The sequence below is a fragment of the Sorex fumeus genome, unplaced genomic scaffold, assembly GCF_029834395.1.
Source record: "Sorex fumeus unplaced genomic scaffold, SorFum_2.1 ptg000115l, whole genome shotgun sequence".
Classification (NCBI taxonomy): Eukaryota; Metazoa; Chordata; class Mammalia; order Eulipotyphla; family Soricidae; genus Sorex; species Sorex fumeus.
In genome coordinates this window covers 17,790,525-17,934,703 of record NW_026606172.1, presented here as the reverse complement: position 1 = coordinate 17,934,703, position 144,179 = coordinate 17,790,525, and the positions used below count along the sequence as shown (strand labels likewise).

The window sequence follows — 144,179 nt, the reverse complement described above, 5'->3', positions numbered from 1 at the left end:
CGCCGTATCCAGATAATAAAGCTTCTAAATATAATGCAACTATACTGTCTCTGCATTAAAGATAATATATTGACAATTTAAAAAGTAGAGTTCTTAGAATAATGCAACCATCACTAATTATGGAGCACAAAGACAATAAAAGATGTAAAATTACTGTGATCATCTACGTGTAAACAGTGGTCTATGTCCTACCTTTAAATACTGACTATCCTAATGAATGGATATCCACTTAGGTACTAGAGTGGATGACCTGACTCATGGGTAAACATGTATAATTCCATTTGTAATACACTCTGACTCCTATCCTAAGACATCCGTACCTACCACAGTTGATGTTACACGACATTCTGGATAGAGAATTTTCAGTGTTTATAATTCTACATAGCACAGCGGGTAGGGCGTTCGCCTTACACGCGGCCAACATGGCCGACCCGAGTTCGATTCCTCCGCCCCTCTCGGAGAGCCCGGCAAGCTACCAAGAGTATTCGATATGCCAGACACAGTAACAACAAAGTCTCCAATAGAGACGTTACTGGGACCGCTCGAGCAAATCGACGATCAACGGGAGGGCCTTTACCTTTACCAATAATTCTACATATTTGGTCTTATTTTGGTTCTGCTTATGAAATAGAAAATTCTGGTAATAGATGCCAAGTTTCAGCCGGGTCTTCAAGCAAGTGATGACAAAGAATATAAACAGCAGCCTAGAAAAACCATGGCAACCAGTGTAGATACATAAAATGTTGTGTTCTTTAGATGCTTCTTCAGTCTGAATACTACTTCTTAAATCTTGGTCTGTCAGCATCAAACGGATACTGGGTCACACAATTCAGCTGGTTTAGTAGAACAGACATTTCATTGAAAACTCTGCTGATCTAAAGACTTTCTACCTGCCCAGACCATACTGCAATTGACCGGGATAGTTAAGTTTGGACAGTTTACAAATGCCTGATCATGTCAGTGTCTGACCAATACCCAGACTATTTCCCAGGCTTCACAGGACTCCCCATTAACTTAGAAAAGTGACAGAATATCTCAGCAAAACCATCAATATTAACTCCTTTTTCTACACGTGTCTTGGATCTCTGCCTAAACCTTGATCTATTACTCTGGTCCTGTGTATTTGGCTCTGTTTTCTAGTTTAGTAGCTTTGACCCTTAGCATCTGCTAACTTTTCTTTTGAAAAATTTGGACCTTTGGCTCATTCCCACTGAAGAAAAATTAGGGGGAAAAATCAAAAGCAAAAATCAGAATCCCACTTTTTCTTTTGGAGATAAAATTATGTAAATTCTATAGAAGCCAACTTATGTTTTAGATAATAGCCAGTTTATTTTTACACACACAAAAACACACATAATTTTACACACAAGCACACATGAAATTATATATTAATTTATGTATCACAGTGCCTGGCACACAAGAAGCAGTAAACATGAGCCTGTTATAGTTCTGATTTGTGGTTTATATCACTTAACAACATGTAGTGAATACACTTCAATTTGATAAATATTTTCTCTGTCATGATTTTTAATAGATGCAGAGAATTCATCACAACCTAATCATCTACTGTTAGACATTTCACATTATTTTGTTATTAAAAATACAACACGATTACAACAAACATTTGTTATTGTAACATTTTTGTGGATCAGGAATCTGGTTATAAGTTAGCTACATACTCTGGAGAGATTTAATAGTATATTTTAGAACTTGAGAAAGCAGACCTCGGTAAAATATTAAATGTGGATGAGGCAGAGAAGCTGTATATAGATTGACGTATATGTGTTTATATTCCTAAGTCTTTGACTTTAGAAATTGACAGTAGTCACTATAGATTTTATCCTTAATATTTTCATTACTTGCCTATTCAGTAAGTAAAATTATTTACTCATTTTATTTTTAATTTTTTTAAATTTTTTTGGTCCATGGAACGGTTTAAGTGTAACTATTTTGTACTCTATGACAATAGTCATAACGTTATCATTCAAAATGGTAGAATTTACTTTGGAGACTGTCTTCAACATGTTTATTAGCAAGTTAACCATTATAAATTTTAATACACCTTAATGATTTTTAAATAAAATATAAAAGAGCATTTGTATATGATAATATATTTATGTTTCTAGAGTTACATGGGCACAGAGGTAGGGCGTTTGCTTTGCACGTGGCTGACCCAGCCAAACCAGGTTCAATTCCTCCAGCAAGCTGGAGAACCGGCAAGCTACCAAGAGTATCTCACTTGCACGGCAAAGCCTGGCAAGCTACCCATGGCATATTTGATATGCCAAACACAGTAACAAGTGTCACAATGGAGACGTTACTGGGCCCGCTCTAGCAAATCGATGAACAACGGGAGGACAGTGACAGAGTTACATAAGTTTGCAAATGTTTTCATCATATCTAGTACATTAGATACAGGTAATAATGATTTTATCTGGAAAGGAGAAATGAAAAGTTGAGAGGCACAGACTGACTTTTCCTGCATATTAGTTCTAGATTTTGAATTTAGTTTCATATGCAGTACTATACATTTTGTTAATGTATATTTTTATTATACACTTAAAAATTGTATTTGATATTCATTAATATGTATATATGACAGCTTTGTTGGAATACATATGACATACTTTAATATGCATCCTCTTATTATGTGATAGCTATTTTATTGAATGAAAAAGATATACTCAAGATGTAGTGGTTCAAAATATGGGTTGTAGGATGTGAATATAAAAAGCCATTACTTGTGTACAGTCACTGGTAACCTGAATCCATTAGTAACAATAGTATTTTGCTTTGTATATCAATGTCCTCTGTTTGTGTATCATCTACACCGAGGTATTAATTATTTAGCACTCTTATTGAGCTCATGCATTATCTAGACTCTTTGATTCACATCCGTAGCTCTTCTGCCACCTGCCCCTGAATCATTTTCCTGCTCATTAACACTCCAGTGGGTATGAGCCTAAATGGCAGACAAAACTCAAATATAGTTATTTTTTATGGTTACTTGCACATGTACAAGGATTTTGTGAGGGGTGGTTGAGTGTGGTGATGAAGATGAGATATTTCAAATATTTAACTTTATTTTCTTTATTTTTATCCTTCAGTGTTCACATTTTATGTATTCTATTTACTAGTTAACCTTTTTTTCTTCAGCTCATAAGAAACTATCCGCTTAAAAGATTATTTTAATTCTTACTAGGCACTCAGGGGCTGGGAATGTGACTCAGCAGAGAACACTTACTTACATTGCATGTATAAAACCCTGCATTTCATCTCCTGCAATGACAAAAAAAATTAAAAATAATACGACAGCAGCTCATTCAATATTGCAACATTCATTCTCAAATCTGGGCAGTGGAAAGTGAAAAAGCAAATACAGTTGCAGGTGCTGCAGAGTTGCTTTAGGGTAGTAACTAGAGAAAACAACAATAAATACAATAATATATTTAAAATTAATACAGCAGTATGGGCTTGATACAAGAATAAATCTAGAGAAGCCATATGTAATATGATTTCTCAGAACTAGTCTCAAGAAAAAAAGGGGTGGGAGCAACTGTTTAATGTGCTTGAGGAAAGAGCTGAGGGTGGGTGAGAAAAGGAGAACACCCAAAGATAAGAGGGAGAAGAAAAGAAGAAAGAAGGCTGAAGTGGCATGATAGTCAATGTGTTTAGGTTAGTAGGTGTCTAATATCTGTTCCTACAATTTTTTCCCCTTTTATTTTATTTTATTTTTTTTTACAGTTGTAGATTTACAATTTTTTGTGCTTTGGTTTCAATTATACAATGATCAGATACCCATCCCTCCACCAGTGCCCATTTTCCACCACCATGGATAATATCCCTCCCACCCCCATCCCCCCATCCCCCCTGTCTCTGTGGCAGGGCAATCCCCTGTGTTCTGTCTCTCCTTTTGGGTGTTGTGGTCTGCAAAAGAGGCATTGAGTGGCAACATGTTCAGTCCATAGTCTACTTTCGACATGCATCTCCCCTCCTGGGAGGATCCTCCAAACATCCTTTATTTGGTGCTCCCTTCTCTATCTGAACTGCCCTTTCCTCTAGGATACCCGGCTGGCCTCTAAGTTATGGAGTAATCCTCCTGGTGCTGATCTCAGCTATTCTTGGGTATTAATCTCATACTTTGTTACTTTATATTCCCCAGATGAATGCAATCTTTCTATGTCTATCCCTCTCTTTCTGACTCATTTCGCTTAGCATGATACTTTCCATATTGTACCACTTGTATGTAAATTTCATGACTTCATCTTTTCTAACAGCTACATAGTACTCCATTGTGTAAGAGACAGTGAAGGCCATTTCTTATTGATCAAAGGATCTGTACAACTGTTCCTACAATTTTGACAACTGTTTCCAATCTATCTATTTTGGTATATGTTCTCCCCGACCCAGGCCCCCAATCTTATGGCCTAAGAGTATTTATTTCCTAATGATCCCCATGCTGAAGTCAGGCCAATATAACACGATATGGGGGAAATTTAAGATGTTATTTTTATAATTAATTTTTTAAATAGTCTAAGAATTTGGAAAATTCAATCAACATTAGACTGTTCCACTACTTTGTTTTTTTTAATAAAGCGGAGGCAAAGTTGCAAATGAAGAGAATACAAGGACAGTGCAGACACAAGTCCTGTTAAAAGACCTGGAAGAAGTCAAAACCTGTAGAAAATTCTTGAGTTCTTGCCTAAACCAACCTCACCTGACTCTTTCTCCCTTTACTGGTTGTATTAGTTACACCAGCTAATCAGTACTTTTTTTTTTTACCCCTTACAACACTTTGGATCCCCCCCCCCCTTTTTTTTGTAGCAGACAAGTCTGAATTACAGGATTTTACTCTCACAGAGCACTGAGGCAAAGAAAAACGGTCTCATTTTTGTCTGACTAACCTGGAAAACAGGCTAGGGCCCCTTCTCATGAAGACAGTTTGCCATTCACTTCCTAGGAAGATCAAACTCAACTCTGGTGGAGTCATGAGGACTGAGTTCTTCTTTTGGGCCATAAAGCTGGTGGTTTCACTTTGAAAAATTAGAAACTGGGTCAGAGAGATAATAGTATAGGGGTTCAGGTGTTTCCCTCACATATGGCTGACCCAGGATTGATCCCCAGCACCACATATCTGAACCCAGCCAGAAGTGAGCACTAAGCTAAGAGTAAGCCATGAATACAGCCACGTATGACACCCAAAACAAAAAATAAATTTAATTTATCTTAAATATTATCAAAAGAAAACTCAAAAAGTGAACCAATACTATCTTATCTAAAATTTTGTAACATGAAAATTTTGTAACAGGAAAACCTTTGAAAGAATGTGAATTTGAGATCAAATAAAATAATGAATAAAACTGGAGGGCAGGGGAGATCAAGAGATGAGCCAGTGAAATTTAGAGTAGAAGTGTGGGAATGAGAAATTTATTTCCATCCTTAATATAATTGAAATCTCTCTGAACCTGGCAGTGTAACTGATGCTGAAAAACAGGGTAAATTTTACTGTGACATTGAAAACCTGCTGAACTAAAACACTGCTTTCATCACCCTTTGAAATCATCATCCTAGATTTGAACTTTTGGAAAAAAGTTGAACAAGATCAAAATGAGTCACTTTTGTGATTGCTCAATGCCAGGAAGTGATGACCTCCTCAAAAAAAATAAAAATAATAAGCACAGTGACATCAGTTTGCAGTGGGTCACTCGGTATTGTGCCGTACGGCAAAATTTTGTGCACTATCCTTTAAGATGTTTCTTGTATGAAATATGAGACCAGAACTCTCATTCTAACAATGTTACAAACAAACCTATGCAATTAAAGCCTAGGGCATGACTGGAAGCAGAGATAAGCTAATATGATTATAAGCCAACTAAATAGATCCTGAAGCCGTATGATGACATCATGAAATTTTAGAAGATACAGCTGGCTTCCTGTGATATTTTTGCAGTTGAAAATATGTAGCATCTGGTCTTTCACTTTTCATTCTTTGCTAAATACTTATCATTTTATTTTTTGTCATGTAGATGTGCTACGTTTTAAAATAAAGTCAGAAAATTTTGATAGAGTAGGCCATCCAGTTTCAAGCAAAAATAAGTAAAATTTAGTTACTGTCTTATAAACAAACTCTGAGTACAGACAGTGCCCCAAGCCTTTAAACGTGCATTAAATATTTTTTTCCCACTCCCAGGCCCCACCCTCCATTGCTATTTTGATGACTAGGCTCATACACGTGACTGTCCCTGGTGCTTACATATTTAGTTGTGATGATTGTCAAGTGATCGAATGTGCTGTGTGTGTGGTGCTCATACATTTGGCTACAGTACCCACTCTTTCATTGTGGTGTTTGCATATATTCATTTGTAGTTCTTGCCTGGGGTCTCTATGGTATTCTCTCCAAACACTCACAAGATGTCTTACTTTGTAGAATGTGTAGTTCACACATCTCTTTTGATGTGGTACTGCAGGAGTTAAACAATTTTGCTGTGGTGCTTCATATACCTATCTATGTGTGCTCCAGAGATCTCAGACAGCAAAACTGTTAGTATCATGGTAGAGGCATGTGGAAGCACTGGGGATTAAACTTGCAACCATATGCTTGCAAGGACGGCTTCTATATAACTGAGTTATTCTTCCAGACCTACATTAAGCAATTATATGCTCCTAGACCATCATTAGCCTAGAAAAGGACTGTCTCCTGGGCCAATATGTAATGCTGAATCATTCTTTCTTAGATGTTTTAGTAGATGGTGGTAATCAACACATTTGTTATCATTTGAGGGGGAATGAGTTCATATCCCAACTTTACCATTTACTAGCTACATAACTGAACAAGTTATTTGATCTTTCACACTCATTTATTATGTATGAAATGTTAAAAATTGTAACTGATAGTAAGTAACATAGCATTGTAAAACATTTTGTACCATGCCTGATATGTCTAAGTTCAAAATAAATATTATCATTATTATTTAGAAAATATTTATTGAGGTATAAATGTGTGTCAGGCACTGAAATAATCCCTGGGAATATATGGTCAAGAAAAAGAATTGGTGTCTTAACAATTAACTGGTGTGTAGCGATTATTGCTGATATTTTAATTCTCTTATCTAAATCCATTCAAGTCCTCAACCCCAGCTAGGAAGATCCATGAGAAGCTGTATTTCTGGTATTCAGTGTTAGAGATGAAAAAGGATTCCATCCAGAGAAACAATGTTATGTGGTAAATACACCTCTATTAAACAGAGTGTGCTCAAAAAATGTGTATTTAGAGGTTATGAATCTAAAAATTGCTTGTAGGTGGTAGTAATGATGTAGGAATTTTAGATGGTAAGAATGATGTAGAAATTTATGGGAATGTGTTCTGGTATCAGTCTGTTCCTGATGGAGGGTCCTAAAACCAGTCTCACTGATTTCTCTCTTAACTCTACTTCTATCATGTCTTTTCTACTTATTCAACCTCTGACACTGTGACTGACAATTATTTTCTGACCCACCTTCTATCTCTCCTGCTTTATATCATATCATTCCCAATATCCCCTCCAAACCTTGCCTCCACGTCCATTGCCTCCAGCTGCTCCCACTTCTGACAGAATCCCTATCCTAGTAAAATATAGTAAAGGGTATTTGGAAAATACCAAATCTGCACCTGGATAAAGAAAGCACTAACAAAGTAGCAAAAGAAACAAAAGAAATATTTTATAGATGGTAGTATTTGAGCTGTCTATCTTAGAGAAAGAATAAAAGGGAGATTTATAAAAATGGGAGATTATCTGATAATAGAATAAGCTTCTAAAATAATCATCACTTCACTGTTCTTTGGATTGTACAAAAACCCCAAACCAACAAAGGCTGTCAACACAATGATCTCATCACATGTATTTTCCAGAAAGCATATTCAGGTACTTCATCCAAGCTTTGTAGGATTACAGATAGCCAAAAAGATAGTTTTTGTTTTATTGTGCTAGATACATGGTAGCTCTGCAAGTGATAGAAGTTAAGACAAAGTCTATTATGTTGAGAAATGTGTAGTTGTACAGTAGGTACTGTTTGCACACATATGCAGATGAATATACGTATATATGCACAACACTTGAAACAGTAATTTAGAGGTCAGAGAAGTGATACAGCAAGCAAGCCTTGTTGGTTTGACCCCTGGCTTTGGCCCCTGAGCATCACCAGGTATGGTTCTCAACATTGCTGGATGTGCCTGATGTGGTTCATGTAATTCCTAGTCCTGCACGGCCTGAACAGTACTGCACACTCACATCCTAGAATTATAGAAAATCCTTGGTTAAGGCCCTGAAGGTCCCTAAGAAAATTTTTGGAGTCATCCCTAAAATATACCAAACAAACAGCAATTAATAATAGAAACCAATTTGGATTCTGAAACAGTCTGCTTTTTTAAAAATAAGAGTGGATGGTAATAAAATCTTTTATTTTTATTTTCTACTGTAGTGGCTACTGAATTTGTTTTCTTTCACAGGCCATGAGTGTTATGATTTCATTTAAATTACCAACAGATAATTCATAAAACATCTATACAGTTTGTGTACTTTAATTTACAACTCTTTTTATGATGCCTTGATTATATTACTAATCCTCATTAGTCATCTGAACCTTATAGTCATAATATCTTTGATCCATAAGATGTATGAAAACAAGACATGACTAAATGAGAGGGTTCAGGCTCACAGAACTTAGATACAGCAATGAGAAAACTTTAATGTCATCACAATAACATTTCTTATCTCTCTGCACCAGAGTAGAGCACAATAGAGCATGAGAAATACGTCTGCACAGGTTTTAAGAAAGAATCCATTACTATATTAAACTTAGCTGTGCTCAGTTAACTCTGAAGGACCAAAATGCAGGCAAATGATCCAATGAGAACATTTTATTGCCAAATGTTGTTCAAATCAAAGAGATTATTTTAGCAAATGTTTCATTAAAGTTTGACTTAACAGACAATCCACTATTTTTCTTGTGAGCATATTTTAATCAAAATGGAGAAGGCAACAGATGCTGTTTGGCAGTTTTCAAACCTATATTAAAATTTCTCCCACCATCAAATACGTTTCAAGTTCCTTTAAAGGTGATATTAAGAATGCTTATGCCCAAATTATATAGCTCAGTTCACTCCAGAGCTTTCTTGCTATTTTATGTCAATTCTCTTTCACACATCATTCAAACAGGATTAAATTATACATGCTTTAAATGTACAATGCGTTGAAGTAGTGAAAGGACCCTTGCTTCCTGGAAAGATTAATTAAGTGCATCAGCTCCTTCCTGGGTAGAAAGAACCTGTAAATTTCATTCTTCGATGCAGAATTGAGCTGCCCACCCCCACCCCCCCAAATGAGCCAGGGTAAAGTGTTAATCACAGGTAAAGCTATCCTAAAATTAGAATGACTTGTTCACATTATGCAATTGAAGAAATTTAAAGATACCTGACTGGCAAAAAATATCTCCTTCATTGGTCTGTGGAAGTTTATATTATCACTCTTCAAGTCATTTCTTGTGAATTTTCTATTATCTCTTCTACACATCTAACTTAATAACTAGTCAACTCATTACTGAAATTAATGTATATGAATCAATGACATGTTAGTGTACATGAAAGAGAGCAAACTTCTAAGAGAATGAATAACATCAAGAAGTTTGTGTTTGTTCAATAACTTTTATGGCCATATTTTCATAATATTTTGAAAAATTGCTAAATTTAAATGACTAAATTTTGTGTAAATATAATAATAGAAGAAATAATATTTTAGTGAGATCAAAGAGAAGCGGAAACCAGGTTTGAATTTTTTAAAATGTGGGGCTGGAAATATAGTACACAGGTACTTGATCATCTTGCAAGTGTTGGTCCAGATCAATCCTGGTACCCCATATCACCAGGAGTGATCCCTGAGTGCAGAGGCAGGAGTAAATCCTATGAAAAGCAATGTGCTGCCCAAAATCTTGAAAAGGAAAAGGAAAACATATAAGGAAAATTTGACTTAGGAAACTAATAGTTCTTCCTTACCCACTACTGCTAGTATTTATTTTAAAGACAAAAAATACAACATCAATATTTTTTTAGAAAGTAGTTTGTGAACTATTGAATTAAACGTTTCAATTATTGAAGACAGAGTATGAGTGAAAAGTCACAGTTGGTCCAAGAACCGTGGTGAGGATTAGCAAAAATTGGTGCAAAAATATTTAGATTATGAATAACATATCCTAGTCTACCAGGCATATTACCAACTCTCTTTCTAATAGCTTTGTGTCATTGGAGCAGATTATTTAATTTGGAGGACATCCAGCACTTGTAAAATGAGAATCAATGCTCACCTGTCTTACCTTCCAGTAACATTATAACACTCAAGAGACGCAATACCACTTTGGAAGTTAGCAATTAATAGCATGCCTTTGAGTCTATGTCATATAACAATGACTTATCATTTGATGCTAACATCTCTGAAATGGGGATATTTCTTGGAGGAGTGTGTGTGGGTATCATCAGCAAGTGCGTCCATGTTGAAACATGCCCAAAGAAGGTCAGACTAGTGTGATCAAATAGTCTCAGAGATAGTAGTGAAATTCCTTTTTAAGGAATGCCGAGTATTGCCAGTGACACAGATGGCACAAAACTTATATTGTATTTTTTAAAATAACATGAAATAGGCATCAGTGACTAAGTCAAAGAAGTAATTCTTTAGAGACTTATTCAATGATAAATGTTTTTTTCTCTTCTTGGATCACACCCTGCGATGCACAGGAATTACTCCTGGCAGTGCTTGGAGGACCATATGGGATACTAGGGATTGACCCTGGATCGGCTGCATGCAAGGCAAATGCCCTACCCGCTATACTATCACTCCAACCCCAATGAGAAAAGTTTTAAAGAATATTCATAAAGATAAGAAATAATTTCACTTGTATTGCTCTTGCATTTTTCTTGCAAATGATTTTTTCTTTTATTTTGTTTGGGGGTCACACCCAATGAGGCTCAATGGCTACTTCTGACTCTCTGCTTGGGGGTTGCTACTAGCAGAGGACCTTCTGGTGCCAAAGATTGAACTTGTCATACCAGAGTTTAAACACAGGCCTCCAATGTTCAAAACATACACTCGCCCTTTAAACTTTTATCCCAGCTTATAAAAACTCAATAAATATTTTTTGAGTTCCCATAAATATAAAATAAAATTGTATGTGATAAGAAATTATCATATCATCATTTTTCTGAAATTTTTCATAACATCACAAGGAAAAATTATTGACTTTTTGGAAAGAAAGTGCGTATAAATTTATAATATTTTTATGATACTTCACCAAAGTGAAGAGAAAGGGACATGCATAGTACCAAAGGTAATTTTGGCAAATTTTTGAGTTTACACGCTAGCCTCGATGATACCACCATCACTACAAGAATACTTGGTGAGTTCTAATGCATATGTAGCCCATATGAGCGTAGAAAAACAAATAATCATATAGGTACATTCATGATTGTAAATTGTAAGATACGATTCTAGCCATATATAAACTCACACATTGAAAATTAATTGTTTCCTAAAATAACAAAAACACCCAAAATATAATTGATAGGAGAATGTTATAGTAAATAAATTTTATAAAAACTAATTAGTAATTATAAGAAAAAATATAGGTACATTCATCATTCAACTTTTATAATATAGTTTGATAATTATCTCTTCCAAGGATAAAATATTTTCCTTGAATACTTAAAATATGATCAAAGCTTCCTTTCCCTAAAGGAAACTGTGTTAATGTGTATCTATTAAATGTTAACTGTGTATCTATTAAAGAAAATATAAAATATCAGCTGTTTCCCATGCCTATCATAAAGTAACCATATTCATGTGACAGTAACTTTATTTGATATCAAGACAACTTGCTACAGTATCTCATAGGCCACTTAGTGGTCAATCAATAAATAATTGATGAAAAAATTATTATATTTAATGTGCTTACATATTAGAATCACAAGAATTGATTCGTAGGTAGACCATTTGTAAAAAAAAGATTAATGATGTTGTTATAATATTACAAGTCTTAATTTATATGGCATAAAGGATATTGACTAGAAGAAATATTAATTCGTTGATCTACAGCAGCAATCTTACCCTTCCAGTTTTGCCAGTCCTATTCACAGCTTGGTAATATTAAGTCTTTGTACTAACTAAGCTTTCTGTCAACTCTACTATACTTATGTCTGATGAGAAAAGGTAGATACTTGCTCATAAAAGAAGTTGGCCATTGGTGGGCTAGTAACAAGTCAAATTTTGTCTTTGGAGAATTGGACTAATAGCATGAACCAATTGAGAATTAAATCACTTCACTGGTAGAGTACCTTCAATGGATGAAGGGATATAGTCTTATAATTCCTGATAGGACAGCATTTTTTATATTTTTATATATTTTATTCCTTTAAAAAATCCCATCTCTTCTAGATATAATTGGTATATATCTCCCTTGTTTAAACAAATAATTCTCTGACCAATTGAGTTACATTGTTTTGTATCCCATCAAAATTAACATACAAATATACTTGCTAACAATAGATGACTAACTTTTCAAGATCTAGAATACAATATAAATGATTAACACAAAATTTATCAAAATGTAATGATTCTTGGATGAGTTACTCTTAACTTTATGTCCCAAAATACTTCATGTGCTTCAGAAGCTCTTGATTTTTCTTTCTACCAGAAATCACCCATTGGCTATTATAAAATACTGTAGTATTTAATCTATACCTTCACTCAATCTAAGGAGCAAATGGTAGATGGGGATTCCATGGGGCTATCCCATTGTGAAACTAAATATTTCTCTTATGAATCACCCAAATCTGGTTGCTAGGTGCTAGAAAACAAGTTATGATTTATGACAGAATAATGCTCACTGCTCTTCACATGCCAGCAATAGCAATTTTGGTTTCCACAACTGAGAACCATAAAGAACTGGTTATGTGGCTCAGTGGTAGGGTGATTGCCATGCATGTGTACGGTCTCTGGGTTCAATTCCTGGCAGGGAAAAAGAATAAGAACAGAAAATAAGTAATAGTAAAAGTATTACTAACAGAAAAGTAACCACAATAATTTACATAGTAGTATTGGGAGAATAAATGAGATGCCGCAAAATATACATGTAACACTGATTCAGTCGAAGACACTGGGTAGTGTGTGGTGAGAATTCCATTTTAATACTATAATAAAACTTCTTTCTTGCCTGAAATGGAATACTTTTTGCTGGCTGACACTATTGACTTTCAGCAGAATAGTATTTGTACATGGTGGTTATTTCTTGCAATTTCCAAAAAAACAAATCTTATTAGATGAATTTAGATGAACCAGAAGATGAAACTTCTGAAAGGAAAAAGAGAAGAAAGGAAACAGTGATTTGCTAAGGTCGTCATTCTCTGCTTACTTCTGCTAACCACATTGATGGAGAGTTCAGTGATTTAGGCCTTGCAGTGTTGAAAAAGTCATCTGCTTCTTGAAGAAGCTTTAAGCTGTGACCATGAAACTACGGTCTTAGCATGAGGTAAAACTCTTGCCTTGTCATAATGCAGCAATGATATCGCTGGCAAGAGGTGATGAATTGTATTGCTTCCCCATCTAAGCCTATTATTTCAGATGCTCTCAAGGTAGCCACCATTAATTTAAGGGCCAGAGGGATGGGCAGAGTACAGTGGCCATTAAATAAAAGATGAGAAACTGCAGGCTCAAAAACTATGCTTGGGCAAGACTTTTGGCTCTGGTAGTTTGCACATGGAATAGAATGAAAACAAATCATGTCTGCTAAGTGTGTAAAGGAATATATTCCCAAAGAAACCTTAAGCTTACTCTGCAACAGTCTGTGATCATTAAAACTTTAAAACTTTAAAAACCTTTACCCCAATATTTCAAAATCCATGAGGTCTCTGAAAAGGACATCTCCCCTGCACCAAAGCTGAGGAATATTTGCTAACAAAAATTGACAGAGTTGAACCCTCCCCTACCCCAAGGGCAGTTTTAGGAGCAGCAGAGAGTAAAACATGAAGAGTAACATTCCAGAAAAAAGAACCAGAAGTTGTCAGGTTGGCCAAGCAGGGAATTCACTGCAGTGCTGGGGCAGGGAGTCCTGGCTATTCCTGCTCAGTGGGTTTTTGATAATTATCAAGCAATGATGACTAATGTGTGTCTCTAATTCTCTCTTTTCCAAATGGACAGGTTTATTGCAATGATTCCTTCTCCACCAGTGAAAACTTAAATGTGCGGTGGCTTGAAAGCATTCCTTTGAGTTTATTCATCGCCAGCCTGAGAGGAGCTGTATGAGAGCTCCTTGGAGAAGATTACACATCACCCTGAAGTTGTAGGCAGTCTGTTTGATGAGGTATTAGAAAGACATTTAATATCTTGATATCTTAGATAGACAGTAAGTCTCATCTATGAATTTCAACAAGGATGAGCATGTTGGTTTAGAAAGTCAAAGAGACAGATCATGATAGGAAATGTTCACTCCTCTATATTGGTTTTCAAACTTTATCCACAAACTGATACACTACACTTCAAGATCATTTTTTTCCTCCAAAAGTGGAAGAATATAATTGATAAGGACTAATTTACAATTAATGAAATGAAGCAGAAATAGCTTATTAATTCAAAGACTAAGACTTTGATTTACTATGGATTTCTCTTCGAAAGCTCACTCTAGATGGAACTTAGTAACAGCATTATCAAGATACTTAAGAAACTTATGGAAAGGTTCTTGTGGATGATACTGAAGGCCTCCTGCCAAATATCCTATGAGGGACCCTTAAATGTGGGCGTCCAGCTCTAGGCAAGCCTTCAGATGACTGCATCCCTTGTAATAATCTCATTGCAGCCAAATAGATCTTCTTAGGGATACATCCAGTTAAATTGTATCTGAGTTATTCACTAACCCTGCTAAGAAGCTGAGGTCATAAAAATAAATAATAATAACAGATTTTAAAAATGAAAGAAAATGGAGGTAAATGTGTTTCTTAGTATAAAGTCATGATAACAGTTTTATGACAAATTGTTATGCAGCGTGAGATAACTGATTTACTGCTCAGTACTAAGTCAGAACTTCATTAAAAGAAATATTACTTTTGATTATTATTTGTATATAAAATTCCTTACGCCCCATAGTCCTTCTGAATAATTGAGGTGTAAGCCAGATTTGTTGAATGATCCTCTCATTCAATGAAATTCAATGAAAAACTATCCATACTCTTCCTACCTGGAATACAGATTGGATGAGTGGAGCTTCAGTAGTCATTTAAACCACAAGGGAAAAGAGAGCAAAGACCTAACAATGACATTGAAGCAATCTCTGGACCTGATAATTTTAGCGTCACCAACCCACTCCCAGAAATGAATTTTTAGACATTTTTTAAGTATTGGAGTAAATTAAATCAATCTTAGTTCTTGCCCCTATTACTAGCAACAAAATATAATTATTAGTTGATGAAAAGTGAAATAAAATTTTCTGATATCTGGTTTTAGAAAATAGAAGACATAGAAATACCCCAAAAGGGTAATAATTTAGATAGATAGAGAATATCACTAATATAAAATAATGTGTTGGGCATTTAGAAAAAGTCACCATTATGAGACATGAATGGTACAGGATGTTTATACAAGATTCTATGCTTAGGTTTATTCGATATGACAAACACAGTAGCAAGAAGTCTCACAATGGAGACGTTACTGGCCTGCTCGAGAAAATCAATGAACAACGGGAGGACAGATACTTAGGTTATCCCTGGAATTTTACATTGTCATTGCTAAAGATTATATACACTCAAACAAACAACACACACACACACACATGCTTTGTATATAGTGTACCCTAAATAACTAGCACTAGAATTATCCCCAATAAAATCACTCTTCACTCTTAACCTTATTCACTTAAGAATCATAAGCAATCAAATTGCCAATGTGATGCCAATGTTATATGTATAATACTTGTATATATATACATATATCTGTGTATATATCTGTGTATATATGTAGATGGAGAGAGATAGTTTTGCTAATTCTCCATAAAACTTATAAAGCAAAATAATTTTAATTAAATTTTACATTAATGTACTTATTAATATGAGGAATATTTTAACAAATTTTATAAGCATCAAATTCACTCTATATCAAATTGGGTCCACATTAAACCTAACACTAAGAAAGTTTTATTTATTTGGAGCTAAAGTTTTAACTGTCAGCAAAAAATTTCAAAATGCTACATATAACATCCACAGGACATTTTTCCAATCTTTCTTTGAATTGTACATATTTTCCACATAATCCAACTTACAACAAAGAATTGCATCTATTTTTAAATTATATTTAATGGGAATATAAGTTTATGTTTATTTATACATATATATTTGTGGGGCAGCATATTCAACATTGCTCAGGGCTTATTACTCCTGTCTTTGTGCTCAGGAAACACTCCTGGTATTGTGTAAATGCTGAATCAGTTCTTTGTTTGAAAAACAAAACAAAACAAAAAAACAAAATAACAAACTTCTCAAGATGTTGCTTTTCATTAATAGAAAGAAAAATATCTTTCATTGGAATTTTTAAGAATCTGGAAACTACTCATAAATATTTACACAATAAGCATTATGCACTGTAGTACTCTGTTTTTTATTGGTCATGATCTAATCTTGCATAGGTCATTATCTGATCTTGGATCCTTCTGAAGGCTCAACAATTTTGACCAAACTTCCCAACTTATAAATATTTGTTTAATCTATTGACCACCTTTGTCAATAATAGTTCCAGATTAACTTTAAAAACAGATACTTAGATAATATTAAGAGATTCATCCAGACAAAAAAAATACATCATGATCCCTGGAATAGGAATAATCAACTCCAGAGCACCTTGCAATTCAAAAACCACACACCCTTCTGATAGGTTCCATGTATCTGTTGCAGCCTGTTTCTTCAGGAAGGAAACAAACCATAGCTTCATTATAGTCTTCTAGTCCTCTTTTGTCATAGACCATTAAATCTCATCCTTTGTTGATGGAGAAAGAAAATTCTGAGTTCTGTTGCTAATAACTGTCACCTTAACCAGGAAGAGGAGGCCCTCCATGAAAGCTAATATTGCCATAATCTCTTACATAGAGGCATGGGATACTATTTCCATTTAAATACCGTCCTGTCAAAACCAAGTTTTCCCTACTAAGAAAATTCCATAGGCTGTCCATGGCAGTCATCAAATGTCATTATTAAAGTACCATTTTCATAGGTTAAACATTGGCTTATGGGGCAAAAGCCTTGACACTGTGCATAGTATTAAGAACCTTTATATTCTTGCATTCCTTTCTAATTACTTTATCCTTGCTCTGAATTAGAATGTGTAGCTTAACTATTTCATCAGCATCTTTTGGTCTCTCTTTTTTTTTTAATTTTATTGAATCACCGTGAGATAGTTACAAGCTTCCATGTTTGGGTTACAATCACACAACGATCAAACACCCATCCCTCCACCAGTGCACATTCCCGACCACCAATATCTCCGGTATAACCTCTCTTTCCCAACCTACCCCTACCTACATGGCAGACATTATTCCCCATAATCTCTCTCTACTTTGGGCATTATGTTTTGCAAAACAGACACCAAGAGGTCATGATGTTTGGTCCTTTATCTACTTTCTGCACATATCTCCCATTCTGACCGATTCCTCCAGCCATCTTTCTTTTTTTTTTTTTTTTAGTGATCCTTTCTCTGTTCAATCTGCTTTCTCCCCTTTACTCATGAGACAGGCTTCCAGCTATGGAGCAATCTATGGAGCAGTCCCGTGTATCCTCTATCCTTAAGTGTCAGCCTCATGTTATGTTGTTTTATACTCCACAAATGAGTGCAGTCCTTCTATGACTGTCCCTCTCTTTCTGACTCATTTCACTTAGCATGATACTCTCCATGTATATCCATTTATAAGCAACGTTCATGACTTCATCTCTCCTGACAGCTGCATAGTGTTCATGTGTTCTAGGTCGGCTCCAGATTTTGGCTATTGTGAACAGTGTTGCAATGACCATATAGGTACAGATATTATTTCTACTGTGCATTTTTGCATCCTCGGGATATATTCCAAGAAGTGGTATTGCAGGGTCATATGGAACCTCAATTTCTAGTTTTTGAAGGACTGTCCATATTGTTTTCCAGAAAGGCTGTACTAGTGGACATTCCCACCAACAGTGAAAAAGTGTCCCTTTTTCCCCACGTCCATGAAAAATATGGAACACTTCACAAATTTGCGTGTCATCCTTGCGCAGGAGCCATGCTAATCTTCTCTGTATGGTTCCAATTTTAATATATGTGCTGCTGAAACAAGCACATCTTTAGATCTCTTAAAAGCTTGTTCCTCTTCCATATTTTGTGCAGGATACTTTAAAAAAATTGCCTTTGGCTTTTGTATTGGGGTTGGTTACCACTAGCTATACAGTTTTCATTTTCTTTATTTTTTTCTGGGCCAGGGGAATTGTTTTTGGCCACAATGAACTGTTCTCAGAGCTTACTCTTGGTACTGTGTCCAGAGAATCACTCCTGGCAGTGCTTGGGGGAACACTTGTGATGCCAGGATTGAACAGAGGTCAGTGTTAGCCCCTGCACTAACTTTCCAGTCCCTATTTTACATTTTCTTGCATAAAAAGGATATATTCATCTATAGGCAAATAAGATATAGGCAAAATACTGAGGTTGGTGCATCAGAGAAACAGAATAATGGCATCTGTGGCTCTTTAGTTTGCAGCTAAAATAACTTTGAATCACAAAGCATTTACAAACTATTTTCTGATCTATCTCAAACTTTCATTTTTAAAAGCAAAAACAAATCATTGGGAGGAAGGCCCAAAGGGTAGAAATTCAAGTCTTGTATACATAAGACCTCAAATTCAATCTCCAGCACTGTATGGTCCTCCAGCACCACTGGACCCTAACACTGAGCCAGAAGTTTCCATCACAAGGTCCAGTATGCTAGGAATGTCGACCCCCACATCCCCCAAATTTCCAAACATGCCTGGTAAGGCCTCTTACATTAGTGAGAAGATAGGGCCTTAGGCCCCAAGAGAAAGTACAGAGGTTAAGCACTTGCCTAATACACACTTGACCCTAAGAAATCCCAGCACCACATTGTGATCCTGAAAAGTAAAGAGACTGTAAAGAGAGATCCCTGTTCACTAAGTCGATGATGGTTGGAGGGATCACTGAGAATGGGAGCTGTGTGCTGAAAGTAGATAAAGTACCAAACATGATGGCCTCTCATTATCTGTATTGCAAACCATAATGCCCATAAGGAGAGAGAGAGAGAGAGAGAGAGAGAGAGAGAGAGAGAGAGAGAGAGAGAGAGAGAGAGAGAAACTGCTGTCTGCCATAGAGGCCGGGGGTGGGGGGTGGGATGGAGATGGGGGTGGGTGTTATGGATACTGGGGACATTGGTGGTGGAAACTATATACTGATGGAGGGATGGGTGTTTGATCATTGTATGACTGAAACTCAAATATGAAAGCTTTGTAAGCATAGCTCATGGTGAATCAATAAAAGAGAGTGAGTGAGTGAGTGAGTGAGTGAGTGAGTGAGTGAGTGAGAGATCACTGAGCACAGTGCCAGAAATAAGCCCTGAGCACCACTAGGTGTGGTTCAACCGCCTCTCACCCTCATCCAAATAAAAGACATCTGACTGTTAAAAGAGAGATAATGATAACTGTCTTAATTTTTTAAATAAAATATGTAGAAAACTTTAATATATAATATAATTAAATATGTAAGACTTTATTTGGATATAATTCATGTACCATATAATTCACTTATTTAATAAGTACAGCTTAATGAATTAATTTTTGTATGATCACAGAGTATACAAACACGATAACACTTTTAGAATGTTTCTAATGACTCCAGAAAGAATTTTTGTACACATTAGTAGTCAATCCCTAATTCTTCATTCCTCTTCCATTTTTATTTTGGCAACATGATTTACAGTACTGTTAATAATAGAGTTTTAGGCATACAATATTCCTATACAAATGCAAGTATCTGCTACTAATCTCTCAAGGTAACTCTCTCCTACACCACCCATTTGGCAGACTTTTATTTTAAATCATTGTAGTTTGGTTAACATTAACACAATCACAATAGTTTTAACACAGTTATGATGTACACAAATACCTCACATTAAAAGGTAAGAAAAGGTAAAGGCCCTCCCGTTGATCATCGATTTGCTCGAGCGGGCCCAGTAACGTCTCTATTGGAGACTTTGTTGTTACTGTGTCTGGCATATCGAATATTCTTGGTCCCCATTAAAGTGTCCAGGTACCTCCACACTCCATCATCGTTTTTTTTTTGCAAATCTTTCCTTAGACCTAGGAAACTCCTACTTCACTTTGTCTCTAAATAGATTTGCATATTGTGGGTTTTTTTTAATAAATAGTATCATATATAGCTTTCTGTATCTTTTTTTACCTTCAGCATGTTTTCAAATACTTCTTCTGTTCATCTTTAGATTTATGCATCTACAGATATAATGTATCTGTAAAAATATCCATAGTTGTTCTCTTTTAATTGTCAAATTGTACTCATTGCAAGGATAAATCACACTTTTTTAATCTATTCATTAATTATGAGTATTCAGATCATTCCCCTCTTTTGATGTTGTGAGAAATATTGTGAACAAATTCTTTCATGTGGATGTGATGTTTTTGCTTCTCTAGAGCGGTCAGTTTCAGCTATCAGTCCAGGACCAGTGCTGGTCTGCAGGTATAGAAAGGTTGGAAATTAAGCCTGTAGAATATTATACTGAACTGAAATTTCTTATTCACATATCTAAGCTTTTGAGAAACTGTAAGGCTATGTGTCAATAATATTTAAGTGACTACAATATTTAAACTTTTTGATGGTATACAAGAATCCCAATTACACAACATCTATGTTTACACGACACAGTGAGTGTGAAGTAGCATTATATTGTCGTTTTTATTTGCATTTTATGGGGTTAATGATATGGACCTTTTTCTCATGGGCCTAATGTATATTTTCTTTGGAGAAATATCTATACAGATCCTTTTCTCTTTAAAAAAAAGCTATTTGTCTTATCACTTAATCACTTAATCACTTAACTTCCCGTTAGTCGTCGATTTGCTCGAGCGGGCGCCAGTAACATCTCCATTTGTCCCTGTCGCGTGCTAGTGTAGCCCAATGGCATCTCTTCGCTCCGGGAACATGGAGGGCCTCAAACCAATCGTTCATGACCTTGACAAAGAAGTCTGACCATCTGGTAGGTGGGCGGCCACGCGGTCTCTTGACATCCTGTGGAATCCAATCAGTAACAGCTCTAGTCCAACGGTCGTCTTTAAATCTCATTACGTGACCAGCCCATCTGATTTTCGACACCTTGGCAAATGAGACAGCGTCCCTGATCCTTGATCGTCGATGGATGTCAGAACTCCGGATTCGTTCTCTCATTTGAGTGAAACGTGATATTCCAAGCATAGCTCTTTCTATTCTTCTTTGGGAGACCTGAATGGCGTTCTCATCTTGTTTGCGTAGGGCCCAGGTCTCTGAGGCATATGTTAATGCAGGAAGAACAGTGGAATCAAAGAGATGTGCCCGGAGCCGGAGGTTCTTCGTCCTCTTAGCTATTTCTTCGACGTTCTTGAAGGCGTTCCAAGCCGCTCTCTTCCTCCTGCGCAGCTCGGGTGCCAGGTCATTTGTCATGTTGACCTCTCGACCTAGGTACACATAGCTGTTGCGTTCGGAGATGGTCGTTCCATTGAGAGCGAATGGGGCGTCAGGAACAAGGCTGTTTCTCATAAACATTGTCTTCGTAAGATTCAGCTGTAGTCCTACCTTTCCACACTCACGGTCAAAGTCGGCCAGCATTTGTGCCGCTTGGCTGATGTTTGGTGTTATTAAAACAATGTCATCAGCAAAGCGGAGGTGGTGTAGTTGCCGACCATCTATCTTCACTCCCATTCCTTCCCATTCCAGTCATCGCATGATGTTCTCGAGGGTGGCACTGAAGAGTTTTGGTGAAATGGTATCACCCTGCCGCACCCCTCTCTTGACATCAACGATCACTTCTTTGTAGAATGGTGAGATCCTGGTAGTGAATCCGCAATACAGCTCACGGAGGATCCTGATGTATTGGGCTTGAATGCCCTGATTGGCTAGGGCTTCAATGACCGCTTCCGTCTCAACAGAATCAAAGGCCTTCTTTAAATCAATGAACGTTAAGCAGAGCGGCATCTTGAACTCCCGAGAAACCTCAATGAGTTTGGTTATCGTGTGGATATGGTCGATGGTGCTGAATCCTTTGCGGAACCCTGCTTGCTCACATGGTTGTCCTTCATCTAGTGTTCTGCCAATCCTATTCAGGATGACTCGAGTGAACAACTTGTAGATGACAGACAATAGGCAGATCGGGCGATAGTTGCCAATGTCATGGATGTCTCCCTTCTTGAACAGTAGTACGGACACTACTTCCACTACCCAGCCGTCGCCACACTCCAGGACGCTTTCCGGACCCGCGCGGCAGCTCCGGCCGAGACCCACGCACAACTGAAGACCCACAGAACAAGGGATCGAATTGTGCACAGGAGACCCACCCTACCCAGATAAATATCCCACTGGCAGACTTCCACTCTCGACACTACTTCCACTACCCAGCCGTCGCCACACTCCAGGACGCTTTCCAGACCTGCGCGGCAGCTCCGGCCGAGACCCACGCACAACTGAAGACCCACAGAACAAGCCGTCGCCACACTCCAGGACGCTTTCCGGACCCGCGCAGCAGCTCCGGCCGAGACCCACGCACAACTGAAGACCCACAGAACAAGGGATCGAATTGTGCACAGGAGACCCACCCTACCCAGATAAATATCCCACTGGCAGACTTCCACTCTCGACACTACTTCCACTACCCAGCCGTCGCCACACTCCAGGACGCTTTCCAGACCCGCGCGGCAGCTCCGGCCGAGACCCACGCACAACTGAAGACCCACAGAACAAGGTAAGCGGAACTCTCTGAGACCTTGGACTCCAGGCTCAGCGGACCCAGGGACAGAGCTTCTCTGCTTGCTCCCACCACCACAGGTGACAAAGGGATTCTAATTAGGAGCCCCACCCTACCCTGCCCTGTCTGCTTCCATCAACCACCCAGGGATCGAATTGTGCACAGGAGACCCACCCTACCCAGATAAATATCCCACTGGCAGACTTCCACTCTCGACACTACTTCCACTACCCAGCCGTCGCCACACTCCAGGACGCTTTCCGGACCCGCGCGGCCGCAAGTGGCCACGCGACACATCATAAGACACTAAATACCCGTCTTCTGGAATTGTCGTACCATATTTGATAGGGTTCAAATATGGTAACACCTACAAGGGTGATTAGAGGTCACCCCAAAAGCCTCTATACCTCTCGGAAAGACTGGCAAGCTAACGAGAGTATTCCGCCCGCACGGAAGAGCCTGGCAAGCTATCCGCTGTGTATTCGATATGCCAAAACCAGTAACTACAACTGGTCTCATTCACCATTTGTCTTATATTCTTTTTTTTTTTTTTTTTTGCTTTTTGGGTCACACCCAGCGATGCTCAGGGGCTACTCCTGGCTCATGCACTCAGGAATTGCTCCTGGCGGTGCTCGGGGGACCATATGGGATGCTGGGAATCGAACCTGTGTCGGCCATGTTGGCTGCTGCAAGGCAAATGCCCTACCCGCTGTGCTATCGCTCCAGCCCCCAGTCTTATATTCTTGAGACAAAAGTTATTTATATATTTTAGATATAAGCTTCTTATATTATATGGTTTAAAGTATCTTAAACCTTTCTGTGGACTTTCATTTTATCATTTTATTTTCTTTGTTAGGGTCCATTGAAACATGAAAGATTTGAATTTTGCTTTAAATTCAATATATTTATTTTGTATTTGTCGCTTGTTTTTATATTTGTGTCATGTCCAAGAAAGGTTTGCAAACCTAGGTCATGAGGCTTCACTGAAATATTTCCTAAGAGTTGATAATTTAGTTTTGTTTTTCATTTACCTATTTTTTTTGTTTAGGTCACACTCAGCAGTGCTCAGGGCTAGCACTTAGCTCCGCTCAGAGTACCACATATGGTGCAGGAGATTTTACTGTGTACGGCCAACAGCCAAGATAAATAACTTCACCCATGTATTATAGCTCTAGTAATATAGTCTAGTTCTTACATGTAGGTCTATGATCCATTTTGAGTTAATTTTTGTGTATGTTTAAAGAAGAGGTGAAATTTTATTCTCTCCATGTGATAACTAATTGTCCTAGTATCACTTACTCAAAAATCTTTTTTTAACCTATTTTTAAGTGTTTGTATTTGTATTCATGTCTGTATGTAATCTATATTTGTGTATTTGCAGTTGAAGATAAATGTGGTTGGTTTTGTGAAAGGTAATATATTATTTTTTAAACTAAACAAATTTCATATTTCTTAAACTAAACATATCTGATACAGATATATCAGAGTCTAATTCATTTAGACAAGCTACCGAGAGTATTCGATATGCCAGACACAGTAACAACAAAGTCTCCAATGGAGACGTTACTGGGCCCGCTCGAGCAAATCGATGATCAACGGGAGGGCCTTTTTTTTTTTTTTTTTAATTCATTTGAAAGTTTAACAATTATTTAATGGCAAACATATATCATGTTATCTTTATAGATTTCTTTCTTATATAACCTGAATAATTTGGGGCAACTAATAAAGTGCTTTGTTTTAGTCATAGGTTATCAGAATAAAATACTGAAAATTAATGGGATCATGTTTTACCCAATTGATTTATTACATAGATGTAGGTTGCTGAACTTCTGTGTGTTTGTTTGTATTTTTTTTTTGAGGGGAAAATTTGGGCTTCATCTAGCAGTACTCAGGAATTATTGCTGACAGTGCTGAGGGGGTCACATGTGGGGCCAGGGAGGGAACCAATGTGTGCTGCAACCAAGTCAGGATTCTTAAACCAGTACTATTAGTCTCATTTGTAAAATTATGAAAAATTTTCTACTTATTAATAGTAGAATAAAAGAATGTTTTGGGATATTACTCTAACCCATTTATACATAAAAGAAGAGGATTCATACAATGTTCACTTTTAACTGTTAAGAGAATATACTGACAAATCATCATAACTGATTTATATTTGTTATATTTTGAGTACTTAGCTTTTGGGACACCATATATAGACATTTTTAAATTCACTGTCACTGTCACCCCGTTGTTCATCGATTTGCTCGAGCAGGTCCAGTAACGTCTCCATCGTGGGACTTGTTACTGTGTTTGGCATATCGAATATGTCACGGGTAGCTTGCCAGGCTTTGCCGTGCGGGCGAGATACTCTCGGTAGCTTGCCGGGCTCTCCGAGAGGGGCAGAGGAATCGAACTCGGGTTGGCTATGTTGGCTGCGTGCAAGGCAAGCACTTTACCCACTGTGCTATTGCTCCAGCCCTATATATATATATGTAAAAGCACACAAAGTTGAACTTCTAACAACATACAAGTGATCTCTTATAGAAGGCCTTAATGGTTCCCAGGTGGAATACAACAATCCCCACCCTCTTTCCAGTGTAATTTTTAAAATTACATTTATTTTTTTAATATTTATTATGTGCACTTTTATTATATTTTAAATTACATATTAGACATAATGAAACTAGACTTTGGAAAGAAGTCCTCATCTTCATTTGCATTTCACTTTAAGTATCTGCCACTTTCTTGCATTTAGCTGCTTGAATGCAGTCCTAAGATATGCATTTTCCAAGATCCAGTTTTTAGGGTTCATTTTTGTATAGAAATCAAGTGCTCTGGTTTTGCCAGTTCCTGGCACTAAAACCCCACTAAAAAGAAAAGGGCTCCAATCCCATTAGGGAAACTTCACAGTTACCTGCAGGCATCATTTTAGCGCTCTCAACCTTTCTCGGACCTCTCTCAGTGTGCAGGGAACGGCAGCAGGGCCTTATAGCTGCAGTTTTATGCAGGTAACTGCTTCAAAGACTGGGGTGGATTTTATGATCCACAAGTAATTGGGCATGGAAGAATTAAAGAGCAGAGCTCTGAGTTTCAATTGTCAGGAAGGTGTTTCAAAGTAACTAGTGTAGAGGTAATTCTGAGTCCTAGGGAGACAGATTCCCCTCACCATCCACACTTGCTTACCCTTTGCATTTTTTTTCCATGCCCAGATTTCATCCATGAGTGCAAGTGGTGTTTAGACACTTGGCAGAACTACTCACTGGATGTGGAACACTTGCAGCTTAGTACTTGTGTTTATGCTTTCAAAGGGTCACACTCCTGACTGCAGTTCTTGTAGTTTTAAGTTATAGTGTTGCTGAGGGGTGTACTCTTTATCCTCAGTGCTAGCCCCTACACACTCACCCACACACATCTTGCATGTATCAGAGATCAAGCACAGGTTTTTTTTGTTTGTTTGTTTGCTTGTTTTCTTTTTGGGTAACACCCCAGCATTGCACAGGGTTTACTCCTGGCTCATGCACTCAGGAATTACTCCTGGCGGTGCTCAGGGGACCATATGGGATGCTGGAAATTGAACCAAGGTCGGCTGTGCAAGGCAAACGCCCTACCCACTGTGCTATTACTCCAGCCCCTCAAACACTGCTTTGACAGTGCACTGTGCACATGTGTGGGGACAAGCATGGGGGGATGTCCCAGACAGCAGCCCTGTTCCACCACCCTTTACTACAAGGATGGTGCTTTCCTACTGGGCAATGTCCCCAACCCCAGGGGAAAAGAGTTTTCAAAACATATTTCAAGGTCACGGTCCTCCCGTTGTTCATCGATTTGCTCGAGTGGGTCCAGTAACATCTCCATTGGAGACTAACCCCACATTTATACTGTTTTATGTATGTATGCAATAAAATCATTTTATGTTTACCATTCACCAGCAGAGTTAACAGAGACAGGAATAATTGTAATAACAGTATGATCAATGAAAACACAATATATAAGCTGGAAATTTTGCTAATTCTTTGACATAAAATTCCTAGATGGAAGAAAGCAGTCTTTGTAAAAAAAAAGTGGTATATATACGTAATGTATATTTAGATTTTCATCTTAAGAATTCCTTTAGTTACCTGTTCACTGAGCTGCTGTGTCCAAATACCGCTAGCGTGTACTGTTATTGGCATTGGAATAACGCCTGATCAAATTGAAATGTTACTAGTGTAAAAATCATACTAGATTTTGAATAGGTAGTGTGAAAAAAATGTAAGTCTTCCAGAAAAAATAATTTTATGTTGTACACACAGTCACAGTCACAGTCCTCCCATTGTTCATCGATTTGCTCAAGCGGGCCCAGTAACGTCTCCATCATGAAACTTGTTGTTACTGTGTTTGGCATATCGAATACGTCATGGGTAGCTTGCCAGGCTCTGCTGTGCGGGCGAGATACTCTCCGTAGCTTGCCGGGCTCTCCGAGAGGGGTGAAGGAATCGAACTCGGGTCAGCCATGTTGGCCGCTTGTAAGGCAAACGCCCTACCGCTGTGCTATCGCTCCAGCCCTTTATGTTGTACATATGTATGTTGTACATGTATGTTGTACATACATTAAAATATATTTTGATAATTTGGTTAACAAAAGTAAGTAAAGGCCCTCCCGTTGATCGTCGATTTGCTCGAGCGGGCCCAGTAACGTCTCCATTGGAGACTTTGTTGTTACTGTGTCTGGCATATCGAATACTCTCGGTAGCTTGCCTAACAAAAACATATTACATTTGGGGGATGAGGTTGTGGATCAGCAGTAGAATACGTCTCACCGGTATGAGGTTCTGGGTTTGATGTCCTTCACTATCAAAAATTCATTTTTTTAAAGTATTTGTGTGTGTGTGTATGTGTGTGTGTGTGTGTGTGTGTGTGTGTGTGTGTGTGTGGTGAACATGGGAATTTGCTACACCTGATGATGTTCAGGGGCTACTCCCAAGATCTGTGCTTGGGGGTCACTCCCTGTGATACAGGGACCATGTAGTGACCAGGTGGAACTGTGGTTAACCCCTTATATGGCAACTGCCTTAATGCCAGTACTATCTCTTAGGTCCCTTTTTGTATTTCCTCAACTGGAACACTTAAAAGTGCATAGATAGATAGATAGATAGATAGATAGATAGATAGATATAGCACAGAGGGTAGGGCATTTGCCTTGCATGCGGCCCACCTGGGTTCGATTCCTCTGTCCTTCGCGGAGAGTATCACACCCACAGGGCAGAATCTGGCAAGCTCCCCGTGGTGTATTCAATATGCCAAGAACAGTAACAAGTCTCACAATGGAGACATTACTGGTGCACACTCAAGCAGATTGATGAACAATGGGAGGACAGTGCTACTGTGCTACACACATACACACACATACACACAGACACATATATATATATGTGCATATGTGTGTACGTATGTCACATTTGTGGGTTGCTTTATTTTTATTAGGCAGCTATTTTTTTAAAAAAAGCTGTTGACATGACAGTTAATAATACATAATATAGGCACAGTGCCTGTCAATATATATTTGTGCTTTTCAGACACTTCTTTAAACTGTCTCTTTCCTCTCCCAGATGGTTTCTCCACTTTGCTTACTAGAAAATTCTAGTTTGAATAGCTAACTGAAGAACTATAATCCCTGTAAATTAATTTCTCTTAACTATGTCACTCTTCACCTACACCTAAGTAAGAAAGAAATATATCCCCTGGGTTACTGACAATTATCTTGCCCAGTATCTACTGAGGGTCTGTTTATTGAAACCAGAGAGGTGGTGGAAAGAGCATGGTATGGGTCTTGTGCCTTCGGTAATCGCACTTAGAATAGGGTACATGCAAGTAAACATCACAAAACGGTGTGGAAAATGCTGTAACAACAGAGATCCAAAGAACCCTCTAAGTATTTCTTTCCCAATTCTGATTTTGTGGTACAGAAGAACTCTCAATATCTGATCTCATAGGAATCCTGGCCTAATGAAAATACTTTGGGACTTAATTCTGGAAGCCAAAGTTCATCTTTTTATATCCCAATTATTAGAATGAGCATTGTTTTCAAAGTAAAGATGATTTAATAAGCATTTTTTAGAATTATTTATTTTTTGCTTTCTGGGTCACACCTGGCCGTGCACAGGGGTTACTCCTGGCTCTGCACTCAGGAATTACTCCTGGCAGTGCTCGGGGGACCATTTGGGATGCTGGGAATCGAACCTGGGTCGGCCACGTGCAAGGCAAATGCACCATGCACTACCTGCTGTGCTATCACTCCAGTTCCCAAGAATTCTTATAGATCATTTATACTTCAGTCGTTTCAGTGAGTCTTTTCCCCAGAAAATTTAGGAATATTTTTTAATATAAAAGAAAGGATAACAAAATTGCTCTGATATACTTAGCATGATTAAGCAAAGATAAACTATACAAAAGACATACAATTTATGTAACCCTAATTTACTATAGAAAAAAGTTCCAGATTTTAATGCTTGGATTTCTGTAAGGTTGAATAGATAGCTTAATAAGAGGTGAGGGCCTTGGTTAAGTCATCTCACATATGGCAGGTTTTTTTTAAACACTAATGTTGGAGGGCAGCACCAATCTGGGCTTGCTGGGTAAATTGTGTAAGCTCACTGATTAGGAGGCTATTTATCTGCATACCTCAATGAGCTGAAACCTAGTTAAAGAAGCAAGAAGAATTCTTTTCAAAACAGTTGAGCAGTCTAAATATCTGTCACCCCAAATCTACATACAGATCTGTACACACTTCAGGGAGCAGCATATCTGTCCCATATGCTGGACCTATGTTGCTTTCCATTAGATAGAATTGTGACATTTACGACAATCTGGATTCTCTGTCTGCACCGGACTAGAAGCTGCTATCAGAAGAGGAGGGGACCATGAGAGGTAAGCATGCTGAGAACAGAAAAAGGACAACAGCATTAGGCTGGTGAAGTGGTAAACACAGAAACTACAAATGGCACCCGTAATCACTTTACCATAGTAACCTAGAGTCTGTCAGTGCAGCCACTGATAATTTATATACCTCCTAAGAGCATCCCTAACACCTAGGATGAAGGCTGGTATGGGAGTTCAGTGTGTTTGTTAAATTCACTACACTTACTAATAACCTTTAAGAAAATTAACTCTAACTTTTCAAGAAAAAGCTTAATGAAGGCTAGTAAACTGCTTAAGAATCCAGAAGCATTTATAATGCATTTTAAAAATCCCTGTTTGAGATTTTTTTTTTAACAACAGCTTTTTTTTTTTCTTAAAGGAGTTTTGATTTTTTTAAAGTACCAAACTTAGATATGCTGATCATCACTTTATTGGGACAGTTTGTTTTGTCTCAATTCTGGATAAATGATGTACAATGGAATAGCAGACTCTATTAAGCTGTCTTGAACAGATTTCAAACTCTGCTATATGCAAATAAGAACCAATCATATAAAATTTAAATTCTATAAGCTGGCAACAGATTGCAGAGTTGAATCACTAGAGTTCTACTCTTAATAGGGCTACAAGCACCAGGACCACTGAGCAAAAATCTTTTCCCCAAAATCTTTCCACGTGTTTCCCCCATGTGCCAAGCTCAGTGCTAGGGGATGAAGTTATTATGCATAAACTTGAAAATATTTTGCTTTTAAGACTGTGAAGATATTCCAAGGCTCTCATTCATATTTTAAAAGGTTAAAAGAAATGTTAAATGCACAATACAGTCATTACATAATAGGCTTAGAATATTGTTTTATGTCTCTCTCTCTCTCTCTCTCTCTCTCTCTCTCTCTCTCTCTCTTGCTAGCAATTCTATTCAAAAGCTGGAATAATTAAGGATACCACAATCTGTATATACAAATTGAGTGTCATTGAGTGCCACATCCAGTTGAGTGCCACATCCACTCATTTGTTCGGATAATAAGTCTTTTAACACAAGCATGACATTATTTAGGAGTTTGGGGTGCGATTCAGTTGTACTTAGCTTTTGTGCACTAAGCAACCCCCCCCCCAAAAAAAAAGGCAACAAAACAATTGTAGCAACAGCGCCCATTTCCCTTGGCAATTTTTTTTTCATGGCGAGTTACTAAATGCTATATGCTAGGAGTCAAAAAGAAATCTGACATCTAGGGAGGTGTCCATGGGGGCGTTTATAGTTCCACTTGGATGTTTGGAGATGGGTGAAGATGAGCTCTGGACGCGGCAAATCCGTCTGGGTGGGAGGGCGGGGGGGTCGAAATTCGGGTTTCCAACGGAGGACACCCTCCTCCTTTCAGCATCTCCCTTCGCCAATCCCGATCCCCTCCAGATCAGAGGCGGGTTCGGTGAGATCGGGCTGCAGGGAAGCCAGCGGCTCCCGGGTGCTGCCGCCCCGGCCTCGTGATGTAATTGTTATTGCTCAGTCGGAGCCCCGGAGAGCGGCCGCCGGGGTCGGCTCCGATTCCTCCCGCGGACCGGGGTCGATTGGTAGCAGGACTCGGCGGGAGCCCCGGCTAGGACCGTGCAGCCGTGGACACAAACCCAACTCCCGAGTCCGGCGTCCGTCCGAGCAGCTGCCCGGGGCACTCACTCCGCAGGTCTCCTCCTTCCCACTTCTCTCCCGGCCACCCCGCAGTCACTCCCGGGTGCCTCCTGGGTGCTGTGCGTGGGAGCCAAGTGACCCGGAGTTAGTAGTGCCCGTGGCTGCCCCCCTCACCCGCCTCCACCACCCCGCAACCCCAGGATCAAAGCAGGACACAGAAGACAAGGTGGTGGAACTTGGGGGGGGGGGGGCGAAGGAGAGGGGGAGGTGGGAGGGAAGAGGGAGCTCGGGGAGGTGGGGGGCGCCAGGGACGGGGTGAGTCGGTAGGAGCAGACGCTGAAGGTGCCTAGACAGGGGCAGTTTAGGACACTCCGGATCCCCCCATTTCTGTCCCAGAGGCGAGCCTTTAGGCCTGGGTAATGCAAACGACCCCTCACCCCGCTTTATCCAAACCCCTCCCCAGAACATCCCCCCCCCCCTCCCCCGGAGGAGCTGTCCAGGCACCTTCGGCGATCGGGGGCGGCTGGACAGCCGGGAGCGGGGCGACCGGGAAGCCTGACGTCGCCACCTCTCCCCTCCGAGCTGCCCCTGGCCTGCAGCCCGCGTCGAGACCCCCCTTCCCCTCGGCCGTGGTGGTGGTGGTGGAGGAAGCGGTGTTGACGGGAGCCGCGGGAGAGGAGGGATGCTCCGAGCCCCCCAGCACGGGAAAGCGCGGGCCCCCGAGCTGCTCGCCGCTGGCCGTCCCCGGCGACAATAGGCGCTGGGGCTGGGAGGGTGGGGGGAGGAAGGGGAGACGTGTGTGTATGTGTATGTGTGTATGTGTGTGTGCGTGTGTGTGTGTGTGTGTGCAAGAAAAGGGTTAAGAAACTTGGCCGGAGCGCGGGGCTTGGCGTGGGGCGGCGAGGGGAGGGACCGAGCCGCGGCCGCCGGGGCGGGGGGAGGAGCGCGGCTGCGGGCGGGCGGGCGGCGCGCGGGGCGCTCCGAGTCCGCCTCGCAGACATTGCAGCAGAGCCCCGAACTCGGGAGGCGGCGGCGGCGGCGGCGGCGGCGGCCGGGGAGGAGGCGCGGGAGGAGCGGGAGGAGGCGGCGGCGAAGGAGGAGGTGGAAGAGGCGGCGGCGGTCGAGGCGGAGGGACGAGCCGGCCCTGACGCCCGCGCGCGCGCCCGCCTGTGGCCTCGCGTCCGGGGCTGGGCAGCGCTGCCGGCCGCGGGGAGAGCCCGCCCGGGCGCGCCGAGGGAAGCGCGGGCGGCCGAGGGACGCGGACGGAGCCGGGCGCGGCGGCGCGGCGGCCTCGGGTGAGTTGCTGGCGGCGGCGGCGGCCGCCTGGAGCTGAGTAGGGGGTGGGGGGGGTGTGGGTTTCTCGGTGGGGGCGGCCGGCGGCGCTGCCGGAAGCGGCCTCGGGGCTCGGCCCGCGGCGTGGGCGGCGGCGTGGGCGGGCAGGGCCGCGGGGGGCGTCGGGGCGGCGGGGCGCGCGCGCGGCCGCCGGGGGAGTCTGCCCGGCGTTTCCGGGCAGAGCCCGCCTGCCCCGCGGGCTCCGGGTCTCCCCCTCCGCGGGGTCCGGCAAGTTGTGGAGTTGGCTCGGGGCTCCCGGTCCGCTCCGCGTCTGTCCGCGGGGAGGGAAGGAGACCCGAAGGGGCGGCCGCCCGCCGTGTTGGCGGGGAGGGAAGGGGTAGTTGCCCGCCCGTGCGCCGGGCCCCGCGGCCCGCGTCCCAGGCGCTCCTCTCCGCGCTGCCGTGGGTCGCGCTGCCCGGGGCGTCCGGGGCGGCGCCGGCCGCTGCTCCCCGCCACTGGCCCGGATTCCAGCGCCCGGGAAAGTGAGTCGGGCTAGGGGACGGCTCCCTCGGGCGATCTGCGACACCCCCTCCCCCCGCCCCGCGCGCGCGCGCGCACACACACACACACGCACATCAACACACAGACACACACACCCACTGCCGTCAGTGCTCGTCCCGTGAACCAGACTTGTTGGGTCACGAAGGCCTGAGCGGTCCCTTGAATCTCCCGGAGCCTGACGTCGGGCTCCCTTGGCGGGGCGCACCCCGCGGAAGTCCTCCGGGGAGTTCGGGGAGACTTTGGTGGCTCCCTGGGGACCCGTAACTCCCAGCAGGTCTGTGTCTCTGTGTGTAATATGTTGGTGGTGGTAGGAGGTGGGGGAGTTGTTTCCCGGAGGGGTTCCCCGGCATCGCGCTGCCACCCCTCCCGCCTTTCCCCGAGGACTTTCCCACTTTGCATCCCGAGTTGGTGTCGCGTCCGAAGGAACAAAGGAATCGACTGTGTCTTCGAGGCAGACCCGGGCTGGGAGTTCGGGGACACATGTTGATCTCGGGAGCCGGACCGGAGTTTCTCCAAAGCCTCTCCCCTCGCGGGACAGAGTGCTTAGGAAGATAGTGAGAGAGCGGGAGAAAGTACTTGATGCCTTTGTAATCAAAACTACATATATATGTATAAATGTATGTGTGTGTGTGTATATACACATATATTTTATACACACACATACATTTTAAATACGACAGTTTCTTTGGTGGGTGTGTGTGTTCGGGGCCGGTGGGGGGAGCGGGACGTTCCGAGCTGCCCGGGACTTTTAACTCCAGGTGCAACTGAGTTGGAGTTTGTCTCTGGGAACGTCAATGATTAAATGCAAGGTGGTGCGGGGAACAAAACGGTCTCCCGAGTAAGGGAAAGCCGTCTGTCGGGGTCCAAAGTTAAAGAACGGCTGTCGGGTTGTAAGGTGATGAATGTTCTTTCCATGGAGCGGGGAGAATGGGCTGGTGAAGTGAAATGAGCGTTTTGGGTAATTCATTTTTATTTTCCTTCAAGTTCTGAACCGTTGTTAGTTGAATCGTGGGTTTCAGCAAGTGGGCGACGTTTTCCTGATGTGATTAATCAGTGTAGAGTCACTGGTTTGCTACCTTTGTTGGAAAGACGCTAAAATAAGTGCGCCCCCCCCCCCCCCCCCCCCCGCGCCTTTAAAAAAACACACAAAACTAAATGGTGCTTCGTCTGCCTGGCACCTACGTGTGGGTATGATGAAATGTTTTTCAACATCTAAGTAAGTTGCTCTGCTTTTGTCCAGTGATTTGGTAATAACAATTGGGTTTAGCTGGATCAGAGAGTAGTGGCTTCATCACCAGTAATAACTTTTCTCTGCCTGGAATTAGTTCCTAGAGACAAAGAAGAAATCAGTCAAGGGAATGGCTCCTAGGTGGAGGCTTTCCCATTGTTATTCGAGTGTGTTTCATACACAGATCTTTCTGTATTTAACCCTGACAGTACCTTAGGGGCTTGAGTTAAATAGACGTGTGTATGTATATGTAGATTTTTTTTTTAATGAGAGTTGCTCATTGTTGATTTTATGGATGTATTCTCTATAGTGCTTTTGAGGTAAACTCTAGGTTGGTTTAAAGACTACAAGTAGCATTTGACTTTGAACCACTTCTTTCATGCATTTCCAAAGGCTGCAGACCTTGAGTTTTAGCCATTTTAATACTCTTAAAATATTGCAAGTTAAGCAGTAAAGAAGTGTCTGTAAGCGAGGGTAAAGGCCCTGTCTCTCCTACAGTTTTAAGAGCAAAACATCATGACAAAAAATAACCTATACCACCACCTAGAGTCAGTTTGTTGGTTTATTGCTACTGAAGTTTGCCTAAAATGACTTGCCTCTTGTGGGTCTTTTATAGCCAAAAAAATTAAGAACTGTTGTCTTTTTAAACATTCATCCAAGATAATGATTTGTGTGTAATAGAAAATGCCAATTTAAATTATCCAGGCTAACTTTAGAATTGTAAATAATGACTATATTTAAGTTGAGTGGGCTCTTCTCCAAAAGATATTAATTCAGAAGAACTTCTAACTGGGAGTTGTCTGTGCCCTAAGGTAGCTCCTCTGTTTTAAAATTTTCTACATTGTTTCCAGAGATTTTAAAAAAATAGCACAGAAATGAAAGGACAAGGTTCTGACTATTTGCAATCCTGATTAAACACAGGCAGGGATACAGAAATGTAACAGTGTTTCAACTCTCCTAAATACTGTAAACTGGTAAGGTGAGAGAGAAAGTAGTTTGTTGATTAGCAGTGAGAAGTAAATTAATCTGCCTTGTGGGTAGTGCACATAGGGAATAATCTGTTAAATGGGGTGTTTTAGGAAGCTGACTTTGTTGCCTTGTAGTTTATCTCATTGTCTCTGGAATAAGTAATGTTGCTTCTTTAAGTGGAGTAACCTGTGGGAAAGATGCCCTCCTAGATCTTTAATTAAATACCAGTTGAACAGAGAGAACTAGAGCACTGTATTAATTCTGTCAAACATCACCATTTTTGAACATTGAGCAAAACTACAAGGATTTAACTCATCTGAAAGCAGAGTTTTATGAAGGTGACAGGAGAGGCAAAATATATCAGTGGAATGGAAGAATGGAACATAGGGAGGTAAAGAAATAAGTCTTCCCTGACTCTTGAAAAATGAGGGAGAATGAAGGTTATTATGAATTGTACAGATTCCATTGCAAACCAGTGCTAGAAGATGATGACGTAGATGTAATTTTAAGTTAGAATGGCTTTGGATAGAGGATGTCAAAGGAACTAGGTATGCCAAAACTTTAAGACCTTTAGGAAAATTTGATCTCCTGTTTTAAGAATTGTTCTGTAAAATAATAACTGTTCAAAGATAATTCTGCCAACATCTGTTTAAAAAAATCTTAATTTTTTCAAAGAAAAACTCAGAAATTACCATAGTTTTAGTTTTGCATTTTAATCCTTCGTTTGCTTGATATTAGTGTGTTTAAAGTGTTAGGTTAATAGAAATAAAGTAGTTTTAGTTTATGTGTTTGTGCTATGTCTCTCCGTTGCTTTCTCACTCTCTTCACTCTTCCTTAAATAAATAGCTTCTCTGTCCTTGGATGTTTTTTTCTCCATGAAGATTGTAGTTATTTGTAGCCTTCTTGGCTGTGGTGGGGTTTCACTACTCTTGAAGTTTCTTTACTCTTAAGCTTTTTCCATTTTCCCCTTTTTGGGGCTGATACATCAGGATGAGTTGTGCTTTTGGTTTTAATATGATTTATTGTTACACAGATGAAGATTTGGTTAAAAAAAACAAAAACAAAAACAAAGGGTTAGCTGTTATAACAAAGCCCTCTGTATCTTTGACTTCCAGCTGAAATATTTTTATGAAAAGAAACTTATGATTGCTCTAGAAAAGTAAAAGGAACTGTTGCAACAAATTATGGGGTGAGTCTTTCAGGATTGTAACTTTGAGTATATGGATTAAACTGGTCAAGTTGCAGGTTTTTCAGGGGACTATCATGAGCCTCCTATAGTATTTAGATAACATAAAAAAATAGAAAATCTAACAACAGAGTGATAGTCAGAACTGAAGAAGGTAAAAATCAAGAGTGTCAAAAGATGGAGCAGGCCAGGAAACAGAATTAAGGATTGTGTCCAGAGGTCGGAATGAGCAAAAAGTAAATGGATCTTGTTTCTGTATCCTGTTTTCCTCTGATGCTGAAGCAGGAACATGAATTGCTGATGATAATGGATTCTCTTAAATGAGAGCAGCAATATTATATAAATAGTGATTGTTTGAGAAGGAGAAATGACAAGTTCTCCCTTTGTACATTTGCATTCTTTGCTTTTGAGTGTCTCTTAAATATATTTAAACTGGACTTTGTGGTACCGATTAGATGCCATAATAGAAGCTTAGTTTCATGAAAATTGGAACACAATGAGTTAATATTAGATTACTTTTGAAGATCTTATTTTTCCAAGGGTCTTATTAAACATGGAAAACAAAGTGGTGAAATTTGCGTTTTGAACTGGAGACTTTCATACTATTTCTGATGGAGAATGTAAATAAATACAGAAAGAATGTTTTGTTTAGTCATGTTATTGTGTGACTCAAGTGTAGGGAGAATTGGAGCTTAAAGAGGCCTCCGAAGCCTTGTCAGGATTTATTTGCAAATTTTAATGTAAGGGCCCATCTGCTGTTTTTTGTTCCTTGAAATTTAGTGTTCAGTGTGATAGATTTTGAGTATTTAGAGTTCATTTATAACTGAATTTTCCTTTTATGTTGTTATAGGGATTAAGTATAGTTTTACTTATCATAACATAGGTTTTGATATAAATAGGACATTATACTAATTGTCATTGTTCTAGTATACACTACATTATAAACATTACAATTCAGATTGATCTTCCATTGATTTGCAAATATTTTAAATGAAGCATTACAAGCCACAGTACTTTAGGTTGTCTGTACACTTGAAATATATGATAACTTAAGTTCATAAAACATTGAGAAGTACAGGAACATGAAAAGTAAATGTGATGACATTTTACTTTGGTGTTAAGATTTTGTTAAAATTAATAATCATGAAAATCATGAACCATACTAGGGTATCATTTAGCCTAGAAGTCAAAGAATAATGACAAGAAGATTTGAAGACTGTTGAAAATTAGAAAGTCATTCTTTGGAATAGAAAATGATTTCTCTGTTTTTACTCAGTTGTGTGAAGATATTTTTTAAAAGCTGTACTATTTTTTATTTTTGAAGAATATGCCTTGCATAATTGTCTGTTGCTAAACTTCTAGATTATTTTATTTGTTTTTTGATTGAAATATGTTGAAGAAGTTCAGAATATGTTGAAACTGAATAGGGAGATGCTTATATTATCATTTCACTTCTAAGTTCATCTGTTTATCTCTCCATCCATCTATTGTTCATTCACCAGCCATCATCCTATCCTTCTTCTCATTCTTATCCTCTCACCCTCCATTTCCACTTCCCCTTTTTCTTTATTTTTCCTTCCTTTTTTTCGATAAATAAAGTTACCTTTTTTAAAAAAATACGTTGTAAAGAAACTCAGACATTGAATTACTTCTCTGACATGGTTAATAGTTGTGTTTGAAATTCAAAGCAGGCATAATTCACTGTCCCCAGAATTTTTTTTTTTTTTACTTTGTATACTCGGAGTAAAAATTCAAAATTAAAGCCCATCCTGCCTCTTTAACTTTGTGTCATTTTAGCAAGAAATATCATGAACGATGGAAGGAAGAGACCATTATTTGCCTTAAATTCCAGGTCACTGTGTGACTAAGCTTAGAGTTTCAAGAAATATTAAACAAGAAGCCTGCTGGGAATTTGAGTCATCAGCCTAAGATACCAACGGACCAGGGCAGTGTGATTGACCTGATGTTAGTGTTTATTTAGGAGTTTGGTGGAATGGAGTTTCTCACCCTTGGACTTCTAATTAAGAAAGTCATTTTCAGTCACCTGTTAAATTATAGGGCTACTCCTTGTTTTGGAACCTATAATTTGCTAATGGATTGAGGACAACTTGGAATCCAAGGAGTTTGTAGTTTGTATCATTGTAGGCAACTTTCCTTATTTTATTTTTGCATTCTTTGCCAGTTGTGTGAGGGTACTAAGTAAAAGTCAGGGGATTTACTTGAGGTACTTAAGAGAGGAAGCTTGTAACATTTTAGCTATGCAATCCACTATTTACAATTTTTGAGTTTGCTGTTGTTTATGATGAATTAAATATGTTACTGCATTTAAAACGTTATGATGGTTAATATAGCAATAGTAATACAGGAAAGTGTGTTTGTATGCAATCTTAAATGTAAAATTGTTGTGACATAGTGGCTATATAAGAAAGCTTGACAAGTAACGACAGTGTTTGAGGATTAGAAGCTGAGGGAAAAATGGGACTTTTCTTGATAAATCTATATAGAAATTGTTAGGAATCTAATATTTGAGGGATCGTTACTGATTAGTGAAGAACACAGTTTCACAGCTATTTTTAATTTTTGATGTATGAGTTTATTATAACCTGCATAGGGTGGTAGATTTTTGCAACTAGAAAAGAAACAAGTGAAAAACAAGAGAAGAAAGGGAGGAGGCAGAGGAAAGGGTGACATCAAGAAAAAGTACTTGAAGACATATGATACATGTCAAAACAGGATGAAAACTTAGTCCCAAAATGAAATAATCACAATTGCAGTTTTTCCCCCTGAAGGGAATATTTATACAGTGGGTCTTGTAAGCTCAGCTTTGACTTTTTTTGAAAAACTTATTTTAAAAGTATTCTCTTTTGTTATCCAGCTCATACTTTTCTAGCTTAGTTTCTTTTACTAAATCAGTGTATGACAGAAATAAAATGAAAGTTCTCTGCTCTCCCTGGGTAACATCTGTACTGTCTGTGGAACGGGGTTAAATTTGATTTCTGATTTCTGACTGTATATCAGCATCTACAGTTGCTGACAGTAAACAGTAGATTGCAGGCCTGTGCCTTTCACAGGAGAAAACATAATTGGGCAAGAAACTTGAAATATGAAAGAGTTGTTTACTTGCCTTTGCCTTTTCTTTTGTTGGGTGGTGGAGCAGAGAAAGGAAGAGGAAGAGGGGTACCTGCTTTGTACTAGGCAATATGCATGTGACCACTTCACAGATCCTCAGGTAATTATAACCAGTGTGAGTTCCCCTTCTCCCCTTGCAAATATGGAAACCTAGTCTGATAGCTGAATAACTAGCCTGAGGTCACACAAAAAATTTGGTTTATGTTATTTTATTTTTCTCTGAGACTTAATTTCCATCTTTTTAGAAAGTCGCCACAAACCCTGCTCCCAACTTGATGGCTAGAGAACTCAAACATTTATTTGGATTCCCAAAAAGCATTCTCACTAGGAAGACCCGTTTCTGATTTGGGGAGTCTACTGCACTTGATTTTGGTTCTCAGAAAGAGCCTCCTGTCTTGCACAGAGGGAAATGTAGTCGCCAGGGACAGCTGTGTAGGCTCTTTCCAGTGTTAGCTAGCTAGTCCTTAAGAGACAAATCACAATGTTGCGGCAGCAGTGTTCTTTGAGGCAGAGAAAGCAACTGTGTTTCTTGATATAACTCATTAAAATAGTTTGTCATGGTATTAATCTGACTATTCCCAAGGCTAATTATATTTGTCCACTTCAAAGAGCAGTTGTAGCACATTCTGAGCCATAATCTTTCTGGATAAAAATTTAAAACTCTTGTTGACTATTATGGTTCTTAACTTTTCAAAATTGCCCTGCACACACATTCACACCCATCTCTCCTTTCATTTCTCCCCTCCTTCCCCCCACGTATTCACACACTCCCTAATTATATTAAAGACTGAAGACTGTGCTGTTGCCAATAAACTGGTCTTTGTAAGACAAAGAGGAAGTTAGCAATTTGTGAATTTTATTGGAAGGAATATGAATTAAGATGAACATTATTTTGGGGTTGACTATTAGGAAAACTACCACATTTTGGTGGAGTAGACAATGTAAAGTTAAATATTGAGGTAATAAGGTTTGTGATACATAGTGTATTTTTAAGTGCACATGCGTCATCTGCTTTTCTCCCTAAAGCTATGGGAGGTGGACGTATAAATCTTTCCACTTCTTTTTACTTGCCTCATTTAAAATTTATAGAATTTTGAACTTAGTGGTTTCCAGTACTCTAGAAGATAGTCAGATTGGAAAGATATTGGGGATGCAAGGATGAATAGTAGGACTCCTGTGCATAATATTTTCTAATGTGCTTTGGAGTTTGAATTGCCAAATAAATACTAGATTAAAGGTTTTGCATAAAATCTGCAAAGGAATATTTTACTATGATCTTTTTTATTAAGAGAATTTATTGTATTTGATGCAATAGGAGGATCTACTTGAATAATCTGGGGGAGAATCTGGGTTTCAAATACATTCTTAAGTTATTTCCCTCACCCATCTGTGCTTTAAAATTTTTTAAGGAAAATACTTCATTTTCTTGACTTGAGGTATTGAAAATGGAAGAATTTATTTGGCATCTATTTCTCCTCCCACCACAGAGTATTGGGCATTCTTATTTTATTTTTTTTGCTTTTGCTTTTGGGCCACACCCAGTGATGCTCAGGGGTTACTGCTGGAAATGCACTCAGGAATTGTGCCTGGCTGTGCTCAGGGGACCATGTGGGATGTCAGATTTAACTCAGGTTAGCTACATGCAAGGCAAGTACCCTACCCACTGTTCTATCTTTCTGGCCCCATATTAGGCTTTATTGAAGCTGAATTAAAGCAATACATTGTTAGCTTTGTTATCATCGTCCTATTCTTTTTTTTTTCTGTTTTTTTTCCCTTTATTTTATTTTATTTTTTAAAGTTGTAGATTTACAATTTTTTGTGCTTTGGTTTCAATTATACAATGATCAGATACCCATCCCTCCATCAGTGCCCATTTTCCACCACCATGGATAATATCCCTCCCACCCCCATCATCCTATTCTTAAACTTTTGCCTAACCTAGTAATTTTTGACCCAAAAGAAAGCAATGTTTTCATCTGTTTTTCTTTTTCCTACTTGTTTTAACTTGATTTCTGTTGCATTGACTATCACAAACAGAAGTAATTTCTTAGAATCCTCAAATTTTCAGAATAGAAGAGAATTTGATAAAAGTTTTAGATGCTCAGGATTACACTTGTTGGTCATACTTTCTCATTTTCAAACTAGTCATTTACAGAGGAAGCTTGCCTAATATTAAAGCATTTACCTGACTTTTTTTGGAATTTTGTTTAATAACTGACTTAATAAGTTATCAGTAGTTGAGTTTTAGATACACAGTGGCCTAGCACTAGTCTCACCATGAGTGTCAATTTCCTTTCACTAATTTTCCAGATTGCCTCTCACCCACCCAGTGTGCCATCTTGGCAGGCACATTTTTTAAATTTGGTTGTTGTAGTTTGAATCTCATCTTTTTAGTGGTTAACTCTGTGGCTCAGATACATAACTGTACCACTCCTTTACAGCACTGATGTACTTCAGGCTCTTGACCCCTGCCCATTCTTCTTACTTCGTGCCTCTTCCTACTCCCTTCTACCACTCCCCCTTCCATTTCTTTCTTGTCATCCTTCCTGTACTCTGGAGGTTAAGGAAGGGATCTTCCCTTTATATGTTGCATTTATTTGTTCGGTTATTCTACATACCGCATTTCAGCATTTAAGTGAGATCATCCTGTGTTTGTCCTCCTTCTGGCTTACTTCACTTATGTTCAGGTTGCAGCAAATTGCGTATTTCATTGTTCCTTGCAGCTGCATAGTTTTCTGTTGTATATATGCCATACTTTCATAATCCACTATCTTGTTGAATTTTCAAAACATTTATTGACTGCATTTTATAGAGGAGGTTGTCAGCTAGCAGTTCAGAATGAGAAGTCAAGTTTTGATTTATTTTACACTTCTGGTTTTTTGTTTTTGCTAGGCAACTTCAGAAAGAGGGTCTTATATGTGGAAGTAGTTAATAACCTTTGGTGAGAGATCTGGCTGTGAAGTGCAAGCTAACCCTATGAAGGACCAGTCATAACTATGGACTGGGCTAACTCTAGGGTGGCCTAAGAAGGAGCCAGCTGTGTATATGTCACCCTGTGTTTGTAGCCCCTTTTCTTTCCAGAGTATTTAAATATTGCCTTTATAGCAATACCTCTCCTAGGTATTTATCTGAAAGATATGAAAACACAAAGTTGAAAAGTTGTTCGCACTTTTGTGTTATAGTAGTGTTATTCACAAAAGCTCAAGCATAGAATCAGATCTAAATGTTCACTTGATGAAGCTGTGGCCTAGGACAAAATGGTTGAATCTTGAGGTGATTTTGCTGAGTGAGAGAAGGAAGTGAAAGACAATTACATGATGGTCTCACTCATAAGTGGGGTATAAATAACTGGAGAAAATCAAATTGGTAACATACAACAACATGAACTGAACTGTTACCAAAGGAAGAAGGGATAGGGGTGGTGAAAGGGATGCACAGAGGGGCATTTTTTTGTTGGGTGGTGTTGGCTCTTTGCTGGTGGGATTGCATAGAATTATACACATACAGTGGTGTATAGCCAACTCCCAGAAACTGCATAATGTAAACTGCTAGTACATCAGTTGGAAAAAAAATAGAAATGAGTCGATATGGTATTCAGAACAGTTGCAATTCATTTGATACTCTAGTAGTTGGAACACTTTTTAGATTGATAGTTTTGCAAGAACTTTTTCATTTTTCAGTGAAGGGTTGTATCTGTGTTTTGTTTCTACATGTTTATGTGCATTTTGAATTCTAGCTATTAAAAATCAGTAGAGGAACTTATATGTGTAGGCAAGTACCTTTGATTTTGATGTAGTATGATCAGTTATAAACCAATGCTGTTACTGAAGAGTAAATGTTATAAGATTTTTCAAACATGGCATCATTGAGTCTTTTGGATCAAGCAGAGCATACTGTAGAGGTTATGAACCCCAATCCAGTATGATACTGTGAAAAGGTACAAATTAAAACCAGAGGACTCTCTGTGAACTTACGGTGATAATATGCCCTTTAATAAGTACACCTTACTTCACCTCCTCTAGGAAGAACAAGAAAGAAGTAAAACCTATTCATATACATTTATGTGGGCACCTGACAGAGCATTTTCCTACCTTGGTGTGAAGCAAATTGGTAAGGACTGTTGTCAAACGATACCCTAGACAACAGAAGGGAGATGCTCACTACAATTTCAGGGTCTCCAGCAAGATCAGATTTTTTCAGTCCTTTTACCCTTTGATTATAATAGTCAGGCTTATGTCATGTCTGTCTCCCTCAGTAATAGTAAATGCTGTGAATGGGAGCTTATTCATGAATGTGTTCTTGGTGCTCTAGGTGCCTGGTACATAAAGGACTTGTGTAAATGAATTGTTTCAGTCACAGCTATTGGTAAAATCTGCCCTTTTAGGGTCAAGAATGGAGATTTTGTTTTCATATGTAATGGCTAATAATTAGTATGCTTGACTTATGCATAATAGATGCTTTTCTGCATTCCTCCCTTTGTTTAGATTAGGACTTCTGAAAGAGATAACTCCTTTCTCAAAATTAATCATCTTCCCAGGAATAATAATTATGAGTTAAATTGTTGGTGCCATAAATACATGGCACTTGAAATTATTTTGTAATTTTTTAAATAAAAAATACACAATTTATATTAGAAAATATTCAATAGAAACCTTTGGGGTCAGCTTTAGTTTTTTTAAGGAAATGAAACACATATGTCTAGAGCCTTTGTAGGCAGCAGTTGCCTTAGCTCTTCTAATAACCACAGGATCTACTAGTTCACACATTTAAGTGCATTGGATTTGATTACTAGGGTAGGTGGACTGTCTAAAGCTCTCATGTCTAGAGTTAAATTAGAAGATACAGAGTTAGAAGATACAGAGAATAACTTAATAATTCATAAGCCTATAAGTTATAGAATTTACTTATGTTAAATTCTTTGGTTACATTGGAAAACTTTGAATTTGCTGTTCACAGTAGATTAATCATCTGATTTGCTCAGACACATTCAACTAAGTGGATAGTATTGTCAGCAAAGAAAAAATAATTTTTAATAAAACTCAGAAGGTTTTATGCTAACAATTAAAAATCAGTGGAGGAACTTCTGTTTGTAGGCAGTTTTTAGGCCAAATAAAGGCTAATTAAAATGTGTAGATAACTTGAGTATTTGTATTTGTAGTTTTGAGATTTAGCAAATGCTCTTAATCTTTTGACAGATTTAACCCAGTGTCTTGCTTTGTTAAGATTTTTTTTTTAACTCTATGCATGCTTGGAAGCATCTGTCTTCTAAACATGAAAAACATCTTTGATAATTCATGTGTTTCTATGTATTCATACAATTTTAAAACAGAAAGTTATCAGGCTAATGGAATTATTGTCCCAAGTAAAAGGAAAATAAGCACATTTATTACTTTCATGATGTATCTGAGTTTGTGTTTTCAGCAACGCTCACTTATGTGTATCTTCATGTGAACTGTCTTTTCATTTTGTTGTTCTTAAGTGTCAGTCTTAAATAAAATTCTATATTTTAGTGTGAATGCCCTTGAATTTCTCAGCAAAGACCTAAGCTTAATTCAAAATTTTGTGAACTGATTTGAAATTAGGCATGATTTCTCACTTAAAATTGTTATCCTTTATTGTGTGTATGAAAATAGGTGGACACTGAATCTTGTTTTCTAGAATTGACCCTGGTCAAGTATTTGTCTTATTTATTATTGCTTTGTTGTGTGGGCACACTGTCGGTGCTTAAGGCTTACTGCTGTGCACTCAGGTATCATGCTTGGTGGTGTTTTGGGATACAAAGATCCCGAAGTCAAACCTTGGTTGACCACATACAAGGCAAAAATTCTGCCCTTTCTATCTCTCTGGCCCCTACAAGTATTTGTTTTAGCTTTGACTACTCATCTATCATGTTTTTGATATTTAACATATATTTGCATATGTTCCACCTGATAACTCTAAGAGATATCACTTGAAACAGGTTTTCTGCAAAGTGGGTGATCCTGTCCTCTGGGAGGCACTGGAATGATATCAGTTTGTGTGTGGAGAGGTACACCCATGTAGTTGGGTGCACTTTGCTTGCTTAAAGAAATTTGATTTCCAGAGAATCATAGAGTGATTAAATTATTTTCTGAAATGGAGGATATAGGCCAAGGAAGTTTGGAAACCTCTGCTTCAGGGGCACCATTCTACTAACATGAATGCACTGTGCCTTGAGTTTTTAGATTCTTACGTTACAGTCCTTTCACTCCTTATGTAGTAATAAAATCTGTCATTGAAGATGTTCACCATTTGTGATAATTCTGAATGATTGTTTTGTTGAAAATTATTACATGTTCCATTTAATGACATTTTTGCTTGTGAGGTTCCAGGTTGCTAAAAGCCAAAAAAAAAAAAAGACAGTATTGGTAAATACTGAAAATAGGTAAAAAAAAATAGGTAAAAATAGGTCTTTGGACAGTCGACATCAAAGATATCAAAAACTTCAATTAAAATTTTATTGATTTTTCATTGGTGTGAACTATAGAACATCTACATTTATATCTTTCGGAATTTGAAATCCAATTTTTTACCTAAGTCACAGGAATCCAACTTTTATTTTGTTATTGATTGTTAAATTATTATATTTGTCCAAATGAGAGTAATAAAAACAAAAGGAAATAAAACAACCTCCCACAAATCTAGTTGTGTGGCTAAGTCAATGGAATGATAATAACACTATACTGAAACTAAGATATCCTTATAATAATAGAATATATATATACGTTGTTGTTTTACAGTAATTTTAAAGGATTTTTCTTTTCTGGTAACTATGAGTAGCAATCTTAAAAAAAAAAGATTGAAGTTTTAAAAGCTCTAATGTAGTTTAGGTAACATGGTTACAAAAGTGTTAATATTTGTGGTTTTGATGTACAAAGTCACTGCACCAAAGAGGTTTTTAAAGATTAGTCTCTTTATTGAATACTTAAGAAAACAGGAAAGAATAAAAAAAGTACATGTACATTGTGAATGTTGCCTTGTGAATGTTGCAGAATTTAGTTTTACTGGATCCCTGTTGTTATTTTTTAAAAGGAAAGGGATTGGAGACATAGTACTGGGGTTAAGGCGGCACTTGGCTAACATGATCTCTGACACCACATTAGCATTTTGAGCACCTCCAGGAGTGATCCCTGAGCGCAGATCCAGAAGAAGCAACTGAGTATTTACTGGGTGTGGCCCACTCCCTCATATACACACGACACACACAAATCACACACACACTAACTGGCTTTCTATACTATATGTGATATAGAAAGTTTTGGAGAGGAAAGGGAAAATTCAAAAGCTTGACTGTGTTTTTTTGATGCCATATATGTAGTGTAATCTAAAGGCTAGTGAAAGGTAATAATCCGTAGTGAAAATATTAGTATTATTGACAATGCTGGGTAGTTTAGATATTAATTAGAGATACCGTGAAGAATAAAGAGTAGAGATTTGAATCGGTATTAATGTCTAGCTGTGAAATGGGTGGTTTGTTTCATGTTTCCTGGCCCCAGTTTTCTCTGTAAAACAAGGGAAGTTGACGAGAATGATAATTTGGTTCCTCTTGACTCTTGAAACTCAGTATCACTCCAAAAGTGAAGTTTCACTGTTGCGTCCAATGAGTAGCAGGATGTATAGTGTTAAGGTTGGGAGGATGTTGCTTATGATTTTTTTGAGCTAGACATTTAATATTTTACAGCAAAGTTTTTAGTTTAACATAATTGAACTTGTACTAGATAGGGTTAATAGGCTAGAACAAAAGGTCAAAGCATAAGGCATTAGGCTTAATTAAGGGAGAGCAGGAGTGGCAGGAGTGTGTGACAGTTAAATGGGTTTCCCACAGACTAATGTCGGTTACAGTGCAACCATGCCTCAACTTAAGTGGGTTATTTTGTGCAAAGGGCAGCCGTGATTAGCAGTTTGACATGCCAGACACTTCTGGCCAATCCCATCTGTTTTAGAGGTTAAAAAAGCACACCTTTATGAGCTGATGGATTGATTTGTGTGCCCGTCTGGTAAAGATTAAGAAGTCCAAGGCCAGTGCAGTAAATGTCAGTTATAGAATATTGTACTTTCTTCGTTGGCTCATTGTTTTAACCGTCAACTGTTTTATAATAGGGGATAACTGTTCTTTATGGAGTTGAATGCAGATGGGTGGGGAACAGGTGAGACAGGAAGAGTAATTTTGTGAATTAGCATGTTCTGTAGCAGGTGTTTCAAGTGGAGATATTGCCTGCCCTAGATACTCTTGCTTTTATGGATTCATTTTTGGCCTTTCCTTAGCACCAAAGACACATCGCTCAGTTTTACATGTTATTTGAGCAACCCGTTAGTCCAGGATTTAACTTTACATGTAGAGTTTTTAGATTACTTTTATTAGTGCCTCTTTCAGACAGGTGGACAAATGAACACACACACATACACGCACACACACACACACACTTTTGCTATATGATGTTTGTGTTTTCTGGAGATGGCTGCATACTTTATTAAAATAAAGCTTATCAGAACCTAGATTGAGACTGAATTCCTCAACCTTAAGAGCTGTAAAAATAGCATAATTCTTTTTTGATTTAAGGTTGTTACTTATTTAAAGATACTGTCATTGGCATAATAATCTAAGGAAAGGAAAATCCTAATTTTATGCAGATCAAGCTTTAGATATCATCATCAAACTCAGTGAGCTTTCATCCCTAAAACATTAATCACGAGGAACCTACAGTTGTCAGAGGGAAGCGTCTTAGAAATCACAAAAAGTTTAATTTTTTGAGGGGGACACACCCAGTGTGAAACTGAGTGTTTACTCCTGATGCAGTGCTCAGGTCGTTCCTGTTGCTGCTCGGATAACCATATGCATTCTTGGGGATCAAAACTGGGCCATGTGAAAGGCACATGTTATCTCTGTGACCCTTCAAAGTTGACAAGTTTTGTTTGAAAATTGCCTTAATGTGAGATTTGAGTTCAAAAGAAAATGACCATGAACGCTGAAAACAACATTGAACATTGAACATATACAATTCTGATTAGTCCTGGCACTTTTATCATAGTCAAAGGATGTGATCAATGGATTGCGCATTATGTAGTTACACAGATTTTATGCATCAGCTTAGACAGTATTTCTTTCTATATTAAGGAAATTAAAGTTTCTTATAGGTTTTGTCACTGAAAGTTATATGTAGATCATAATAATAGAGTACTTTTACAGTAAATATGCATGCCTTTTAACTAAGCTATTACAAGGTGATTTGACTTCTACATAGAAATTAGATCTCTTATTTTTTGTTTTGAAAGGACAGAGTAATATGGTATTGGAGCTTAGAAATTTGGTACTTAAATAAACATGCATACTTGCGTTCTTTGTAGTGTAGTATCAATTGAAATGATTGGCTGTAATGTGAATTTATATGAAATAAGCCTTGCCCTTCTTCTGTGTAGGGAGAGAAGTATAAAAAGCATAAACTTTATAGTATCATTGCTTCTCTTTCTCTAAATCATTTTTAAATTGCCAAAGATTAGCTGGAGTAACATAAGCATGCTTGGATAATAAATTAAATATGAGAGATTTATCTAATTTAATGGACAAAACTTCTTAAATTGATCTCCTGGTGGTGTTACATTAAACCTGTAACAAATACTTGACACTCTTGAGTTAATATTTTTAAAGTATCCTAGATTCTATATTCTGTTCTCTTGTTTTCTCCAGTAAATTCCACTAATGTCCACTTGTATTAAAATTCTGTTAATGGGAAAATTTTGTTATACTATTCATTTTCAATATATTCTGAAGTTTTGAAAATTGACATTGTCCCCTGTAATCCATAGCAGTAAGTTTCTGCCATCCTGTTATATTTACTTTCTCTTACTAATGTAGCTTTAAGATAGTCTGCTTCTCTAAGAAGTTTAGTTAAGCGTACCTTTATGTTGTAAAAAATGAAGGCAGAAACCCTTGTTTAGGATGCTGTGTTTTTAATAACTTGTTTTAAAATTTTTGATAACTTTAAATAATAATGACAATTTTATTTTATTTTTAATATTCTTTTCATGAATCACCATGAGATACAGTTACAAACTTACAAACTTTTGTGATTACATTTCAGTCATACAGTATTCAAGTACCCATCCCTCATCCAGTGCCCATTTTCCACTATCAATGTTCCCAGTATCCCTCCCACCACCCCCACCATTTCCCATCACCTCCCTCTGTGGCAGGCACATTCCCTCTCTCTCTCTCCTTTTGGGTGTTATGTTGCAATACGGGTAGGAAACGGTCATCATGTTTGGTCTAGTGTTTATTTTTATCATGCATCTGCCATTCTGAGCAAGCCCTCCAACCATCATTTACTTAGTGGTCCCTTCTCAATCCCAGTTGCCTTTTCCCCCAGAACACGAGATCAGTTTCCAAGCCATGGAGCTATCCTTCTGACCCTTATCTCTACCATCCTTAGGTGTTAGTCTTCTATTAATGTTACTTTATATTCCACAAATGAGTGCAGTCATTCTATGTCTGTTCCTCTCTTTCTGACTCATTTAGCATGATATTCTCCATTGACAACTTTTTAAACTGAATTTTAGTTTATAATTTTTTTGATACTATAAAGAAGATGCCTCGTTCGTGTTTTGATTTTTATTGTTTTGGGGCTTAGAATTTCTCTGTCTCTTCAGGCACATTAACTTTAATGAGAAAGCCAAAAAATACAAATTTGTTTATATATATGTCCTTAGTATATTAAGTGTGTATGTATTTATAAAGTCAAATATATATGGTATTCTGTTTTTCAAGTAGGTTAGAGATATCTGCATCTATCGGTTTCATTAGTGAAGGGACATTTGGCCTGTCTTCAGTGAAGGAGGGAGACTGTGCTACCATACCATCTCTAAGTAGATCATTCTTCTTCCATAAATTGCTTACATTTTTACTAATTTTTTTTATTCTGTGACCTTGCATTCAGTAACTTCAGCCCAAAATAGTTTCAAAGTCATGTAAATGAATGCAATTAAGGTATTGCTTATCATCTTACACAGATTGAATCTTATTGGATGGAGGATTTGTTTGCATTATGAGAAAGGTCAAAATAAGGTTAAATTTTATTGTGATTTGGTAATGCTTTTATTTAGCTACCAAAAAAGTTGGGTCATATAGGAGATGTTTACACTTTTATTTTTTAATTACTAGATCTTTTCAGGATTTTTAAAATTTGGTTTTGTTTGGGGGCCACACTATGTTGTGCACAGGGCTTATTCCTGGCTCTGTGCTCACTCAGGGCTACTGGCAGTGCTCTGAGGACCATATGTAGTGCTTCTGGTGCTGAGGATTCTAGGGGCCTGCAATAGTACAGCAGAGCATTAGGCCTGGTATTATTTCTTCAGTTCATTTGAATTTTTAAAATCTCTGTTAATATTTATTATTCCAGTGTAAAACAATGTGCTCATCTATTTCTGTTTGGGAGACATTCTGATCTTAGGTATATTTGACCTACACCGATAGCTGATTCCTCTTGCTGATGCAAAGTAGACCGAAACTTTGGGTATATGTGATTAAAATATTTGTAATTAATGTCCAGTTCCCAAGCTACTGGGTGGAGGATTTCAGATAAGACTAGAACCCAGGTTACCAATATAGAAAGGAGATGTGCTGTTCAGGTGGACAGATAATCTGTAGAGTTGGGGGAGAGCATTCTCTAGGTGCTAGAAGAGACCAGCTGATGAAGATCTGAGTGTATTTGTGTGTCAGGTAAGGAGAGGAAAGGATTATTCATTGCAGTTAGCTCAGACATCTGCCTTTTAAAAATTGTATTCACTATAGCATGCTATGTTTTACCATGTTATGATAAAAGTCTCTTACGAGTCGCTGGCTCATTTGTCATGCATTTACTGACCATCCATTCTGTGCCTTGAACTGTTCTCTTAAGTATTGGGAGATTCTTCATTGCTCTCAGTGGCGGGGATTATTTGCTCGAGTGGGCCCAGTAACGTCTCCATTGGAGACTTTGTTGTTACTGTGTCTGGCATATCGAATACGTCACAGGGAGCTTGCCAGGCTCTGCCATGCGGGCGAGATACTCTCGGTAGCTTGCTGGGCTCTCTGAGAGGGGTGGAGGAATCGAACTCGGGTCGGCCATGTTGGCTGCGTGCAAGGCAAACGCCTTACCGCTGTGCTATCAAGACAGTTACATGACCAAAAGGCTTAATTATCAAAAAGCCTACTTCACTTGGTATAGAAGAAACAATCATTTCAAAGAAATTGAGCATCTTGTCCTTTGATCCCGAGGGGATCCTGAGGCACCGGTAAAATGAAGTGATAATGAAAAATCTCTGCTTTATTTGGGGAGGTTCAAGTAAATTGATGAGTGCTGAAGGAATAGCATAGCAGCAAGGATGCTTGCCTTGCCTGGGTACAACCTGGGTTCCATCCCTGGCACCCCATATGGTCCCCCAGTCCCTGGCAGGAATGATGTCAAAGTGCAGAGCCAGAACTAAAGCCTGAGTAGTGCAGAGTGTGGCCTCCAAAACCAAAATAAATAAAGTTAGATTTAATGGGGATCCATTTTTTGGGCAAAGTTAAAAATTCTAAGAACTAAATCATAGCCAGCAGGGTAGGAATTGAGAATTCTTTAAACCAGTTCAGAGTGCAGTGGCTGACTTAAATGGAATGCTCTTGTAGTGTAATCACTTTGCTTCATACTGTTATCACCAATTATGATAGCTTTAATATTCATCAGATTATTGATCAATTAAGTTTTCCAGCCTAACCCTTAGCTCAGAAATTATGCTTTTTTAAATTAAAATATAGGTCATGTCTATTGTGGGCCAAAACCTTTTCACCAACTTTTTTCTATACCTGAATGTGTAAACTTTCCCACATGATGTTGTCATTCTATATCTATGATGGTTTTAATTCTTAGTTTTAGCAGTTTTTCTTAGTAGTTTTGAATAAAAATAACATGTTTTACAACTGTGACAGTTACCAAATAATTCTAATATTTTTTTTGTCTTAGAATCCTTGAATAGAATTTCTCTTTATCACTGATATTCAAGTCTCACATCCTTAAGAATTAGATATAATTTTCATGTTGTATAAAAACAGATTGGCAGTATAGTTGATAAAGGTTTTAAAGTGCAGAAGTTTGGATGTAGTTTAAAAACACCCAAGGAAAAAGCTTAAGTAATTAGGAGTATTTTCTCTTTTACAGTACATTTATTTGGTTGGGTTTTGGCATGTTTTATTTAGTCTGTAGTTGAGTTCATTGTATAACATGCTATTGAAGTTATTTTAGATAAGACATACTTGAAGTAACACTTATTTCTCGTACTTTTCAGGAAGTGTTTGGACTGTGAGCTATTTCAGAACTCTACTCAGAACCTGTTATTTAAACATTTGGGAGAAACATATCTAGAAGGTATTGTATTTTGTCTCATTACGCCTTTTGACAAAAAATAGAAACTGAAACTTAGTTATGCCTTTCCAGTTAATGGAAAGAGAACTATTATGCTATAATCATTTTTTCTATATTTCAGATATTGGTAATCAATTTTTATTAATAGTTGTCTTACCTTTGTAAGAAAGGTGAGGGCACTTGGGATCTAGTGCACAGCAATAGTGCTCTTCCCTTGTTTGTATGCAGTTTACTTTGATTCCCTGGCATCATATATGGTCCCTGAGCACAGAGCCAAGAGTAAGACCTGAGCACAACCATGTGTAACCCCAAAACAGAACAAAACTAAAAGAGAAGGGCAAGTATTGATAAATTTTGAGTTTGTATAAATCAGAAATTTGGTTTAAATAGAACCACTCTTTCCTATCAGAACTACTTTCAGGATGAACCTATTCTAAAATCTGTCTTATTTGAATCTGAGATACTAATATTATATTCAATTACTTTGTTAAGATATTTATTGAAGGCACCTGTTTATCTGAGGCAGTGCAAAGTACATATTAAGCAATCAAGTAGTCTTAAAGCCCTTCCTGCCTTTGGCAACTCTACCTTTAGGTATTGGGACCAGCTACTGTCAGTCTTTCATCAGGATCCATGAACATATTTAACAAGGTCACCTCATTGCCTCTAAATGTCAATCTTCTAAATTCCCTCTTTGCATTATCACATGTGGTTGGTTAGATTGGTTTCAGATAATAATTCATCTTCTTGTAGACCCTGAGACTCAGGACATGTGATGTATTATGAGGACAGAAGGATATTAATATCATCAGTAGAAAAACTTATCTGCTTTGAGTTTTTGTCTTCTGTAACTCCAAGTAATACATCAGCTGATTTGACTAACGTTTATAGTCGGCAGTAAACACAGTCCCAATTAGCCATTGTCTAAGGTTTTCTTTCTATTTTCCTTTCTTTCTCTCTCCTCCAAGTCTTGTGTCTTCTTTTTAGAATAATGTACTGCTGTCCTTGGAATAGAAATAAATGAAAGAAAAATACATAGATGCACTTTCACTAAATAACATTTATTGAATGTGCCAACTTCTTTAAATATATAGCTGAATAGACATAAAATATCATAAAAAATCTTCTTAAAGTTTTCTTTAAAAATAACTTGCCCAGTATAAATTTTTAGGACTGGATGAATATAGTCTTATATTTCTGTATTGTATTACATTTAAATGTTGAAATAGAAACTTGATGTTCTAGATAATTGATTATTAGTAGCATTTCTCTTTCCTTTGGACAGTGATGAGGGGAAGGGCACTTTGGGACTGTAAAAGTACTTGTAAGTGAATCCTCAAATATTAAACCTATATTACTATGTATACTTTATTAGATAAAAAAATGACATGACTAGCAAACTAGAATTTCTTTAAACAGCAGAGGCTTTTTGAGACACTACTCTATCAAGGGAATATTCATTTCTTAAAATTTTTCTTTAGGGGCTGGACCGATAGCATAGCGGGTAGGGCGTTTGCCTTGCACGCAGCCAACATGACCGACACAGGTTCGATTCCCAGCACCCCATATGGTCCCCCGAGCACCGCCAGGAGCAATTCCTGAGTGCATGAGCCAGGAGTAACCCCTGAGCATCGCCGGGTGTGACCCAAAAACCAAAAAAAAAAAAAAAAAAAAAAATTTTTCTTTATCTGAATTAAGAAGGAATTTCTTTTATCATTTGTTTTTACTATTTAAAGATTAACTTCCTTTTTAAAAAGCTTTTAAAGTTATTTTAAAATTGCTAATAGATGTGTATTATTATAATTAAATATTTGAAGATAGAGACTTTCAAATATTTTTTTCGTCTGTTATAAAGAGGTAACTTTGAAAATCTCTGAACCATCTGACTGGCCTAGTTGGCAGCTATTGCCTGGAGTGGCCCCCAGGCCCCTTGAGCACTGATTTGCAGGCCAAGAAAAAGAAATGAAAGGGAGAAATGCCATGTTAGATGCTAATATTCCACTCTGTAATAGGTCTCAAGCATGCTATTTTTCCTTCTGTGTTAGAATCAGTAGCATTTTCTTTAGTTGAATACCCGATGAACCAGTGTATAGGGGATATATTGTCTGAAAAATACACCCTTTAAATTGTAAAAACAAAATTCGTAGATATAGGTCCACATCTTCTATCATTTAATTTTAACATGACAAGTTTTCATGATATTTTACTACCTTCTGAAATAAAAAAAAAAGATTAGCTAAGAAAATGTATAAATGCATATGCTAAACCTATGACTTTTCATTAATTAGGATATTTATATATTGTCTAATATTCATTTATATATTTACTAAGTGGGATAAATCATGAACTATATATGCTGTCATTTTACTAACAAATTGGTTTTCTTGACACTTCTTGATTTTTAGAACTTGGAATACTAGGTTTAAAAGTTCTTGGTCATAGGCGAGTGCATCAGCAGCCTGATGGCACCTTCAGACTTCCAGATACCCCAAACTTGCTGCTGTGCTTTTGGCCAGACCCCAAAGACTTAGGATAAAACTTACCAAGAAAGTAAACGGCCAAAAGTTAGGTATGTGGGAGACACACCCACAAACCACCTCCGGCTCAGCTATATAATTGTAGGCATGGCCGCTCTGGTTCCTGATTGAACTGCTTAATGGCCATGATCCCAGAGACTCAGAAACAAATCTCAAAACCCAGCGGCTTTTGGCAGAAATGCGTCCGGACCCCTCAGTAGGTTACTGTTGCTGGGACACCCCAGGGGGGAAAGGATGTTTTCCCTCTACCTGATCCCCCTAGGCGGCTTGGTGGCTGCCATCTTCCAGAAGCCATTGGACAGTTAGGTTTGAGCCCGCAGTGACGAGACACTCAGGACCTTGTGGGATGGTTGGTGGAGCCGGTCCTTTCCTTCCTGTCCGAACGAGACCCCCAAGTCGCCACCCACAAACTGCCTCTCTGGCTCCTGATCAAGCTTCTTAATAGCCTTGATCTCAGAGACTCAGAAACATCTCAAAACCCAACGGCTTTTGGCAGAAATGTGTGCGGACCACAAAGTAAGTTACTGTTGCCGGTCCACCCCAGGGGGGAAGGGTGCTGTCCCTCCCCCTGCTCCCCCTAGGTGGCTCGGTGTCTGCTATTTTCCAGGGGGCATTGGACAGTTAGGCTTGGACCCGCAATGACGAGACATGTGGGGCCTCACAGGATGGGGGTGGAGCCAGCCCTTTCCTCCCAACCCCAACGAGACCCCAAGTAGCCGCCCACAAACGGGCCTCTCTGGCTCCTGATCAAGCTGCTTAATGGCCATGACCCCAGAGACTCAGAAACATATCTTGAAACCCAGTGCTTTTGGCAGAAATACATCCAGTCCCTGCAATAAGTTACTGTTGCCTGGCCACCCCCAGGGCAAAAGGGTGCTGTCCCTCCGCCTGCTCCCCATTGGTGGCTCAGTGGCATCCATCTGCCAGAAGCCATTGGACAGTCAGGTTTGGGCCTGCAGTGATGAAGACACACAGGGCCTCACAGGATGGGGGTGGAGCCGGCCCTTTCCTTCCCATCCCAACAAGACCCCAAGTCACCACCCACGAACGGTCTCTCTGGCTGCTGATCAAGCTGCTTAATGCTATCATCCCAGAGACTCAAAAACAAATCTTGGAACCCAACGGGTTTTGGCAAGATATTCCTCCAGATTTATTTGTTAAAATTTCAGAATTTCAAAATCGCACGGCCACTTCTGCAGCCACGTGCATCTTATGTTATTCATAACCAGCAATATAAAACAAATTGTCTACTGTTGCCTTTTCGGCAGATCTGAGTGTTGGGGTAAAATCCCAAATAATAATGGTGGGTGTGGTGTCAAAATATTGAATGTAATCAAAGTAGAGAGAGATTAATTTGGAAATCATCTGCCCCACAAGTAGGGGAAGGGTGTGGAATGGAGGTATACTGGGGTTTTTGGTGGTGGAGAATGGGCACTGGTGAAGGTACGGGTGTTTCATTGTATGACTGAGACTTAAACCTGAAAGCTTTGTAACTGCTCTCATGGTGATCCAATAAATAAAATTATAAAAAAGAAAAAAGTGTAAGGTGGAGTTCATGCCCAATTCAATCAGCTAATCAAGGCTGAATAAATAGCAGTACTTCTACATAAAAATAAAATACTCCGTAATTTTTATACAAAAGCTTTTTTTTAAAAATTTTTATTAGTGAAATACCATGAGATACAGTTGTGGACATTACAAGTTTCTGTGTTTGGGATTCAGTTATACAGTGATCAAGTACCCATCTCTCCCAGTGCCCATTCTCCACCCCCAGTGATCCCAGTATTTCTCCCCCTAAACCCCCGCATCTCATCCTCCCTCTATGGCAGGGCATTCCCTTTTCTCTCCTTTTGGTTGCTGAGGTTTGCACAAAAGGCATTGAGGGGCAATAATGCTCTATCTATAGTCTACTTTCAGCATGCATCTCCCATCCTGGGAGGATCCTCACAACACCCTTTACTTGGTGTTCCCTTCTTTACTTGAGCTGCCCTTTCCTCAAGCATGTGTAGCTGGCCTTCAAGCCATGGAGTGAACCTTCTGGTACTTACCTCAACTATTCTTGGATTTTAGTCTCCTATTTTGTTACTTAATATTCCCCAGATGAATGCAATCTTTATATGTCTGTCCCTCTCTTTCGGACTCATTTCACTTAGCATGATACTTTCCATGTAGTACCACATGTATGTAAATTTCATGACTTCATCTTTTCTAACAGCGACATAGTACTTCATTGTATAGATGTACCAAAGTTTCTTTAACCAGTCATCTGTTCTCGGTCACTTGGATTTTTTCCAGATTTTGGCTATTGTGCACAGTGCAGCAATGAACATAGAAGTAGTAATGCACTATTTCTAATTGCCAAGAAGCAGAATCAATCCACATACTCATTAGTATTGGGTTCAAGATCTTGTTCACTGAAATGCATGGTATTATATGATATTTATGATACTTTAAAATTTATTATATTTTCCAAAATTAAAATGATACTTATATGTAAAGATATATTGAGTTTTAAAGAATTCCTTTCATTTTTGTAAACATGGACTAACTCATTTTTCATTAGTTTGTGACGTTAAGTTAGACAGAGAACAAATCCTACTTGATCAAATATTTCACGATCCCTATTAGATATGAAATATAAAATAAAATAATAGGAACTTAAAATAGACATTAAAAATCTGTCTGACTTTTTGTTTTGTGTTGGGTGCCATACCCAGTGGTGCTCAGAGCTTACTCCTGGCTCTGCACTTAGGGATCACTCCTTTTGGGGCTAGAACCCTGGTTGGCTCTGCAGGTTTCCCTCTTCCCACTGTACTAATTTTTTGGCCTCAGAATCTGTGTATTTAAACAACACATAATTTAGACATATGATTTGCATATATAGGTGCACATATATCTATGATATATATATTGAAGATCTCATGAATTTGTTGGTGATGGTGAGATAGTGCTGACAAACTGGTAACAGAGACTATGCACTTACTGTGGAGGCAGTGGTTGTATTTTCTGAATCTTCCTTTCTTGTAAGAAAACGGTGATGTGCAATTTAAATAGATTCTTTTGACAAATAAGTCTGGGAAGTTTAACTTTATAGACCACCCACATGTATCTAGGCATCATTATACACACAGCTATTATTTTAGTATCAAAGGAAATTTGGTACTAAAATATTTAGTACCAAATATTTAGTACCAAATATTTAGAAAATATTTTTTAATAATGGTTGAAACTTTCTCCCTTTTGTTTTGTGTTGCAAACATTTTGAAATATAAGTGTTTATTATGACCTAAGTATATCATCTGACAGTGAATCTCATTAGCATAACTAAAATGTATATTTTTATTTCATCAATATAAATGAATTAAAAATATGTACTTAAGGTTTGCATTAATACTGAGTTCATTTTGATTTATCATTTTCACAATAATTTCAGAACATAAAAATCGGAACCGTTTTTACTTTTTTAAGTACTCCCTTGATTCTATAAGGATCAGTCACATCCTTGTATCATTTGTTGAAAAGTCACAATTTAAACCTAGTCTGATGAACACAGAAAACTGTATTCTTAGCCATTTATGTCTATTACAATGGTAAAATGCTTCCCAAACTTATTTGACCTACTGCCCTCATAATTATTTTGAGGGGTGTGGAAACCAGCTCTCCCCTATAACCCCCCACCCTTGTTGTTCCAATGCCTTCTGGAGGGGGTGTGGTATTACATGCTTTGTGAAGCATTCCAGTAGTGTAATCCCTTTTCATTTTGTTGATCTTGGCTACTTTAATTTAAAATGAGATTTGTCTTTTTTTATACAAAAATTTTATAAAATAGTGTAGTTGAAGTTCAGTACACTTAAATTTATTTCTGATAGACTTTTCTTTAATGATTTTCATTAATCATTAGATTGAAAACTTGTATTTAAAAATTTGTATTTCCTTCATTAGGGATTTGTTTTTCATCTTCTGAACAAGAGATAAAAGTAATTGCTTTATTGAAAAGCTCAGAGAATACATTTCTCTTTAACTTGTATGCAGACAAGTTAATATACTCACCATTGTGGGAATTGGTGAAGTTGAAATTAGTAGCGTGAAAAATGCAGATCCTATAATAATGTTTATATTTAGGCCAAGACGCTACACAGAGTATTAGCAATGGTTGAACCTGAGTCTCAGTTTCTTGCTTTGTAAAGACACAATCTATATCACAGGAATATTTTGCAAAGTCAGTGAAAAGTAACTGTCACCAGTATAGTGTTCTAGAATGATTGTAGCTATTGGCAATCTTATTAATATCCAAAAGAAAATAGTTATTTGTATGACTACTTTTTCACTCTTTAAATGAATGTTTCTTCCACATATTTGTATTTTTCCTTTGGTTATATTTTGCTCTAAGAGTTTCACAAATTCTGTTGCTTGCTTTTAAACTCAAGTTTGAATCAGCTCACATGTGCCCTCAACTGATCCAGTTCTAATTCTGCTCCTCCATTTATAGATATGCATTTTGCTTTTTAGATGATTTTTGAACTGGCCTTTATTTGACTTTTCCAAAAATTTAGGTAAACTAGGGTTTTTATAGCTCAAAAGCATTTATCTTATGAATGCTTTTGAGCCATAATGGAAAATGCATAGAAGTTGGTGATAACTTGCTTTTGCCCTAGGGAACAGTTTTCAGAGAAATAATTAGTCCCACTTTGGGGGCAAAGGATGTGTTCAAGTGATTGAGTAATTAATGCCTTGAATATCTCAGTCCTTGGCTTAGATCCTCAGTGCAGCAGTACTGAAGCACCACGAGAAGTGGTGCCACAATGATTAAAAAGCAAACCTCCCACATGAGTTTTCTTTTTCTGCCATTGAAAAGTTTTAGATGTGATTTCTGCCCAGATATTCAGGTTAAAAAACTTTCTGTTATTACATATCAGTTTGTGGAATGACTCACTTCATATGCAGCTATTTCAAAATGCATGCTCTTAACTATGATTTGAATTTTATAGGTTTGTAGTTTTGCTGACTGTGAGGAAGTGTAAAAGACCAAGTGCCAGTTCTTACTGGGTCAAGATTTATTTTAAAATACCAACATTTCCTCAGCTTTTGATACTGAAAAAAGTCATAGAGATTTTGTTACAAAATGGTTTAACTGGCTGAGTAAGGAAAATGTAGAGTGTTTATGTCATGTTGGTAACAAAAGCATTATATTTGGCTGACTTGATGATAGAAATCAGAAGAAACCAACTACTAATACTAGAGATCTTCTGTGTTTTTGTTTTGGATATGGAGTCATTCCTGGCAGTGCTCAGGGCCTAACATTGGCTATGTGCTCGGGGATTTCTCCTAGCAGTGTGTGTGGGACCATATGAGGTGCAGGGAATCAAAACCTTATCTGCTGCACCCTAACTGCTGTGCTATATCTCTAGCTCCTAGAGACAAATTTTTATTAAAAGGGTCCAAAAGAGGTTGCAAGACTGGTAATTATGTTTTAAACATATTTCCAGGCTCAAACATCTGTCAGTCAATTTTAAAACAGAATTTTTTTGATTCTTTATGAAGTGAACTGGAGGTCAATTGACCAACGTATCCTGACAGGTATTTTTTGATTATTAGTAGGATACATTATATAAGCACACCGACATAAATTTGAAATCTGGGCTACTTCTTACTTCTTATATGACTTTTCACAAGCTAGTTTACCATTCTGAATCTTAGTTTTATCACTGATAATGATGTCAACATTTCATTCAAAACAGTGTTTGCAGGTAAATGAATTGACTTATGTAAGGACTGAGATATACTTTGTATAGTACTTGCAAACAAGTGTTAGTCTTAATTTTACTACTCAGTGACTTTGGGTTAATCATTTTAATTAAAGCTCAGCATTTTCATCTGTAAAAGGAGGATATTGTTGTAACACTCTTTTGAGAATTAAACTATAGTAAATACTACTGCAGTGCTGGTAAACAGTACACTTTATTTATTTATGCTTTTCCATAGATAACCCTTTAGAACATGGCCTTGAATACTTGTGGGAACTATGTTTTGAAATTTTTAAAATCTAATAGTTAATGTGGGAAGTTTGGGATTAGATATCTAGTTAACTTACATTAGGAGAAAATACTAAAATAGTACAACTATGCGGTAGTCCAAACTGTACCCTTTATCAAAACAGGCTTTTGCATTGCATCTGCTATTGTCTCCTAAATGTTTGTGTTCTCCTAGAATGCATCTATTCAAGTTCTACTTTGATATAAAGGTATTAGGAGGGAGTGGGAGGCGTTTGGGAGGTGATTAGGTTATAAATGTAGAGCACTAATAAATGGGATAAGTACACTTGCCTTTTTTAAAAAGAAAGTTGGAGAAACTTCCCATCTTAAAATGTAAGGCATAGTGAAAAGAATTAAAAAGCCAGAATCTCGTCAGACAGTGTATCTGCCTACAACTTGGTTTTTGACTTCCCAGTCTTCCGAACTGTGAGAGATGCATTTTTGTTATTTACCAACCGTGCAGCCGGGGCTATTTGTTATAACAATCAAAACAGATCAGGATAGATGTTTTTTCCTTCGTTCCCTTTTCCATGACTTAATTACATCTAGTACAGTCTTTATTCTTGTAACTGCTTGACCTGCTGCTTTCTTTGGTAGTTATGTGTAGAAAGACTCAAGAAGCAGGGTAGAGCAAGAGTCTGCAATCAAGTGATCCTCACAAACCTTAAGACGATCAATACACCATCAGTTAATACATGGCAAATAGTGGAATTTTATCAACAAATGAGTTTTAATTGCTTTTGTTTAGCCATGTTTATAAAGTATCATGAGAAACTTGTGAATGGGATCTTAGTGGTCTGTCTATAATATTTTTCACAGTCATAATCAAAGCCGAGAAGGGAGCATTGAAGATCCTGTGATGGGAATGTGTGATGAGGACCTCACCTTCAGATTGATAACATGTGTAAAGGCTGAGTTGCTGTTGTGCAGCTGTCCAAGGAGAAAAATATTCTAGTCAAAGACATGCTGTCTAGACTGGGGTGAATAAGAATGAGTCACAGGAAGTGAGGTCAGAGGGCAAAGCCAAGGGACAGTTTTGAGCAGAAGAATACCCTACTATAACATTTTCACAGAACTGCTTTGGTGGTTGTATTAAAAACAGAAACATGGAAGAGGATATTATAAGAATCCAGTAGAGACATAGTGACTTGAATTATAGAAAGTGAGAAGCACATAGTTAGTGTGATTATTTCCAAGGTGAAGCCTATAGGATTTGCTGACAAATTGGATGTGGGCTTTGAGAGCAAGAGCCATCTAGGATGGCAGCCAGGTTTTTGACCTGAACAATGAGAAGAATGGAGTTGATATTATCTGAGATTAAAAAGGACAGGGACTCAGTTATTGACATGTTAAATTTGGAATGGCAAATAAGCAATTTATAGATGTCAGATGAAGTTGTCAAAGAAACAACTGGATGTGTCTTTAAAAAATAAAGACAGATCAATATGTTTTTTAAAAGGATGACATTGACCATTCATTATAGGATATGGCTTTTAAAAGAATATAGATTGAAAAAATAAAACAAAATGGAGAAAGAGTGATTCGGAGAGGGGTAGTCTGTTTCACTGAATGATGATAGGAAAACACCGGAAGTCATTTTAAAATAGAGTATTCAAAGAAGTATTTATACACTCAGTCCACATTTAATGCTTACATTATTCTAGTTTCAAATATTACATCTTAATTCTTATTGCTTGAATCAGTGTTGTATTTTTGAAGTCCCAAACCTTGTTAAAAACGTGCATACAAAGATAGATGCACAATAGAAACTCATGGTATAAATTTAGCTGTGTCTGTTTCCTGTGTAACAAGATGCACTGATCCTAAAGAATAGACATTTACAAATAGATTTTTCCATTCATTATTGTTTTTTTGTTTTCATCATTGATATATAGTATAGTTCATTATTTCTACTATTGAATGATATTCCATTGTATGAATTTATTCTCCTGTTGGACATTTGGGTTGTTGGATGTTTTTGTTTGCTTTTTACATTTTGCGGGGAGAGGGGTATGTGTATATAGATGGGACATAGCTATAGAGTTTTATGCGTGATACCAACATTCTTTTATAATTTTTCTGGTATACATGTATAATAACAGTATCTATGCATATATTTACCTGAGAGTATGAATATGGAATATTTTGTTAGCTGAGATAGTGCAAATTTTCTTACAATGTTATTGAATCAGTCAGTGTTTCATTAATAATATAACAGAAGTGCCCATTGAGCCAAATCACTCAAAAAACTTGCAAATAGCTGCCCTCCTAATTTTTCCCAACTTAATAGAAATACATATTTTTAAATATATTAAGATCTTGATATGCTTTTCAAACTCTTAGCAATCGCTAATGAGGTTGAACCACTCTTCATGTTGTTATTCACTGTTGTTATTTTTCTTTCACAAAATGAACATTTATGTCTTTTGTCATTATACACTTAAAACTGTGCACTAAGTGCTTTTAAAATATGTTTGCATTAGCTTAGCAACAAATAGAAAAGCTGCAAGTACAACAAAGAGAATGATTTTCCCATTGAAGATTCGCTTTGATGCACTATCACTCCTAATGTATTTTCTTTAAATAAGAACTTTGTCCTGTAAACTACAGTAAAACCCTGAGAATAAGGAAATTAGCATTAATGTATTACTGACACCTAATTCTTAGTCACTTTTCATAGGTCTCTCTAGTAATGTTTTTCCCAGCAGTAACCTCTATAGCAGAAGAATGCAGTTTCCAATCCAACTTTTGCATTTTCCTGTTCTGTCTCTGTAGTTTCCTTTAATGGGAAATAATTCTTAGGTGTTTGACTTAAGAGTAAGGCCTTGACATTTTAAAGACTACGGATGAATTATTTTGTAAAATTTTCTCTTCCTTTAATTTTTTTCTGCGTTTTTCTTATGGTTTGGTATCATTTATGAGTAGTTGGCGAGATTATCGTGGTTGTTATAGTTTTTCTTTGCACTTTATCTGATGGCACGTGCTATTCATTTTGACCCATTACTGTCGATGTTTACCTGCATTGCTTGATGAAAACTGTATCATGTTTCTTTACTGTGAAATTACTTATCCCCCCCCATAATGAATAGTTACATGTTTTGAAAGAGGTGTTTTAAAACTATATAAATAACCTCTTCCTGATCAAATTTTCTTTGACTAATGAGTTTATATCTGAATGAGCTCTTGATTCTGTATTTTATTCAGGGTACTATAATCCATTTAGTGTCATTACTTTTGAAGTTCGTCTTGCCCCACTTTAACCTGTTGAATTCCTTTCAAGATGACCTCTGTATCCTTTTGACATGTCGTTAATCAACCATGCTGCTACCTCTAGTTTCATCCTCACTGTATAGTGTTATATTAAATTTTTCTCCTATTTTGAACCTCCTTCTGTAATAGTGAGAAACTTGCGTTCTATTGACCTAAACATTTATTTCATTAGACTTCTTGTATGTGTAGCTTGTCATTTTCATTGCATTCATCTCTACCTTACAAATTCTCTCTGAGCTGTCAAAATCTTAAATGTTGAAGCTACCACTTCCTACTTGCATTGTATAGCACAGCATGCTGCTGCTGGTGCTTCTCCTCCTCCTCCTCCTCCTCCTCCTCCTCCTCCTCCTCTTCCTTCCTTCTTCCTTCTTCTTCTTCATAACCTACTCCCCTGGGTAGTTACTGGCCATCCAGTGTTAGACTACCTCTGTACTGATTTCTGTTCATCACAAACCACCCTTCCAGAGCCTGGATTCTGACTCCCATATCTCAGCTCCACCATGGATATCCATCTTGTTCAATTTAACTTCTGACACCTCTTAGTAGAGGTATCCCTTTTTACCATTTACTATTTTAAGTTAAAATATAGGGCATGTTATGAATGCTGAGATATTTTTTGGCACTATGATTTGTGGTCTTGCAGCCAAGCATCAGTTTTATTTTTCCTTATTTTTTTTTTTACATGACTCCATCAGTGCTCAGAGGGCGCAGGGCCACTCTCAGGGATATCCGACAGTGTTTTTGGAAAGTTCATTGGGTGCTCAGATCACCAAAACCCTAGTGACAGTTCTGAAGATATAAGGGGACTTCAGTGTTGGGGTTTCAACTCAGGATCCTGCCTCATCTCATGCTAGGCCTGTACTCTTCCAGTTGAACTATTTCGCTGGCCCAATTGCTTTCTTTTGTTGTTGTATTTATTGATGTATGGAAATTTTATTTTAAAATATTATTTTAGGTATTTTTAATTTTGGTAGCATTGGCTTACAAAAATGCAATTTTGATTTATTTTGGTTTTGGGTCGTACTCAGTAGTAGTCAGGCTCACTCTTGGCTCTGCACTCAGGGATCTTTTCTTATAACTGAGTAGCATTCTACTGTGTATGCATATCCATAACTTTATCCACTCATATATTGTTGGGCACTGGGCTTTTTTTTCTAGATCTTGGCTATTGTAAGTAGTGCTGCAGCCAATCCAAGGCAAGTCCCCTATCTACTGTACCATCTCTTCATCCCCATGATCTTTCTCTCTCTGTCTCTGTCTCTCTCCCTCTTCTCTCCTTCTTTCCCTCCTTCCCCCTCCCCCATCTCCTGTCTGTCATTTAAAATAATCTTTGATGTGCTTTTTCTCAGATCTGTGAAGGATTTTCTTCCCCAGCAATCAATTTGTCTCTTTATTCACTAGCATAATTGGTAGCAAGTAGAGTTTTAGAATAGAACTTTGTAAGGTAGAACAAGTTCCCTACCATATAATCTTTCTGTTGTACGGTTGTCTTTTCTTGTGCTTTGCTGCTCCTTGTAAATTTTAAAATCTCCTCTTAAAAGATTTTGCATTTCAACAGGCATTAGATAATGGGTTGAGTTTGGGTGAATTTTCATGTTTTATTATTATTTTATGATATTGAGTTTGTTATGAACATGGCATGTCATTCCTACATTTTCAGTTTGCATTTAGTGTCTTGTATAAGCTGTATAACATATACAAATTATGTTAATTCTTAAGATTCACTTTGAGTGGCATAGTTTTAAAGATGTTATTTTCTGTTTATTACCTGTTTATAAAAATAGGTGATTTTTTAAAAAATGATGTATGCTTGCTTAGCCACAGTAAAATGAATACACACCTGTTCAGGTAAATGTGAGACATGTTCAAAAGTAAATATGCATTAGTATATTTGTTTTTACTTTGAAGTTACTTTTGATATTTCAGTGAGTATTAGGAAATACCATTTTTTTTCTTTTTTAATTTTATTGAATCACCGTGAGATAGTTGCATGCTTTTATGTTTGGGTTACAGTCACACAATGATCAAACACCCATCCCTCCACCAGTGCACATTCTCCACCACCAATGTCCCCAGTATCTACCCCCTTCCAAACCCTCCACCTACAGATAATTTCCCCCATACTCTCTCTCTACTTTTGGGCATTATGGTTTGCAAAACAGATACTTTAGAGGTTATCATGTTTGATCCATTATCTACTTTCAGCACATATCTCCCATCCCGACAGATTACTCTAGCCATCATTTTCTTAGTGATCCCTTCTCTATTCCATCTGCCTAGGAGAAATCATTTTTATAGCTTAAATGAGATATGTCACCATAACGTTCACACATTTAAAATGTTTAATATAGTTACAGCACAGCGGGTAGGGCGTTCGCCTTACAAGCGGCCAACATGGCCGACCCGAGTTCGATTCCTCTGCCCCTCTCGGAGAGCCCGGCAAGCTACCGAGAGTATTCGATATGCCAGACACAGTAACAACAAAGTCTCCAATGGAGACGTTACTGGGCCCGCTCGAGCAAATCGACGATCAACGGGAGGGCCTTTACCTTTTACCTATAGTTACATAAGTATCTAAATAAGACCACTAATAACAAATTCCTGACCATGAAAAGAAGCCCTGTACATCTTAGCAGCCATTCCTCATTCTCATTTTCCCTTGTACCCTGCCTTAAATAACTTCTAATTTACTGTCTTTGAATTTGCCTATCTGGACATTTTATATAAATGGAATCATGCAACACCTGGGTCTTTTGTGACTGGCTTTTTTCACTCAGCATAATCAGTTTCCAAGATTTGTTTATATCAGAGATTCCCAAACTTACTTGGCATACTGTCCCTGCCTCCTTTTCAGAAAACAAAGACCTAATCAGCATCACATGGAAATTCACCTTCTCTAAGTAAATAAATAGAAAATACTCACCAGTGCAAATGAGGCTGTTCCCAAACCATATAATTTGAGTATCCCTTACACAGGGACTCCTCCACTTTGGGAGACACTGATCTAAATTGTAGTACTTCATAATTATTGCTGAAATAATATATTTGACATATCACATTTTTTATTTGCTCATCAGTTGATAAACACTTAGCTTCTTTCCAGTTTGGTGCAGGTAGAAATAATATTGTTGAAGTTTGAATATAGGGATTTTCACGTGACATAAATTTTTATTTCCCTGTTCTTTGTACATAGTAAGATTTTCTGGGTCATACTGCAACTTTGTTTTAAATTTTTTAAGGAACTGCCAAGGTATTTTTCTTAGTTGTTTTGTCATTTTATTCTTCCTCCAGTAGTTTATTAGAGAAGTGATAGTTATTTTAAGTCTACTCTTACATTCTCTTATTATATGCTAGGCTAATCTTATAATTATGACTTTATGAAATGATAGAATTAACAATTTCTATCAAATAAACTTAAGATTAGTTTTAAACTGACTTTTTATTTAGAATAATGTTTTTTTCTGAAAAATATAACTGAGGTACAAATTATATACCATACAAATTTACCTATTCACTAAATGTGTTTTGTGGGATTTTTTTTTTTTTTTGGTTTTTGAGTCACACCTGGCGATGTACAGGGGTTACTCCTGGTTTTGCACTCAGGAATTACTACTGGCGGTGGTTAGGGGACCATCTAAGATGCTGGGAATTGAAACTGGGTGGGCCGCGTGCAAGGCAAACACCCTACCTACTATACTTACTGTTCCAGCTCCTAAGTGTTTTGTATTTTGTACAACTATCAGCAGAGTTCTGCTCTTGCTTTATTGAATTCTTTTTTCCTTTTGCGACTCATTGGTTTGTGCTCAAGACTTACTCTGGCTTTGTGCTCAGGAATGACTCTTGTTGAGACTTGGGGATCATAGTGATGCCCAGAAGACCATAGGTGATGCAGAACCAGGATTGGCTACATACTTACCTATTGACTGTACTAGCGTTATGGCCTTTCAGTTTTAGAACATTTTCATCACACCAATTTGTTTCTTTATGTAAGTTGTGGTCACTCTCTGCTCCTTTCTTTTATACCAGGAAATGATCTGCTTTTCTTCCTTAAAATTTTTGCTATTCTAGACATTTCATATATGATCATACAGATTGAAGTTTTTAAAAATATCTAGCTTCCTTTGTAAGTTTCATGTTTATTGTATAAATTATTCCTCTTTTTAGTTACCACTTTATGCTTATCCTTTTATTTGTTGATGAGTATCTGTTGTTACCATGTAGGGATTTTGATTGACATTGCTGTGATCTGCTACAAATTTTGTGGAAGTATTTATCATTGTCAGATCATCTGAAGTGAATTTGCTTGATTCTTTGTTTAGCATATAAACGTAGATGCTTAGTTTTTTAAAATATTTGAACACACTTTACTTTTTATTTAATATGTTAGCTTTTTAAGAAACTGCCAAAGGGGCTGGAATGATAGCACAGCAGGTAGGGTGTTTGCCTTGCACGCGACCGACCTGGGTTTGATTTTCAGTCCCATCCCCTATGGTCCCCTGAGCACCGCCAGTGATAATTCCTGAGTGCAGAACCAGGAATGACCCCTGTGCATCGCCGGGTGTGACCTAAAAAACAAACAAACCGCCAAACTTTTCCAGAGTGATTATTCCTTTTGTACATTCTTGTTAGCAATAAATGAGTTCAAATTTAGTACATACATCCATAGGAAAAATATTCCTATGGATGTATAGTAAAGTTTCATTGAAATTTTATTTACGTTTGTTTAATAGCTAATGATGATGAACTTTTTTTTCTCTTCTAAACATTGTATCTTTGGTGAAATATTGTTTTCTTTTTTGTTTTGTTTTTTGGTTTTGGAGGCATACATAGCTCAAGACTTCTGTCTCTGCTCAGAGATCATTCCTGGCATTGTAGTACTGGTTATTGAACCCTTACAGTTTTGTGCAAGGCAAGCACTCTACCCACTATACTAGGGTGCCTATCATCTTATTCTTATAAGTTCTAAGACAATTTTCTGGGCACTTAATTTTGAAAATGAATGATTTTTCAAACAGTTTTGCTCTTATCTAATTATCTTTTATCGTATTACCATTTTTTATGGGCTGGAGCCATAGCACAGCGGTAGGGCGTTTGCCTTGCACGCAGCCAACATGGCCGACCCGAGTTCGATTCCTCTGCCCCTCTCGGAGAGCCCGGCAAGCTACCGAGAGTATCTTGCCCGCACGGCAGAGCCTGGCAAGCCACCCGTGATGTATTCGATATGCCAAACACAGTAACAACAAAATCTCCAATGGAGACGTTACTGGGCCCGCTCGAGCAAATTGACGAACAACAGGAGGGCCTTTACCTTTTTAACTTTACCATTTTTTATTAAAATCAAAAATGTTTTGTGGCACACAAGCTGTGCTCAGGGCTTATTCCTGGCTCTGCTTTAGGGATCGTTCCCGGTCAATGGGGTGCTGGAGATTCACTGCTTGCAAGACAGTTGCTTTACCTGGTGTATTGCCTCTCCAGTCTGTCTAATTGTGTCTTTTGTAACATTTGATAAAGTATGACTTTTCTATTTCCAATAGGTTAAACTTACTATATTTTAAAAAAAATCTTTCTTTAAGTAAAGGTCGAAATAATTTTTTTTTGCTATGTTTCCTAGAAACTTTGCCATGTAAGTCCATACAATTCAAAGAAATGTGTATTTTAAGTTATTTTTTTGTATGTTGTGAGATAAAGCCTGCACTTTTCTTGACTTTGCTATTGAATATCTAACTCCTTCAGCACCATTGATTAAAAATGAATTTTTCCCCAGGGAACTGTCATACACATTGTCAAAAATTAATGGCCATGAAGGCGGGAGTTTATTCTGTGCCTTCTATTATATTTCATTTGGTGTATATCCGTCTCTGTGCCTTGTATGTTGCCAACCCAGCTTTAATGCCTGGGACCACATCTGGCCCTCCAAGCACTGCCATGACTGATCACTGAGCAATGAGCCTTGTGTAAGCCCTTAGCACCACTGTGCGTGAGCCCAAAATTTAAAAACTAAAAATAAATTTATGGGCCAGAGCAATAGTACAGCAAGTGGGGTGTTTGCCTTGCATGCTGCTCACTGAGTTCAATCCCCTGAGCCTGCCAGGAGTGTGATCCCTGATCAAAGAGCCAGGAATGAGCCCTGAGCACCGCTGGGTGTGGCTCCCAAACAAAACAAACACAAAATTAATTAAAGCCCATGATGGAATCTTGATAGGTCAGTTGAGTGAATAGGGAACAATTGGCATCTCCATAGTATTAGAGAGAGGAACATATTGAATATGTCATCAGTGAGTATGTGGTTTGTGTAGGCATCTAGCTCAGAAAGGGTTATTTTCAGAACTAGGCACTTAATGTAATTTACCTTACTAATGAAACAGGACAAAAAAAACCCTACAGAATTCCTCAATAGATGTAAACAAAATGAAAAAAGCTACTTTTTATAGTGATAAGGAAATAATTCTCTGAAGACATTCATTTAAACTGATACTAAACAAACTAAAGTACAATTCATGAGAAAAATAAAGTGAAGAGTAGTGATATTCAGTCCTTCGTGCTGTACTTTTTAATTTGTAATTCTAGTATCTTGCTCCCTGATCATTTTGTATCATTAATGCTTGCATACATGCAATTTAATTATGTTATAATCTATAATATATTTATAACAATTACTTTTATTTATAGACATGTTTCTTCATGATTCAAAACATCTGGCTCATTTGGTCTCATTATCTTCAATTTAAAGCTAATTTATCAATTTATAGTATAAAACAATTTGTATGTATATCTGTGAGAGTAGTGTGTGTATACACGTATATATTTTCCCAAGTTTTATTTTGTTTATATTTCTAGTGTCCATATGGTTAGCTTAAATAAAGGGATTGGAGATATACCATAGAGGGCTGTAGTTTGTGCTTAGCATACAGAAGTTCTGGATTCAGTCCCCAGCATCACCTGGTCCCCTGCATTGCTGGGAATGACCCTTATGCACTGAGCCAGGGATAGTCATAAACACTAATGGGTGTGACCTGAAAACCAAAACAAACTTTTTAAAAAATAATAAACTCTAGAATGTGGCAAAATATCAGATATAAATTGTGGGCTTTAGATATTTTTTAATACTTACACAGAAAATATAGAATCATGCACTTCGTATTTTAGGCATTAGTTCAAGTAAGACCATTTTAAGTAGACAGTACTAGAGGAATATCAAGATTTATGTTCAAGAAGCAGAGTTTGAATTTTATTTTAATCTTTTTCAGTTTTGTGATTTGAGGTTACTTAAAAATTTTGCTTTGAGAGCCGGGGGAGAGCTCAAAGGACTATTCTAGTGCTTTGCATGTGTGGGCCCAGGGTTAGATCCTGGTCCCCCAGCATTGCCAGAAGTGTGACCTTTCAGCATTCCACTAGGGAGTAACCCCACAGTGCTGCCAGGTGTGACCTAAAAATCTCTAAAAATTTTCTTCATCAGTAAAATGGAGATAGTAATCATCACCATATAGGATTATTGTGAAGATCATAAATGCTTTTTCCTCCTTGTACATAAGACCACAGTGCACCCGGAGCTGTGTAATTCTTTTTTTTTTTTCTTTGAAATACGGACATTCTGTGTCATGGAAATTTGCCAGCGTTTTTCAGCATTTCAAGCTAAGATGTGTGCTTGGCTTTCATCCCTTTGGAGAAGCTCATGTTTTCTCTTCAACTCTTCTCCTGCCTTCCCCACCCTCTCTCATCTCTCTTTTTATCTTCTTCCTCTCTCTCTGGTGTTTCTTTAAGCAAATTTATTTACTTATTATTTGCCACATCCAGAAGTGCTCCGGCCTTACTTCTGGCTCTGTGCTCAGAGATCTCTCTTGGTGGACTCAGGGGACTACAAGGGGTGCTGAGAATCAAACCCTGATTGGTCTGTTACAAAGTAAACACTCCACCTGCTGTGTGATTGTAAATGCAATTATTTTTAAGTTCACATGAAGTTGCTGCCTTCTTCATGGTGATTCATTTAAAAAAAATAAAGTTGCTGCCTTATAATCTTGAAACAGGACTCATTGTTCCCTCCTCGTCATAGCATTATCAGAATTTATAGTCAAGTTTCAGTTTTAATCCAAGATCTATATTTTGTGGATATAATACCTAATTAGTTCTGCGTGGTGACCATTTCACCTCTCTAAAATGGGATAATACCTTCTCTGCTTGTTTCGTTGAGTGTTATGAAGATCAACTGAGGTCATGTTTTTGAAAGTGCTTTTGTAACTGGTAAAGAATGTAGCTTACTAATTATTTCTCCAGTTCATCATGTAAGGCCTGCCCTTTTCTCACCACTGTTTGGTAGGTCACTGGTGGAGGTGACATGATAGCCAGAATTTTGTAATGTGCACCACTTCTGAGTAGGTTTATTTTATACTTGTTCTAGGGAGTGGACAGTTGTAGACTTATCTCTATTTTTATCCTTGTTTTTATTATAAAAGCAATAGATGTTTATTGTCAGGAAGCTAGAAAATATAAACTAGCAAAATGGGAAAATTTAAATATTACCTTCAACTGCAGAAAGAACTATATTTATTTTTGTACAATTTAGAAATGCTGGATTATACTGAATATGTTGCTTGCTATTCTTATTTTGTGTATGTTTTAAAATTACCTCATGATATGATATATAGTATCCAAATGTATAAAATATATTTAACATATTCATAACGTGTATAAATTGTGTCCCTCCCCCTTTATTTTTGACATGCCGGGGTGAAAGAGGCCTGTGGTCTAATGCTAGCCCCATCTCTCACTTTAAAATTTTTACCACTTGAAGTAATATGTTTAACACCTTAATGATAAAATATTTTGTACATATCCTCAATTTTTTCATTAGTATGTATCTTAGAATTGCTAGATCAAAAGGCATGTAACATTTTTTAAGATATTTCATTTTGTTTGCAGCTTTATTAATATAGTTGGTGTCTAACAACACATGTAAGGAACACATTGAATAAGTGTTGACATATGCATGTATTCGCCTGTGAAACCATTGCCACAATTAAGATCATGCCAATTTCTTGCCTCCCTTCTATCACTGGGTTAACCACTGTTTACCTTGGCATAGATTAATGTGCATTATACTTCCTCTGCTTGACTTCTTGCATTCTGAATAGTTCTTAAAAATGTATTCATATTGTTTACATCATTAACAACTTTTTTTTTTGCTATGTATTAGTTGAGGGTGGAGGGGAGATTTTCCTAATTTTGTCTTTGTACACATGGTAGAAACGTGGTGAAATTGAGTCATTCACCAGACAGATTAATGTCAGCACCTTAACTCCCTCTGCTAGAGATAAAGAATATTGAGTAGGGGAAACTTAGTCCTCTAAAGTCACCTGAAAATGCACCATAAACAAGGTCATGGGAGGTCTGGAAAAGCAGAGCAACAAGGACATGACTGTATGCAGATTCCGTTTGTGCCTTTCCTATGTTGTTGAAAGAGGTTGAGTTTTCCTACATTGAGGAAGCCTTACTTTCAAAGGGGAGATAGTCTTTAGCATGCATGTCTCACAGATGTGCTACTTCCACAGCAGTCAGAGACCTTCAAAATAATCCTTTGTCGGAGACCTTTGGGGATGGGGCATGGAAAGGGAGGCAAATCTTATTCCCTTCCACTGGACATTCCATAGTTCATTCATTGATGGCATTTGAGTTTCTAATTTTTGATTCTTAAAACACCTGGATCTGGAGAGACAGTCGAGAGAGCTGGACACTTGCCTTTCACTTGGCAGACCTGGGTTCAGTTCTGTGGCCCCCTGAAGCCCTGCCTCTGGTCTCCTGAACACTGCCCCAGTAGTAAGCCATGAACACAGAGCCAGGAAACTCTAAACATAACTGGTGTTGCCCCAAAACAAAAAGTGTAAAACTTATTTGAACTTTGGTGTGATAGTTTTTCTATGAACATACATATTTGATACTTACTGCTAAACTTTGTGCTGGAAAGGTCACACACGTTGTTTGGAACAAAGGTTAGCATTTTTTAATAAAAGCGTAGGCATTCTTTTTAATTTTGCTTTTCCTCCTATGGTAATATAGCTTTGGGAGGATTTAGAAATTTTACATATTAATTTGATAGAATTCTATATAGGAAGTTGAAATAAGCAGCTATAAACCTTGGCCTGGTTTATTTTTATAGAACATCTACTTTTATTTTTGAGTAACACTGTAGCACTGTCCTCCCGTTGTTCATCGATTTGCTTGAGCCGGCACCAATAACGTCTCACAACAAATTGTGAGGTTTGTTGTTACTGTTTTTGGCATATTGAATACGTCACAGGTAGCTTGCCAGGCTTTGCCATATGGGCGAGATACTGTCGATAGCTTGCTGGGCTCTCCGAGAGGGTTGGAGGAATTAAACCTGGGTAGGCTATGTGCAAGGCAAATGCCTTACCCACTGTGCTATCACTCCAACCTTTATTTTTGAGTAGGTATATTATTTAGAAAGCAAAGATCTAGTGCTCTTTAATGACCCTATTGTTTATATTTCATTAATGATCCACAATTCTCTGTCAAATGGTTATTTCAGTATTGAGCAAGAAAAGTTACTAAAAATCTTCAGAACTTTACAAATGATACTCTGAAATCTGGTTGGAAATATGTGCAAATTTTCTCTTTTTTTTCCTCTTAAGATTCACCCTACCCTGAAGGAGTAGTGGGACATCTGAAGACACCAGATGACATCAGAGTTACATCTCAAATGTTTTCTCAGTAGACTTTCTCAGAAAGCAAAGTCAGAAGCTGTAGATAATGGTGAGAATATTTTTATGGTTTCATCATTGTGACTTTGATATATTTCAGATAATTCTCTTTTAAATATAGCTTATAATCAGCAGATTTGTTTTTTTGTGTTTTATCAGCAAATTATTTCATTAGGCATTGTGGTTTTATTTTAAAAAATGAATAAAATGCAATGCTATAAAAGTTTATAGGTAAAGAATGAATACAGATTTTAAAAAAGTAATCAAATAGGGACTGGAGCGATAGCACAGCGGGTAGGGTGTTTGCCTTGCATGCAACCAATTCGGGGTTTGATTCCCAGAATCCCATATGGTCCCCTGAGCACCGCCAGGAGTAATTCCTGAGTGCAGAGCCAGGAGTAACCCCTGTGTATCGCCAGGTGTGACCCAAAAAAGCAAAAAAAAAAAAATCAAATAGAAGAGGGCTAATACCATGGAAAAACAAAAAAAAGTCAAGATTTCAAAGGTGTGTGTCTTTCCTTCTGAAGAAAGGGATTGAGAAACTTAAATAGTATTTATGTCAATGATACTTTGTTTAAAAAAATAGACATTAATACAAAACCTCAAACAGCTGTCTGATTTCAGATAAAAAGTTAATTATTATTTTTGAGGAAAAATAGAAGTATGGTTATTGAGAGTTTATTAAATCTAGTCAATGATTACTTTTTTAATTATAAAAAAATGGTTACCTCTTACCAGACAAATAGTTTATTGGCATTTCTGAGAAATGATAAAATAATCTGATTAAATTAACACAAGTAGGTGGTAAGTGTGACAAAGAGATGAGTGAGTGATTAATTCTACTTGGATTAACACTCATGTTTTCTAGTATAGCTACAACCTAAATGAATGTGTCATGTCTTAAGCTCTTGGAGCTTGTGCCACTTATTCCTGGGCAGGAACACTTCCAGTAAAATGAGAGAAGGCACAGTGATTGATTATTGTGCCCAAAATCAGTTTTGAAGAGGTCATTATTAATCTGCTGGTTTAAAGCAGAAGGGAGGATTAACAGGTAGAGTGTCCTAAACATTTACAACATTCCCATGGACCATGAGGTTTCAAATGGGGGAATGGCACCACAGAGCCAATGTGTTTATATATAGGCAAAATATGTTTGACGCTGCTGTAATGATATTAACTCCTAATTTGTTTTTTATTAGAAAAATCTATTTGAAATATATGTAGAAAATAGAATATTGAAGTTTTTTTAAACTCTACTTATGTTTTAAATTCACTGTTTATTCTTTCCTGTAAATTGAGCAAATAAATTTTTAACCATTATATTGCTTGAAGAACTCTCAGTTGTTAGGAATTAATTTATTGCGCTAGTCATTCTTCACATTTATACATTTTTTTTTCACATTGAGATGTTAGATTAACTAGACTTGGATTTTTACATACTCAAAGTTTTATTTGTAAATAATTATTTATTTATTAAGACAGATATTCTGAAATTTGTGTGCTTTCGGGGGACCATGTGAGATTCCAGGGATCAAACCCAATTTTACCTCATATAAGGGAAACACCCTATCCACTGTAATATAATTGGTTAAGTATGTGTTTTCCAAAATGATTTCTTTGGAATAGCCATGGTCAAATCAACTGTAGAGATGGAGAAATCTTTTCAGTAGGCCTTTCATTAGCCATTAGATTCATTCTCTAGATGAGAGATCTTGTATTTATGTCAACAGATTATTATTCTGTAGAATTCACTTGAAGTCTAATAAATTTTACCATTTCTGTTATATATTCTATGTCATATAGGTACACTCTGGAAAGAACAGTGTTAATTTTTAAATATAGCAATGTCCTTTTTTAAGGAGAGATCAAAGAGAATATTTGTGAAGAAAAATATTTGATTCATTGAATATTACAAAATATATAAAGCAAAGCGTGACATATCTCATTCATTGTTTCCAAGGGGGGGCCAGTAGGAGGGATTGTTTTTGTTTTTGTGTTTTTGGTGTGGGTGCCAAAATATTCAGGGCTTACACCTGGCTCTGCTTAGGAATTAATCCTGGCAGCTTCTCAAGGGACCATATGTGGTGCTGGTTTCAAACCGGGTTAGCCACATTTAAGACAAGCACCTTAACTCCTATAATAGCTACCTCTCCTTCTATAAACCATGAAATGTTTGTAAAGCTGATTATCTTAGGCTGGAGTTTCCCTTGCCCTCTTGTTAACTCCATTTTCAAAGCCATAACCATCCTACATAAATAACAAGATAAAATAGGATTCTATATATATTCTGTGCCCTGTTCTTCTTAGTATGTTACATGAGTTCAACTAATTTTTTTTTTCTTTTTTGGTCACATCTGGCAATGTACAGGGGTCACACCTGGCTCTGCACTCAGGAATTATCCCTGGCAGAGCTCAGGGGACCATATGGGATGCTGGGAATTGAACCCGGATTGGCTGCGTGCAAGGCAAACACCCTACCCGCTGTGCTATCACTCCAGCCCCAAGCCAACTAATTTTTTTTTCTTATTTATTTATTTATTTGTTTGTGAAACACCATGAGGTACAGTTATAGACTTACAAATTTTTGTGCTTGGGTTTCAGTTATACAATGATCAAGTACCCATCCCTCCACCAGTGCCCATCCTCCAACACCACCGGTCCCAGCATCCCTCCCACCCCTCATCCCCCCCCCCCATCCCACCCTCCCTCTGTGGCAGGGCATTCCCCCTTGTTCTCTCTCTCTCCTTTTGGGCCCTGTGGTTTGCAAGAGAGGCATTGAAGCCAACAAATTTTTAAAAATAATATAAAACCTAGTAAATACCTTGGGTAGAATTAAATCATTAATTATCAATCAGTTAAACTTAAAATTTTCATAAATTTCTAGCTGGTTCTTAGACATTTTAGTTTCATTATTGTGTATTAATACATCTTAATTTTAATTCTTATACCAGATAAAGATATATCTGTATTAAAAGATAAAATGACTGGTGATTCAGCTATTTCTAATGAAAGGGTTACCATATTAGTAAAATGAACCTAATTGTTCAGGTAAAAAAACCTTCCCACCATCCCCCCCCCCCAAATTGCTTTAAAGTAATGTGTTCAGTTATTTTTTAAAACTTACTGTAGCAATGACCGCCCATTGTTCATCAGTTTGCTTGAGTGGGCCCAGTAACATTTACATTGTGAGACTTGTTACTCTTTTTGGCATATTGAATACATCACAGGTAGCTTGCCAGGTTTTGCCTTGCGGGTGAGATACTCTTGGTAGTTTTGCAGACTCTGCAAGAGGGGCAGAGGAATCGAACTTAGGTCAGCTGGGTCAGCCAAGTGCAAGGCAAACAAATGCCCTACCTGCTGTGCTATCGAATTTGGTGGCCACAATCAGTGGTGCTTAGGGCTTAGTAGCTCGATCAGTAGTGGAATCACTTTTGGCAGGGCCTCAGAGATTGTATGTGATTGAACCCTGAGTCTGCTGCATGCAAGATCAGCACCTTCTTACCTGCTGTACCAGCGCTCTGGCCCTAATGTGTTTAATTTAAAAACTAATACTTTGAAAAAGTATTTAAACTTATAGATGTGTTTTTCAATAAGTACATGGTACTGCTAAAACCAGTTAATCCAGAATCTGCGTAAATGCATTTAATTGGGATTACTTACCAAAAACTAGCTTAGTTGTTAGCTACTTTATAGTTTTCCTGCCTTCATGAAGAACAGGGCAAGAACGTTGCTCAGCTCCAGTGAAGCACTATGACTTTTCACCCTCTCTTGAATTCCCCTTCTTGTGACCAGCATTTTAGTTCAGAGTTCAGTTCTCAGTTTAGCACTTGAGTTCTTACACTGTTTGATCCTCTTTCTGATATCTCTACCTTGGTCTCTCAGAGTCACCAGATATTCGGGAAATTGTTTGCTTGTGTTCTCTGATCAGACTAATTTATCAGTCCCAATAGCATAATTCCCAGAGAAAAGGAGTAAGCCTTCTTTAATCAGGCTAATTTACCATTACATTGAGAAACAGTATAATTAGCATTTTTCTGAATTTGGTGTCTTTAAAGAATTGATTTTTCTTAAGCCTTTTACTTAGTACCTTAATTGATATAACCAACATCTTTGAGAAGAAAATTCCCACTATGCCTCTAATATCAACTTAGGTTTTTTTCTTTATGATGACATACTTCGAAAGAAATAATTAAAATAGTTTTAAAATGTTGAGCAAAGTATCTATTCATTTTCTCACATAAACCCTGATCCCTTTTAGTATGTTAAATGTAGTGACCCTGATACTCACTCTCAGTTCTTTTTTTTTTTTTTTTTTTTTTTTTTGCTTTTTGGGTCACACCTGGCAATGCACAGGGGCACAGGGTTGATCCTGGTTCTGCACTCAGGAATTACTCCTGGTGGTGCTCAGAGGGATGCTGGGAATCAAACCCAGGTTGGCCGCGTGCAAGGCAAACACCCTACCTGCTGTGCTATTGCTCCAGCCCCCCACTCTCAGTTCTTTGTTGCTTCAGTCATATGGCCTGTGATTTGTACAACTGAAGTTAATTAATACTAATGAATTTATTAAGTACTTTATGTATATAAGTAGAATTCCCCCATTCTGTACTTTTTTTCTGTATTTTAAATATATTAGTTTATTGCAATTCTGAAAAAGCTATCTACAACAGATTGTAAATTAGGAAAAAAAGCATACAGATTATAAGCTTAACTCTTTAATCATTATACCAACTGGTAGAGAATTAATTTGTCAAACTTTATCATTGTTTCCAGTTACAATTTCTGTTCTTTGAGTGTATTAAAATTTCTAGAACATACTGTGTTTTCTGTTGGGAAACATGCTTCCCCACTGGGACTGATTCTTTTTTTTCTGTCGCCTAAAGGATCCTGTTTTTCCATGTAGCAAAGCCTTGATTGTAGCTGTAGGCAGTACACCTCAGTAAAAAAAGTTTGCCTGCCTTTTTTTTTAAACCCCATCCCCGATTCAAGAATTCACTTTTTTTCATATTCCCACTTGTTCATGTTTTCTCTCAAAATAGTATTGTTGCCAAAGACTGGTCCCAGGAAGGCATAGAAGGAATTTAAGAGGACCTTATGGGTTCCTGCTCATTGACAGCAATTACCCTGCCAGTCTGCCACTGGCCGCCATCAAGCCACACTCTGGTCCACTGGATCTGCATGGCCCGAGTGCTTGACCCTGTATCCCTGGAACCTACAATTTGGGGTACCTGTGGAACATGTGGTGGGATGAAATTAAACTCTTTTAGGTCAGAGAAGTAAGAAGTCAGAGTCCTTAGCCTATATGTTTGTAGAAGAAAGAACTTGAGCAGATTTACCAAGTATACACCCAAATTGAGCTGGAGCAATAGCACAACACTAGGGCATTTGCCTTGCATGTGGCTGGCCCTGCTGACCTGGGTTCGATTCGTCCGCCCCTCTCAGAGAGCCGGGCAAGCTACCGAGTGTATCTCGCCGCATGGCAAAGCCTAGGAAACTACCCCTGACGTGTTCAATATGACAAACACAGTAACAAGTCTCACAGTGGAGATGTTACTGGGCTCACTCAAGCAAATCGATGAACAACAGGAGGACAATGCTACAGTGCTATACCCAAATTGTAGGTGAAGAAGCACTGTAGCACTGTCCTCCCATTGTTCATCGATTTGCTTGAGCGGGCCCAGTAACGTCTCCATTTTGAGACTTGTTACTATGTTTGTCATATTGAATATGTCACGGGTAGCTTGCCAGGCTTTGCCGTGTGGGGGAGATACTCTCGGTAGCTTGTCAGGCTCTCCGAGAAGGGCAGAGCAGTTGAATCCAACTCGGCCACCCTGGCCGCGTGCAAGGCAAACGCCCTACTACTGTGCTACCGCTCCAAAGATAAATAGAGCCTGCTGGGTTTAGGCATAAGCATTTTATATCTTAAGCTAAGAGATTCAAAATAGTCTTTACGAATTTCAGCTTGTCTTAGTGTGCTGGGATTGCACAAGTATGTTGGGATTATAAACTTGCTTATAAATCACATCTATCATTAGGTCTGTAAAAACAGGGACCAGGGAAGCATGTGAAGTAATCCATACTTAGGTCTTAAGGAAAAAGATGAAGTTACTGCCAGGGGTCTGTGCATTAATTCCACTGGTACCATTTGGAAACTTTTAATCATTAGCTAATAACAGGAAAATTGGCAAGATTATCAATTCTGGGCAATTCTATCCTGTTAGGGTATTTTTCCCTTTCACACTGCTTCTCCAACCTTGGTATCTCATCATTGTGCTGTTTGATTTTTGTTTTTTTTTCCTGACAAGATTGTGAGTCTACTGAAGTTTATCATATAGTCATCCTTTACTTTATAACACATAGTGAAATATTTGTGAATTTTTTACTTGTAGGATAGGTTCAGAATAGTTTGTGAAAAAATGGGAAGATACTTTATATTTTTAGATAAAGTAGTTTTTTTATATGATCTTTTTTTTCCTCCACTTAGGTCTCAGAAATATCTCTTCAAAGAGAACAGAATTTATCTGGCATAATTATAGTACAAGTTCTTGAACCCAGAGACTGTATGCCTACAGGGATACATGCAATGTAGAAGCCTTAACCCCTGTTATATTCCCAGCCCTAGTTCTTGAAGCTGCATGGTCACAGGGTCCTTATTTATAATCTTAAATTATTGAGGGCATAAGAGACCTTTGATTTTTGTTGTTTTTTTTTTTCCTTTGGTGTCAGGGATTGAACTCAGGACCTCATATGTGAAGTGTGCACTCTCCAACGGAGCTGTATTCTACTGAAGTGAGGTTTTAATAGGGTCATAGAAATCATTATGTACCATAGCAGAAATTGGAACTGAGAAAATAAAAACAACACTAGATTATACAAGGATGCATTTTCGTTTGCCATCATTGCAGTGACACGTGTCATATAGCCTCTGAGCAATTCCACTGGGTTCTCATGAGAGAAGGACAAAAAAAAAAAGCAGGTTATAGTTTAGTAGTATGAAAATACTCTTGTCCTCATGTGCCTCCTGAATGATTCATGAAAACCCTGGAGATCCCTGAACCACATTTTGATAACTGCTTCTTTATATGAATTTACTTATCTTGTAATTACTAATAGAATAATCCATAATTTTTAATTCAGTAATATTTTAACCTAACTTTTATGTTTGTGGATTAGTAAATTGTTGAGTTTTTTTTTAATATCTGCAAGGCTTATCATATTACCTGCCCTTCTATTAGTGTCTAGACATAGAATGTGCTGGAACTTATTACTAGTGTTGGCTTGGCAGCTGTAAGACAGAGATGCTTACTCAAGGAGAAGTCATTTTATTTGTGGCTACTCGGTAAGGTCATTCCTAGTTGTGCCCTGTCAGTAACCCTGGCTTTCAAGTGCTAGCCTTTTTTATGAGCAGTAAACCACCAAATATTTTTCATGTGATAATGATTCTTTAGTGGATTTGGATGTTTGGTCCTTTTCACTATGATTTCAAAGTAGAGTTTCCTTCTCCTTTGGGAGAGTGAGAAGTCTTCCCTTCAAACTCTTTTCTTCTTCTCTCCTTTATTTGACCTTCTCCTCCGCTTGCCTCAACATGATCCCCAATGTTGGCTCTCCTTTTCTCAGAGTACAATCTGCTCTCTGGCAGATAGTTACTTGGCCCAAGTGACTCCTGTTCTTTTTTACTCTCTACCCTCTTTCCTTGGCTGATACTGTGTTAAATTTTTTCTGAGATCTTAGCAGGACAGTCAGACACTTGAATATTTGACGACTGTTCATATTACATGGGTACTAGGTCTTCCCAGAGAGCTCTGGAGATGCATTGTTATCTGGGAACTGCATGGGAATACCAAGATGGTTGCTGGTTCAGACTCCTTATTCAAATACAAGCTGTTATTTACTCATTATCTTTTCATTTTGTGATAGTTCTCTGGTATAAGCTGTTAGGGACTCATTATGAGTAATAAACTAGAAGCTTTCAGCTGTTAAAATGTTTGGACCTTTTCATTTAATTCTGTATTGGAAATGTAGTAGATACTCAGTAAATTTTCCTGATTTAATTTTATCCTCATTACTGTTGATGAAACTTTCAGATCTAGCAACTATATTATAGTTTAAGCAAGATACCAATCTCTTACAGCTGATGGTAATATGCCCTCATAATCTTCTGAAATGGTACATGTTGTTCCCTTTATTGTTACTTACTTGATATGCAATGAAAAAAGTTTTGGGAGTGTATAAAATTTTGATATCCAATAAAATCTGACTGACTCTGGTAAATACTTTTATGGGAGTTCTTAATTTACTTGAAACTTGGAACAAATCATGTCAACCATAAACCTACTTGAGATAATCAGTCTTTCATTAAACAAATTTGCTATTTAAAATATTCTTTATTTGATCACCATCTGTAGCATACAGACTGTCTTTCAAATTTTCCAAAGTAACTTTCATCTTTTCTGAAGTTTTTTCAACTCCTGTACCTTCTTATTTTGACCATTTGTTTTCTGTTAAGAAACAGAATTCAACAATAAATTACAAAGATAGTATGGTTTAATTCAGTGTTTATGAATTGTGCAGCATCTTATCAAACAAATAGACTCTGATGAGATGTACAGAATGAAGGGCTTTATATAGGAAGCAGGGAATGAGACAAGAAAGATAAGTTAGTAGTAAAAAATGGATTGGTGGAGACAAAATCATGTTCCTTTAGGGAAATACAGGGGTCACTCACATACCTCACTAATACTGACCAGGTAATTCCAGGTTGACTGGTTTAAAATTCCATTCTTTAGAGAGGTTGTAAATTAGACATTAAGTCTTAGTTTGTGACGTGGTCCTGAGCATAGGTGACCCCATTTGGGGCCTGCTGTCTCTTCTTTCAAAGCTTCACTAGTGCACTAATACATTTTAGTTTCTTGTTTCCTCCAAATTCTCAACAACACTAAAGTACATATTCTTGGCTTGGGTTTCATATGCATTTAATCATAATGTTGCCTGTTAACCTGCCACTGCCCACCAAATAAATGCCAGGTTCTTCGAAGTGCTTTGTTTCCAGTTGTATTTCCAACCAGAAAGAATCTCCGGTCACATTTGAGTCATCCCTTGATGTCATACTCAGCTCTTTCCTACCTCTGGTTGTGATTTCTATATCTTAGAGTGACTGCCACTATTTTTCTTGATTAATCCTCAGTCATTTGTTTAGTTGTCACTGACCACCTCCTGGCAATCATACACGTATGAACTGAAAATTGTAACTGGATGATGTGTATCTCTAAGAGCACTTTGTAGACTTTAGCTCTAGCATAGTAAGGGTGTAAAGAAAAATGTCCCCTCTGCCTCTGAGTTCTTCTTGGGCTGGCTGAACAGAGAGATTGGTAAGACAAAATAATAATAATAATCACTGTCCTCCGGTTGTTCATCGATTTGCTCAAGCGGGCCCAGTAACGTCTCCATTGGACACTTTGTTGTTACTGTGTTTGGCATATAGAGTACATCAGGTAGCTTGCCAGGTTCTGCCATGCGGGCAAGATACTCTCCGAGAGGGGTGGAGGAATCGAACTCGGGTCGGCCATGTTGGCTGCGTGCAAGACAAATGCCCTACTGCTGTGCTATCACTCCAGACAATAATAATAATAATAATTTAATTATGTAACTATGGAGAATTTACATTTACATCTCTATCAGTTCTAGAGTGAGATAGACTAAGAGTTTTTATTCCTTAGTGCATGATGTTTGATCCTTAGGTCTCAGTAAAGAGAGGAGGGGGTTCTTATGTGATGAAGAGAGGGTGACTCATAGGACAGAACCAGATGCTCTGTATGTTTGTCTTGTTGTAAAGTAGGTTTCACTAAGTAGAGGATTATTTCTGTAGTTAACCCTAACTCAGGGTAGTCTTCATTCTTTAAGGTAATCATAGTAGTTTTTCTTGAAGCCCAAGGCATAAATTGACCTTGGTTCTACATACTAGTTTGACATATATTGGACAAAACTATGCTCTGAACTTTTGGGGGATGCCCATCATTAAGCGTTACATAAAATAAAATCAAAGGTAACGTTCATTTTCATACTAGATACTACGGTTTACTTTACCCTTGTCCTGGCTCTGTTGGGAAAGAATGCTTGAATTCAAGTGAGTTTGTAAAGTGTAGCTGTTACTTAGCACTTAGCATAACCTTATACTTACTAGTTATTTTTTAAGAAATTGTACCAAAGGTAGCATGCTTACATATGTCAATAATGTTGATTCATTTGTTATACAAAGTTAGTCTATTTCCACCACCTCCAAAGTGCCAAATACCCTTACCTCTAACTCTCCTGATGTCATTTCTAATCCATCCCTTTTTCTTCCCAACAAAGATTATTTTTGAGAGCTAATCTGCACCTATACCTTAATGCTAAGTATTCTTTATAATTTATCTTGATAATGCCTTACATCAGGTGGTGACAAGCTTTTTATAAATGGAAATGCACTGACTTTAGAATATTGTCTCTTAAATATTACAACTGTGTTTTTCCTCTATACTATTTCTTGAGAAATTGTACTACAAAATTAAACTTGGAGGTATTTCCAGGAAGACTGACACTGTGCTGGCATTAATACATTCTCTCTTGGCTCATCTGCTGAGAAACTACAACACAATAACAAATATCATACTGATTTTCCTTATAACACATCTGCGATTTCTTTATCTTATGTATACTCACTTTCACTAACCCATTTTCCCCCTCTTAACAATGTTCCCATCCTTGTAAGAATGGAAATTTACCAAACAGATGATGTCATTTTCCTTACCTACTGTCATTTTTGTAACATTTATGCAGTTTGCGTGAAGTTTACGATTTAACCAACTAATGCTTTATTTCCAAATAAAGAAAATTCTGTATTAATGATCACATTTCCTTTTATCTTTACCCAGTTAGTGATCGCCATTCCTAAAAGACACAGATCTTTAAGTTGTACATTCACTACCTTAAATGAAGGTCCCAAAATTTGACCTAAATTCTTTCAGAAGGGCAGTGAGAGGGTTTAGTCTCCAGGACTTATAATTGTCCCATTCTTTGTGATTGCTTGCTTATATAATTTGTTATGAAAGAATGCTGTAGGTAAGCCATCTCTTCAGAATGCTTACATTGTGATCTATTCTGCTTGGGAAGGGTTAAGAGAAGACAACATCCTGTCAGAGACCTTGTTTTTAATTTTGCTTCCCACACTGGCACAGATCCTGCTAAGAGCAGCCCAGATTAGTTCCTAAAACCTTTGAAGAGATTTAAGATGTCCTTCAGCCAGTTTGAAGGTTTTTGTCTTGCAAATCCAGTACAAGGGCGCCTGCAGGCATCTCGACCCTTGCTGTGCTGCTGATGCAGCTCAAGGTCACACTAACCCGCCCTGTGACATTCAACAACAACAAAAAATTATGCAGTGAAACTGCTTCAGCTTTCAGCCAACCAACAACTTCCTTTAGTAAGGAACTGGGAGAAAAAAAAACTCTCTTCCCCCCTCTTTTTCTTTTCCTTTTTTTTGGGGGGGGAGGGGTATGGGGGTGTTCTGTGAATTTTTGCTGTAGGAAATAATCCCGGATTTCTGGTGTGTGTGATGACAAGGTCATTTCTTAATTAGAACACATGTAAAGAACAAAGCTAAATGGCTTCAAAACAGCTTTGTAGTTGATGGAGAGGATTTAAATTATTTAAAGAGATAGTCACCCATGTATGATGGAAGCTGAATTCTAAAGGCATTAACTCCTTCATTCCTACCTACTTGACATTTCTTTCTTTGAATTCTCATGTTTGACCTTAGAGGGTTGCCTTCTGAACTTACAAAAATTTTATAAATACCTATCCTTTTTTTTCTTTTAAAGAGTGAAATGTGATTTATATATCAAATTCCTGGATCAACTTTTAACAAGGGCATTTTTTTCCCCAAGATATTTATCTCATAGGAATTTTATCACATGATGTGAATTAGAAACTAAAAATTATAAACTTTTCCTTCTGGAAACAAAGATTAAGAAAATGTTAAAGAAGGATGAGTACATTGCTTTCTCATTGTCTTTTTCCTCCATTAACCATATGTGATTTTGAGTTCCAATTCAGAAATTTCCTCCTATTTTCTTTAGAAATTATAGCATGTGTCATTGAAGTTTATCAACTTGCTGATATTTGGTGCAGGAAGATAGATCCTTTTTCTAAGAACAGGTGCAACTTTAGTTTAAAGTGAACTTTTCACAAAGTTGTTTCTAAACATAGAGTTATTTTAGACACTGTGAAACCAAAAACCAAGACCGTTACACACTTCATGGCCAGTTTGAATTCCCTCATATTTCTTCATTTTATTCTTTATTTCCTCATTTTATTCTTGTTTCATTGTCTGGAACTAATACCAAAGACATTAGTGGAATAATGTTAAAATGAATAAGCTTTGTAAAATTGAGACTTAATATGTCACTTTTGTTGGATTAAAATGGAATAACTTAAAATAGTAATTTTATAATTGATAATTTCTTTGCATATGTACTACATAGAAGCATACATTGCAGTTATTTCCTTATAGACACAATCACTTCCTGAATAGCTCACCATTGTATTAGCATAATAGTTTAGTTCAACCCAGTTATTTTCTTAAAGAGATGTTACTCTATGCAACTTAAGTAGAAGCTAGGCAAGTACTTTAAGAAGATAGTATTGTGTGTGATCATGTTAACTAATATTTTGTATTTTTTGAACTATACTTTAAATATTTTTGATTTGAGGGAATGCCTGATGAATTGTATAAGAGGAACAAGTTAAAATAGGCTTATTACTTCAAGCATTTTTCCTGTCAAGAAACTATTTAGGTGCTTCATTAATGAAAAATGGTGTGTGTACTTTTAGGTATGAGTATTTTAAAGGATTTTAAGTTTGCAAAAGAGAAATTCTGGAAGGAAAGTCTATTTGCAAGGAAATGGTTAGTGTCTGATTCTGTACATCCCTGCCCTTGCCTGGAGTCTGCTTTGCCCTATGTCATGTATGACCCATGCTCACCTGCTACTAATTTCTAATTTACTGCCCTAATTCATCGATTTGTTATCACTAATTGTTCTTCATTTACTTTTGTGTAGTTTCCAGTACCTAAAGGGTTGAAAGGTTGCTGTAATTGGCACCCGCAGCTGCTCTTTCTTTTGACAAGGGATAATTTTGCAGCCTATGCTTTGTGTGACAGCTGCCTAATTGGGCATTCTCCCCTTGTAGCAAGCCTGCCTCCTCCAGCCTCCCTGCTGACAAATGGTGGTGGATTATAGATGAGGACACACTGACCCATTCGACCTTGCTGAGACAGCGGGAGGGGCCTCCTGCTACTTGAGGGAAGCTTTAGGTCATTTAGAGGACAAGGTCATGAGCCAGGTGGGGAAATGACATGATATCACATGACAGTAGCCTGATGACATGGTCAGCGTGTCAAGGACAATTGCATTGGTATTGATTAAACATTATTGCAATACTTCATTGAAGAGCCTAGTATTTCTTGATTGTTCATGCTGATATTTTTAAAGGAAAAGTACAAAATAACACATGCACCTTATCAGTTTTTAAAGCAGTTTTGATATGAAAGTAGAGCTGGTTTTCTAAACTCCTCAAGTTAAGTTTCTCAAGTTTATCTGGAGTATTTTTTTATTAATTGCTTTGTTTTGGGGTTTTTAACTAGCAGCACATTTCCTGAGCTATTTGAAAATTTTAAGATGGGTTCATTAAAATGAGATAATGCGTGTTGTTAAAAAATATTTTATTTTTGCCATAACCATATTCAATGAAAGGCATACCATTTCATATTTTTAATAAAAGAAACTAAGTGAAACTTGAGTAAAAGACATCTGAAAACTATAGAGATCAAGTATTACCACCATGCAAGCATAGTTATGAAGTGTTAAAGATGTTTCATCTAATCATTTTTGAAGTCCCAATGTTTTTTTCAGTAGTTTAGGATTATACTTAATGTAAAAACTTGTAGATGGAAATCTTTTGAGCATTTTTTTTCATTATTGAGCATTTCTGGAAGAAGTGTACTTAAGCAAGTATGATACATTTTTTAGCGCAAAATCTTAAGATCTTGTTCATTCTATTAACCCTATGTTTATACTTAAAAACATAAGTTCATGCCAACTGTTAGTCTGATTTGAGTTCACACCTTACTTCTTAGGGAGTGGACCATTTAAAACAGATATTAGTGGTCCTCATTCTCATTTCCAGAAAAACATAATTATTGTTGGACACTATTTGGATCTAGTTCTCAGTTCAACAGGATGTAATTTTATATTCCAAAGATTCAAACCAAAAAAAAAAACTATTAATGGTAAAATGTGATGGATTACTTCACTAAAGTATTTGTATTTTCATGGTGTGTGTGTGTGTGTGTGTGTGTGTGTGTGTGTGTGTGTGTAATTTTGGCTGTGCTCTGAATATGTTTAGCTGCTCTCAAACCCTGACACTAGCTTGGTGGAGGTTTAATCCTGTGCCCTTGTACACGTAGACTTGATTAGTAGTTGTGGTTATCTCAGCAGAAGATATACCGCCCTCCTTCTTGTATTGGTCGGGACCCGGGCATCGGGGAGTCAAGGCAAAGGAGAGAGAAAAGAGATTTTACATTAGTATTCTATGAAAGCCTTACTGTCTGCAGAACAAATTGATTGCTCCGGTGTACCTGTGCTTGGCACCACTGCTGTGAAAGAAAGGTAGGGTTGTAATCTGTTTTATTGTATTACATATTGTGACACTCTAGGAATATTTAACATGCACTCTTTCTATGACACGTGCTATAAGTCTAAGTAAAGAAAATGCAAATAAATGAATGCAAAGTATGCAAGAGCAATGGGCTACAGCTTTGTTTACTTCAGTCCTTGAGAGTTCATTTGAATAAGAAAATTTTGCTGAAAGGGAACATAACCTGATTGATAACGCAACCCTTTAATGTGTTCTGAGGCACTAATCTGCTTCACTGCTTGAAATGTGTCAGGCAGAGATGAAATTCAAGCTAATGTAAGATTTTAACCACAAGATGAATGGGAGAAGTCATGGAGGTTGTAATAGAACTAATTAGTTAGCAAATGATTTTTAATTATTTTTCAGTTCATTATGTTGTTCAAAGTCCTACCTAACATGCTACAGCGAATAAGAAAAAGATTTTTATTTAAAAATGAAAGAAAGCTGGTCTTGCCACCTTAGATTATATTAAAGAAATGTGTTCCTTATTTTATAATTCAAGTTTTATTTATATCAACATTTATGGTTTATTGTGGGAAAGGAAATAGCGTCATTTCTTCTAGTTGTTTTGTTTTTTTGGTGTGGTTTTTAGATAGAGATTTGTAATGCATAGTTTAGGATTATGTGGTATAATTAAATAAATGTTTTAAATATTTTACAAAATGATTGCAATATCTGCTGCTATTGAGATTTGACCTTTGCCATTTTCAGGTATTCTTGAAATGTGGTCATAGTTGGACTTTTTTAAGATTATGTATAAATCTTTACAATGAAAAGAGACAAGGAAAAATTCCTTCTGTCCAAACCTCTTGGCACGTGTGAACTGCAAGTGCCCTTTGCCTCCTGTTTCTCCATGCTGATCCTTTGATTATAATCCATTACCAATTGACTTAGAAAAGAAAGGAAGTAAAATAGCTCACTGAAGAAGCTAAAGTTATTTTCCATTTTTCCATGTTTATGAAATTAATACATAACTTTATGTTTCTGAAATAACATTTGTCTTTAAATATGTAAACAATTTCTCTCTGTATATTAGCTATACATTGTAAAGCTATCCTGCCAAGGAGATCAGGTATAATCAGAGCCCGCAAACACTGATGGGTCTTCTTTGCTCCCAGAAATATTTACAGAAAATTGGTAAATAGGTTAAAGTTTTTAGTAAATAACAAATACCAAATTCTGATGTAATAAATTATATGAGGTCATCAGAAAAGAAAGTGTCTACAAAGCATTTTTTAACTTGGTAAAATGAAGACTTCAGTTACAAAATTATTAGTACTGTTTTCTTTTATACTTACTTTTAAGGAAGTTTTTTTTAATTGAAAAATATAAATTGAGAAAAAATAAACTATCAAACTTAGGAGACATATTTATATGTTTAGGATAAACGTGTTCTAATTATTTTCTTGTTTTAAAATTTAGAATTTCCTTTTACTTTTTAAAAATCTTGAAATCTTTCACCTTTCGAAAGAAATGCAATGTATGCATATGTTTAATCAGCTCAGTATAGGACAGAATACCAAGTTGAGAAAAATAATATTTATGTGTTATTATTGTTATTGTCTTCATTGTTCCTTTTTATACTAAAGTATCCATAATGCTTAACACATTACCTGATGCATAACTGCTTAACAAATGGTCAAATGAAGTACTCAACTAGTCCCCCTGCTTCCCAGAACACACTTTGAAAAATATATTTTGTCTATTTACATATTTGTTTTCTGTTGTATGCTCAAGGGTTTGAGCATCTTCTGAAAGTATATTCAGCACATAATAAAAAAAATTGATTCATAGTCAGATTGAGAACCAACTATGAGCCATCATTTTTCAGAGTAGTCTGAATATCTGACTGCATTGAACTGTTCTTCCTGAACACACAGTGGAACATGTACAGACAAACATGCTTAACATATTTCACTATGAATTGTGTCCCTTTTTTTCTTCATATAGTAACTCACTATGATGGTGAAGGTGCATTGTACTTGTCAACTAATAGCAAAAATTATTTTGAACATCCAAGAAATCTGCATACTAACTTTTTAGAGAGATCTAGGGACATGATATCTCTGGAGAGAAAAAAATTGACTAGTTATTGTATAGACTATTAATTTAAGCCAGGAAATTCACTCATTCGGATAGCTTTAGATATGTAGATGACAATTCTCAAACTGAGTTAATAAGGAGATATTTTTATAGTTTATTATGGAACTTGGAGTAGGATCTGAACAGTAGAAACCTTAAAAATCTGCTAATATGAATACATTTAACAGATAATAAACTGGCCTTTAAAACAGTTGCTATTTGCTCACTGTTATTAAACTAATAATAGAGCTGAGGCTAAAACACAAAGTACCTAGTCTGAAAAAAGCTGGTAATTTTTCATGATACCAACTTTTCCCAATTTTATTCTTCTAGAATAATGATTGTTATATTGATACTAGTTAAATATTATGCACGTAGCCATAATAAAATTTCATTACCATGTAGAATATAAATTAAATTGGCTTACAGTGGATGGACACACACGGACACACATCTTGTAAATTGCTTTCTAGGATTGTCAACCCAATGTATCTTTATATCAGAATGATAAAATATTTGGCATCACTAAGAAATTAAGAACAATATAAGCCTTATATAAAATCAGAGTGTACATTAGAATAAATTCACAAACAGTACAATCATATATACATTGTAGTCTGTTAATATTTTATGTCATTTTTTTAATAGTGTAGTCATGGATAAGCAAGGAGGGGAGCAGTCAGCTGAGACTTTTACTGGGTAGGGACCTACAAATTTCATACTCGCCAGTCATAGCCTCCTTCAAGCATAAATAAATGCTAAGATTAGACTGCAGGAGGTGAAGTTGGGGTTTATAGATAGATCCCAGAAAAGCAAGTCAGATGGGATTTCAGTCCACTCATAGATCTCTGCCCAACAAGAATAGGCTTGTCTTCATCCATCCAGGTTGAGATTCATGGCTGACTTTTAATTACACTGAAAATATGAGCAAAGAACTTGAGACTGTCAGAATATCATACTGACCTGATATTCAGCAGGATAAGTAGTAGACAGTGGAGGTGTAATTTGTGGAGTAACATTTCTCATATTCAAATTTAAGTTTATATGAAGGCACCAAGTCGTATGAATGATAGTAAATGGTTTCTAAACCTTGCCCCTCCCACAAATGGGGGTAAAAATTTTTTAATCTAATTTTTTGGCAAAGCAGGTGAGCAGAGCAGAGAGTACATGTGCACTGTTTAGCCTCTCTTCACCTCTGGTCCATCTACAAATGGGGATATAATAAGTCTACAATTTTAATTTATTGTGTCTCCTGATAACACAGCAGTAGGGCATTTGCCTTGCACGCAGCCGGCCCAGCCGAGCCAGGTTCGGTTCCTCCGCCTCTCTCAGAGAGCCCGGCAAGCTACTGAGAGTATGTAGCCTGCACAGCAAAGCCTGGCAAGCTCCCTGTGACGTATTCGATATGCCAAACACAGTAACAAGTCTCATGGTGGAGATGTTACTGGAGCCGCTCGAGCAAAATCGATGAATAACGCAAGGACTATGACTGATAAAGATTAAATGAGAAGACTCATCTGTGGTGCTTGACCATTATATATAATCCCTGTGGGGTTCATGTCTGAGTATCAGACATCCATACCCTTTGTGGATATACTCTTTATTCCACCATTAATAACACAGCTTGACTAGGTATTGTAATTTGATGTAGTGGAGCTACTTGGGTATTTCAACATGAATGGTGCAGTTTTCCATTTTTTTTTATTTTTAAATGTACAAACATCATGAGGCTACGACTGAACTCTTTTACTTATTCATTTAGTCTCAAACTTTAGTAATTTGATTTCCTCTCCAGAGTACATTTTCTTTCTCTGTAAGTTACATGGTTTTTATTTCTACTTAACGGTCACGGATCACCGTTCACCGATTTGCTCGAGCCGGCCCAGTAACGTCTCCATCATGAGACTCGTTGTTACTGTGTTTGGCATATTGAATAAGTCACAGGTAGCTTGCCAGGCTCTGCCGTGTGGGCGAGATACTCTCGGTAGCTTGCCAGGCTCTCTGAGAGGGGCTGAGGAATCGAACTCCAGTTGGCCATGTTGGCCGCTTGTAAGGCAAACGCCCTACCACTGTGCTATAATGCTGTCTGTCATCTTCAGTGACCCATTTTTCACCTACCATCATAGAATGTCTGAGTATTTTAGATCACGTTCTGGAATTATAATAAATAATTTACAATAAGAAGCCAGAGCAGAAAAGGGTGAAGTTCGGTCACGGTCCTCCCGTTGTTCATTGATTTGCTCGAGCCGGCCCAGTAACGTCTCCATCATGAGACTCGTTGTTACTGTGTTTGGCATATCGAATACTTCACGGGTAGCTTGCCAGGCTCTGCCGTGCGGGCGAGATACTCTCGGTAGCTTGCCGGGCTCTCCGAGAGGGGTGGAGAAATCGAACTCGGGTCGGCCACGTTGGCCGCTTGTAAGGCAAATGCCCTACCGCTGAGTATTTTAGAATGTCTGAGTATTTTAGATCATGTTCTGGAATTATAATAAATAATTTACAATAAGAAGCCAGAGCAGAAAAGGGTGAAGTTCAATTTGTTTAAATCTTAGACAAAATTTTCTTTCAGGTGCTACTTATAGTTTCCAGCCATAACTATTCTCTCTTTGTATTAGAAATTACTTACCTGTCATAGGCTTTTTGTAGTTCTTAAGAGACTAGGGTTGATCTGATAGTAACATTTGTAAAGATCAAATGTAACTATCAAATAACAGTTAATACAATTCGTTTTTTTCCTGGGGGATACAGAAAAGAGGAGGGAAATGTTAGAAACGTCTCACGATTTGATTTGTGTTTACAGTTTTCCGTTTTCACTACATAGCGCTTGTAATTTAAATGAAATTATTTCTTTTAATTTTTTTTATCTTTATGAAAGTGAGTTAGTTGGAAATTAAAACTTCTTATATCTTGTAAGCATGTTAAATTGGCTTATTGTGATTGAAGTAGTTTTTCAGCTTCCAGTTATTTTGAGTATTGTGTATGAAATTAAGTGGTTAGTGAGAAACAAAGATGATAGACATTCACTTATTCAACAAAACTATTGTCTGTGACAAATGATAAAATTAATTCTTTCCTACTTGGAGCAGTAATTAACAATATGATAGAACTCAGCAATAAAATGTTCAAGAAAAGTAAAGGGGGAGGGGAAACAACCCAGTCTTTAATGAGAGAGAAACCCCCAAACAATTGTGACCTCCTACTTACTCTGCCATTGAAGACAGACAGACAGACAGACAGACAGACACACACACACACACACACACATACACATACACGCACACACAGAGAGAGAGAGAGAGAGAGAGAGAGAGAGAGAGAGAGAGAGAGAGAGAGAGACTCTGGTGAGGGGGAGGGTAAAGTTTGTCTTAAAAGGTTACCTTTAAGCTTTATAGGGAAGGGATGCAAAGAAGTAGCTATGAAAGAAGGAAGGTGAAAAAGTAGCTCTGAGAAGAGCTTTTCAGGAAGAGGGAACCTCACGTACAGAGATTTGAAGGCCAGGAAAGAATTATCTGTTATTAAATCAGAGAAATTCTGTGATTCTGTGTGAATCAAGGTGTCCAGTGAAAAAACTGGGAGTCCACATGTAACTGGTCTGAATCATTACTATATAATTTGAAAACTTTAATTAAATATATTTTAAATTGAATTTAACTTTAAAGGTTTTACTACTGAAAATTTCAAAATTATATGTGTGGTTCTTAGTAAATTTTTTTGGACAGATGAATACTATGCAATAAGTAAGGGGGTAATAATGAGAGAAAATTATTTAGATTCACTGTATCCGGATTATGCGTGGCCTTGTTGATTGTTTTAAGAGGAATTTAGACTTTATTTGAAGTGACATAGAAAATTATTATGAGGTTTTTAGTGAAGGGGATTTACCTCTTACAAAGAGCAGTGGCTAAAATGTAGAAATTGTACTGGGGCTATCCAGTATTTACACATACACCACAAACTACTTAAGCAACAAATAATATAATGTTAAAAATATTGTCCTTAATAATCTGTGAATTTCTAAAATGTTGTTTGGTGGATTTTCCCACGCTATGGGTACAGGCATTACAGACATTAATTTAGGTTTCCTTAAGAATTACCTTTATAAATGTTCCTGAAATATTAAAATTCTGACACAATTCAATTTTATCCAGCTTCCCAGCCTTTCACAAATAGTGGTTTGTGGAAATAGTAGTACTTTAAAAATCATTTGGGGTTTTGAAGACTTTCAAGATTTTTAATAAATTTGTTTGACACTGATAATTTAGCTCAGCGGGTAGGGCTATTGCCTTGCACACGGCCAACCTGGCTGACCCGAGTTCGATTTCTCCGCCCCTCTCAGAGAGCCCAGCAACTTACTGAGAGTATCCCACCCTCACGGCTGAGCCTGGCAAGCTACCCGTGATGTATTCGATATGCCAAACACAGTTAACAACAAGTCTCACTATGAAGACGTTACTGGACCCGCTCAAGCAAATCAACGAACAATGGGAGGACAGTGCAATTGACAATTTTAATATTTTGGAGATCAGATAATGATGTGATCATTATATAGAAGCTGTCTATATCACATATCTCAGATCTATTGCATCCTTTTCACCAGACTTGCATCCAAAATTAAAGAAATCAGTCTGTAGTATTTCTACCCTCTCAGCTATTCTCTGTAGTGAAGATTGAAGAGTTCTTCGTATCTTAAAAGTAAAGAAACTAGAGACTAACAGTAATTACCCCATCCGCAAGAATTGAGAGGCCATATGCTAAAAATCAAATTTTCTTGATATATGTGTTATTTCCTTTTATCAATACCTCATTTTATAGAAAGGTAGTCTGGGGTGTAGAGAGAAGAAGTATGCAAGACAGAGACAGGAGCAGATTCATGTGTACAGGGGTGCACAAATGTGACTAAGATTTAACATTTGTTTTATTTGACTTAAACTGTACTACAATATATGTATATAATTTGTATAAAGTTGGAATAATTCTTTTTCTCTCTTTTCACTGTTGATACTACTATACTGGTGGGCACTTTTTGAAAAATTTTTCTTAATATAGACAAATGTAGGGTGCAGTATAATTTTTTTTTGCTTTTGAATGAAAAATAAAATTGCTAGAGGGTCTGATTTCAGTTACGAGTAATTAAAAGATACCAGACACAATGCTAAGTGCTTTCCATGTTTTATTTCATTAAATCTTCATTATGACACTTTTGTAAATAGGTAACATTGATCACTTGATCCCCCATTATTCATCGATTTACTCGAGCGGGTGCCAGTAACGTCTCCATTCATCCCTGTTGCGTGCTAGCGTAGCCCAATGGTATCTGTTCATTCTAGGAACATGAAGAGCCTCAAACCAATCATTCAAGGTCTTGACGAAGAAGTCTGACCATCTTGTAGGTGGGTGTCCACGCAATCTTTTCACATCCCAAAGAATCCAGTTCGTAATGGCTCTAGTCCAGCGGTTGTCTGTAAACCTCATTACATGTCCAACCCATCTGATTTTTGATGCCTTGGCAAATGAGACAGCGTCCCTGATTCTTGAGCGTTGACGGAGATCAGAACTCTGGATTCTATCTCTCATTTGAGTGAATCGTGATATTCCAAGCATAGCTCTTTCGATTTCTCTTTGAGAGACCCGATGTTTCAGGTAACACTATCCCCCAGAATATAAGAAAAAGTAATATTAGTGTATTAACAAAGGTTTAGAGTTGAGGGCCAGAGAGGTAGTATATCTAGTAAGTTCTCTTTTAAGCCTTCTGTTTTTAAATGAGAAAACTGAGGCAAAAAGAGAGATGTTTGTTTGGATTTTTGCCTTCTCTCCTAGCTGCAGAATTCCAGGAGTGGTCTACATGAGCAGCTATAGTGTCATCTTTCTGTGAATTCCCCACAGGTGCTGCTCATTGGAAAATATGTTTTACATAATATGCAAGAAGGATTGAGTGAAAAGTTAAAGAACTGTAGCAGTGGAACATTTGCCTCTTTTTCTGGTTTATTCCTCGTGGAATAATTATTATTTCCAATCCCTTTCTTTGGGCAATTGTTGAAACTTTTTGGGCCAAGACTAATATAGGACCAAGCACCATCAATGTTTATTTAAGCATTGGAGACAGGTGGAAACCCAGTAGTTTATTGAGGAAACGAAGAGAAACACCTGGAGTGCCCAGCACAGGCTGGCCTTGCCTGACCCAGGAGTGCCCTGTTTCCTATACTACTTAACTTTGACTCCAGGGAAGCCAGGTGTGATGCTGCTACGACCAGATGTTATTCCCATTTCACATTAGAAATAGGGACATGTTTTGTTAAAGATGGAGCAGTAAGTTGAGCTCTTTCTTATTTTGCTCCCTAGCTCTCTGATCAAGATCTAGTCTTCCTTTGCCTGCCAATTTTAACATAACCCATTCTACTACCCTTTGTGCTAGGTTTCCCCTTAGAATTTCATTTTCCACATCTGCTCACACATATAACCAATGTCTCATAAAATTTTACCACCTCTTATCTGGTTCCTGTTGTAACTCTTGGCTTCTAACCTTACACTCTTTTAATTAATATGTCTAGTACCCAGATTATGCATTGGATAAAGACATTCCCTCTAAAACCCTTTCTTTCATTCTTCCAGTTCCAAGGCCTTGAACCTTGGTCAAGACTTGTCATCGTTTAACCCGTCATTATCAGGGACAACCCTAATCTGAACTGCAGTTTGCATTAGTACTTGCATTTCTCAAAGATAAACCCTCCATCCTTCCTCTCTGTAAAATCCTCAGCATGAAGAATATATTTATGTCAGTTTCTGAGCGTTAATAGTTAATGGGCATCATCATGAATAGAATGTGTGCATTTTGAATATGGAACAAATGAAGAGTGAGTGAATGACTTGAGAAGTGGATAGAGATAAGAGGCCAGAAAAGGTGGGCGGCGGGGAGGATGGAGGAAATCCAAGTTCTTTTTGTTCTTTTTTTTGCTTTTTGGGTCACACCCGGCAATTCACAGAGTTTACTCCTGGCGATGCTCAGGGAAATCGAACCCAGGATCACCGTATGCAAAGCAAATTCCCTTTCCACTGTGCTATCACTCCAGCTCCCAAAAGCCAAATTCTTTAAGCTCCATCTGCTCTTGGGACTTTCTTCAGCCTAACAACCTAGATCATGATTTGAGCCCACCTGATGAATATGAACCTTAATCAGAGGTCTGAAGGAGTGCACTGCATTTCAGTAGCTGAGGATTGTTAGCCAGCTGATAAAGTAAGCAAGGAGAGTAGACAAACAAGGAAATAAGCTGCCTGTTTCATGTATTCTTTCTTTTTTTTTCACTGAAAGGAAAACTCTGTTTTCCATATAAAAAAGATTCGCACATACACATCCCAACACACTTATTCATCTATTGAGTAACTTGTTCAGCTGCTTGTCAATATGAAAAAGAGCGATTTTTCTACTTTCAAATTTAATAGAGTATAGGGGAAGTGATAAAACAAATTAAACTGTAAAGTTCTTCAACATCAGTAAGTTTCACACAGCTGCAGAATAACTTGACGAAAGGACATGTTCAGCCAGATGGCCTGTGCTGGCCTTCTTCCCATTCCTGCAAAAGATATGTTATTCACTCCCAGGGTAGCTCAGGGAAAGAGCTGATTATGGAATTAAAACTACCAATGTCCAATTAACCCCTGTTTTGGTCAATGTTTCCTACACAGTTTGGATAATTGGCATACTTTAGTTCCATCAAGAGAGGCAGCTGGTTTATTGGTTAGTTCAGGCTCCTGGGAATAAGAAATCTGAAACTGTTTTCAACTCTGCCCCTACAAACTCCAGGTATGACCTTGGACATCATGTTTACCTTTTAGTTTTATGCATTAGAAAACAGGAATATACAGATAGATACTGCTTTTAGAATACACATGAGATATGGGGTAGAGGTACAGTAGAAAAAATAAGGGGGAAAAAAGTCATTCACAGAGGTCTTTAGAACCAGAAATTAAGAGATGCAGTTTTTCTTACACAGTATTGCTATCATATCTTTGGAATGCTCTGATTGCAAAGAACACAAGCCTATTCAGCTCAACAAGCTTGGGATGTGGGCAAAAGAGGAGAGAAGAAGTATGCAAAGGGCTCTTTACGGATCCCCGTGATAAGAGTGCATCGCACCCCTATGATACTGGAATTTCAGCAACTTCTTGTTTGTGTCACCTTTTTTTAATTCCCATCCATTATTTATACTTCTCTTTGTGCCTCTTTCAGTCATTCAGAGTCCATGAAATATGGTTTCATTAAATCAGCCTAAAGAAATGAAAATTTTCACTCATAAACTTGAAATCCCGAGAAAGGAAATGAATTGGTCCAGTTAAGTCAGGTTTCCAACTTTGGTCCATTTGCCTGAGTCTGGTAGTCAGCGAACAGGATCTTTAGGGATGGGTGCCGGAGCAATAGTAGAGCAGGTAGTTTGCCTTGTATGCGGCCAACCTGGGTTCAGTCCCCAGCATCCCGTATGGTCTCCAAGCACTACCAGGAGTAATTCCTGAGCATCCATGGGTGTGACCTAAAAAGCGGAAAAAATAAAAAATAGTCTAGGGAAAAAGAATTGATGACCATGTTTTTATATCAAGTTATTCTTTGAATTAAATGTTTGTCATACAGAACTTCAATTTTTTTAAAATAGGGATTAAATTATTTTATAGACCCAGTGTATATTTTAACCTTATATAAGTAGAAATAGGTTGAAGATATTCAAGGATAATTTGAGAACCTCTAAAGTAATTAGGTTTGGGATACAAAGGCAAAGGTATTTTATATAGGAAGATTGGCAGCTGAACAATTTGTAAAAATTGTTTGGTATGATGCTGCATCCCAGTGTGTAACTATAGGATAGGTTATATACTAATAAAATGCTTACAAAATACCAGGAATCTTACTAAGTATTTGACATACATATTTAATTCAGTAGTTCAAGGTGACAAATCCTTTTATAGTTTCTGTTTAACTACTAAAATCTTTAAACCCTGGTATTATTCAATGACTTAACCAAAAGAACCCCACTGAGATATACAGTTACAAAGTTGTTCGTGTTTGGGTTTGAGTTTCTGTCATACAGTGTTTCAAAACCTGTCCCTTCACCAGTGCACACTTTCCACACCAGTGTCCCCAGTTTCCCACCTGCCACCCCACCTTGCCTCTGTGGCAGACGCTCGCTCTCTCTTTCTCTCTCTCTCTCTCTCTCTCGCTCTCGCTCTCGTTCTCTCTCTCTATATGTGTGTGTATATCTATATACACACATATATATATAATTTTCTCATTTTCAGCATTATGGTTTGCAATACAGATACTGAAAAGTTATGGTGTTGGTCCCTTTACCTCCTTTCAGTACTCAGTTCTTGGCCAGAGTAATCATTTCCAAATATTATTGTCATAGTGGTCCCTTCTCTGTCCTAACTGCCCTCTCTCCCAGCACTTCTTGCAAGCTTCCAACCATGGACCAGTCCTCCTGGCCCTTGTTTCTATGGACCTTGGGTATTAGTCTTATACTATGTATTTTCGTATCCCACAAATGAGTGCGATCATTCTATGCCTGTCCCTCTCCTTCTGACTCTATGATCCTCTTTATGTTCATCCATTATTAATGGATTTCATGCCTTTATTTTTCCTGGTAACTGTGTAGTATTTCATTGTGTAGATGTACCATACTTTCTTTAAAAACTGTCCTCTTAACCACTGTGTGTATCAGTTGAAACAGCCTTGCTATTAAAAATATATTTTACAACAATGGATTATAGTGTAGGGAAAGACTTCATAAGCTTAAGAAAAGAGGACTTTAGAGTATAAAAAGTAGCTCAAATTTTTTGAAAAATTGGCAAAGTATTTGCCTACCCAAATATTTCCAAATTCACTTTATTGTTGTCTGTGGCCATTTGATATGATAAGGAGGTTTGGAAATCCTCAGATCCTAGTTTAAGTGAGCCTTTTATTGACTGACCATTCAGTTGCTCAATTGTTAGTATCCTTATTTGTTGGAATGTAAATGAGGATAATATAATATTAACCAGTCTCATGAGGAGTATTAAAGAAAATGTATCTTGGTATTCCTTTGAGAAGGAAGTATGGCTAAAAGCAGTTAGGAGAAAGCAGGCCATTTTAATGTATAATAAATTCAGGAGGAGTCAACAGGCTGTGGGCAGAGAGCTCCCAGGAGCTTTTTATACGTTACTTTGGCCATGCAAGAATTGCGTTGTTCCTGTATTCCCTAAAAACTTGTACCAGGAACATTTGTCTTCTTTTATTTGCTCTTTGGTAGACTCCTATCAACCGTGGAATTTAATTACTTTTATCTAGACCTTAACAAAGTTATGGGTTTAATCAAAGGAATATGGCTGCTATTCCTAATGTTTGGGGGATAATGGAAGGATTGGCCTTGTTTTCTGTGGCTTCAAAAGCACTAATTATCAGAATAAAAGGGAATGTAAACCAAGTATTGGAGAATTTTATGATATTGAAGTTGCAGATGTATAATGAATCCTCAGTATTGAATAACCCCATTGACTACTCTGTGCCCAGACGTTGTGCTGAGCACGTAGGAAAACTGCCATATTTATTCTTTATAATGTCTCCTTGAAAATAAATAGAAACTTTCTCAAGTGGCTTACTCATGTAATATAAAACAATAATCAGAAATTGTACCCAATGCCCCCTGCTTCCAAAAGAGAAGATCTTGGAATTTCTTCAGAAATAAACTGGGCATCCAAGTTAGCATGTAGGTTAGAGGCTTAAGCATTAGAAAGGATGATGTTTGAAGGGATGGCCTTTTATCTCTCCTCTTGCTGCCAAATTCTGCGACCCTATTGTATGTACATAATTCATTTATAAACATAATGTAGATTCATTATAGGAAAATGTTTCTCTCCATTAAATCTTTTTTATTTTTTGTTTGGAGGCCAGACCTGGTGGTGCTCAGGGCTTACTGCTGGCTTTGCAGTCAGGGATTATTCTAGGTGAGGATCAGGAATTCTATGGAGTGCTGGGGAATTAAAACCAGTTTACCCATGTGCAAGGCAAGAGCCTTATTCACTGTACAATTGCTCTGGCCTTGCTTTGCCAATTTTACAAAAGTTCTACAAATTCCAAATGTTGTAGACAATTTAGATCATTCTCAGTTAACTTTTAAAAGAAACCATTAGTCCAAGTGTTTAGTAAGATACAGAAAAAAACAGATATACTGATAAATAAGGAAATTTTGTTTGATAATCTGATACTTTTTTCTTTTACTGGGGTGGAGGGGATTAGTTTTGGGGGGGTCACACTCAGCAGTGCTCACGGGCTGCTCCCAGCTTGATCAGAGATCATTTAGTGGTAGGGTTTTCACCTGAAATTGTCTCATGCAGGTCATGCACCTTAACCCTTGTGCTATCTCCCAATATATTATAGTATCTTTAAAACAAATTATTTTGTAATACAACATGATAACATATTCTTATATATTTTAAAAATACTTTTCAATAATCCAAGATACTATTTAATACTAAAGAGATGTGTGTATACTCTTGATGTGTATAAAAATGCTCGATATGTATTTTAAAAACACCAGAGTCATTTTTTAAAACTTGGTTTTCAAAATCTTATCTACATCAAAGTTGGTACTTTATGGGCCCAAACAATTTCTTAGACTACTCAGGCCTGAAGAACATTCTTTAGTTTTAATACCATGCCACAAAGCAATAGGGGACCTGGAGCTTTCTTCTTCAGTGAAGGTCAAAGGAGTGAATTTCTTTGATGTTTGTATTGCTTCCAACAAGAACATGCAAATTTGGTAAGATCTCAAAAAGACATAGCAGTGGCTTAGTGACTCTTTGTGCTTCATTATTCAAGACCTACTTGGATAATGTTTGTTTTGGTTGGTTTGGTTTTTAGTTTCTCTAAATCTTTAAAAAGTAACTTGATTTCTATTACATATTCTAATTGAGTCCCTTTATGATCAGCTGTTGTTTGTCTTTAGCCAAACAGTAAAAGCTCAGACTTGAAGCTCTTTAGCAAGTACAAATCAAATGAAAAAGATCTTTCTAAGAATAGTTCTGATTAATTTAAGAATAGCTATGATTATTTAATTTGAATTCTACCAAACATTTTTAAATTTCAAGTTCTTTAGTACAAGATTGTTTTCTACTTGAGTAATTGACTTATTTTTTTAATGGACCTGGAGAAACTTATTTAACTGTGGTTGCTAACCCCAGTAGTACTCAGGTCTCAGCTTGGTGCTCATGGTCAGCACAGTGCCAGAGATTGAACCCTACATGCATCAAAAATTAACAATGTGATATGTTAATGACATGTTAGGTCTTGCATACCTGAACTAGGAGATACTGATAATAGGAAATACTGGATATGATCAGATTTTAATTTTTGTAAATAGGCATCATAATAAAAATTTGCTTATGAAATCTGTAAAATCTTCTATATGCTTAAGTGCATATTTCTAAAATGTTTTCAAATGCATGCTTGCAGATGCTAGTTACACGTGTTTTCCAAACCCACCAAACTCCCTTTGTGACATTAAATATTTATTATGTCTCAAATTTGAAACCAGCCATTATAAATGGCACTGTCAGCTCATTTTAAACCTTAAGATACATTAGAATTATGACAGCCCATCCTTCAATTTATAGACTGAAATTCCAGGAGGTTGTTATTTGTCCTGCTTCTGCTACTTCTACCATATGCTCACACATTAGGATGACAGAAATGTTATCCTTGTCCATAGGGAGTTTACACTCTAGGGCTGGCATAAACCAAAATACAGTTTTGTAATGAGCAGATAGAAAGATCTACTAAGTACCAGTGGAGTATAGGTGATGAAAATGTATAAAATAGGAAGAAATCTTCCCAAGGAGGGAGCTGAGTCCTTCCTAACTTGAAACTTAGAGTTAAAAGATAACACTTATTTCTTTAGCTTGATTTCAGGCAAGTGGGATCACTTACCTGATTCACAAATACATTGTTACATGATACATTTTAAATTTGTTTTTTTTTATTATATGTTGCTGTTAGCTAAGGATTATAATTTTGTAAGAGACAAGGAGAGCCTCTTGCAAAATGTCTTTACTTTTTGCACTAAATATTTAGCTCAGCATTATATCTTTTTCATATCCTTTTGTAATGACAAGAAATTTAAGTATTAAAACAAATTACTAGTTGAATACTACAATTAAAAACATATTGCTAAAACAGCAAATCAGAATAAAAAGGTAAAGGCCCTCCCGTTGATCGTCGATTTGCTCGAGCGGGCCCAGTAACGTCTCCATTGGAGACTTTGTTGTTACTGTGTCTGGCATATCGAATACTCTCGGTAGCTTGCCGGGCTCTCCGAGAGGGGCGGAGGAATCGAACTCGGGTCGGCCATGTTGGCCGCTTGTAAAGCGAACGCCCTACCCGCTGTGCTATCGCTCCAGCCAAAGGTAAAGGCCCTCCCGTTGATCGTCGATTTGCTCGAGCGGGCCCAGTAACGTCTCCATTGGAGACTTTGTTGTTACTGTGTCTGGCATATCGAATACTCTCGGTAGCTTGCCGGGCTCTCCGAGAGGGGTGGAGGAATCGAACTCGGGTCGGCCATGTTGGTGGAGCGATAGCACAAATCAGAATATAAATATAAAATATCAATGTATAATTTCAGTAACAGAACAGAGAAGTGAACATACTTGTATGTTACTTGTATAAATATATATACACATATATGTATTTTTGTAATTACATCTAAAAATGATGTTTTAAAATTTAATTTTTGCTGGTAAATGTTTTAACAAAATAGTATGTATAATATACTAAATAAATAGATAGGAATAGTTGTTTTCAGTTTACATAGGGCCTCTGAAGCAGTGCGTCAGGATCTTGCGGGCCTCCTGCCTACAGTTCTGTGCTACGCAGGGGACCTCGCAGTGCCAAGTTTGGACTTGGGTCCATGTACATGCCAGCCCTGCTCTCCGAACTGGATTGCTTTCTCTCATGAACAGAAGGAGTAATTTTTAATGTTTTCAACTGCTAAAGGAAAACTTCTGAAACTTTTGTCATCCCATAAATAAAATCAGCAAACCCTTAAACTATTCTTTCTGTGGTTTCTCCCAACTCACAGGGACCACTTCTGAATGCCCCTTATTACCCCACACTCAGTCTGTATCTTTGTCAGAGTGTCAGATGCGTGATGGGGCTATGTGAGGCCTGGCCGTACCATCTTCAGTGCAGATATAGAACATGCCAGCAACCTGAGCCAGAGCAGAGCAGAGAGGAGTCTCAGGTTGGCAGTTATGGGCCGCATTACTGAGATGATTACCTCACACATGTAAGGACTTAGAAATTAGAAATTCTTTAGGTACTTTATGACTATTCTTTTTTTTTTTTTAATTAGTCCCCTAAGATGAGACTCTGTTAAGTTTGTTGCTATCTTTCCTTTGCAGATATTCTCACTGTATCTGTAGTGAAGTTTCTGCCACAAACTGACAAATGTTCAAGACTGACAGAATGTTCATTTTCGAAAGCTTTGTGTTGTGGGTAGTATGGGCAAAGAATTATGTCATAGTGTTTCCTGTTTCTGGAGAACCAAATCATAATTCATGATCTATTCACACTGAGGTAGCACTCTGACCCAAGTAACATATAAATAAAATATATCCGTTAATGACATGGGATTGATTCCTCTAGACATTATTATGCATTCTGTATCAGAAATTCTATTTATTTCAAAAGAAAATTGTATGATAAATTTTATGTTCAAATTATTGTCTATTAATATTTGCATTTACTCACAATCTACTTCTTCTGGGCAAAGGAAACATTTTTCAAATCATATTCAATCTTTTAATTTTATAGCTTCCCCCCCCTCTGTTGTTAAGGAATTAGCTATCTCTAGAATTGTACAGGTTTATCATTTTCATGAAACTGTTATTTAAAAATTATTTCAAAAATAATCTTGCAAAATAGCAGACAATTGAGAATACTTATATAAATATATGCGTAATAGCAAATATAAATCTATAACAGAATTCTTGATTTAACAAGGATTTCATTTTCCCCAATTTATTTAAACACTGTGATTTACAAAGTTGCTCATGATGATTTGTGAGAGGCATTCATTCAATATTCCAACACTGATTGCCATCACTGTCAACGTCCCTCCACCATTGTCTCCATTTTTCCAATCACCCCTTTAGCTTGCCCACAGTAAAGGTAAAAGGTAAAGGCCCTCCCGTTGATCGTCGATTTGCTCGAGCGGGCCCAGTAACGTCTCCAGTGGAGACTTTGTTGTTACTGTGTTTGGCATATCGAATACTGCCCACAGTAATTTATTTTATATTTTATTGCCATGCAATGGCTAACAGAGTGATCAGAAAATATTTACATCGAAGAAACTTTGTGAAAATTGTTGCGTCTTGACATGCGAACATCAAGCCCTTCTCTGAGGGTTTACTACGCTGTTGTTGCAAGTTAAGTCTTCTGTGTTATGTTTTTGTTAGTTGAGATTAGTTGGCTTTTGTGTTACATTCCATCCAATCTCTTGTGCTACTATTGTGTTTTCAGTGTTGAAGAGTTTGTGGTCATGTTCTCCAGAAAATTCAGAATATATAACTGGGCAGGTATCTGAGAAAGTTTCGTGCTAGTTGATCTCTTTCAAGGTTTACTTGAGTCTCTGGAACAAGGCTGTTATATGGGGTCTTAAATGGCGGCAGCAGTGGGACATGGACACTGCTGGCGGGGCTTCTGGATGTGCAGGGAGGTGGGGGAGGTCACCCATCCTGATAAGGAGACCATTGTTTTAAATGTATTCCAGCAGCATCATGCATCTTTAAATGATTTATCAGGAGCTAGTACACTGGTTAAGGCATAGCTTAGGGCTTAAGGCACGCATCTTGCATGAGGCCATCCAGTTCCGTCCCAAGCACCACATGGCTCTCTGCACATCACAGGGTGAAGCCATAGAGGTTCCCCAAGCGCCGCTGGTTAGTGGCCTGGGCACCACAGGGCCCAAACAGCACTCCATTGTCGTGCTGTGGTCCTTTCACTGAACTGCCTGTTTAGTTCACTGAGAATCTCTGAGAGGGGCCTCTTGAACATCACCTGGGAGTGCCTCCAATTCCCTCAAATTATTTTTTGATCAGAAGAATGCTCTAGTGAGAACATCCTCACCACGTAACTCTTATTTCATAAATGTAATTTAAGATGAATTGACAATCTCATTTGAGCAGCTGAAACAAAAGAAATGGTACAGCTGGATAATTGCATGATTCAATTATATATTTCATTAACAATCACTTCTGTTGCCCTTGTTAATAATCAGCATTTCTTCCTATAATTTGGAAATTGTCATGGAAGACTGTGAATATGTCATAAAACTTTCTGATTGAAACCATGTTTAGTAGTTGAATATGTATGTTCACGTTGAAGTGCCCAAGATACAGAATATACATTTCTATTTCAACTAGACAAAATCTTGGAGGAGTTAAGGAACATTGGCAATGCTGTTACCAGTAAGTAGTATGAATTTCAAATTCCTCAAATAGAAAAAATCAGTTGTAACAAATATGCAAGCACAAATTAATATGTGTATATTATATGTATATTAGCTGCACAAAAAACATATTAAAACTCATGATTGAGAAACCCACTAGTTTCTTTTATTCTGTGATCCTGTACACCATTTTATCAGAATGTGCTTTATAACTAAAAGTGCATGAAGATCTTGTTTTCAAAGAGGGGGAACATTTTAAAAACAGAGTGTACTCTGTGAGTAAATGCAGAGTGTCTGGTAAGTGTACTAAAAACCCCAGGAGCTTTGACCACATGCCAGCTATTACATCAGTTATGTTGGTAATCTTTCTTACTGATCTGTGACCTTGACCTTGTGCTTGTCTGTATGTCAAATCTATTTTGGGAGTAGGGAGACCATATTTGAACTTAATAAGATTTATTCTCCCATTTCAAAATATATGTGTGTTTATGTATATATATACAAACACTTGAACAATTCTAAAAGGAAGTACAGTTTTTCTCTTACATTTCACATTTTATTAAAGATTGGAAATATTATGCATTTAAAAATATCAGTTACTTTGAAGAGCTATTGGAAAAAATTAAAAATAAGCTGTATCCTGTTAATTTTTTATTTTAGTCCCTTTCTCACTATATTGCTATTGAAACAATTGTATTTATTTTGTTAAAAAACTTGTTTTCTTGAAAATAATTAGAAGACAATGAGCAGTCATTAATATTGACCCTAATATTACATATTCTTTATCCTACTGTAATTCTTTATCTGAATTCTCAAAATTTAGAGCTAATCCTATTTAACAGTGATCCTGTGTCTGTATTTCAAGTTAATACAACCATGGCCTCCAGAATCTATAGTATTTTTTAGAATATAAATTATGTTGAAACTAAGGCAACTATGTATGCTCTCTGTTTTAGTTTCTTTGATACTGTGTGCTAATTTGACTTAAAATGGCCAAGTTTCTCATAGAAATACTGATTTAATATTAGTTTTGAAGTGGGGGGGTGTGCTTCACCTCATGGTAAGGGTTTATTCCTGATTGCTCAGACGTCACTCCTGGAGGTGCTTGAGGACCATATGTGATGCCAAGCACCTTAACCTTAGTACTCTCTTTATACCTTTAGATGAATAATTTTTACACAAACTATAAAGGGCAAAGTGGATAGTGGATTTATTTAATCCAGTTCATGCACATAAATCTTTTAAAAATAGATGTTTCAAAATGAAGAAACGCCTTTATTTTGCTCTCAGTTATAGGGAATATATGTTAGTTGCTAGTACTATTATTTCATCCTTCTCAATCACATATCATGGCATAGTGTCTATTATGAGATTAGTAAATTTCCAGTTTAAATATAAGCTCATATTAGCTTTTAAGTAAACATCTGTGAAATTCTATGACCCCAATGAAGAAGGTAATGAAGACAAATAACTTTTGGGAAGTGGTGGAAGTCCATTTCAAAATTATTTCCTCTCCCTTAGAATTCACTAAAAAAGACTTCAACATATTGCGCAGTACTAACCACAACTTTGTGACAACATATGATTTTTCCAGTTAAAATGCTTGTCATTTTTATACGCTTTGATTTATCATTTGAATTACAGAAATAAAATTGTAGAGTTGAAGGGTCCGTATGTGTGTGTGTGTGTGTATCCTTGTGTTGAACATTAGAGTCATCCAAGAATCGGTATAGTATCTCCTAGTAGGTGTATCTTCTTAAATAGGAAATATGAGTGCCATTATTTTACCTCTATGGGTGCAGCTGGCAGCAAGCTTAAAGCTCATAGACCTGGAAGCTAGAAGCAAATTTGGCCTTGAGCAAAAATAGCCAAGTCCCTCAGGTTGCAAGGGAAAGTAATCTGATGGCAGCTGTTTTACTCACGCAGTGTAAGCAACTTCTGTCCCCAATATCTGAAGGAGGAAAATCAACAGTTGTCTAAACTGAGAGGCCAGGAGAGATGACAAAAAGCTGTTAGGTTAAACTCTAATTATGAGACCCTCACTGTTGCTTTCTTTTCTTTTTTTTAAGACAAATATGTTTTCTTAGCACCCATCTAGATCTATAATCATTCTTTTTTTTAGTAAAAATAATGCTACAATGAAAATTTCAGAGTTTCAGTTATATCAAAGGACATAGCTAATTTGGGTTCCCCTGTATTTTCCTTAGGAAATTAGAAATAAATTTTAATAAATAGAATTTCATATTCCTGTACTATGCCTTTATTCTGTGTTGTGAAAAAGCAGTAATTAAATGGGTTTTTTTAATTTCAAAATTACTTAAAATTTATAATTCACAATAGTGTCCACTTTTCAGTCAAGCCCCAGGAACTTATTTGATATGTTACTTTTCCCTTCTTACTTAATGAAAGTCAGGTATTCTCTTTCTTAGTCATTAGTTTGAGAAATAAAATGTTTAGTGCTACATCTTCATGATAAATTTTTCTTGAATTTGTTTCCTTTTCAAACTTGCCTTCAGACTCACCATACAGAAATACCAAGAGATCTCTGAATTAGTTACTTATATTTGTATTGCTTAAATAAAAGGCTCAATAGTTAGGACTGTGAAATCTTCTTAGTATTCAAATATTTTTCTTCTGATCTTCAATGAAACATCCTCATCAGTGTTTTTCGCATTCCTTTGTATAAAAAATTCTTTTAGAATAATCCACAGTGGAATTTAGATCATTATTATTCAATGGGATGTGGTGGGTACATGTTTGTGTGTGTTTAAATGTCACTATTAAGTAGCCTTTCAGTTCTTCATTTTGAGGAACGAGAGGCAAGAACCCAAATGCTTCTTAAAGCTCCATTGCAGAAATACCATTAAATTTAATATCTGAGTAGGTATTTCTTATATAAAAGAAATTTTAAAAGATTTCTTTTCCCTGTACTCCTTTTCACCTTGTTTCTTGATTTTTGATAATATCCATTTTAATGGCTATGAAGTAGTATTGTTTTGATTTGCATTTTTTAAGATAAACATCCTTTTATGTACCTGTTGGCTACCTGTATTTCATTGGAGAAATATCTTCAAGTCCTCTGACCATTTTCAGTCTGTTGTTTTTTATGTTGTTGTTGTTATATAAGGTCTGTATATCTTCTGGATGTTTACCCCTGTTGAATGTATGATTTTTTTTAAAGGTTGACCTTTTATTTTGAGGATCATTTCTTCCATTGTAAAGAAGGGATTTTTTTTAAGGTTTTGTTTCCCTGACCGTTGGGGTAAAATTCACAGAGATGACTTACTCTAATGTATTTTTTCTTGTTTTATGTGGTCTCAGATTTTAAATTCAAGTTCTTAATCTCTTTTGCATTCTTATGTTTTTATTAGTTTTTTGTATGGTGTAAGAGTGTTGTCTATTTTCTTCCTCTCATGTGACTATCCAGTTTTCCCAGCATCAGTAGTAAAGTTCTTCTCTGCCAGAAAGATTGTACAGGAAACACACACACACACAAAAAATAGAGTATAGTGGTTAAGTGACTTGCCTTGCAATCGGCAGAACTCAGTTCAATCCCTGGCATTGTGTGATCTCTGAGCTTCATTGCCAGGAGGAAATCTAGGTAATCTCTAGTTGTGACAGCACAAATAAAGAAAAAATAAGTGTCCTTCATTGTGCGTTCTTGACACCTTGTATAAATTTGTTGTTGATATTACATAAGTTTACTTCTGGGTCCTCAACTCTTTGTAGTACGAAAATATATCTTGGATTTAGTATTAATCTGTTAATATGTATTAATAATCAATAATTATGGTTTTGTAAATAATAATAATTAGTATGTCCATTGGAATCTTTAATAATCATAGTGATCCAATGTTTCCTTTCATTTATTTTGCCATTTTATCATCTTCTAATTTATGTCCAGATATGCCAAATAGAAACTAAAATAATAAGAGGGAAATAGTGAATATATCTAGAATGATAATGCTGTGGTGAAATAAATCATTCTAGTATCTTCTGTCACTGTCCTCTTTTTGTTCATCGATTTGCTCGAGCAGACCCAGTAACGTCTCCATTAGAGACTTTGTTGTTACTGTGTTTGGAATATTGAATGCATCATGGATAGCTTGCCAGGCTTTGCCATGCGGGCGAGATACTCTCGGTAGCTTGCCGGGCTCTCCGAGAGGGGCGGAGGAATCGAACTCGAGTTGGCCATGTTGGCTACGTGCAAGGCAAATGCCCTACTGCTGTGCTATCGCTCCAGCCCATTCTAGTATCTTAAATTTATTTACTGGATAGCCCATTAACACTTTGATCTTTGAAGATGTATAAAAAGTAAACATGATTCACTAACTTTATCATGTTCCTATTAAGTTTTTTTTAATCTGATAGAAGTTTCAATGCTTTTCCTTTTCCCTTCATACTATAATAGAAAGTTGTCCTATGAAGATGCTTTAATATACATGACTGAGGATGAATGCAAAGATTCTCGTAGGAGTACTTAAGGATTAAATTATGTTGGTAGCATAGACTGAGCATGATTTCTGTTATTTTCACATTATTGTCACCCACATAAATTCTATCAAACTCAGGAATCAGTGCATGAATGATGTCATTTTTTTCCAGATTGAGATATGATTAACTAAAAAACAATGTAAATTTAAGGTTCTTAATATAGAGAGATATGTATCGGGAACCTTATCATAGAAAGATTAACTAGCAAATGCATCACCTCATGTAGTTATTATGATATAGTTTTAAAGAGAAAAACAAAATAGAGTATTTCATTCAGTTAGAAACTTAAAAGAATTTTGTTTATTCTTTATTTTGTGACATTTGGCAGCTTGACTGCCATTTTTTATTTTATTTATTTTTTGGGGGGTGTTGTGTTTTGGCTTTTTTGGTGGGTCACACCCAGTGATGCCCAGGGGTTACTCCTTGCTCTGCACTCAGGAATTACTCCTTGTGGTGCTCAGAGGACTAGTAGGGATGCCAGGGATCAAACCCAGGTTGACCGCACGCAGTGCATACCCTCTGGAGTATTACTCCAGCCCCAACTGCACTATTTTATTTAATATCTTGTCATACACATATTTATTTGAAATAACTTATTAATAGAAAAATACTGAAAACAGGTGTGAACCAAAAGAGATTTAGAAAGAAGTAACTTGTGCTCTCTTTGACAGCACATATACTAAAATTAAGAAGTAACTCAATAATGAAATAATTAATTGAATTGATCATGGAGCAATAGCACAGCGGTAGGGCGTTTGCCTTGCACGTAGCCAACATGGCCGACCCGAGTTCGATTCCACCGCCCCTCTCGGAGAGCCCGGCAAGCTACGGGCGAGTATCTCGCCCACACGGCAGAGCCTGGCAAGCTCCCCATGACGTATTCGATATGCCAAACACAGTAACAACAAAGTCATTTAGTATAAAATCTAAAAATTAAGAAAAAATCTTTCAGCTATTGAATGAGGAATATTTCTTTCCACTCTTCATATAAAATTATTGAGAAAGCAAAAATTAAACTGAGTTAAGTCACTAGCCTTGCAAGTATGGCTCCAGTTTGATACCCAGCACCACATATGGTCCCCAGGGCACTGCTAGAAATGATCCCTGAGCATGGAGCCAGAAGCCTCGTAAGAACTGCAGAATTTGGGAAGCCTTCTTGTGTTCTCAATAAATGCTTTTTCCTTTACTCTTCCTATCCCCAGCAATAGTCAGGGGTCTGGATCCCCTCCTGGTGATATTGGGGAGATACAGCTCCTTCTGCCCATATTGCTGTGTGAAGGGAGAGGACACTGGGCATTTGCTGTGTGGAGGGAGAGGACACTGGGCATGGCCCTCAGGGTCTCCCATTGCTTGTACATGGGCTCTACCATTTTACCATTTTTATTCGGCCCCCGCCCCCGCTGAATATCCCCCAACTTTATTCTTTTAAGTCTGCCCTCCCTTTCATAAACTAGATGTGTCTGATAATTCTGTTCCACTTCTCATATTTGAAAGTGTATGCGATATAAAAATAATCTTATTTTATGAGAATATTGAGCAGCTTTTAATAGGCAGGTACGCCAAGTCCTAATAAAATAATTGTTGAAGTTGGGGACAGTCCAATGAATTCACTCAAAAGCCAAGTGAATTGTTTTATCTTGTAAAATATTCCAGTTTTAAATGTATTATGTGCAAATATCTAAGGAAGCCTAAATCTTAAATGTCTCTTAACAGATATTTTTAAGTGAATATACTCAAGTAGACTTAAAACCTGAGCAATGTTTTTAAATAATATTTATATAAAATCAAGGAAGCAAATTATATCAGTTGGTAGTGAAATAAAAAAACGTTATCTTTTTGCTAAAAGAAAATGAGTCCAGCTGAAATAGAGTAGCTTTAAATATGAAGTCTGTTTATTAGATGGTGATAATATTTTACATGAAAATCTAATAATCATTAGTTCTGAATGAATTGCACTGTATCCAGATATCATGTCACCTTTTCTTTTTTACTTTTCTTTTCCTTAAATTACTCAGATTTGTGCAGTGGAAATGAGGATTTCTCCCATTTCAGTTGTTAAGAAATAGAAAGAAAATTATCTGAAAAAATTTGGCAAACTGAGTTCTTGAAGAGCTTATAATAGAAGGGTTTGACTGAATGTAGTTCTTAATTAGTCTCAGAATTCCTACTTCTTAGACAGTTCTTTTTCTGCTACAATGGTCGTTGGTGTTGCTGAGTACCACCTGAATGCTGTCTCAAAAATCGTAATCTTTAATTTATAGATTAATTTTATTTTACACTAAAAAAATGATTTTTCTAAGTAGCTCTTTTTTCCTTGCATTGTTTCATGTGATTGGTGCTGCTAATAGAATTTTTTAAAGACATTTATTGAAAATTACCATCTTATCTTTGAAATTTGGGAGGTAATTCTTCATCTTCCCTTTAAAGTATATTGTAAATCTGTTTCTTGCCCAGTTTTTCTACAGTGTAATTGCTTGGTGTGTATGCATGCTTATATTTAAATGTGTCTGGTAACCAAGTTTTTATAAGCTAAAAATTGATGTAAGTATTCTATTTCAACATGCTTAAATGTTTTAAAATCATTCTTGCTATTTTAATAATTGTTGATAACAGAGTAAAATAGTGCATACTATATTTTAATATATTTTAATCTCAAAAAATTTTAAAACCTTGTTTACTGTCCTAATAATTATTTGTTGATAACTAAAGTGTTGATAAAAATAAATAGCATTGGTAGAGAGGAGAGTCTTTTATATTAGAAATATCTGTATAACATACCTGATTTGCTTGTCTTTGCAACTGCTGAAAATAGACCTCATTGAAATTTCCATATACTGCACATAGTAAGGGTTTTGAAACAGAGACATTAAACCTTTGGTAGACCTGAATTAATGCTAAAGAATTACTCTCTTCTGTTTCTAATAAGTCACAGTAAAAACTGGGGGGTAGATAAACTGGTGATTATATTAAAATGTTTATGAATTTATTAAAACTCATGCTTTGCATGGGACTGCAAGTAATATTAATTTTTTTAATGATTTTATTTACTTGAAAAAATTATCAAGTTACTTATGTAGGATGGATGCCTTATATTCAGAAGATGTTATCGGAAGTGGATCTGTTGTATGGACTTCAGTGTCACATCAAGTTCATGCAATGAGTTCATGTCATGGGCACCTGTTTTCCTCTTTTCTACCCTTTTGATTTTGTGCCTTCTTAAGCTTCCTAGCACACAAGGGTGCTAGTTTTGGCTCCCCTAAAGAGCTATGTGCTATAAGAGACTTTGCACTTATGTTATTTGGCAGAAAGGGAATTATGAAATTTAAAAGTTGTGTAGATCTGGAACATGGTTTTATAACATTAAGGTTTTCACTCAGTTGATTTAGTCATTTTATTCATAGGATTTTCAGTAGGGATTTTAAGTTCAGTAGGATTGATTAAATACTAAATATATTTACTATGGTATATATGAATATTGTATATAAAACCAAATTAATACTTAAGTATGTATTCTTTTGTTTGTGTTCACAGCCTAGTAATTGTAATTATGTTACTCCTTCTTTTTTTTAGAGTGCTGATACATTTAATGAGAAGTAAAAGATGAAGAAGGTGAAGCAATATATTCACTAAGGATTATACCTGCTTACTACTACTGAACCATGTGTTAAAGAATCCTGCTGCTTCTTACTGAAGAGTTGATTAACTCTGTTGTCAGACAACAGTGGAGTTTGCCTGCATTTTATCTTGTTATTGCCAGAAGAAATCCTGGTCGGAATGTAACATGCATCTCTGTCTAATTACTATGGAAGGTGATAAACCGATACTCACTTATTAAAGGTATATCTCACATATCCACAGAAAACCATTCTTTAAAGTGACTGGAAACCAAGCCCTTGTGAACACTTCTATTGAACATGACTCATGGAGAAGAGCTTGGCTCTGATGTGCACCAGGATTCTATTGTTTTAACTTACCTAGAAGGATTACTAATGCATCAGGCAGCAGAAGGATCAGGTACTGCTGTTGACAAAAAGTCTGCCAGGAGGAATGAAGAAGATCAGAACTTTAACGTTTCTGGTAATGCTTTTCCCACCTGTCAAAGTAATGGTCCAGTTCTCAATACACATACATATCAGGGATCTGGCATGCTGCATCTCAAAAAAGCCAGACTGTTGCAGTCTTCTGAGGACTGGAATGCAGCAAAGCGGAAGAGGCTGTCTGAGTCCATCGTAAATTTAAATGTAAAGAAAGAAGCTTTGCTAGCTGGCATGGTTGACAGTGTGCCTAAAGGCAAACAGGATAGCACATTACTGGCCTCTTTGCTTCAGTCCTTCAGCTCCAGGCTGCAGACTGTTGCTCTGTCACAGCAAATTAGGCAGAGCCTCAAGGAGCAAGGATATGCCCTCACTCATGATTCTTTAAAAGTAGAAAAAGATTTAAGGTGCTACGGTGTGGCATCAAGTCACTTAAAAACTTTATTGAAGAAAAGTAAAGCTAAAGATCAAAAGCCTGATACCAGTCTTTCTGATGTCACTAAAAATCCTATCAGAGATAGGTTTGTAGAGACACCTCATCATGTTGGACAAAGTGGAACAAAGGTCATAAGTGAACCCTTGTCATGCGCTGCAAGATTACAGGCTGTTGCAAGCATGGTAGAAAAAAGGGCTAGTCCTGCCACTTCACCCAAACCCAGTGTTGCTTGTAGCCAGTTAGCATTACTCCTTTCAAGTGAAGCCCATTTACAACAGTATTCACGGGAACATGCTTTAAAAACACAAAATGCAAACCAGGCAGCAAGTGAGAGACTTGCTGCTATGGCCAGGTTACAAGAAAACGGCCAGAAGGATGCTAGTAGTTTCCAGATAACTAAAGGAATGTCAAGCCATCTTAATGGTCAGGCTAGAACATCAGGCAAACAATTGACTAGCAGAAGTACAGCATTTCAAACTCCAATGAGCGTAGTTCCTACTTCACCCAAAAATGTAGGCTATAAGAATTCACTGGAAAGAAATAATATAAAACAAGCTGCTAATAATAGTTTGCTTTTGCATCTGCTTAAAAGCCAGACCATACCTAAGCCTATGAATGGACACAGTCAGAGTGAGCGAGGAAGCATTTTTGAGGATAGTAGTACACCAACAACTATTGATGAATATTCAGATAACAATCCCAGTTTTACAGATGACAGCAGTGGTGATGAAAGTTCCTATTCCAACTGTGTTCCCATAGACTTGTCCTGCAAACACCGGCTTGAAAAACCAGAACCTGACCAACCTGTTTCATTAGATAACTTTACCCAGTCCTTGCTAAACACCTGGGACCCAAAAGTCCCAGATGTAGATGTCAGAGAAGATCAAGATACCTCAAAGAATTCTAAACTAAATTCACACCAGAAAGTTACTCTTCTCCAGTTGCTTCTTGGCCATAAAAATGAAGAAAACGTAGAAAGAAACAGCAGCCCTCAGGAAGTCCAGAGTGAAGTGACAAAGTTCAATGCACAGAATTACATGAGGACTTCTGTAATTGAAAGCCCCAGTACAGCCCGTACTACGCCAGTGAGCACTCCACCATTACTTGCATCTACCAAAGCCGAGTCTCCTATCAATCTCTCCCAACACTCTCTCGTCATCAAATGGAATTCCCCGCCATATGCTTGCAGCGCTCAGTCCGAAAAGCCAACTAATACCGCGTCCAACCACTTAATGGACCTGACAAGAAACAAAGAATCACAAGGAGAAAAACAGGTCCAAAATGAAGGTACACAAAACTCTGCAACTTTCAGTGCCAGTAAACTGTTACAAAACTTAGCACAATGTGGAATGCAGTCTTCCTCTAGTTCAGCTGAAGAGCAGAGACTCAGTAAACAGCTACTAAGTGTAAACACAGACAAACCTCTAGGTATGATTGACAGATTAAATAGTCCTCTGCTTACAAATAAAACGAATGCAATTGAAGAAAATAAAACATTCAGTAATCACTCAGCAGGTTCTGAACTAGGACTTTCTGGTTCTGAGATAGAAAATCTGCTCGAAAGACGCACTGTTCTCCAGCTGCTCCTGGGAAATTCCAACAAAGGGAAGAGTGAGAAGAAAGACAAAATCCCTTTAAGAGATGAAAGTACTCAGGAACACACAGATAGAGCTTTAAGTGAACAAATACTGATGGTAAAAATAAAATCTGAGCCTTGTGATGACTTACATAGTCATAATACAAATGTGCACTTGAGCCATGAGGCGAAGGCTGCCCCGTTCATAGGGATGGGTCCTACCATGCAGAAAAGTACAGCTGCCTTACCAGCATCCGAGGACTTTAAATCGGAGCCCATTTCACCTCAGGATTTTTCTTTTTCAAAAAACGGTCTGTTGAGTCGATTGCTGAGACAAAATCAAGAGACGTACCTGACAGACGATCTGGACAGCAGTCACAGAAATAGTGAACTGACGCTGCTCGAATCAAAGAATCTTTGCATGGTTCCTAAGAAAAGGAAGCTTTATACTGAGCCATTAGAAAATCCATTTAAGAAGATGAAAAATAATGTAGTGGATACTGCAAACAGTCAGAGTGCTCCAGAGGTTCTGTATGGGTCCTTGCTCAACCAACAAGACCTGAAACTTAACAGAAATGAGCTTGAACTTAAATATCCTGCCAGTCATGGCTCAACCAGTGAAAGTGAACATAGGAGTTGGGCCAGAGAGAACAAAAGCTTCAATGTTCTGAAGCAGCTGCTTCTCTCAGAAAACTGTGTGAGAGATTTGTCCCAGCACAGGAGTAACTCTGTCATAGATGGTAAAAAGAAGGGACACAAAAATAATGTGACCAACAGCAAACCTGAATTCAGCGTTTCTTCTTTGAATGGACTAATGTACAGTTCCACTCAGCCCAACAGTTGCACAGATAATAGGACATTTCCATACCAAGGAGTAGCAAAAACCCCTGTAAGTCCTTCTTTCCCTGAGCACTTGGGCTCTGTTGGGTCTAAATCCGAATCCGGACTTTTGAATGGATCTTCCATGCCCAGTGAAAAGGGACCCATCAAGTGGGTTATCACAGATGTTGATAAAACCGAATATGAGAAAGACTCTCCGAGACTGACCAAAACGAACCCTATACTGTATTATATGCTCCAGAAGGGAGGCAATTCTGTTACTAGTCGAGAAACACAAGAAAAGGACATTTGGAGGGAGCCTTCGTCTGCTGAAAGTGTCTCACAAGTTACAGTCAAAGAAGAGTTGCTTCCTGCTGCAGAAACTAAGACTTCTTTCTTTAATTTAAGAAGCCCTTATAATAGCCATATGAGAAATAATGCCTCTCATCCCCACAGCACGAATGGAGAAGTTTATGGGCTTCTGGGAAACGTGCTAACAATCAAAAAAGAATCGGAATAAAATGTACCTGCCACCTTGCTTTGGATCTTTATAAACTAATTAGTATGAACTTGAGATCTGTATAAATAAGAGCATGATTTGAGAAAAGCATGGTATAATTGAAACCTTTTTCATTTTGAAAAGTATTGGTTACTGGTGATGTATAAATATGCATACTACTTTTTGCTTTACGTTAGATGTCATGAGGAAACTACTGAACTAGCAATTGGTTGTATAACACTTCTGTATGCATCAGAAAACAATTGTGAGTAGCCTATGAATAAAATTCTTTTATAATTAAATAATAGGCATAAATTAAAATGTAAATCTCCAGCCATCATGCATTTTGCTGCCTTTTTAGGGTACTTTATTTTGCTTCTCAGAAGTCAGCATACATAACACAATTTTTAAGGTTCAAATTGCTAAATTGTTAAACTCCTTTAAGGAGATTTACTGAAGTAAAAACCTAGTGGTGATTCACTAATCATTATCCAATTCAAAATTAAATTTGAAAAAATATGCTTAAATTTTTCACTTTTACTAAAAAATACATTTATTTTTAACTCTTAGAAGGGGTTTTGTGGCTTCCAGTGTGTCTACCCCACCCCAGTCCTTTTCAATATGTTTATTTAAACCTTGTACTACTTAGTAAAAATTGATTATACTTGTTGGAAGTTTGATCCTTTGAAAAAAGGGGGGGTAGATTTCCATGTTTTGTATTTTAACTACTTTACTAAATTAATATTCCTCCTTTTACAGAATTAGGAAAGTTAATAATTATCAGGTGGTTTCCTGAATCATTGAATATTTAAGATGTTGTTTTTAACAGAAGCAAAATGACTTTTCTTTGGATGGTTTTTACCATCTCGTTAAGAAAAAAAATGTTACTTTTTACCTTTTCTGTGGTACCTGTGATTCTTATGACCAGGGTTTCTTAAAGCTGGGCTCAGAATGCCTGTAGAGAACCATCTGGAGTGATTGTTTTAAAATGAGATTCTTAGGCAACATCTCAGATCTACAGAACAAAAATTTCTTATCTCTTTATCTATGGTGGAAATCTTCTATCTGCACCTTAAAATGGTCCTTAGGTGTTTCTTCTGTATACAGAAGCTTGAGTAACATTGCTATAACTTTTCTGAGAACACAGGACTGTTTTAAAAAAAAGACAAAAAAAATACCCTATTTGATGCCTGTATTTCCCCAATACAGTCACACACACCACTAAAAATTTGTGAACTTATAGTTAATATATTTCCGATATGTCTTTGGAAATCGGGTTCAGGATACTTTTTATGACAAAAAATAATTGGGTGGGACAACTTTCATATCTGGCTCAACATCTCAGGAAAATCTAATTATTTGTGTTTTCCAATGAGTAACATCTACGTAATTAGCCTTAGGGATGGAATAACAGGGCCACTTACCAAACTCAGGTGATTCCAGGATGGTTTGGAAACTTCTGAATACATCCTTAATTTCTATTGAAATCATTGTCTAAGAACAATGCTGAAAATGACAAAAGCATTTATGTCAAACCCAAGAAAGGCATTAAACTCAGATCAGCTAAACAAGACAATACATAGGGCACATAGACATGACAGAATCATTATCACTCCATTGGGTTTATTATTTTAAAACAATGATAAGAAGTAAATGTGGATGATGTCTTTGGAGAAGAATTCACTACTATCAAGCCACATTGGGTTCCAACTTAACCCCTTGTTTTGTTTTTAAGTTCAGGTTTTACAATCCACAGTTTATTCACCAGATGGGTTTGTTGTATTTTTTTTTTTTTTTGGTTTTTAATTGTGAACCAGGTTAGCAACTGACCTATCAAAAATTGTTATATAATCAATTATCAATTAGGAGGAAATGTATTTGAAGTTCTACTTGAAGCTGTTTCTAAGATTTTTATATTAAAAACGGGCGTTATTTACTAAGATGATGTAAAACCCTAAATGATTATTTTTTTCTCAAAATGATTTGTAAATAGTTATGGATATATTTAAAGTGATTGTCAGGAGTGAATATCACATTACATCATGGGAAGATGAAAGTGTATGACTATTTTGAAATGAGAAGTCGACTGGCCAGTGAGCATATTCTGCTTCATCCCATATTTACTCTGACAGTCTTATTGCCTACACTATATAAATACGCATTTTAACAAGTCATTTTATTTGTTGCCATTATGACTGCCTGGAGCCTTAAAGGTATGTTAGAAAAAAATGATATTCCCCCTTGGTTAGGGGGAATGCTGGGCTTTACAAGGGAGTGAAATTTTTAGGTCAGGGAAAAGAACATCAAGGGGGCCAGCATTGCTGTTTTTTGTTGTTATTGTTACTGTTTGTTTCATTGATTGGTTGGTTTTTGTTAACAGTTACAGGAAAGAGGATATGTAAAATACATAAATATACATGACAACAAAGAATGTGGTTCTGATTCACTTGTCCCTAATTTGAGTTTAGGGTGATTTTAAAGAACAGTGAGACAGGGCATATATCCATAAATTCACTGTTTATGTATATGTAGATACAAGGATGCACATATACACATTTTTCAAGGACTATTTTAGATATCTTGACAACTTCTTCCTAATGAAGTTATTTGTGAAAGGGTACTGCAGTTCTCATTGACATCAGTAAGGTAGTATTGCCTGTTTATTCTCTGCTGCATCTTACAGAAGAGTAAACTGGTGAGAGTATATATTTTATATATATATATAATGTGTATATATATATATATATTGACTTGTTACATGAAGATGTTAAATCAGTTTTTAAAAGTGATGTAAATAGTGATTTCCTTAATGAAAAATACATATTTTGTATTGTTCTAATGCAACAGAAAAGCCTTTCAATCTCTGGTTTCTGTATATTCCATGTATAAGTGTAAATATAATCAGACAGTTTAAAAATTGTGCATGTATGTATACAGTTGCAAGTCTGGACAAATGTATAGAATAAACCTTTTATTTAAGTTGTGATTACCTGCTGCATGAAAAGTGCATGGGGGACCCTGTGCATCTGTGCATTTGGCAAAATGTCTTAAGTCAAATTGATGGTCATCCTAACATGACAGTATTCCATTTTCTGGACATGAGTTAGGTGGTTTAAGCTTTGTGAAAGAATGTGCTTTGAATCCAAGGGTCTTAAAACTTTTTAAAATCAAGTCAACCACTTTTCAAAGAGTTCACACAGCTACTTTCATGAATTTTTTAATCCCATTGGAAACAATATACCAAGAATATTCCAGTATTCTGGAATATAGATACATGACCATTCATGATATGAATTCTGGGGTTTACAAAACCAATTTTGATGTATTCTCAGTAATATAATTTGTCATTTTTATTAGAAATTTAATTTCTTCATGTGATGTCAAAACTGTACATACTGCAGTGTGAATTTTTTGTTTTATTTTTTAATCTTTTAGTGTTTACTTTCTGCAGTGAATTTGAATAAATGAGAAAAGTGCATTGTCTCTGGCTTGAAATGTCTCTTATTTTTTGTGACTTAATGTGTTTTTTTAGATTTTCCATGAACATAAAATTCTGTGGCATGAAATGGCAATAAATTATTATGGATGCTTTGCCCTTCTCAGAAAAAATGAAAAAGGGGGTGGTTGCCAGCAAACTAATAACATGTCTAGAGACGGCATTGAAGTGAGAGAACAACTTTGAAAAAACAGTCTATAGTACCTACCCTCAATTTTTGATGTGCAGCTTGATGGTTAGATTTAAGTTTATAGATTTAAGCCACTGTAGTTAAGTAATTGAGGGGGAAAATGTTAATAGAGACCCTTAGGGGGAAAAATCTGCAAGCAAATTGTATGGAAGTTATTGTCATAAATATTGATAATTTAGGAGAAAAGAGTTTCCCTAAAGTTTGTATGTTTAGGCATGCCCTTAATCGGTTTATTAAAATTTAACTGGAACTGAACATCTTTTCTCCTAATAAGTTTATAAACATTTCAAATGTATCCAAATAGTCGATCTGCTATTCTGAATTATTAAAATTATTTAAAAGTTGGGCTGGAGCGATAGCACAGCGGGTAAGGCGTTTGCTTTGAATGCGGCCGACCCAAATTCGATTCCTCTGCCCCTCTCAGAGAGCCCAACAAGCTACTGAGAATATCTTGCCCACAGGGCAAAACCTGGCAAGCTCCCCATGACGTATTCGATATGCCAAAAACAGTAACAGCAAGTTTCATGTGAGATGTTACTGGTGCTCACTCGAGCAAATCCATGAACAGGAGGACAGTGCCTATTAAAAAGTCAAACCTTTCTGTATTTCCAGAATCAGATACGTAAACATTTAATTGATGTTATTGTGAACAAGTGTATCAAATAGTAAATGAAGTATTTTTAAATGAAGTATTTTTAAGAATAACAATCACCAGTTAGCAACTTGACTATGAAATAGTGCCAATGACTTTTAATATAGAATTCTTAATAGTCATCTAATTATGATTATCCATACTATGCAAAATTTTCATATTCTCCAGCCTGTTAATGTGAAAATGTCAATTTTGAGACTTTTTCCTTACAACTAAATTGTAGGCTGTTCAGTTACAGAAAAAAAAATTTTATCAGAAAAATAAATTTTTTGAATATTTTTATTAAGCATTCCAATTTTTGTTCTCCAAGACTCAGAGTTATGTCTGAACTTAGAAGTACACCTTGTAAGAGTTGTAGCAATCTGTTGGTATCATTTGACATTAATTTACTAATTCCTTTTTCTCATTAGTCAGAAGTACTCATAAGATTTAAATATGCTGTCTTTGTAGGTAAAAGACTGTGCTGTAAAAGAACAGAATGATTATACTCTAGTTGGTAGCAATAAAAATGACAAAATTCAGATCCCACCAAACCCTGTTCTAGGGTAGTGCTATTACCCTTATGATCCCATCTCCAAAGTGATTGAAAGCAAATACATAAACTATTCCAACAATGTCCCCAATTTTAAAATAGTTTGCTTCTATGACAAGTCAGAAGAGAATTCTTTGAACCATTTCAAGCATTTAATAGACTTTTTTGGGGACACAAATACAAGCTTGTATTTTCTTCTTTTTTTAAATCAAACTTTATAAAACCTCTAAATTTTTAGAAAAAGTTTATGAACCCTCTGGACTGTTTTGCTTATTTTTGCTTAAAGCATTAATCGTCTGGCTCACATCTGGAAAGCAAATGGTTTAACATTGTGTAGGTGTCATAACCTGTATTTATTTGAAAGCATATCAACAGTGCCACAAAGTCAAGTGCCTGTGTGAGTACAATGAGGCTTTTTTCCCCCTTAGCTAAATGATAAACAATCATGTGATTGTTGTACAGTTCAAAATCTGCCATGAGTGGCTCTCTGACAGCCATTGTAGTTTTAGTTTCCATAAAACAAACGGCAAATCCTAAACCCTTAGCATCTGGTGGATTGTGCCATCTAGCCTTGTGTACCCTTTGACTCCTGGCCCTGCTTGAATTTTCACATTTTCCCACTAACCATCTATCACTGGCTCCTGTTAAAGAACAACAAAATACATTTGAATAAACTTTGAGATCAAATTGATGTTATTAAATTTTTCATGAATCAAGCAGCATCACGCTAGCAAGTGGGCTCACATTCCAGTGAGCTTCGTGGGCCTGAACTATACAAAATCAAACCCCAGCAGAACATGCTCTCTTGGTAAGTGTGTAAAAACTAATTAACAATAAGACCCTCACTGGGGTAGGAACTAGAATTAACATTTGACTAATTCAGATCCTTGGGGAAATTTGGGTAACTGTGGGTTTGGAAATGCAAGAAACTGGTACCACATATTACTAGTCCATTAAACAATATTCAATCATTAAAGGATTGTGACAGTGGCAACTTACATGACAAAATTCACATTTTTCTTTAAAAAGCAGTACTTGAGTTTGTAATAAAGTACGTTTTTAATAAGTGTTAAACTGATGTGAAAGCATAATTTCATCTCTGATATGTGTGAGATTGGACTGAGGTTATTTTCTTTTATTCCAGTATCATAAAATTAAAGACTTTTAACTACTACATCTTATAAACTTAGTAAAACCACATTTCCTGTCCCCAAATCCCATGAGAGCAAATAAGGTCTTGGTTAAAATCATTCTTGTTTCATATCCAAACAGCTGTGAAAAATACTAATATACGCCATGTTCAAGATGAGGATATTGATTTGCATTGGGAGTGGAATAGTCCCTTTAGTCAAGTAAGCTTGATAAACATGACTTATGTTGATTTCTGCCTGATATTAGGCCTTGGGGAAAAAACAGATGGAAGTCTCTGGCTTCAAAACTATCTTCCTCTAAGGGAATGTTTTTGAAGAGGGACCATGGAGCCAAGTAGACATATTCAGAAATAATTGAGAAGTTTGAGGCAGTGTCACAACTTAAGTCTTCTCCCTAAGTTCTCTTCTTTTGAATTCCTTTCTAACTTTAACAAGTCAAAACCACTTCTAATTTCAACTATATTAAAAGGATGAGGATAGCCCTTATCTGATAAGACTTATTAAAAACAGGGTGTTTCTAGTGAGTCTAGATTTATTATAAAGATTTTCCCTGGTGTTCCTTAAAACCGGATAAGAAATAATGCAATGCAGAGTAATAAAAGCTTATTCACTTAGAAACTTTTATCCCTATGAAAGAGTAATAACTTATAAACCCATACCACCAGACAGTCCAAACAAACACACACCGAAGTATTAATGCTTATTTTCCCAAATTACCTTAAAATTGTATTAAAAGTAAGATGTTCACCATAGAGATGTACTCAAGACTCCCTTTTACTTCAAACTGTAAATCACTGTAATACAAGAATGATTCTAAGAAGCCAGGAGTCTGAATGGTCAAAGTGATACTTTCTTATAAGTGATGAAGACATTGATATACTTGGGAACATACAGTGCTTAGAGACTGCTTTTGATCATTATCAGATAAACCGAATTGGAAATGCAGAGTATGAACACATATTTATCTGTCTTATAAAAGTATTTGCTTACTTTGTCCCACTCTTCCCTCTTTTTCCGAACTTGCCCTTGTCCTTTCTTCTTCTCCTCCTACCTCTTTAATGTAAAAGATTTATGGGGATGTAATTCACATGTTGTACAACCTACCTATTTAAATTGTACAAGTCAGTGGTTTTTAGTATATTCATGGAGCCACTACAATCAATTTAAGCACTTTTTTTCATGTCCTAAAAGACTCCTTTTCTTTCCCTGCATACTATAACCACAAGTACAATTTATGTATTTAGGTTAATATAGACTTGATAACAATCACAATCATCCTGTTTGTCGATTGCCTTGAGCAGGCCCCAGTAACGTCTATTCGTCCTAGCCCTGAGATTTTAAAAAATGCCATATTCAAGGCTCTTTCAGGATTAGGAGAATGAGACCCATCATTGTTACTGGTCTTTGGCATATTGGGTACGCCACGGGGAGTTTGCCAGACTCTGCCATGTGGGCAGGTTACATTCAGTAGCCTGCCAGTTTGTCCAAAGTAAGAATGAGATAACAAGATGTTGCGCAGCCGCAAATGCGGCCGTGCTCTTCTGGGAGCTGGGTTTTATAGTCTCTGGGTCGGGGGTGGGGGTGGGGGCAGTTGGTGGGTGTGACCCCCACCTACTGGAAGATGGAGGATCTGGATGGAGGATATTCAGCCCGGACCCGAGCAGGCTTAGAGATCTCAGCCCCGGGACCCTCATGCCTTTGTTCCTCGGGTGCCGGAGCCCTGGTCAGGGCGGGGAGGGAAACTCAACCCGCTCCCCTCCAAGGGGCCCCGGCGAGGACAGCCAGGCGCGGGGGCAGGAGACTCCGACCAGGGCTCCAGCAGCTGAAGACTTCCAGAACCAGCCACCACCATGCTGAGACCACTCTCTACACACATAAATGTACAGGCAGAGGAACAAAGGCATGCAGGTCCCGGGGCTGAGATCTCCAAGCCTGCTCGGGTTGAGGCTGAGCATCCTCCACCCAGATCCTTCAAATTCCAGTAGGCAGAGGTCACACCCACCAACTATCCCCCTGGTAACATGTAATCCCATCAACAGCGAAGACACAGAGACTATAAAACCAAGCTCCCGAAAGCGCGCCCACAACAGCCCTGAGACATCTTATTATCTCATTCCTACTTTGGACAAACTGGCAGGCTACCGAATGTAACCTGCCCACACAGCAGAGTCTGGCAAACTCCTCGTGGCGTACCCAATATGCCAAATACCAGTAACAATGATGGGTCTCATTCTCCTAACCCTGAAAGAGCCTTGAATATGGCACTTTTTAAAAAATCTCAGGGCTAGGACAAAGGAGACGTTACTGGGGCCTGCTCGAGGCAATCAACGAACAGGATGGTCGTGATCATGATCGTCGTGGAATTGCTAAGTCATGGAAGCTCAAATCCTAGTTTTCTGAGAAATATCTATATTGTTAGCCAAAGGGGTTGAATCACGAAACATTCCTACCAGCAATGAATGAAGGTTCCTTTATTTTTTTTTCCACATCCAGGCCAGCACTGTTATTTTCTGTTCTTTGTGATAGGTGTTAGGGTTGAAGAGGAGAGTGATAGCACAATGGGTAGGACGTTTGCCTTGCACGCCGCCAACCCTGGTTTGATTCCGCTGCCCCTCTCGGAGAGCCCAGCAAGCTACATAGAGTATCTCACCCACACAGCAAAGCCTGGCAAGCTATCTGTGACATAGTCGATATGCCAAACACAGTAACAACAAGTCTTACAACAGAGGTGTTATTGGGCCCGCTCAAGCAAATTGATGAACCACGGGAGGACAGTGCTACAGTGATAAGTGTTAGTTTCACTGACATGAGATGGTGAATCATTTGGATTTGCATTTCCCTAATGATCAGTGATACAGAGCATTTTTATATACAGAGACCTTTTGGCTATCTGTATGTCTTCCTTGTGGAAGTTTCTGTTCACTTCTTGTTCATAATTTTAGATGGAGCTGAATTTTGTTCTTTTGAAGTTTTACAAGTGCATTATATATCTTGTATATTAACCCTTTGTCAGATGAGTAGGGGTCAGATAAATTTTCTCATAGTATATAGGGTATCTCTTTATTCTGGTCATTGTTTACTTTGCAGTGAAGAACCTTCCCCCACACACATATCAATCCCCTTTTTGAGCCACCCTCAAAACATATTTTTAGATCTGTACTCAGGAATCACTCCAGACAGGTCTCAGGAACCATATGTGGTATTGGAAATTGAATCACAGGTCTGTTGTGTGCAAAGCAAGACCCTACCTATGTGCTGTCACTTTAACTCAAAGCTGCTTAATTTCACATAGTTCCAGTTGTTTTTATTTTTGCTTCCATTTGCTTGGCCAATGGCATTGAATCATTAACGATGTTTTTGGAATCAATTTTATAATGGGTTCTGCCTAAGTTTTGTTTAATATAATTTATAGATTTAGCTCTGATTTTTTTGGTTTGGTTTGGTTTGGTTTGTTTGTTTTGTTTTGGGGGCCACACCTGGCAATGCTCAGGGTTTACTCCAGGCAGTACTTGAGAGACCATATGGGGTATCACAGATTGAACCTGAGTCAGTCACATGTTATACTGTCTCTCCAGTCCCTCAAGTCTGATATTGAGGTCTTTAATCATTTTGAGTTGACTTTTGTGCATGCTGTTAGATTGGGATCTGAGTTATTTTTTTCTTTTTTTTTTTTAAACATACGAGTCACTAGTTTTCCCAATACTGTTTTTTGAAGAGATCTCCTTGTTCCACTGTATACTCTTAGTTCTTTTGTCAAATTTTCTATCATTTAAATAAATACCTTGGAATCTGTCTTGGGGTTCTCATTTCTATTTGATTGATCTGAGAATCTTTCTTTATTCCAGTATCATACTATCTTATTTACAGTAACTTTGTATATTTTAAAAATGTGGAAAAAAATGCTTTTCATTTTCTTTTTTCCTGGGATTGCTTTGGTTTTACAGGGAATTTTTATTACTCCATATAAATTTCAATAGCATTTGGTCTACGTCTTTAAAATCTATCATGGGCATTTTCATGGGACTCAAAAAAGGAGCTGCATTAAATCTATATTATCATTTTCACAATATCAATCTTTTAAACTCACGAATCCTGGATCTGTTTTTGTTTACTGTTGTTGTTGTTGTTGTTGTTGTTGTTGCTGTTTGGTATCTTTCTTTAGTTGTGATTTCAGTTTTCTTTATATGTCTTTAATTCATTTGTTAAGCTGATTCCTGACTACTTGATTTCTGATCTCTCCAGTACCACAACATCTGGGATTTTGATAGGAATAATGTTGAATTTGTGGAATATTTAAGAGAATGTCTTCAGATTTATTTATTCTCTTCCTTCTTCTTTTCCCTTTATTGTTGTTCTAATGACTGGGAATTGCATATGCACTTGGTTGTCATGTTTGCCAGAGATCACATGCTTTTAAGTTGTAATGCTTTCATATGTATTCATGGTCATTATTTTGGTTGCAGTGATGGTGCACATTGTGATCACATAGTGATCCCCAGGGGTTACACATCTGACACAAGCACTCACATGTTTCAGTTGTGATGCTTATTGGAAGGGGATCACACACATCACTTATGGTGTTCACACACACACACACACACACACACACACCTGCACAGAGTGCTCCAGAGATTATATATTGGAGTATCCAAAATTGCAAGAAGCAGAGCCACCAGGACCGTGACACACACATATGAACACTGGCAATTAAGCTCATAGTTTCACACTCATATAATAGGTGTATTTATTTTCTGGGTTTTGAGTCATACTAGTGATACTCAAAACTTATTCCTGACTCTGTGTTCAGTTATCACTCCTGGTGAGGTGCTCAGGAGACTGTATGAAGTTAGGTATCCAACCAATGTTGGCCACATGAAAGTCAGGTGCCTTATCCCTGTACCATCTCTGTAGTTCAAGGTAGATGTTTTTGTGTCATTCCTGGATCCCAAGTTAGTCATTTTAAAGATTAGGTCTTCCCATCCATGAACATAGGTTGTCTTTTGATCTTTAGGTCTTCTTTAATTTCTCTAGCAAAGCCACTTGGGATAATGTTGGATTTCACAGAGTTTTTGTCTATTACCCTTTATCTGTTAAATTATCTGCTACTTTTCCTATCATCAAACTGTTTAATGCCATTACTTGCCTAATTATTTGACTATTTCTTTTAACTATATCCCTGAGCATAAGTAATTCTATTACTGTATCCAATTCAGAATGTTTTAAATAAATAGCTTTTATCAGTTCTGTTGTTTTTCTGGGTAGTCAACAGAACTCTCACACTGCCATTTCCAAAGTGAATCTTCCAAGCTTATCTTATTTTGATCACCAAATAAAGGTACTCAAATCCACATTCCTCCATAACCACCTACTTAAGCAATAGTCCTATATATATAGAACGGTGTATTTCTGGTCTTGTAAACTAAATCACAAGCTTTAAAAAAAGAAATTTATTTTAATATTAGTTATTGGAGGGAGGTGGTAAATTTCTAAGTCATGCTTGGGAAGCCCTTTGGGACATTTTTAGTGATTATTGACCAACTAGGCCAGAGGGTCAATGGAAGATCCAGAAGCCAAAAGATGAAACACTTCTTCGTTACTATGTTACCAGGGATTACCTGAGTCACAGATAGTTTTCAGTGACCACCAGGCACACACCTAGAAATTTTTGGAGTTTCCAGAACTATACAGTGATGCTGAGGGACCATGTGGTTCTATAGATAGAATCAGGGTCAGAGGCATACAAGGCATAACCCTAACACCTATACTCCTGTACTATCTCTCCCATTTCTCATTTGCTAGTTTTGAGTCTTTTCCTACCTATCATTAACTATTATTTACCTAAGTCAAGTTTCTTTTTGCCAAGAATTTGATTTAACCATTTATGTCCTCTCCATATTAATATTTTAGGTTCATAACTCTTATTCTTATCCAATGTTATGCAATTAGATCCACCCAATCTCACTGCCACCACTGTCATATTCAACTTGTAATAATTAAAATTAATGTTTTGACATTTAACTCATTAACATTTTTTTCACTTACTGTTTTGTTTTAGATTTTCAGAAAAATTGAGTAGAAAACAGATATCCTGAAATATGCTCTTCATATCCACTGCCTCTCTTAGATTTTCTTACTAACTTCTGTTATTAATGTCATTATTGTTAGTTGATAATCAATATTGATACATTTTATCTTATTATCAAGACATTATTCTTAATTAAAGTCTATAGTGTAAACAGAGGTTAATATTTTATATAATATATTCTCTGAATTTTGACCAATGTGAAATAACATGTACCCATTTTTGTTGTGTTATGCAGAATTGTTTCATTGCCTTAAAGTACCCTATACTCCATTTTTTCCTCATTCCCATCTATCTTGGCCTCATGGTCATCTCTTTCTGAACCATGGCAAACAGGTTTTTGTTTATTAGTTTTTTGTTTTGCTGTTTCCACAGCTTTGCCTTTTTCATAGTGTCAAATAATTGAAATCAGGCTTGCATGCATACTTTCAGATTGGAATTAGGGGATTGGGTCACACCCATTGGTTCTTAGCAATTGCTACTAAATTTATACTCAGTACCACTCCTGGTGGTACTCCAGTGACTGTAGTGCCATGGATCGAACTAGTCAACCATGTGGAAGGCAAGAACCTTAATCTCTGTACTATGTCTCAGATCCTCAGAGCAGCATTATTTGCTCATTTTGATAACTTAAGTTTATTTCTTCTTATTACTGAATCATATTTCATTTTATATATGCGTCACAGTTTATCCATTTACCTGCTGAAGGATATCTTGGTTGCTTACAAATTAAAACAATTATGAGTAAAACTGCTGCATTGCATATATTTGTGTACAGTTTTTTGTGTGTATGGACTTAAAACGTGTGTTCATATGTTTTTTGATTTGTGTCTTCAAAGGACAGAACTTAACTTATAATAATAAAAATTTTCACACCACTCATTTGATCAGGAAATACTTTCCCATCAATTCTGAGCACATAACATCTCACTGGATGTATTAATCAGAAAAGACTGAATTCTGCTGTAATACCATTCAGTCCTGAATTCTCAGTGACTAAAAGCTATAAAGGCCTATTTCATTTGGGGCTGCATATCTAAATTCAGTTGTTAGGGATTCTTCATATATCAAACTCACTCTAGAATCCACCCTACTAAAGCCTTCATGCTCTAAAAATTACTTGGTTGACAAGGCAGAGGGGAAAGAACTTGATGAATGAGCACTGACTTTTTATAGACTCAACATGGCCTTGCATTGCAAGAACCAAAGCCTTGTTCTGATTGACTTCAAAAGAGTAGGAAATATAACTATATAGTGTAACTTGAAAAAACAAAAGCATCAGGACTGTTGAGGAGAATTTGGTAATACCTACTTTTAATAGTCATTTTATCCAAGATTACACAATAATCTTTTGATCACTGTATCACTGTATCACTGTCATCCCGTTGTTCATTGATTTCCTCAAACCTGCACCAGTAACATCTCCATTCATTCTAGCCCTGATATTTTAGCAAGTGCCACACTGGAGGCTATTTCAGGGTTAGGGGAATGAAACCCATCATCGTTACTGGGTTTTGGCATATTGAATATGCCACAGGGAGCTTGCCAGACTCTCCCATGCGGGCAGGATACTCCCGGTAGCCTGCAGGGTTCTCTGAGAGCAAGAAGTCTTCAGCTGCCAGTGCTCTGCTCGGGGCAGGGAGAGAAACTCAACCTGCCCCCCTCCAAGGGGCCCTGGTGAGGACAGCCAGGCACTGGGGCAGGAGACTGTGTTGTTCTCTTCCAGAAGCTTGGTTTTATAGTCTCTGGATCTTATAGTCTTATAGTCTGTTGATGGGATTACACGGCGCCAGGGGCAATTGGTGGGTGTACTGCCTATCTACTGGAAAATAGATCTGGGTAGAGGAGGCTCAGTCCTGATCTGAGCAGCCTTGGAGATCTCAGCTCCGGGTCCCGCACACCTGGCTTTCTCTGCCAGTTATGTCATGCATGAGGCTTGTCTAAGAGTGTGGAGAGTCGTTTTAAACATGGCTGTGGCTAGTTCCGGAGGTCTTCAGCTGCCCAGGCTCTGCTTTTTTGATCATATATTTAATTTTATTTGATTTGATTTTTTAAAATTTTTATTAGTGAGACACCATGAGGTACTGTTGTAGACTTACAATTTGATTTTATTTTAATGTTCAATGTAGAAATTAGTCTACAAGGTAAAATTAACCAGCCTTAATTAAGGGCTCAAACAATATTTACTAGTCCAAAAGGAAAAGCTCACATACATTGTAATACAAGCTCTAGGGGTTTTTTATATCAGAAATATGGCAGGGGTCCGAGTATGAGGTCTGTTACTTGATTGAGAGTCAACATTGCTGACAGTAGGGTTAAAAATGAATAAAGAAGAATTTTCTTCACCTAGACTTAGTAAAACAGTAGAGAACTGTTCATTTTGTCTACAAATCATTATTGACTTTATTTTTCAGCTCTTAAAAATATAATTAAGATTCTACTTTTCCCAAAATAATTTATTTCACATATTCATAAGAAATATCTTGAAGCAAAATTCAACTTAGAAAACCATTTTAGCTTGTGACTTTACAGATTTGTTTCATTGACCTTGGATTCTTCAGCTAACTTGATACTTCCTTTTAAGGTTTTTCTGGAAATTTCTGAATTATCAGCAGCCACATCATAAAAACCTTTATTTAGATATTTAACCTTCTACAATTAGATATTAATCCACCCCTTTGTTACAGAAAATAGTTCACATGGTCATCTCTGTTTCCTTTATTCTCATTCATCTTGTCTCGGCAATCGCTGAGATTAAGGAATTAGACTTAACGCATTGACCCCTATACGTTATTTGAACATATATTCAACATGAGCCTAAATCATCCCTGTACTCCTACTCTTAGAAACAACTGCAAGAGACTTCTCCCAAGCCATATCTAAAACTTCTGCACTTCTCATTTTATTTTCCCTGAAGTTTTCCACAGATATTTTAGGGGTATTTATATGACCCTCTTCCCAATATTTACCTCTAAAGCAATAGAGATGGTATAGAAAGGGAAGAGGAGTTATCTATCACTGAAAATGAAGAACAAGGATATGACAAAAGAGACTCTTCCCTAGATAATATTGACATATATACTGCAATTTTCATCCTATTTTATGGAGTATATATGACTTTTTGAATGAATATTTTCATATCGTAGGGGTAAAAAAGAGAAAATTCTGGGATGCATGGTAGTTTCATTTTACTTGTATGAGACAATACTGTTTTTCATAATGAACCCACCAACAGTGGATGAGAATTCCTTTTCAACACATCCCCTGCAGGTAATTTTTTTTAATATGTACCAATTTTTTCTGGTGTGAGATGATATCTCATTGTCATCTTGATTTGGATTTCCCTGATAATAAGTGATGAGAAGCCTTTTTTCATGTGTCTATTGGCATCTATCAGTCTTTTTCAGACAAGTGACTGATTTATTTCCACTCCACCATTTTTTGATAGGGTTTGTGGATATCTTTTGTTGTTCTTTGTTAGAGTCTTCTATATTTGGATATTAATCCTTTATCTAATATATTGAGTGCATATTTTTTCTCATTCTGTTCACGACCACGACCACCCTGTTGTTTGTCGATTGCCTCGAGCAGGTGCCAGTAACGTCTTCTTCGTCCTAGCCCTGAGATTTTATTTATTTATTTATTTTTTTTTAAAGTGCCATATTCAAGGCTTTTTCAGGGTTAGGAGAATGAGACCCATCATTGTTACTGGTATTTGGCATATTGGGTATACCACGGGGAGTTTGCCAGACTCTGCCGTGTGGGCAGGTTACATTTGGTAGCCTGCCAGTTTGTCCAAAGTAGGAATGAGATGATAAGATGTTGCGCGGCCTAGGAGAATCTGCCTTGTTCTCTCCCAGGAGCTGAGTGTGATAATCTCTGGATCCTGGCCGTTGTTGGAGTTACACGGCAGTTGGTGGGTATAACTGTCTAGTTACTGGCAGGTCCAGTTCCAAACCGTGCAGGCTTGGAGATCTCAGTCCCAGGTCCCACACACCTGGGTTCCTCTGCCAGTTCTTTTATGCATGAGGCTCATCCAAGTGTGTGGAGAGTGGTCCCAGCATGGCCTTGGCTGGGCTCCGCAGGTCTTCAGCTGTTGGGCCCTGGTGGAGACAGTCAGGCACAGGGTAAGAGACTCTGCCTTGTTCTCTCCCGGGAGCTGAGTGTGATAATCTCTGGATCCTGGCCGTTGTTGGGTGTCTTTTAATTGTATCCCATATCAGAAATGTTTTAAATTTTTTTAAATTTTTTATTATTGAATCACCATGAGGTACAGTTACAGATTTACATATTTTTGTGCTTGTGTTTCAGTCATACAATGCTCGAGTACCCCATCCTTCCACCAGTGCCCACCCTTTACCACCGAAGAAATGTTTTAGCTTAATGAAGGTCCATTTGCTTTTTTTTTTTTTTTTGGTAGTACCTGTTAACCACTTAATTTTGCCAAGATGTCATGTTGTATTACATCTGTCATTGTGAGATCAATGCTATTCTTACATTCTGTTCTATAAAGAATAATGTTCAGTGGATGAAGTGATAGCACAGAGGGACATTTGCCTTGCACGCAGCCAACCCGGATTCAATTCCCAGTATCCCATATGGTCACTTGAGCACTGCCAGGAGTAATTCCTGAGTGCATGAGCCAGAAGTGAACCCTGTGCATCACTGGGTGTGACCCAAAAAGTAAAAAAAAAAAAAAAAAAGAACAACGTTCAGAGCTGCCTGAACTCCCTCATGAGCTCAGTAAAAAGTTGGTCTGGGCATTGCATCTATTGCATCCATCCCCTTCAACAGACCCCCCCCCAAACCTCCAAAATGATGCTTATTTTTTAATCATAGCAGTTATGTTTACTGATAAAACGTACAGAGACTTCAGTAAACTATGTGAAGAAAAAATTAAATGACATACTACTTCTGCAACGATGAATTATTTTTCTTATTAGTATAAAATTCCTTGATTACTCTCTTTTAATCCGCTACTATTGTTACAGTTTCATGAAGAATATGATTTGAATATAGGTGTTTCCTTGTGTAGATAATTGCATTTTTCTTACATGACCACAAAATATTTCTTAGTACCCTTGACTATCAAGTTAATAGCATCATATTTTCCCTCCTCCAGCCATATTTTGCAACTGTATTGATGAATGGGATATTGTGAAAGTCTTGCTGCATAGCTTCTAAGAGTAGATCCTACCACATGATAGAGTTTTGTCTGGCTCTCATTGTTAGGACTTAATCCTTGGGAATCCAAGTATCACAGTAACAAGGAAGATTTGGTCATATGGAGTGCGTATGTGTGGGGTGACCAATAGCATCAATTGCTGAGTGTGTAAATGAGAAAACTTTTAGATGATTCCAGCCTTTGAGCTGTCATAACTGACACCAATGAACTAGATTAAAAATATTCCCAATGACTACTACCTAAATTACATATTTATAAACAAAAAACATGCAGTTATTTTTTGACTTAAATTTTATAGGTATATTTTATAGTGTCATTAACAATTTTCACATCAACTGAGTATGGGTGCATAAAATTTGATTATGTGAATAGTGTATAATTTATGTTTACCGCTTTATATTGTTGCTTATTTAAATTGTCTCTGATTCTTTTTTATACTGTGATAATAAACGTTGCTGGATGCATCTTCTACACACACATTTTGAGTTTTGTATTTCTGATTCTTTTCATAAAATAAATCTGTAGAACACAAATGTAAACATACTTCTTACACCTAGTTACATTGAATTAGTTTTATGTGACTCCCTAGAAACGTCCTTGAATATTTTAACCATAAAAATTATTCAAAGATATGAATTTTACACAACTGCTTCACAAAATTTTGAAACGTAGTCCTCTTCTGAAGCAAGGAGAACCCTTTGTAATGATTTCTAAATCACCGTAATTATGAGTTTCTCATTGTCAATTTGTCATGATTTATACCTCTCACCTTTTATTTCCCTTGGAAGATATGTGTCCTGATACACATTGATTTTTAATAATGTGTTGCATTCACCAACTTTACTGGCTTAATATTTCCCCTGCCTCCAGTTATATCAGTATCTTAATCCCTCAAACCTATGCATTTACCGTAGGTGGTAAAATTGAATTTGCAAATGTGATAAAGTTTAGGATTTTAAAAAGAGAAGATTACTAGAGATAACCCAGGATGCAATGAAATACAGTCTCATAAGTAAAAGGCAGAAGAGAGCTTTGACAGGCAGAAGAAGACAATATAATCTTTCAGGCAGAAACTGGAATAATATAGCGACGAACCAAGGCATGCTGATAGTGAAGTGAAGCTAGAAGGAGTAAAGATTTTTCTCCAGGGTCTCTGAAGGACTGTGACCCCACTGACATCTCACAGGTAACCTAGTGAAACTGATTTTGAACTTCTAGTGTCCAGAACAGTGCAAAAAATTTTTGCTGTTGTTGTAGCCACCACGTTTGCCCTGACTTGCTATAGCAGCCTCAGGAAGCTTAGGCATCACTTGCTGCTGCACACAAAATAAATGAAATGAGGAGGAATTTATTTCAATGTTTCAGGTCCATCCTGCAATAACTACAGGCACTACTGTCTGCAATATCCACGCACAAAATACAGGAGAGATTTGTTGCATATTAAGTATTGAGTGCCGTTTGGAGAATAAAAAAGCAAGGAGAAGTTTATTATTCTTGAGGTATGTATAATTCTCAGGCTTGAGGTATGTATATTCTAACACACACCTAGAGCAGAGTTCCAAGTCTTGAGTTTCTGCCAAGTCCACCTTGACACACATGCCTTAAAATACGTAGAAATGCAGAGAACATCAACAGGAATGTGTAGTTTGAATACTACCCCGTTAGAAAGTTCATTAAATTTTTGGGGGAAAAAATAACAATGAGTCACCGATAACAGAGTCCCAAAGATTTCAAAGAACTAGGTTAATCTCTCTGTGAATCCTAGCATGTCACAAAACATCAGTGTACATCAGCTTCCCTTTCCCTTCCTTGGTTAAAAATGTCTCTTTATTTTCAAGGTCTAAAAAAAGACAAGACATCACGAATGAATCTGCAGTGATGTTTGAAAAATATGCCCTGACACATTTGGAACATACCCACTGTTCGAAATCTGCTGGCTAAGAGAAGCTGATTAGAACCCCTGATGGCCTGTGGGGAGCTCTGTCCAGGTGCTTATTACCTGCTGCTGTCAGCTCTGCCTTGGGTCAGCATGGAGCCAGAATATCCAGTTGCCTCTCATCTTCCTGTAAAGCCCAGACCCGGAGGCAGTCTCTGCTGTTGATACAAACTTGAAGAGAAGGTTGTGTTGTGTTGCTAGAGAATTTGACAAGGTCCCTTTATTCAGTGAAGAAGGCTTTCTCCTGATTTTATTTTATTATGTTTTTTATAAAATGCCTCGACTTTGGTCATTTTGTGTATTTCTTCTCCTTTGGCATCAGAGATAATCTACTCTATACATTCTCCCCTGAACCCCAGGACAGAGACATAAGATCATCCTCTGTTGCTGTGTGGATTTAAAATGGAAAGGACAGTTGTATGTTTATCACAAACCCTGTATTTCTTCACAGCATGGTGGATTTTAAGTGTACATATCATCTATTTTTTCACCTAAGGGTAATTGCCTCCCCACTAATACCCCACCAGAAAAATCCCAACACCAAACTTCATTTAGCATTTATCATTCTTTCTAGTACAGGATTTTCTGTTATAAATAATTAATGTAATTATAAATAATAAAAAATATTAAAAGTTTTCTAGAAATTAAATAAGTCAAAGTGAAACACTTCATGCTGTAAGCTATAGGCAAAAAAATCATGATTCCTGGTGTAGATAAATTCTTGCTATGAGAAAAGCAATTTATATATATGTATGTATATATATCCATTTGCTGAAAAAATATTTTTTTATAAAATGCTCTATAACAATATTGTGTCAGGTCCTAGAAATACAGTGAAAATAAAACAGCTGATTTTCCTTAAGGAATAGAAAGCCCTGTTAAAGTAGGAGAGATGCACTATAATTATCAGTTGGGGCTGTAATATAGTGGGAAAGGAGAACACTTAACCCAAAGGTTAGTACCAGTATTTGACAGAGGAAATAGTACTTTCCTTGGAATTTACAGAATAGGAAGAGAGTAATCAATTACTTGGAGGTAAGAGGACACTGGAAACAGTAAAATAACTCTAATAAGCTTGAAGTGACTGAGAGCTGAGTTTCCGAAGATAAACAGAAACATGCTTACATGAATCTTGTAAGTGAAGACAATAGAAGTTAATGCGGAAGGTTAAGCTGGTTAGTGAGATGATCCAATTTACCCTGTAGAAAAAGTTGTCTTTTGAGAATGTCAAAGTTCACTATAGAAGCTATTGTGGAGACAGATGATAGTGACCTCTGTTATGATACTAAGTTATGATACTAATGGTTTTGATACTCAGTTATGATACTAAGGTTTACTCTTGGTGTCAGAAATATTATAAGGGTGATTTAGAAGAGAGTTCTATCATAGTCTTTGAGTAGACCTGGAGTGAAAAGGAGGATAAATTCAGCATAACTCCTACATACAGATATCACCAAGAGGCAGGACAACGTAATGAGGACTAATTCTGAAAAATGAATGGAAGATTTTTAAGGAAGATAAGTACAAGAGAAAACCACTTGTCAGTGAGTTGTACGAACATATGATATGGAAAAAGAGATTTAAGTTCAGATATAGTTTGGGGAATTATCAAAGGCAGCTGATAATTTAAGCAATTAGAGTTAAAATTGTTCTGGGAAATTTATGGGTTGAGAGGAACACCTATGACAGAATCTGAGAAATGTGGGATTTGAAGAAATGAGGAGACGAGAATCCTGAAAAAGCAAAGACTACTAGGTTGGGTAAAATTAGGAAACAATGGATGATAGAAATAAATGAAAAATGTTTAAAGAAGGATAGCACAGTAACAAGCATTGAATGTTGCCTTCATCAGTAATTACAATATTTAATACCCAAGGGAGTATATATACCCTTTCTCTGTATGAAAAATTATTTTCAGTCATCATAATGTACAAGTCAGTAATCATCATAGTTCTATTATTTAATTTTAAAATTAACACAACTTTTCAAGATTAGGTATTTCATTTTAAATATATTATTTAAACTCAGGAAATGAACACATGGATTAAAATTTGTACTTACAAAGCAAATAATTAAAATCTCCCAGTTTATACTCTTGTACTATTTTTTATATTAAATGTACATATAAAGTTACCATGTGTAATACAATTAAGGCAACTAAATCAGGACAGAGTTATTGTACAAGGACTAAGGCTCTTGCCTTGCATATTACTGACTTTGGCTGACATCCCTAGTGACCCCATATGGTCCTCTGAACAACGCCAAGAGTGATCCCTGAGCACAGAGCCAGAAATAAGTCCTGACTGCAGGTTGTGGCCCAAAAATCAAATCACTCATCCTCAGCTAATTCACTATTTCTTTGACTTTAATATGGGTGTTATATGTTTTATTTTTACTCTACTGATTAAACATAAGAATATTTGTACTGTAGGATTATGGATACAAATCATGACCAAAGCAAACTTGAATGATTCTGAATTAGAATAAATTTACTTTTAGGTAGATCTGTGAAGCTAAGTCCATTATGTCTGAGGAGAACTATAGAACTGTAGAATATTATATTTGTTAAATTTATAAAAAATTAGTGCCTGTACTTGAAATATACATAAATATATGTACTGTGACACATATGTATAAAATGCTGTTATATTTTATTAAAATGCTATATTAATGAGAGAAATTGCATAGAGCTTTGATTAGCAAACTAATTTTGGGGAGCAGGAATCTTTAACATCACATTGTTTGGAGCTGCTGGCCCTTTGATATAATAAAAAATGATCAATTTTTCTCTTACTAGTCTTTTTGGGGTGTAAGGGGGTGTCACACCTGTTGGTACTCAGGACCTACTCCTGGCTCTGTGTACAGGAGGTTACTCTTTGTGGGTGCAGGGGTGTCAGAGATCAAACCTGGGGAGACTGCTTACAAATCAAGGACCCACAATACTATAGTCTAGGCCCCGGGTCTTACTAAGGGTCTTACTAAGGCCCCGGGTCTTACTAGTCTGTCTTTCTTTCTTTCTTTCTTTCTTTCTTTCTTTCTTTCTTTCTTTCTTTCTTTCTTCTTCTTCTTCTTCTTCTTCTTCCTTTCTTCTTCTTCTTCTTCTTCTTCTTCTTCTTCTTCTTCTTCTTCTTCTTCTTCTTCTTCTTCTTCTTCTTCTTCTTCTTCTCCTTCTCCTTCTCCTTCTTCTCCTTCTCCTCCTTCTCCTCCATCTCCTTCTCCTTCTCCTCCTTCTCCTTCTCCTCCACCTCCTTCTCCTTCTCCTCCTCCTGCTCCTCCTCCTCCTCCTTCTTCTTCCACTTCTTCTTCTTCCACTTTCTCTTCATCATCATCTTCGTCGTCTTCATCTATTGTATTCAGTTGTCTTCTGTCATCTTCCTCTGTCGTCTTCTTGAGCATTATTACATCTTCTTTTGTCTTCTGCATCTTCTTCTCTTCTTCTGCATCTTCTTCCTCTTCTTCTTCCCCTTCTTCTCTTTCTCTTTCTCCTCCTCCTCCTCCTCCTTCTTCTTCCACTTCCTCTTCATCATCATCGTGATCTTCATCGTCTTCATCTATTGTATTCAGTTGTCTTCTATCATCTTCCTCTGTCGTCTTCTTGAGCATAATTCCATCTTCTTCTCCTTTTGTCTTCTGCATCTTCTTCTCTTCTTCTGCATCTTCTTCTCTTCTTCTGCATCTTCTTCTCTTCTTCTGCATCTTCTTCTCTTCTTCTGCATCTTCTTCCTCTTCTTCTTCCTCTTCTTCCCCTTCTCCTTCTCCTCCTCCTCCCCCTCCTCCTCCTCCTCCTTCCCTTCCTCCTCCTCCTCCTCCTCCTCCTTCTCCTTCTCCTCCTCCTTCTTTTTCTTCTTCCAGTTCCTCTTCATCATCGTCAGGAATCACTCCTGGAGGTGTTCAGGGGATCATATGGGATGCTGGGAATCGAACCTGAGTTGGTCACATGCAAGGCAAACGCCCTACCCACTGTGCTATACCTCCAGCCCCACTAGTCTTACTTCTTACAGCTC

The 144,179-nt window shown here is 37.3% G+C and overlaps 2 protein-coding genes and 1 non-coding gene across 3 annotated transcripts; 1 reads left to right on the top strand and 2 right to left on the bottom strand.

Annotated features, from left to right (window-relative positions):
- Window positions 1-18,256: 18,256 nt before the first annotated feature.
- Window positions 18,257-18,363, bottom strand: LOC130043207 (U6 spliceosomal RNA). The gene has a single exon (XR_008795333.1). It is a non-coding gene; the product is annotated as a U6 spliceosomal RNA (small nuclear RNA).
- Window positions 18,364-31,967: 13,604 nt separating this feature from the next.
- LOC130043179 (basic proline-rich protein-like) lies at window positions 31,968-33,766 on the bottom strand. Its single transcript, XM_056135464.1, has 3 exons — window positions 33,467-33,766; window positions 32,512-33,321; window positions 31,968-32,300 (listed from the first exon to the last, which is right to left on the bottom strand). The coding sequence occupies exons 1-3, from the start codon at window positions 33,764-33,766 to the stop codon at window positions 31,968-31,970; spliced, it is 1,443 nt and encodes a 480-aa protein (XP_055991439.1).
- On the top strand, window positions 32,607-124,434 carry NRIP1 (nuclear receptor interacting protein 1). Its single transcript, XM_056135432.1, has 4 exons — window positions 32,607-32,829; window positions 53,197-53,276; window positions 75,756-75,876; window positions 117,158-124,434. The coding sequence occupies exon 4, from the start codon at window positions 117,502-117,504 to the stop codon at window positions 120,970-120,972; it is 3,471 nt and encodes a 1,156-aa protein (XP_055991407.1). The 5' UTR covers window positions 32,607-32,829; window positions 53,197-53,276; window positions 75,756-75,876; window positions 117,158-117,501; the 3' UTR covers window positions 120,973-124,434.
- Window positions 124,435-144,179: the final 19,745 nt, after the last annotated feature.

What these genes read in the sequence shown, in the direction of transcription:
- LOC130043179 (XM_056135464.1), bottom strand. Translation starts at nt 33,766, where the DNA reads ATGCAAAGTGGGAAAGTCCTCGGGGAAAGGCGGGAGGGGTGGCAGCGC. An exon ending in CGGGACGAGCACTGACGGCA is followed by an intron (nt 33,322 to 33,466) that starts GTGGGTGTGTGT and finishes AATCCGGGCCAG; the next exon opens with TGGCGGGGAGCAGCGGCCGG. An exon ending in CTGCGAGGCGGACTCGGAGC is followed by an intron (nt 32,301 to 32,511) that starts GCCCCGCGCGCC and finishes CCACCCTCCCAG; the next exon opens with CCCCAGCGCCTATTGTCGCC.
- NRIP1 (XM_056135432.1), top strand. Translation starts at nt 117,502, where the DNA reads ATGACTCATGGAGAAGAGCTTGGCTCTGATGTGCACCAGGATTCTATT.